Genomic DNA, 123,483 nt, shown 5'->3' on the forward strand with positions numbered 1-123,483 from the left:
TTTAATGGACAGGTAGGACTACTTCCTCTTACATCAAAGTAAAATTCCTTCGGAGCAAGGCTATTTCTTTTTAAGCTGTTGTGCTGAGGGTTTTGAGTTATAAGTGTGGGACAATGCTGCGAATACAACCAATGAACGTCAGCATGGGATTGATTACCTGTGCAAAATGCCTTCTCAGCGCCCAGCATGAGAAAGGCCCTTCTGAAATCCTGCGCAGTATCTAACCTGGACTCGGTACTATACCTTCTCCCACAAGCATTTTGACCTCTGAGCTCTTACTAAGTATTGCTACAAACTCTGGTAATGTGTAGGAGCCTTAGCTGTGCTAAGTGTGATATGCTAAGCAGTGAACAAACACGCCAGCCTGAGACAAATGATCATCTGTGTTACTGAGTTCCTCACACACCTGCTATAGCTGATAGAAAAGTTGGGACATCTCTGACTAAGAGCAGAAGGAATCCAACATTTATCTATTGCTATTTCTTTTTTATCTCCATCACAGTAGTAATAAAACAATCAAGAGTAAAGAAACTTAGAAGACAAATACTCAGTTGCCAGCGCTGTGGCAGATTTCCTGTGCAATTGGGAAAGCCATGCAATTTTTCTGGTGTGACCCACTCCTCAGCGAAGTCACCTGCAGACTTCTTGCAGCAGATGTGTCACAGTTACTGTTCCTGCTTCTCCATCTTTAGACTGCAAATCCCAGTACTTTGCTGCTTCACATAGAATAAATATGATACTGTTACACTGTGTGAGTTAGTGAAAATATTTTGTGATGGAGCCCTCTATGTAGCTGGAAACATGCACTCTCTTAAAGTACAGCGACCTCCAGACTTCAGAAAAAGAAAAAAAAAGAAAGACAGTATAGAATACAGTGTAATCTTTGAAGGAAAGCATGTGTCTTATTACACAAACAAATTCTTTTCCATAGCAGTAATAAGAGTATGCTGTGGCATATCAGTATTTTTAGACTAAAATTTGGTTTGGAGCCAGTTTTAATATCCATAGTAAACTGTTCTTGCTTGAAGCATAAAAACAGCCCAGCTGCAGCGACAGAACATTATGAAAGGTGAGATTATGTAAAGAAAAATTATACCAGTTACGGAAATAATTGTGAAAACAATTGTCGCAACAGAAATGGAGTGTTACAGGGTTTTTTTGTTTGACAAAGCTACAAAGCAGTTTCCTTGGTGTGTTTTACAAACGATATATATTAATATTTCATGTGAAAAAGTCTGCATGACCTCTGTATACTCCACAGAATTTTCACCATCAACAATTACCAGTATTGTTAAAATGGAAGTGACTTCTCTATGCTGTCCACAGTGCTTTGCTTTGGTCCTTAGATAGAAATCTCAACTCTACTTCTGAATAAGACTTGTACTTCTAAAATAACCTAAAATAATTCTTCACATAACCTGACCCCCACCTTGTGTGTATCTTTCATATTTCGCTCTCTTCTATTAATTTATACTGCAAGTTCATTAGATCAGAGACTACCTTTTTGGTTTTATACAGTACCTGGAACAAGTTAATTCCATTACCTTAATGCCAGTAATAATGAGGATTAGAAATGGAATGGTAAATTGAAGGAGATATTATTAATCCCCCACAGAACGTGCTGTTAATTTTGTTAAGGTTGCCTGTGTCATATAATTTTCAGTCCTTTGTGGTCTTCACTGTGTGGCGTAGGAATTTGAAAAATCAGAGTCAAACAGCATGCTGTTCAATTGTATACAACTTTAGAACCAGAATTGTCTCAGGATAGATGTTACCTTAATGTATTTTCATTTTTTTGTTTGTTTGTTTCTATCCCAATAAATGTACTCAATTAAGACAGTGTGGCATGTGGAAATGCACTAAGAGAAGCTTGAGGTTTTTCCCTACCTACATCTTGAAACACTTGCTTTTCCTAACATTTCTTCATTTTGAAGAAATTCTGCACATCCTGGTACCCAAAACTTGTAGTTTAGCATTGTAGTCAAGCTGAATTAAGGCTAGAAGCAAGTTAAGGTTTGTAAGGAGAGGTAATGTCTTCTGTTAAACTATCTGGAGTTGGGAACAGCAGACTAGATGTTTACGTGAGTTTGAGAATTGGAGAGAAAGTGTTGCTGGAACCTGTGGAACTGTGTGATTGTTATCAAGGAGAAAGGTGATACAGGGAGAAAAAATCTGCCATGGGATGGGGAGGTGTTCAGTGGAATTGGCTTGTGAGGTAGATTCTAGTGGGCCATAAAATTACTCCAACTATTGAATTCCCAATTTTAGTACTCTATGTATTTTAATTCCCAGGTCCATACTTTGAAGGTAGCTTGTATGTTTATATTAAATGTGAAGCAAGAGTGAATCTCTCTGCTTAACACCTCATTTAAAAGTTCTATTCCCTTGTCCTGACAGAGGAATACCAATCTGGTTTTTATCTGTTAAGATCCTCTTCCCTGTATGACTCCGAAGGAAATGTTAAGTGGCTTGAAATCTTTCTGAGACTGGTTGTCTGCTGATCCAGACTTTTCAAGCTGGAATCTGGCTGCAAGCAACTGGAAGAATTCTGGCCCATTTGGCAGAACTCCCAGGTGGTCCAAAAAGTCCCTGGGACAGATATTCTTGTCATAGGTCATATCTCTGGAGAGAAAGGGATGCTGCAGAAAGTGGCTGCGCATTTTCAGCTGCAATAGGAACCAAGGTGTAAAAAAACAGGAACGAGGGTATAGAGTAAGACAACAAGTCCTTTGCAGTGCTGTGATGCTTTTTCTTTCTTTTAAAACACTTGCTACAACTCCCCCAGACATCTCTTTATTTCCTCAGGTGTGTCTCGCTGGTGACTGCATTGGAGGAATTTGAAGCTTTGATGCCATCTGCTATAATTCTAATGCAGCTGACGAGAGTCGGAACAACAGCAGGAGAGGAAGCACCAGCAGCATCCGGGCGAAGAGAAAAAAATCCACACAGCTGGGGGAGAGCAGCTCCATGTAAACCGGAGAAAATTTAAGGGTTTAGTGTAGTGCCAGGATGGCCCGAGACTTTGCTCATATATCCAAAAACTGCTGTTTGAAAATTAAGTCTGCAGCTTTCAGCGTTATGACATACAGAAATCGCTAGTGAGGCTTCGAGCTGTAAATCCTGCGGTTAAACGTGTGACTGTGGGGCCGGGACCTGCGGGCCTACGAGTGGCTGCCCCACGGCGCCCCCTACAGGTAGCGAGGGCTGATCTGCGCCACACGCTGCCAATCAGAGCCGGCGCCGAGCTGTCAACGTTGCCTCTCAGCCAATCGAAAGCAGGGAAGGGCGGGACCGGAGAGAGCCAGCCCCTCACCGGAAGTTATTCCGGGCACAACTGCCTCTCCTCTTCCGTCCTTGGTCCCGCCTCTTTCCCCGCCTCCGCATTCTGATGGGCTGCGCCTGCTGTCTCCGAGACTGCCCGAAAGCTGATTGGTCAGCCCTCCCGGCTGCGCGTCCTGCCCACATCCGGGTCTCCGAGGCGCGGTGGCGACGGCGCTGGGCCGCCATTGTGGTGGGGCAGCGCGGGGCGTCGCGGCAGCCGGTGAGGGCGGGCGGGGGGCGATGGGGGCCCGGGGGCGGGCGGGGGGCGCTGGCAGGAACAGCGGGGGAGAGGCCGGGGGTGGCCCCGTCCCCGCCCTGAGTCCCTCTCGACCCCCGCAGGTGCGTCGCCATGGCCGCCGTCTTCCCGTACCGCGGCGGCTGCGCCCCGGTGCCCAGTCCGCTGGCGCCGCTGCCCGACTACATGTCTGAGGAGAAGCTGCAGGAGAAAGGTGGGTAGGACCGGCCCCTGCACCCCCCTCCTCCCAGGCGGGACCGGGCCTGATCCCGCCGGTCTCTCCCTCCCTCCACGCAGCCCGCAAGTGGCAGCAGCTGCAGGCCAAGCGCTATGCCGAGAAGCGGAAATTCGGCTTTGTGGACGCGCAGAAGGAGGACATGCCCCCCGAGCACGTTCGGAAGATCATCCGCGACCACGGTGACATGACCAACAGGAAGTTCCGTCACGACAAGCGCGTCTACCTGGGGTAAGGGAGCCCCCTGCTATGTGACACGCAGGGAGCCGAGCTGAGGCCTCGGCTGCTGCCGTGTCACATCTCCTCGTCGATCGTTAAAGGGGGAGCTCCTTCTCCAGAGGGCTTCCTGCATCAGTTGTTAATAGAAGGCGGCATAGTAGCTCAAGGAGGATGGGATAATCAGTTGCACGAAGGCAGTAGTGCAGAAGAGATAAGTGAAGGAAGTTGTTGCTTTGAATTTATGAGAAAAACATCACCCTGGATAACACATTGCTTAGAAGAAGTTGGGGGAGAGTATGAAGTAGCCAGTGTATGTTTTTTGCAAGCTTAAAAAGCATTGTGAGCGCTTCTCTAACGTTCGGGTTCAGAGAGGCTTCTCATGCACATCATCATCATCCCTTGCACAAACTTACCATTACCCATAAAAACTGCAGAAACTCATTTGAAATTTTCACCTGTAACATTCTTAACGTGTAACAATCTCTTGGAGGTCAAACCAGTGGAATACAATTTGGTAGCACAAGGATAGAACAGGAAGTTTGTGGGTTTATCACTGGAGGCCTTTATAAACTGGTTAGCTGAGCAGTTTTCAGGAGTAAAAGGTGTAGAAGGAATTGGGCTGTGTCTTTTGAGATCCCTTCCCGCTCTGATTTTCCTTGAATTCTGGCTGTAGCGCTCTGAAGTACATGCCTCATGCTGTTCTGAAGCTCTTGGAGAACATGCCGATGCCCTGGGAGCAAATCAGAGATGTTCCGGTCTTGTACCATATCACAGGCGCCATCTCTTTTGTGAATGAGATTCCCTGGGTCATAGAGCCGGTGTACATTGCTCAGTGGGGGTAAGTGCCTTCTTCCCTCACCCAGGTGGGAACTTGTGAGCAAACACTCGTGCGTCCACAATAAAACCAATATTTAATGGTCTCTGGGTTTCTGCCAGGTCGATGTGGATTATGATGAGGCGAGAGAAGAGGGACAGACGTCACTTCAAGAGGATGAGATTCCCCCCATTTGATGATGAAGAACCCCCTCTGGATTATGCTGATAACATCCTGGATGTGGAGCCCCTGGAAGCGATTCAGCTGGAGCTGGATCCAGAGGAGGATGCCCCTGTGCTGGACTGGTTCTATGACCACCAGCCGCTGAAAGACAACAGGAAGTATGTGTCCCTCTGGGAGCACAGTTCACTGGGACTGGGGAGAAATAAATGCACTACCTATAGATAGCAGTATTTAATTTTCAGTTGTGTCATGCTGGGCTACATGTGATGTTGGTGGGGAGAAAAAAGCCTTCCCTCAAGGATGAGCGGGAGAACCTGATTGTTGTAAAGCTACACCTCTTGTCTTCAGCATCCTGAGAGGGCAAACAGGGCTGCTCTGTCCAGGAGGGCTGCTGCCCAGTTAACTGCTAAAATTCTGGTGTTTGTTCCTGTGCCATAAAGGTGACAGCCTAGATTGTCTGTTTGGAATTTGATATTTACTAAGAGTGTACAGACGTGGTGTATCAGTTTGGATACAGAGGAGGAGAGGAACTGGAGCAGTCAATATTTTCTAGGCAGATGTAGTTCCTAGTGGTCTTCCAGCAGTCCTGCAGCCTTTCTTTCCATCTGGAGGGGCCCATGTGTTGGCTGTCCTTGATATTCTCTGCAGATGATGGGCGGTGATGGGTGTTTAATTATTTCTGGTCCTTTGGTAAAGGTCCAGTTGTCTTCTGGCTGTGTACTGAGTGTCTGTGCGTTGTTCTTCTGCAGGTACGTAAACGGTTCAACGTACCAGCGTTGGCAGTTCACTCTCCCGATGATGTCCACGCTGTACCGCCTGGCCAACCAGCTGCTCACCGACCTTGTGGATGACAACTACTTTTATTTGTTCGACCTGAAAGCATTCTTTACCTCCAAGGCACTGAACATGGCTATTCCTGGAGGTCCCAAGTTCGAGCCTCTTGTTAGAGACATCAATCTTCAGTAAGTGTTGGGTTTAGGAGGAGGGATAAGTGGTTATTTGGGAAAAGGGCTGGGACTATTAACGTGTTGTTGGGTGTCTTGCTTTGGGTGAGCTATTGCTGGGTGTTTGCTCCCTGTACCATTAAGTCTGTGATGTGCTTGTTGCTTTGGACACTGGGTGGTTGTTAGTAGAAGTCTAAAGGAGAAGAGCTGATACCATATCTTCAGTCAAAAATGTTTGCCTTTTTGTCCCCCTGAATGCTCGTATAACAAATTTTTTTTTTGTCTCGTTTGAGGGATGAAGACTGGAATGAATTTAATGACATCAATAAAATTATCATCAGGCAGCCAATCAGGACAGAGTACAAAATTGCTTTTCCGTACCTCTACAATAACTTGCCACACCACGTCCACCTGACCTGGTAAGTACGGCAGCCTCAGGAGCAGAGAGAGGAGGAGAAAGCTGTCAGGGTGCTCTAATGCGTGTTGTCTTTTGCAGGTATCATACTCCAAACGTTGTTTTCATTAAAACAGAAGATCCTGATCTCCCAGCTTTTTACTTCGATCCACTGATCAACCCCATTTCACACAGACATTCTGTCAAGGTGAGTCACTGTCTGAGAGAGCTTGTGATAAACCCTGCGTGTGGAGGTGGGGGGGCTTTAGCATCTTGCTTGTAACCTTGCTTCTGATGCACACATAGATATTTCAGGAGAAAGCAATAGCCTTTTCACAAAAAAAAAAAAAAACACAACCAGTTTTCATTTGTAGTCTTTTTCTGCTTCTGGAGTTGCACAAAGCTGTCTCCTTTGGTCTCTGTAGGGTAAAGCTCGATGTGTAATTAACAGTGATATTTTAGAGTCTTCTGGTAGGTTACTATCTTTTTGGCTGCCCTTGGTGTGTTCACAAAGCTGACATCTCCCTTGAGTTACCACCATAACACCTATGTCGGGGTCTAGTAGCTAACATTAGTTCTCAGGCCCGCTGGGGCATTGTAGAGTGCTTTTTGCTTCTTCAATCCTCAGCACTGTTACACCTCTACCATGAGAGCAAAGAAATGGTTTTTACTTGGTTAACTCCAAAAACTGAGCTAAAGCAACCAGGAGACAGACGTTGTGTGGTGTTTCTGCATTTCAGAGTCAGGAACCATTGCCTGATGATGATGAAGAGTTTGAGTTGCCAGAGTTTGTGGAACCTTTCCTGAAGGATACCCCACTCTACACGGATAACACAGCCAACGGCATTGCCCTGCTTTGGGCCCCACGACCCTTCAACTTGAGGTCTGGGAGGACTCGGAGAGCTCTTGATATCCCACTGGTCAAGAACTGGTGAGTTCTTTCCTCGGGGAAGGGGTGTTCTAGTGATGGCGATGTTATTATCTTGTTACAACAAAAATAAAGACATCCTGTGGTGATTGGTTTCTGGAGATTTTAGGAGAGTTTCTGGAGACTTGTTGTCTAATGGAATGTGAGTTACCTGAAAGTTTGAAATATGGTTTATCTGTAGGTACCGTGAGCACTGCCCAGCAGGCCAGCCAGTGAAAGTGCGAGTCTCCTATCAGAAGCTACTGAAATACTATGTTCTGAATGCACTCAAGCACAGACCTCCCAAGGCCCAGAAGAAGAGGTAAGTGGGGGTCTTTTCAGTGGGGACCTGCTGATCTCTGATGAGGATTCAGCTGATTACAGTCTTTGCTCTCTCCAGGTACCTGTTCCGCTCCTTCAAGGCTACAAAGTTTTTCCAGTCGACAAAGCTGGACTGGGTGGAAGTAGGCCTGCAGGTGTGTCGCCAGGGCTACAATATGCTGAACTTGCTGATCCACAGAAAGAACCTGAACTACCTTCACTTGGATTACAACTTCAACCTGAAGCCTGTGAAGACCCTCACCACTAAGGTAACAGTCCATGTGCTATTTTACGCGAGTAAAGTTCACCTGAAGATTGTTAAGTAGCTAGTGCACTAAGACAGGCCACAGTGCCTCAGCTGTTCAGTTGTTGTACAGACTGACCACATCCGAGCTGTTTCACTCTTACATAACATTGTTACATAAATCTTGGATTTTTGTCTCTTCCAGGAAAGGAAAAAATCTCGTTTTGGTAATGCTTTCCATCTGTGTCGAGAGGTTCTACGGCTGACTAAGCTGGTGGTGGACAGCCACGTCCAATACAGACTTGGAAATGTGGATGCGTTTCAGGTAGGCTCATTTTTTAACTTTTTTTTTTTTTTTAAAGGTTAGGAGGAGAAGTGAGAGGAGAAGCAGAATATCTGGACAGGCTTATATAGTATGCACCAAATGGATGTTGCCCTGTTGTTGGAGAAGAGGAGGAACAATGAAAGCATGCAACATTGCATGAAATTCTGCTTTTACCCTAGTTTATAAGAATTAATCGTTGCATGAGTCAGTGTTAGGAGCTTTATATGCCCTAATACTCTGCTCCTGGCAGTAAAATAAACCTGGCTTCTTGAGGCTGTGTGTGTGGTGTTTATTGTTGTCTCTACACCCTGTGTTTCAGCTGGCAGACGGCTTGCAGTACATTTTTGCCCACGTGGGTCAGCTGACAGGAATGTACCGGTACAAATACAAACTGATGAGGCAGATTCGTATGTGCAAGGACCTGAAACATCTCATCTACTACCGGTTTAACACAGTGAGTTCCAACTTCCCACGTGATGGTGACCCCACGTAAACTGAGCAGGGAGGGAGGGATATGGGAGTGTCAGTAAGTGACCTGCTGTTACCATGTCTCTGTTCTTCCAGGGGCCTGTGGGCAAAGGTCCTGGCTGTGGTTTCTGGGCCCCAGGCTGGAGAGTATGGCTGTTCTTCATGAGGGGCATCACGCCGCTGCTGGAACGCTGGCTGGGGAATCTGCTGGCCAGGCAGTTTGAAGGTCAGCGCACTACAGATCTTTGATGGGGGAGGAGTGTGTGGTAAAGATTAATGCTATTTACTTGCCAGCTGGAACTGCAGTTTTCTGTCCCATGTGGTGGTCTGTATCCATGCTCTGTGTCAATCCCAAGAGCTAGAGTTTAGAGCTCTTAGGAAACCAGTGCCCCCAGCACAGATCCCACATGGAAGCGGCATTCCCTGCTCCATAGCACTGTGGGGTCCACAGCCTCCTTTCTAATCACCTACTCCAAACTCATCAGTGATGTTGTGGCAGTGTAATTTCTTCAGACATCTGTACCTTTGTGCATTTCCATGTTAGGAGGAAGAGAAGCACTACCCAGTAATGTCAGAGCTGCTGAAGTACTTTGCTTTTTCCAGGCCGTCACTCCAAGGGTGTAGCAAAGACCGTCACGAAGCAGCGTGTGGAGTCTCACTTTGACCTGGAGCTGAGGGCGGCTGTTATGCATGACATTCTGGACATGATGCCAGAGGGAATCAAACAAAACAAAGCCAGAACCATCCTGCAGCATCTGAGTGAGGCTTGGCGGTGCTGGAAGGCCAATATTCCCTGGAAGGTAAGTCTCTCGCTTGGCCTTTTGGTTCAATTTTAGCATCTCCCAGGCGGAACTGCTCTAGTGAAGGTTCCCACTCCTGCTTCCCTCAAGTTTCTGTCCCTCCCCAGGTGCCAGGGCTGCCAACTCCTATTGAGAACATGATCCTGAGGTATGTGAAGGCAAAAGCTGACTGGTGGACAAACACAGCTCACTACAACAGGGAGCGGATCCGTCGGGGCGCCACCGTAGACAAAACTGTCTGTAAGAAGAATCTGGGCCGCCTGACCAGACTCTACTTAAAAGCTGAACAGGAACGACAGCATAATTACTTGAAGGTATTTCTGTCCTGCCTGAGGTTGCCCAAATTGGTGCTATTTTCATGGGGAAGCTTTCACTGACTAATTCTGGCGGTGTGGTTCTGCAGGATGGGCCGTACATCACTGCCGAAGAGGCTGTTGCTGTGTACACAACCACAGTGCACTGGCTGGAAAGCAGAAGGTTCTCACCCATTCCTTTCCCCCCGCTGTCCTACAAGCATGACACTAAGTTGCTGATATTAGCCCTGGAGAGGCTAAAGGAAGCTTACAGGTAAGCAGTGGGAAGTGATAGTGTTCTGCAGGCCCAGACATCTGCACTGGGAGAGGCGCCTGAAGCTATTTTGTTACCTGTTATTCCTGGAATTGAGTATGTTGTAGAATTCACTCTGGTGGACGGGTAAAGGCTGTATGTTGTGGTACTGCCAGGGGTGACAGTGGGTTCTTCATGGACTCTGCTGCTTGGGGCAAAAACAATGCCGTGCTTCTCAGCTTGGGGATGTGGATTGTGAAGGGTTATAGGTCTTGTCCTGATCTGCTTGGCTGAAGGGTATTTCATGAGTTTAATGTGGTGGACATTAGTTTGTTTATGCTTAGGTGCGTGAGCTGTTCTTTCTCACTTTCAGTGTGAAATCTCGCCTGAATCAGTCACAGAGAGAGGAGTTGGGTTTGATCGAACAGGCTTATGATAATCCCCATGAAGCTCTGTCCAGAATCAAACGACACCTGTTAACTCAGAGAGCCTTCAAGGAGGTAAGTATCCTGGTGAAGGCCAGACCGTACTAAAAATTAAGCTGCATTCCAGACCTAAATGATGCTAAGACTTAATGTTCTCTATAACTAAACTCTAAGGCTCAGTTTTGCCTCTTCTTTTTTAGGTGGGTATTGAGTTCATGGATCTCTACAGCCACCTTGTTCCCGTTTATGATGTTGAACCCTTGGAGAAAATCACAGATGCGTATCTGGATCAGTACTTGTGGTATGAGGCCGATAAGCGAAGACTCTTCCCTCCATGGATCAAACCTGCTGACACTGAACCTCCTCCACTGTTGGTGTACAAGTGGTGCCAAGGTTAGTGGGGTCTTGTATTCCATACAAATACGAGTTTTCTTACCGGGAGTTTGCTTCCTACAAGTCCCCTTGGGAGCTGAGTTTTCATATTTGCAGCTTGCAGTCAATAGTCATTACAATCAGAGACTGTAGTTTATAGGTTCTTCTGAAGGAGGAGAACTTCCATAGCATTTGTGGTTGATTACAAATTTCTGTTCCCATTTCTGGATAGATTGGAAGGGCCAGAGGCTGAAAAATCACACATTACAGGAAGCAGATTGACTTCCTGTGCCCAGAAGCATGCAGTGCTGTGTTGTGTTAGATAACACGACGAGCTTGTTTGTCTCCTCAGGCATTAATAACCTGCAAGATGTTTGGGAAACAAGTGAAGGTGAATGCAACGTGATGCTGGAATCTCGATTTGAAAAGATGTATGAGAAGATTGACCTGACGTTGCTCAACAGGCTGTTGCGTCTTATTGTTGATCACAACATTGCTGACTACATGACAGCCAAGAACAACGTGGTGATCAACTACAAGGTGATGATTGCTATCAGGAAGGGGAGTGTGTGGACTGGAAAATGGAGAGGTTTTGGACCCATGGGGGAGGAGGGGACACAAGACTTGCCAGAGAAAGAAGTGATGAGGAGTAAGAAAACCCTTCTGGGTCCTGCTAAAGAGAACTGCTCGGGTAAAGGTCTGTGAGGTATTGTGACAGGTTCTCACAATTCCCCTTCGTTTCCTCAGGACATGAATCACACAAACTCCTATGGGATTATTCGTGGGCTGCAGTTTGCTTCCTTCATTGTCCAGTATTATGGGCTTGTGATGGACCTGCTGGTGCTGGGTCTGCACCGTGCCAGTGAAATGGCTGGGCCTCCCCAGATGCCAAATGACTTCCTCAGCTTCCAGGACATCGCCACGGAGGTGGCCCATCCCATTCGCCTCTTCTGCAGATACATTGACCGTATTCACATCTTCTTCAGGTGAGAGCTCTGGGGCCCTGCTTTCCTCAGGTGAACTTTTGTTCTGGCGTCTTGCAGCAGATGCTGTGGAAGTGGGAATTAATACGCTCCTGCTCCAGGGTTTTCCCTTTGCTAAGAAAGGTCAGGAATATTTGAATTGACAGACTTCCCAGAAAAACTGTCCACATGCCTCCTCTTGCTTTCTCAGTTTACTTTTCTGTGGCTTCACTGGATCTCTTTCCACTGGTAAAAGAAGCCTTTTCTGGCTTCCCGGCAAGTGGACATAAAATTTGATGTCTGTTCATGGAAAGATAACCCAAGCAGTCATGGGTTGCTCTGTGCTAATGAAACAAGCCCCCTTCTTCAGTGGGGGGATACAGAAATTGGATTGTTACCTTCAGACATGCTATGGGAAATAGCTGTCCATAAGCAAGCCCTCCTCTGTCAGGGCAGACTGGTGTTCTGAGAAGCTGGTCATCTAACTCCAGACCTTATTCTGTGTGTTTCCAGGTTTACAGCAGATGAGGCAAGAGACTTGATTCAGCGGTACCTGACAGAGCATCCAGACCCCAACAACGAGAACATTGTAGGCTACAACAACAAGAAGTGCTGGCCCCGGGATGCTCGGATGCGCCTCATGAAACATGATGTGAACCTGTAAGGGCTGCAACCTGGAAAAAAGGGAGAGTGGGCAAATTAATTGTAATAAATAGCTGTTGGAGACTGATAGGCAGGTGCTCAGGAAGAAAAGTAAGAAGAGGTGAGGGGTGTGTGCTGCGATTCTGGCAGTGAGTGAGGGGTGTGAGAAACAGTGCTAGGAAAGCATTGAAAACTTGCCCAGTTTCTATTTTACTTCAGGAACAGTCTGTCACTGTGCACATCTTGTTTTTCAGTGGCCGTGCTGTATTCTGGGATATCAAGAACCGTTTGCCTCGGTCAGTCACCACAGTGCAGTGGGAGAACAGCTTCGTCTCCGTATACAGCAAGGATAACCCCAATTTGCTGTTTAACATGTGTGGGTTCGAGTGCCGCATCTTGCCCAAGTGCCGCACCAGCTATGAGGAGTTCACCCACAAGGACGGTGTCTGGAACCTGCAGAACGAGGTAGGGGGAGGCTCTGACGGTGGGGAGAGCAGGCCCTGCTTGGCCTCTACCTAGCACCAGAGCAGGGTTTGTACCTGCTGGGAGGACGTGCCCCACAGTGTCAGTTTGCCAGCTCTGTAACTGGGACCACTAGCAAGTAGATTTACAGTGAACTGGGTATGAACTTTCCTTCCTGGGAGGGATGAGTGGGGCTCTGAAGCTGTAGAGCTACTGTTCAGCCTCTTCCCTCCCCATTTTGCACAGATGTCTTATGGCAAGAGCTCACCTTATGGTCTGCACTGGCAAAAGGGGGCTCCTGGGAGGGAACTGATGTCCCTGTGCTCTTATAGGTCACCAAGGAGCGCACGGCTCAGTGCTTCCTGCGTGTGGATGATGAGTCTATGCAGAGGTTTCACAACAGAGTGAGGCAGATCCTCATGGCATCTGGCTCCACAACCTTCACTAAGGTGAGGTGGGGGGAAGATGTGGGACAGAGCTTTCTGCGGGTGCTTGGGGAGCGAGCTGAGAACTGATCCTTGCTTTCCTTTCTAGATTGTCAATAAATGGAATACAGCTCTGATTGGCTTGATGACATATTTCCGGGAAGCTGTTGTAAATACTCAGGAGTTGCTTGATTTGCTGGTGAAGTGTGAGAATAAAATCCAGACTCGAATCAAAATTGGTCTGAATTCCAAAATGCCCAGCCGTTTTCCACCGGTGGTGTTCTACACCCCTAAAGAGCTGGGGGGGCTGGGCATGCTCTCCATGGGCCACGTCCTCATCCCGCAGTCTGACCTGAGGTGAGTTGTGCTGCTGTAATGCTTGCATGGCTGGAGTGTTCTGTTAGATGCTCTTTCCTATAAAAATATCTGAGAATGCCAAACTGCTGTGTTACAGAGATACGTTGCCTTTACAGTAGGTCGTGGCAGTGTGACCTGTGAAGTCCTGTCACTCTGACCTCACTCTTGTGCCTCTCTGCTCCAGGTGGTCCAAGCAGACAGATGTTGGCATCACTCACTTCCGCTCAGGCATGAGTCACGAGGAGGACCAGCTCATCCCAAACTTGTATCGTTACATCCAGCCATGGGAAAGTGAATTCATTGACTCCCAGAGGGTATGGGCAGAGTACGCCCTTAAGCGACAAGAGGCTATAGCCCAGAACAGGTGCGTTTCCCTGTCTGTGTGAGGACGGGCAGCGTGTGAAGTCTTGAGCTGTCTCGGGGTTCTGGAGACGTTGCTGGCCCCATGGTACATGCTGCAGGCTGCTGCAGCGCTGCTGCCTCACTTCTGGTGGAGGTGTGGACTCTGCAAACAGAAAGTGGGCCCTTGGCACAGGTTAAGGGAAATGGTATGTCAAGTAAAAGCTGACATCAGACCCGTTTATGCACTTAAAAGGGCAGGCGTTTTCTTTTGGCTGTTTGACATGAGTGTGTTCGTGATGGTTATAGACACTTTGAGCCTCGAAGTGCTTGGCATTTTAGAATGTCTCCTGCCAGAGCCCCAGGGTCTGTATTACTTCTGTGATTTCCTCACTTGAAATATTCATTAATGCTTTGCTGTAAAATTGAGACATAACAAAGTGTGGGCATTTTTTCTTCAGGCGTCTGACACTAGAGGATCTGGAGGACTCATGGGACAGGGGAATTCCTCGTATTAACACCCTTTTCCAGAAGGACCGGCATACCCTCGCTTATGATAAAGGATGGAGAGTCAGGACTGACTTCAAACAGTATCAGGTATTGACTGGGAATTTCTCTAGCTGGGTGTGAGGTTCAGATACCTGTTCCAGACAATGTCCTTTCACCTCGCGTTATCGCAGGTGCACTTCCTTGCCACATGTTGGGACTGATAGAAGCTGTTGAGAATCAAACTCTCCAAAACATGTAGCTAGCCACTTCTGAAGCATTTGGATAGATTGCAGTGTCTTGGGGAACACCACACTTAGCACAATTGTGTATTAAGAAATCAGTTCTGGGTAGGGGGGGGAAAAAGGTCTCAAAACAAACATTCCAAAACTATAAGTTTTAATAACAGTGGAAAAATGTATTATTTAAAGCCTCTGATGATAGCTCCGTAGAAGGTCAGTCCCTGAGAGATAAAAACACCGTCTTAAATTCTACCCAGCCTGAGTTGCATAGTGACACTGACTGAACTCATGTTGTAGATGAGCTGTGTCCTCCAGAACTGAGGGCATGAGACTTTTTACTTGTTTGCTGATGTCATCATCTTGGTTTCTACAGTTGGTGCAGCCAGGTTCAATGATGTGAATTCAGAGCTGCTCACTAGTGCATTTCTGTTTCCAGGTCCTGAAACAGAACCCGTTCTGGTGGACACATCAGCGCCACGATGGCAAACTCTGGAACCTGAACAACTACCGCACAGATATGATCCAGGCGCTTGGTGGAGTGGAGGGAATCCTGGAGCACACTCTTTTCAAGGGCACTTACTTCCCAACATGGGAGGGTCTCTTCTGGTAAGAGAAACCTTAATGAAGCCTCGTCTTGCAAACTGAGCTTAGTGGTGCACCAGGAGGAGTCCTCAGCTCGAGCCGTACTGATTCTGCTGAGCCTTTTCTGGTTTTCAGTCATCGCTTCAGCACAGCTGTAGTTCAGTTGTGAGGGCCCCTGGGATTGGGCTATAGCCAAGCTTCGTGCAAATCCATAGAAATTTCTTTGCATGAAACAATCTTTCCCCACTCCCAGCGTTTGTTCCCTGCCTCTGTTACATGTGGCACGTGGCAGCCAGCAGAGCTGAGAGACATCTTGCGCAATTGTCTGCCCTTTCTAGGGAGAAGGCCAGTGGCTTTGAGGAGTCCATGAAGTGGAAGAAGCTGACAAATGCCCAGAGATCAGGTTTGAACCAAATTCCAAACAGAAGGTTCACCCTGTGGTGGTCTCCTACCATTAACAGAGCCAATGTAAGTACCTGGAGTTTGTACCTGTAGAAACTTCCACTGAAATGAGCAGCTAATCCATTTAATTCTTCAGAACATCTCTTACAGATTAACTAAACCTCCTTATTAGTAGCTGTTCTGTTTTTAAGCTCCATCAGTTGTGCTGTTGCACGTTCTCACAGCTGCTCTTTCTCTGCAGGTATATGTCGGGTTTCAGGTGCAGCTGGATTTGACAGGTATCTTTATGCATGGCAAGATCCCCACGCTGAAGATTTCTCTCATTCAGATTTTCCGAGCTCACTTGTGGCAAAAGATCCATGAGAGCATTGTAATGGATTTGTGTCAGGTGAGCGGTATGTTAAATTGATTTGTTTCTGTGCAGTGCACGCTCTTTGTGTACCAGTGGCCTCCTGCCAGCGACAGAGATTGTCCCGGGGATTGTAGCAGGGCTAGCCTGCCCTTCTTCAGCCAATTGACAGAGAAAGGGAGGAAATGGGATTTTCTTGGGTGCCTTTTTTAGCTCTGTGTGGAGGATAGATTCTTTAACTAGATTGCCTGAACACAACTCATCCTTTACTGCCTTTTCCCCAAGGTGTTTGATCAAGAGCTGGATGCTCTGGAGATTGAGACAGTGCAGAAAGAGACAATCCATCCCAGGAAGTCATACAAGATGAATTCCTCGTGTGCAGATATCCTTCTCTTTGCTTCCTATAAGTGGAATGTGTCACGTCCATCATTGCTTGCAGATTCCAAGTGAGTGTTTTCCTATTTCCTCTCCTTGATCCTGCTGCAGAGCAGAGCTGCTGATCCTGGTGTCCAGAGCTAAAGCCTGTATCTCTTGGGCATTTAGGATTGGCTTGCTTTGGGGACCCAGGAGGACACAGTCATGCCAGGCAAAGCACAGAACTAGTTTGGGTAGTTGCTTGCTGCATCTCCTAGCAGTGCCTTCTGCAAAAGAAGTTCCTTTTCAGGGTGGTATGCAGACAGTAGCTGCCTTTGGTGATTGTGTTTGGTGGCAGTTACTCTCTGTCGAAGATGGGCAGCAACTGCAGGAGAGTTTTGTGCAAGATTAAATTGTTCTGGCCTGCTTTCTCCTCAGAGATGTGATGGACAGCACCACCACTCAGAAGTACTGGATAGATATCCAGCTGCGCTGGGGAGATTACGATTCCCATGATATCGAGCGCTATGCAAGAGCCAAGTTCCTGGACTACACCACAGACAACATGAGTATCTATCCCTCTCCCACTGGTGTGCTCATCGCCATTGATCTGGCCTATAACTTGCACAGGTGAGATCTGCCCCTTCTGTATTTGAACTGTAATTGGTAGTTCCTGGCTGTGTCCTAGTGCCTCTCCAAACTGGGTTGTGTTCTGGGCAGGGGGATGAGGGGCGAAGGCGGAAGCTGGGGTGTGCAGTCAGTGGCATAAAGCATCCGGGCATTTCTTCCGAGTTGCCTGATTTGCACTTATTCAATGATTCAGTTCTCCCAGATCACTAATAATTTGTTTTCTTAGAGGATTTCTGTCAGACTCTTCTAAAGGAACAGGCTTTGTTTAAAGCCTCCCTACAAGTGGGGCCAACTGTTCCTCACTGGAGAACTAGGGAGGAGATCCCAGTAAGCAGCTCTCTGCTCCAGTGTGGTTGTTAGAGAAGACACAGCTTTTCTGGGAGTGCAGCATGTGTGTGCTGTGGCTTCCCACTGAGAGGAGGTGTAGGGAAGAGCTGAAGGTGAACAGCTCCCCAGAACATCGTGAGAGAAATCGTGCAGTGGTGTTCAGCAGGCAGAAAGGTGCCCGACTGCTGCATGGAGAGGCTTGTGCCTAGCTGTTGTCCCTTTGTCTTGGAGCTGATGGCAACAAATCGCTCTTCTCCTGTTTTTCTTCATCAGTGCTTATGGGAACTGGTTCCCTGGGAGCAAACCTCTGATCCAGCAAGCTATGGCCAAAATCATGAAAGCGAATCCTGCGCTGTATGTGTTGAGAGAACGAATCCGCAAGGGGTTGCAGCTGTACTCCTCGGAGCCCACGGAGCCGTACCTTTCCTCCCAGAACTACGGGGAGCTCTTCTCCAACCAGATCATCTGGTTTGTGGATGACACCAATGTGTACAGAGTGACCATTCACAAGGTGAGGCCAGAGGCGTATCTCGGGGGAAGGGACAGGGACTGCGAGTACCCTGTACTCAGCGTGGTGTGGAGGCACACATGATGGAGAACGAGGAATCAGCATGGTCCCAAGTTTTGGCAGGTGTGCACAGAGCAGCTCTTGCATTTCCCCTGCAGTTCCTGCTCACAGCACACAGCGAGTCGGCTGTTCTGTAAAGGTGTGGACAGGCTGCATTTATCTCTCTTTGCACTTTCGCTTGTTTTCTCAGACTTTTGAAGGGAATTTGACCACAAAACCCATCAATGGAGCCATTTTCATCTTCAATCCCAGAACTGGACAGCTCTTCCTGAAGATCATCCATACGTCTGTGTGGGCAGGACAGAAGCGTTTAGGACAGGTAGGGCCTGGCTGCCTGTCGTGCCTCGGGCTGCGAGCTGGGGGTGGGCTCTGCTTGGGGCACTTGCTTGAGCAGAAAACATCATGAGGGTCTTCATCTTCCTGCCTCTCAACAAGTCTGGAGCTCTAATTTCCAGCGCGTAACCTATGCTGAGGCAAGCGTCAGCATGGGATGGAAAAGTGAAAGAATGCAGGTGTTGATGTTGCAGGGTTTTTGTGGCTCTGCCGTGTGAAGAGCTGACATCTTCAAGTAGGGCTTGAGAAACAGCACAGTGCTTATGGCTACAGCAGATCACGTGTGCTTGGCCGTACATCCAGTGAGGTGAGAAGCCTCTCAGGTGGCAAAGCCAACGAGCTGGTTTTTCTGAGCCAGTCAGGAGTAACTGAACTCCAGGAACGGGAACTGCTGTCTGTGATCAGTAAGAAGGAAATGCTGGGCCTTGTCACTGATCTGGAACAAGCCATAAATTCCAGTTGTATTTTTAGAATTTTGTTTTGAGTCTCTCTAATTTCCAGAGACTGGAGACGTTGCTGTTGGCAGAGGGAGATTTTTCTAACCCTGCTGTCTTTCTGTAGCTGGCCAAGTGGAAGACTGCTGAAGAAGTGGCTGCCTTGATTCGGTCACTTCCTGTGGAGGAGCAGCCTAAGCAGATCATCGTGACTCGGAAGGGCATGTTGGATCCACTTGAGGTAACAATGCAGATACTGCTCTCTGAGGACATACAGAATCTTTGGGAGATTGCAGAACAGTCCTGCATTCCTGTGAAGGACTTGATCTGAACCCATGTTCTGCAGTAGTTGTGAGCTAATTCCTCTTCTCAATTAAACTCCAGGTGCACTTGCTGGATTTCCCCAATATTGTGATCAAAGGCTCAGAGTTGCAGCTGCCCTTCCAGGCCTGTCTGAAAGTGGAAAAGTTTGGTGATCTCATCCTGAAGGCTACTGAACCCCAGATGGTTCTCTTCAATCTCTATGATGACTGGCTGAAAACCATCTCTTCCTACACGGTAAGCACAGTGTGCCTAGTCTGCATTTTGCTTTGCCATCGGTAAATGAAGCGGGAGCCAAGAATGGCTCAGAAATCCATCCCAGTTTGTTGGTTGGGAGCACATGGCTCTGGGTCTGCCTCAATTTTCCTTCAGACTGATTTCACTGGCACTCCCGTGGAATATCGGTGTGCCCAGAGGAGTGCTGTACTAGGGCCTTATCTATTTGGTTTCCTTTTTCTGACTAGCTGTGTCTTTTTTTTTTTTTTTTCTTCTCCAAGGCATTCTCTCGTCTGATCCTGATTCTCCGGGCGCTACATGTGAATAATGATCGAGCCAAAGTTATCCTGAAACCAGACAAGACAACCATAACAGAGCCTCACCACATCTGGCCAACCCTGACAGATGAGGAGTGGATCAAGGTGGAGGTGCAGCTGAAAGATCTCATCCTTGCTGACTATGGCAAGAAGAACAAGTAAGCCACTGTCCAGCTGCAGTCACCCTTCCTGCTCTGGCAGTATGGCCAGAGTGCTCTTTGTGGAGAGTAGATTTTTAAGGGCCTTTGGCAATGAACTGTCAGTTTTGTAGGGAACTGGTTATTATTATTAATTGGTTTTTAGTAAGGCAGATAAAAATGTCTGCACATGATGTGATTTGGTCCCTCCTCTTGTCTAAAAAGTTGTTTCATTTTTCCAGAGCACCCCAAGTGGATGTTATGAGCTTGTGCCTTGGGGAGAAGAGTCCAGAATGTATTTTGAAATGTCTCACTTGGGTGGATTTTCTTTTTTCAGTGTGAACGTTGCGTCCCTCACGCAGTCAGAGATCCGAGACATTATCCTGGGCATGGAGATCTCTGCCCCATCTCAGCAGAGACAGCAGATTGCAGAAATTGAGAAGCAAACCAAGGAGCAGTCCCAGCTGACAGCCACGCAGACCCGCACTGTTAACAAACACGGGGATGAAATCATCACCTCCACAACCAGCAACTACGAAACCCAGACTTTCTCCTCCAAGACCGAGTGGCGAGTCAGGTAGGGGCGCCAGCAGGGCTGTGGCACAGTGGGAAAGGTCAGAGTGCTCGGGAAGGGATCTGTGCACCCTCTCATAATCGTCTCCTCTTCACAGAGCAATTTCTGCTGCCAACCTCCACCTGAGAACAAACCACATTTACGTTTCATCAGACGATATAAAGGAAACGGGCTACACCTATATTCTGCCCAAGAACGTGTTGAAGAAATTCATCTGCATTTCGGATCTGCGGGCCCAGGTGAGTGTGTGGTGAGCCTGTGGCAGTTGTAGCCTGCTGCTGGGGCACGTGCCATGTGTCCAGTTTGGGGCACCTCAATATGAGAGAGATCTCGAGGGGCTGGAGCGAGGGCAGAGGAGGGCAACGAGGCTGGGGAAGGGCTGGAGAATCAATCCTGTGAGGAGCCAGGGAAGGAGCTGGGAGTGTTCAGTGTGAGGAGGAGGAGGCTGAGGGGAGCCCTCATCCCTCTGCAGCTCCTGACAGGACATTGCAGAGAGGCTGGGGCTGGGCTCTGCTCCCAGGGGATCGGGGACAGAACAAGAGGGAACGGCTTTAAACTGCAACAGGGAAGGTTTAGGCTGGACATTAGGAAAAAAAATTTCACAGCAAGAGTGGTACGAGAGTGGAATAAGCTGCCCAGGGGTGTGTTTACACCATCCCTGGGTGTGTTTAAGGGTCGTTTGGATGAGCTTCTGGGGTTTGTGGTGTAGGGGAGAACTTTGTAGAGTCGGGCTGATGGTTGGACTCTCTGATCCCGAGGGTCTTTTCCAACCTGAATGATTCTGTGATTCTCTGACCTTGTGGTGGAGGGCTGGGAGCTCGGCGCTGTCCCTGTGAAGCCCTTTGTGCTCCGGACAGACACTACAGCTGAGCACACAAGTTCTAGCCAAGTCCTGATGGCTTCTTGTCGCCCAGACCTGGCAGAGGGAAACTCAGTGCTGAACAAAACTACTCTGTTCTCCTCTAGTGAGAACCTGTTGGCTGAGAGAAACTCTCCTTACGCACCCAGGGCAGGGCCCACCCACCCTCCCACTGTTACAGGGAGGTTTCTTTGAGGGTTCTGAGCAGGTGTTTGTGTTCCTAGATTGCAGGTTACCTGTATGGTGTGAGTCCTCCCGATAACCCCCAAGTGAAGGAGATCCGGTGCATTGTGATGGTGCCCCAGTGGGGAACACACCAGACTGTGCATCTCCCGGGGCAGCTGCCCCAGCACGAATATCTCAAGGTGAGTTGTGTGTCTGCCCCTGCTGTGGGTGCAAGATCACTGCCTCCCGTAACGGGGACCTGAGGCGGTGGGGTGGCTTCTGTGGCCTGATGTGGGGCTTGTGAAGGGCTCAGCCTGGTCTGGGATCAGGTGAAGGGGAAGATTTTGGTCCCTGTGTGCTTTTTGCGAAACAGTTGGGTTTTAAACGCCTTTTGTTTCTCTCTGAAACTTTTTGTCAGGAAATGGAACCTCTGGGGTGGATTCACACCCAACCAAATGAGTCCCCTCAGCTCTCACCGCAGGATGTCACCACCCATGCCAAGGTCATGGCTGACAACCCCTCCTGGGATGGCGAGAAGACCATCATCATCACCTGCAGGTGCGAGGCAGGGAGGCTTCTGCCCCAGGGGGGCCTGGGGTTGCCATGCTTGGGAACACATTGAGGTCTCAAAACTAAAAATCTGGCAGAAAGGGAACACTTGCTCATTTCTGGTTTCCCTCCTTCACTCCAGACGATTATTATTTGCCCCTCTCTCTGCTCTCCTTTCCCTCAGTTTTACACCGGGCTCCTGCACACTGACTGCCTACAAGCTGACCCCGAGCGGCTACGAGTGGGGCAGGCAGAACACGGACAAAGGGAACAACCCCAAGGGCTACCTGCCCTCCCACTACGAGCGGGTGCAGATGCTGCTCTCGGATCGTTTCCTCGGCTTCTTCATGGTCCCGGCACAAGGGTCCTGGAACTACAACTTCATGGGTGAGCTGCCCTGGGCAGGGGCCAGGAGGGGAGGCAGTGTGAGTAGGGTGGGGAGGAGAAGGAAACAGCTCCTCGGGGACGTGTTCCTTACCTGTTTGGCAGTGGCTGGCGGGGCTACCAGCATTATGGTCTCCCCTTTCCGTGGTACCAGCACTAGGATGTCAGTTCTCAATGATTTTTCAGTGCAAACTCTGATAGAGGGGAGAAATAGTCGTCTTTGTGGGTTGTAGTGTCTGGTCTGTTGCTGCTGAATAATTAATCCCTGTCAGGCAGCAGAGGTGATGATGGAAAATGCAAGAGAAAAGCTGTGCTGGTACGATGAACCACAGACAGCAGCAGAAGGGATCAGGAATGGAGGAGAGGGGCAGACAGAACCCTTGGCTGGCTGAGCAAGACTCTGGGGATGTTGCTCTGTAAATCTCTAGGGGCAGGAACCCAAAGGGTGATGAATTTATGCCTTTAGAATTCTCTTGTTCTTGCTCAAAAATTACCTTGTGAGGGTAGAGGGTTCCTGAGGAGGGCTGGAGGCAGGGGGTGTGCGGGGGGTGATGGCCTCTCTCTTCCAGGTGTTCGCCACGACCCCAACATGAAGTACGAGCTGCAGCTCGCCAACCCCAAGGAGTTCTACCACGAGGTCCATCGCCCTTCTCACTTCCTCAACTTCGCCCTGCTGCAGGAGGGGGAGGTTTACTCCGCCGACCGGGAGGATCTCTACGCTTAGTCCTCGCCCACACGCCCCCCCCCTTAGTGTTGTTGATATTCAACAGCGTCTGTGCGCCCCCCCGCTGCCCCTCGCCCCCTTCCCCCCTCCGCACCGTGTCCTTGTACCGTATCCGAGTGGCTCAATAAATTTTTTACGACCGGGAGCGCTGCTGCTGAGGTCCCGCCTCGGAGGGGGGGCGGCCCCGGACGGGGCGGGCGGAGCCTGAGCGGGGCCGCGGCGGCGGATGGCGGGGCCGGGGCGGGGAGCGGAGCCGCCGTGGCGGGGAGCGGAGCCGCTGTGGCGGACCCCCCCGGCCCGCCTGGCCCCGCCGCACGTTTACCGCATGGCGGGGGCGCTGGGGGCCGAGCTGCGCCGCCTCTCCGGCCGCTTCGGGCCCGAGGCCGTGGCCGGGCTGGTGCCGCCCGTCGTGCGGCTGCTGGAGCTGCTGGAGGCGCTGGTGGCCCCGGCGGGCGCCGAGGGGGAGGCGCCGGCACCGGCGGCCGGGCGGCAGGACACGGAGGTGAGCGGGCGGGGCGGGGGGGCTCCTCCGACCCTTCTCCCTTTGGGGGTCCCCTCCGGCTGTCCCTGTCCCCTGCGATGGCTCCGACCCGGCTGTCCCCGTCGCCCTGGGGGGGCTCAAGCCCAGCTCCTCGTCGCCCCTGCTGTGGCCCTGACCCGGCTGGCCCTGTTGCCCCGGGGGTGGCCCTGACCCGGCTGTGCCCACCCCGCAGGACCCGGAGCAGAGGCTGTGGGAGGCCGAGCGCCGGGAGCGAGCCCTGCATGGCCGCCTGGCCCGCCTGGAGGAGCAGAACCGGCAGCTCCTGGGGCAGCTTGTGGAGAGCCAGTCCCAGGAAGGTGGGTGTCCCGGTGGGTTCGGGGTCCCCTGCCCCCCCCGGGGTGTTCCCGTGAGGCTGGGTGCAGGTCTGAACCTGCTCTCTCTGCTGCCCAGCCCTGGAGTCTTACTGGGGAGCATAAACACTGTTATTCTGTAAGCCACAGGAACCCCAAACCCCCAGAACACCCCGCCAGCCCCCAGGACCGTGGCGGGGGCACAAGGATGCGTCGGGCACAGCCTAAAGCTCTCAGCTTCCCTCTTTCCACTGTTCCTCCTCTGCCATCTGCCAGGAGCGATGGTAGAACGATGCTTTGCAGAAGCATCAAGAAACCATGTAGTGTTGGGGGGTGGGGGGTGTCCTGGGGGCCGCTCACACTTGTGTCCCCCCCCCCGGTGTCTGGGCTCAGATAGCACAGCGCGGAAGGAGCGGGAGGTGATGCTGCGGCTGAAGGAGGTGGTGGACAAGCAGAGGGATGAGCTCCGTGCCCAGGCCCACGAGATCGTCTGCAAGAGCCGAGACACGGAGGCGGTGAGGGTGTGGGAGCTGCTGGGTGCGGTGTGTGAAGGGCCTGGGGACCTGCTTTCATGTCGCTTCCCCCTGGGGCTGTCGTCGGGGCTGGTGAGCCTGCTGGGGCATGTGCCTTTCCCCCGGGGGCTCTCTACGTGCCCGGGTCTGGGGAGCAGGCGCTGTGCCTCACTCTCCTGCCCCCGGCCCTCCAGCTGCAGGAGCAACTGCATCGCTTCATGGCCATGAACGAGGACCTGCGTCACAAGGTGGCCGTGGTGCAGGCGCAGCTCAAGAGCGCGCTGGAGAAGAAGTCGGACCTGGAGGCCTCGATGCTGCAAACCCAGAGGGAAACAAGCAGGAGGAGCAGGACTGCCTCTGAGATCCAGCGGCCAAAGCCCAGCCTGGTGAGTCTGAGTCCATGGTCCTGCTGCTGCAGGGCATCGCTGACACCCGCCCGGCCTTCCCGGCCCTGCACAGGGCTTCTGCAGGATACGGCCGCTCGAGTGAGCCCACTGCTGAATTTTTGAACGATTTGAAGAATTTTGAACAATTTGAACAGTGTGGCATCTGCGACGCTGGTAACGCCTTGTCTGTAAAAATTGGTAGAGGTGGAGACAGGACTGAGTGAGGCGAGGTGATGGGAGGAAAAGCCAGGCGGGGCTCGGAGGCTGAGGAGGGTTTGTCACGCGTAGCAATGGATGGGAGGTGCTGGCTGAGCTGGGAAACCACCATGGTCTGTGGTCTGCAGCGACTCTAGACAAGCAAACTCATTCCTGAGACTTTTCCATCTCTGCTTGCGTGTGGCACCCAGCCTTTGGGTGGGGGCTCCGGGGGCTCCGCTTGCCTGCTGACTGTCCTTCCATCCCCCCAGGAAGGAGCATCATCACCCACGGAGGAGCCGCAGCATCAGGATGTGGGCAGGAGCCCGGCTCACTGCTGCTTCTCCAAGGAAGAGCTGCAGCAGATCCTGCAAGAGCGGAACGAGCTCAAGACCAACCTGTTCCTGGTGCAGGAGGAACTGGCCTATTACCAGCGGTGAGTCCTGCGGTGGCGGCGTGGGGCAGCCGGCCGGGTCCCTCCTGTCCCTGCAGCCACCCATCAGAGGCTGCTGCTGGTGCATTCGGGGCAGATTTCTTTGCCAGGCTCTCGGTTAACCCGTTGGCTGCTCTTTGCCAGGGAGCTGCTGAATGAAGAGAGAGTTCCCAGCTTCTTCTTGGATGCGATGAAGTCGACTATCAAAAGACAGAGAAAAAAAATCAGAGCCAAAATGCTGGGAACGCTGGAGGAATCAGCGAGCAGGTGAGTCCTCCTCGCCGGGAGGAAGGACTGGGAGCCTCCCGTGCAGGGTGGATGCCGGCCGGCGGGCTCTGGTGTTTCCGTGTGACACTTTGGAGGGATTTGCCCCAGGCCAAGAGCTGCCTCCTCCCTGCCTCCCTCCAGAGATCCAAGGTTTAATGTCTGCAGTTGATGTCTTGCTCTGGCTTAGCCCTGGGAGTGCCGCAGGGGCTGGGCTCTTTGCTGCAACTCGTATGTCCCTGTCACCAGTCACACGTGGCCTGGCCAGATGCCACTCGTCCCTGCGTGGATGTGGGAAGGGGAGGCGAGGTGGTGGCCCTGGGACCACTGGACACAGCAGGCTGGTCCCGGTGCTGTACAGTTGGAGGCTGTCCAGCAGAGAGCCTTTGAAGGTGACAGTAGAGATGGTCCCTGGAGGCTCTGCGAGATGTTGATGGGCAGCGCTAGCTCCAAGAGACGTCTCACGATGGGGAGGGGAGGGCACTGCCAGGCACCAGCCCCGGCTCTGTCTGTCTGCTGGTGGCGGGAGGGGAAGCCTTTGCTAAAGCTGCTGTATGGTATGAGGGGAGCTGGATCTCACTGGTTTTTAGGGGCTTTAATAAAGGTCTGAAGGGGGCTTGAGCTCTTGTGCTACTGAGACCTGCTGCTTGCTTGTGTTGGGGGCTCTGCTGGCAGCAGGGGGGTCTGGGGGAGTTGACTCCTGCCTGCTCGCCTGCCTGCCTGGCAAGGAGACCCACTGCCACATGAATGCTGCCCTGCAGTCACCTCTCATGCTCCCTGCTTCCCTGCGAGCCCTGGCTGTCACTCGCCTTGGTGCCAGGATGTCACCCACCTTGGCCCTGAGCCGTGGTCGGTGGTGCCGAACAGCCGTGGTCGGGCTGTTCCCCCACTGTAGTGTGCGTTTGACGCGTGGGGTGAGATGCCTAAAGACTTTACAGCAGGTTGCGGCTTCTGCTGTTGTGGCAAGTGGGGACACACCATCCGCTGGCCAAGTGCTGGGGGTTTGAAGCTGATGTCTGGAGAGTCTTGTGGCTCAAGATAACCGAGCCGGGGCTGGGCTTGCCATGAAACACGGCTGTATCTGGGACGCCAGTATTGCTGTGGCCTCGTGACACGTCACAGCCTGCCGGTGCATCGGGGGACAGTGGCTCCAGTCCCCATGTCCCTGGCTCTGCAGCCACCTCTGCACATGTGGCTCTGTGGGGGACACTGCTCATCTCAGGACGGAGCCCCAGGGTGGCTCTGACACGCTGCCGCAGTGAGCCTGTGACTCAGCGCAGGTTTTTCCCCCACTTCTTTGTGCTGCAGCGATGAAGATGAGGGCTCCTGGCTCCCAGCTCACGGCACAGACTCTGTGGATGCTCAACCTTCCGAATCCAAAATTAGGAGCTTGTAAGTTTGCTCCTGTGCTCGGGTGTTGGTGGGGACGGGCAGCTCTGCCAGCAGAGAGGAGGTTTGGGGCTTTGCTGTGGACCCAGCACCTGCTGAGCTTGGTGCCTGCCCTGCAGGGTGTGACGGGGACAGAGGTGGACTGCCCAGCGCGGGGCTGGCAGGGATGCTGCCAAAGGGGGGGCCACTTGGTTCAGGGGAGGATCTGCCTCACCCGGGGCAGGGGCAGGTAGAGGGCAAGCCTTGGAGTGCCACACGCTCCCAGGGGATCGCAGCCAGGCTGCGGCCCACTGCCACCTCCAAACACGGAGGGAGGTCGGGATCCGGCTGCTTCCCTGGGAAAGCTCTCCTCCCCCACGGCCGTTATCTGCTCTCTCTGCAGTTTTGGGCTGTGGTATCAAGGCAGCAGCAAAGACCCCCCCCACATCCAGCTGCTCCGGAGCCTGGGAAATCATCGACTCGCTGGACACGCAGCTGGAGCCGAAGGGAGAGAGTGAGCGGGCAGGCAGCTCCCCCGACAGAGCCACGCCAGCCCTCTGACCCCACCGGAACGGAGTCAGATCGGGCCTCGCAGCAGCACCTCTCAGCTCCTCTTCTTCCAGACGGCAGCTCTGGCCCCTTCCCCGTCCAGTGGTGATGGCGAAGCTGCAGCGTGGGCAGCCTCTTCCTCCACACCCCCCCGGGATGCTCGGCCGCAGGGTGCTGGCCCGGCACAGGCTGGCTCAGCACCTCTGGGCATCTCTGCCTGTTGGCCACCCTTTTGTTGTGCCCATGGGCTTAACTACAGGGGTCCTGCACAGCCCTGCTCCCCACCTCTCTGTGCTGCTCAGCGTGGTGGGGGTCTGCACCACCTTCACGCTGCTGCACCCCAAAGGGCTTTTCCCATCTGCTGGTGGCTCTTTCTGCCAAGCACCTCTGCTCACAGCCCAGGATCCCATCGCCCGATTCTGCCCCTTGGGGGTATTTTGCTTCACCTCTTTCTGTTCATACCTCCCCCCATCCCTGCAATGTGAAGGTCAAGTTGGGATGCCCGGGCCGGGCGGCTGGGTGCTGTCCCGGGGTCACCGCGTGGCTGGGAGGGGCTGAGCACGCTGCACCGGGTGTCCGGGCGCTCCCGTCTCTGGGAGCAGTCGGGATCAGCACCACAAGTGCCACTCCTGCACTCTTCAGGCATGGGGTGAATCGGTTTGGTACTGGAACCTCTTCCTTCTAATACTGGGAACTGGAAGACTGGAATAATCCTCATGTTCACGGGGGCAAGTTGGGCCCCTTGGTCAGGTACTTTCTAGCTCTAGAAGTGGAGTTGGAAATAAATCAGTCTCTCGTTTCTTCTCCAAGGTATCTGCTAGAGCCTCCGCTTTCTCCTTGCTTGGGAAGGGCTGGGCGATGCTGCCAGGCTTCGGTCACACTTCTCCAGCGTAGCCGTTGCTTTCGGTGTGCCGATGTGATGGGCTCTGGCCGGCTGCGCTGTGTGACAGACCCCGCAGCCCCTTTCAGGGCTCAGCTACAACGGGGAGTGGGGCTGTAGGGGCTGCAGCGCTGGGCGCGATGGAGTTAAGTCCTGCATGGTCGGGGGAGCAGCGGGCTTCCAGCCCGAGCCCCCCCCAGCTGAGCCAGCCTTGGGTAGGAAAAAGGTGTTTCCTGTGCATCTGCTGACACAAAGCTCCTGGGGAGACTGCGAGGTGGGACGGCAGCCAGCAGCGCTTCAAAGGCCGGCCTGGGGCAGGCCCTGTCCCCGGGGGGGTGTGGGGACCCCATCTCTCAGCCCCTGCCAGGGGTTGGCAGTGCTGTGGGGTGGCTCACAGGGTTTGGGGCAGTGGGACGGCAGCAGATGCTTCATGTGGGTTGGGGGGACATTGGCTAAAACAGTTTTGGGTGCTGGAGGATGGCACAGGGGGAGCGGGATGGCCGCGGGTGAGATATTCAGGCAGCACCAGCCCCTGTGTGGCTGTGCCCAGCCCCTGGATGCCCGTTTCTGCTGCTAAGGAGGCAGCAAGGGCCAAAACCAGCCTGTGTGGTGGCATTCCCTGCCTTCCCCTCCCCACCGCACCCCTGACGTCTGAATCGGGGCGCCTCCTCCCGGCGTTTCCTCAGGAAGAAACCCAAGGCTGGTGGGAGGAAGAGGCTGCACTGCGGGAGGGACGGGGACAGACGGGAGACGCCAGCGCGGGGCTGGGGAGCTGCTGGGACTTGGACCCTTGTGCCCCGCCGGGATGGGCAGCGCCTGGCCCATCCTCTGCCTCCAGCTGTGGCTGTGGGTGCAGAGCTCTGCCCAGGAGCTCGACTCCAATGGCAGGAACGTCTGCAGGTAGGTGCCATGGGGGTCCCCACTCGTGCCCCGCCATCTCCTGAGGCCTCTCAGCAGCCCCAGGGGGTCATCGCCCATTTGTCCTTCCACGGACAGAGCTCTGCAGCCTGGCGTTGTGGGGGTGCAGAGGCTGGGGGGATGCTGGGGACCGTGGCTGGGGCACGTATGGGCATGTCGGGCACCCAGACCCTTTCTCCGGGAGTTATTTCTGACGCACTCCCAACGCACAGGGCAATGGGGGAATGTGGGAGCGTTGGCAAAACTTTCATCGTGCACCAGGTGGGAAAGGCAGGCGTCGCAAAACCCAAAGGGCTGTTGGAGCTGACGTCCCCTCCACTTCGCTGCTACGTTGCCCCTTCTGTTGGTCTCGCCATCAGTGGCGACGCCTGTTGTTGTCTTCACTTTGATGCCTTTGTGCTGGGTCACTGGCAAAACTTTTGAGCCCCTCCTGGAGCATCAGGGACCCGGTTTGGGCTCTGTAGTGGCCGAGCAGAGCAGGCCTGCCCCACCGCCCACCCCACTGCCCGCTCGGGCTGCAGCCTCTTAAATTTCCTTCTATTTTGCTGGTTTCCTTCCGGAGCGATGCCTCTGGGGCCTCCCCGCCACCCCACCCGCTGGGCCCAGTCAGGCCAAGTGTTTGCTTCGCCTTAGCTGAAGCTGTGAAGCCACATGTGAACCCACACTGGTCCCAGCACCCCCACCCCGGCTGACGGCCCCCGGGTCTCTCCCGCAGGTTCCCCACCGGCCCCGAGTGCTGCCCCGGCTGGAAGCAGGAAGGGCGGGAGTGCACAGCCGGTGAGTGAGGGACGGTGACAAAGCCCAAAGCTCGGTCCCCACGCTCGGCCGGGTGGCTCCTCCGTGGCGCTGAGTGTTGGGGGGAAGCCCTACGGCTCTCCTCGAGCGGTGGTGTTGGGGTGCTACATCGTGGGGACTCCCAAACACCCACTGAGCGAGGTGCTAACAGTGCTGCAGCCCAGCCAGAGGGACGGAGCGGGAGGTGGGTTGGCAGTTTCCCTGGGAATTCTGCCTCGGCGGGAGGTGGTACGGCAGAGGGATGTGAGCCTGGGGAGTGCCATCGTGTGCTGACGTCCCTGCCCTGCTGCCGACAGCTCTGTGCGAGAAGGAAGATGCCTGCGGGGTGGACGAGGTGTGCGTGAAACCTGGGGTTTGCCTCTGCAAACCCGGCTTCTTCGGAGCAGACTGCAGTTCCCGTGAGTGCTTCCCCAGGGCTCGGCCCTCGCCATCCCTTTTGCCAGCCTGGATGTTCAGGGGGGCAGTCAGGTGGCCCCGTCACCCCCCATCCTCGCTATCTCCTTCCCTCCGCAGGCTGCCCCGAGCAGTACTGGGGCCCCGACTGCAAGCGGAGCTGCCCGTGCCACCCCAACGGGCGCTGCGACCCGGCGAGCGGGCACTGCACCTGCGACCAAAACCACTGGGGAGATCATTGCCAGTTCCCCTGCCCGTGCGGCCCCCACGGCCACTGCGACCCCCTCACCGGCACCTGCCACTGCGAGCCGGGCTGGTGGGCGCCCACCTGCAAGAAGCAGTGTCAGTGCAACCCCGCCAGCTCCCGCTGCGACCCCCTGACCGGGCACTGCCGCTGCCTGCCGGGCTGGTGGGGCAGGAGGTGCAGCTTCAAGTGCTCCTGCAACCTCTCGCCCTGCGCCCAGGAGACGGGCAAGTGCGAATGCAAAGCTGGGTTCTGGGGGCCGGCGTGCCAGTGGCGCTGCGACTGCTTGCACGGCTCCTGCAGCCCCCTCAGTGGCCACTGCAGCTGCAGCCCCGGCTACCAGGGCAGGAGCTGCCGGGACCCCTGTCCGGCAGGGAAATACGGGTCTCAGTGTGTGCACAGGTGAGCTGGGGGTAGCGGGGGGGGGATCCAGCAGGTACCCAGAGGCCTCAGTCAGTCATCACGGTTGTATCTGCCCTTTGGCTGGGCAGGGAGATCCATCCTGGGGGGTTTGAGCATCTCTGGTTGGATGCAGCATCAGTGTTGCTCCAAAAATATTGTTCCAGCGTTTAAAGGGTGACTGCAAAGAAGTTGGAGACTCCCTTTTTAAAAGGAGTCACATGGAAAAGACGAGGGGTAGTGGGTACAAGTTGCTCCTGGGGAGATTCCGATTGGACACAAGAGGAAAATTTTTCATAGTGAGAACAACTAGAATAATCTCCCCAGGAAAGTGGTGGATTCCCCAGCATTGGACAGATTTAAATTTCAGCTGGACAGGGGGCTGGGCTATGTTGTCTAGATTGTGCTTTTGTGAAGAAAGGATGGACCAGATGATCCTTGAGGTCCCTTCCCACCCGGTATTCTGTGATTCTCTGAAAAGAAACATCTCACACCAGCAGAAAGCACCGGAGTAATCTAAAATCTGGTCGCCCTTGGTCCTGCTCCCCAAGGGTGATAAAGCAGCATCTCTCCCTGCTGGCCTCCTGCCCCCTTGCTACTACAGACCTTTAGGCACTACAGGGTATTTCCCCGTGGTCCAAACCAATGCCCAGTGCTGGTGTGGGATGAAAACTGTGTTTCACGGGGGACGGGGGTGGGCGTTGAGGCCTCATTGCCCCTTTGCCCACGCAGCTGTGGGAGCTGCAAGCGCAGCCAGCCCTGCTCGCCCGTGGACGGCTTCTGCCTGGCGTGCCAGCCCGGCTGGAACGGGACCCTCTGCAAGGAACCCTGCGCACCCGGCTTCCACGGCGAGGGCTGCCTCCACCCGTGTCCCCGCTGCCGGCATGGGGAGGCCTGTGACCCAGAGACCGGGTCCTGCCTGCGCTGTGATCCCGGCTGGATGGGACCCAGGTACGCCCAGGATCAGGCCACTGGTCCTCCTAGTGGGGGTCCCTGCTCCGGGGCACCACGGGCTGATGTTTCGCTCTGTCTGGGCAGCTGCAACAGCTCCTGCCCTGCGGGCACCTTCGGAGATGGATGCCAGCTCCTCTGCCCAGAGTGCGTTGCGGGGAGCTGCGACCCTGTGTCGGGAGCTTGCATCTGCCAGGCGGGCTACTGGGGAGCCAGGTAACGCCGGGAGCGGGGCAGGGCCGGGGCCTCGCTCTCCCCGGGGGCATTTCCCTCCTTTTTACTCTCTTTCAGCTGCAACAATACCTGTCTGGAGGGGTATTTTGGAGTGAACTGTTCCTCGCCCTGCCAGTGCTCCCGGGGGACCTGCCACCCCGTGCGGGGTGACTGTGTGTTGAGTAAGAGCAACCTCAAATTTACTCCTCGGCACTGGGCAAGGGATGGAACATCCTTGCTGGGGAAGGTGCCGGGAGGCTGCATTGCAGCCCGGTGCCTCCTGGCCCCACCACCAGTTGCCAGCTCCTGCGCTCTCCTTGTGGGGCAGCTCTGTGGGCTGGGCAGCCACAAGACATGCCAGATTCAACCCATCCTCTCCACACAGGTTTTAAGGACCACGGGACCCTTGCAGCTGCCATCCTTGTCCCTCTCCTGCTGCTGCTGCTCTGTATTGCCTGCTGTTGCTGCGGAGCTGGTCCTGCAGATGCTAGAGACAGGTATTTTTTTATATTTTGCAAACTTCAACGCAAAACCCCCTCTTCCATGCCCCTTGACGTTCATCTCCCCTGTGCAGGGCGGCCGTGCCAGACGACGATGTGGTGGCCAGGATGAAGCACCATGTGCAGGGGGTGCTGGCGAACCTCAGTGCTATGATGCCTTGTTTTTCCCTTGGTGGCTACAAACTTCCCAAAGTCACAGGTAAAAAAAGCAGAGCTCCCAACAGTCCTTCCAGGGTGTCACTCCCATGCTCTCTGCATCGACACCCTTTGGGGGGGGAGCCTGCAGCCCCCCTCACACCACCGCATAGCTCAGGGCAGGTGTTGGATCTCATCTCAGCCCAGAGCACCCCAGGGTGCCCTGACTCAGTTGGGTGTCTTCTCCTCCCCAGTTTCCCACCACGACACGGAAATCCCCTTCAACCCCAGCTTCATCGAGCCGCCGTCGGCTGCGTGGGTTTCAGACAGCTCCTTCTCCTCCTCCTTTGAGACTGACAACGAGGGACCCGAGTACTCTGTCCCTCCCAAAGAAGGTGAGGTCCATGACTGCTCCTCCACTCCCTGGCCACCCACAGCCTTTCTGGGCTGCCCAGGGTCAACCCTGCCCTGTGACCAACCTTGGGTGTCTCAGGGATGGGTGCTGGGCACAGGCAGCGTTTATTTTTATACTGTCATTTTCCTGCCTGCAAGGACACACAGGGGCCGTGCTTGGCCTTGTGTGATGGGACATGCCCGGTGTGGGCAGCCCCATTTCACAACCTCCTCCTGAGGAAACACTCCCAGGGACAATCCTATTGCATCAGCCCCTGTCCCGATGTCCCTGAGTGTGTCCCTGGGCAGGGGGGTAGCTCTGGCAGCCCTCACTCTCTTCCTCTTTTCCCACAGGCATTCCACTGCTGGGGGGGGCCGAGCTACAGGATGGGGCATCCCCCCCTGGAGAGACACTCCTGGACCCATCTGCCTTCGACTCCGAGGATGTCTCGCAGCCCTTCGCCATCCCTCGCACCTCCAGCATCGCCAAAGCCAAGCGGCCCTCTGTATCCTTTGCTGAGGGAACGAAATTCGGGGCGGCAGAGACCCCCAGCCCTGGCCGAAAGCCCAAGACCCCGTGGATCCCATCCAAGATGTCCGCAGCACCGGGGGACACAGCAGCCGAGCCCCCCACTGAACGACCAGCCAGTGATTGCTATGAGAGCCCCGAGCCCCTCAGCAAGGGGGAGGAAAGCCACCGGCCATCACCCTGGGCCACCCCGGGGGGACGCCGGCGGGTGGTCTCCAGCACCAGGCACGTGGCCCAGAGAGTGGAGGCGCTTGAAGCGGCTGCAAAATCTGGCAGCTGGGAGGCGAAGGGGAAGGAGCCCAACGTCACCACCATCTACATGATGGTGGGAACGGCCGGGCAGGACCCCAAGGCGGAGGGTGGTGGCGAGGGACCAGTCCAGGCCATGCTCAAGCGGCTGGGCAGCTTGCAGAAGGGCAAGTGGGCTGCAAAGGAGGAGCCCAAGGTGAGGAGGAGTGTCGAGGCCATCCAGAAACCACCACGCCGGGCCCTGGCGCAGTGCAGAGACTCGCTGAATAGTTGCAAGCAGAGGGAGAGTGTCCCAGGAGCTCCTGCTGAGCCATCCCCTGGCAAACATCTCCCTGGGAAGAGACAGTCCTTCCTTCTTGCATCTCCCTCGCCAAAAAGCACCGAGGCCCAGGATGGAGCCAGCGATGTTGCAGGTGCCACGGAGAGGGGCAAAAGCCCGGAGTTAGTCCTCAGCCTTGAAATGAAGGGACAGGCTACCCCGGAGGAAGAGCCACAATATGAAAACGTGATCAGCAGCAGTGCTGATTCGCCCCCCAGCCCCGCCAAGGAGCTGCCGGCCGCCCCTGCGGCCACCTGAGCCACTACCACCTGGCCTGGGGCAGCGGGAGCTCAGGAGACCCCCCCTTGACACCAGCATGGGGGGAACTGAGGTCCCCCGCTGAGCTGTGAACTTGTGAACTGGGGAAGCATCGAGCCTTCCCATTGACCCCTGTTCCTCCGTGCCACGTTGCCATCACGGACCCTCGCTGGCCGGCACAGACGGGTGATGCCGAGAGCCGCCGCGGTGGCAGCCCTATGGGGGTGTGATGCACCAGGGCTGTTTTCTGCTCCCCCCTGCACTCTGTGCCCCATCTTGTGTCTGCCACAACTTGGAGGGACAGCAACACTCTGGATGCAGCGGTGGCACCTTTTGGTCCCTTTCAGCACCAGGTTTGGGGACACGAGTCCTCCTTGTAAAAGGGACTGGAGCTGCTGCGGGCTCTGCTGGGAAATGCATGGGGAAAAAAACAGTTTCATCCCATCGGCTTTCACCTTTCCCTGCTCCAACTCTGGTAATGCTGCACTGAGCCTGTTGCTGTAAAGGTGCTTCTCTCTGTAGGGGATTATTTTGTGGAGCTGGGCTGGGGAGAGATGATGGGCTGTCACAAGCAGCTTCAGCAAAAATTAATTTTAGCTGCTTAACTCGCAGGGTATCTGGGTCTGCAGGGGTTTATATGTGTGGCTCTGGCTTTCATGGCAGGCCCTGGCTGCCTTCATTTCTGTGTACACATGTAGCACATGAAAAGGCTCATGGCACAGCAGGGCGTTTATCGACGGCCTTTTAAAGTCCACATAATACCAAGCTGCAATTTTGCAAGAGCAAACGTGGCAGCGGGGCCGTGACCATCAACCTGTGTACCTGGCACCGTGCTGGCCCTGATAAGGATGGAAGGTGTGTGGAAAATGGCATTTCCATGGGTATCCTAAGCTCCTGCCATGTCCCACACCTCATTCCTACTGCAGCAACATGTCACTATGGGTGGCTGAGATGTGATGAAGGCGCTGGAGGACCTCGGGCAGCCCGGGTGAGATGGGCGCGAGGGCTCTGCCGCTCGTGCAAGGCGGTCGAGACGCCAAAGAGGATTTGCAGCGTGAACGGGTTTTAGATGTATCGAAGTGGTAGAAGTTTCTTGTATACTTTTCTGTTATTTTGCGTGGCATGAAAGCCTCTGAATGAAAATTAAATGTTACCAAAGCCCTTTGGGTGCTGGGTTTTCCAGCCACCCTCCGAATCAAAGACACAGCCAGAAATACTCTCTGAAGTATGGAAATAGTCAGCAGCCTTGGGCTTTCAGGTTTTCTTTTTATCATTTTCTGGTTCTGTAAAATTCTGAACTCTCACTTACGGAGCTGAGCCCAGAGCAGTGCTAGAGACCAGAGGGCAGAAGGAACGCGAGTGGGCCGTGAGCGTCCAGAGCACCTACACTGCGGGTTGCGTCTCACGCGTTGTGTGCGGAGCTCTGTGTGAATCCTCCTTCTGCTCTGGCGCTGCTGAGTTGGGGTTTAGGGTTTGGGGTGTTTTGGAAAACAGAGTGGGTTTTGCTTTTTTCGCTTTGCTTTTCACGGGTGCTTTTCTGCAGTGCAAAGCACTGAATCTCCACGGTCCTGGGTGGGTGAGGCTGCCAGTTTTGCAGACAGCATGCAGCACCCTTTCCTGCAGTGGTATCACCCACTGCCGTGATTATAACACCAAATATTCTGGTATACAAATAAAAAAGCTCATCCTGGCAAGACTTGAGCAGCAGCCTGGCCAGACCTCTGTTCTGCACAGGCTTGTTTTTGTTTTGACACTATTTTATTACAGTGACAGGAACAGTCCCACATTTTATTTATAAGCAGCCATTTTTTCCTAATCAGTTGGATATTTTCAGCCTGTGAGCTGAGCAGTGTTGTGCCAGAAGTGAACGTCATGTGAGCCGGTTCGCCCTGGGTACAGCATGTAAATAGCTGACAACAACCTGACAGCCCTTCCCGACGTTGAAACATGCATCCAGCTTTGAGAAAATGCTGCTGCTGCTGTGAGAACCTTTCATGTTCATGGGCTGAATGCGAGGCAGGATGTTTCCTCTGCTTGAAGATGAAGGATCTTCACCCTGTCTGGGCGGTGCAAGGAAAACAAGTGGTGGATTTTCAGTGCCTGCAGTGTTGTCACGCTGGTGTCTTCTTGCTAGAGATGCTTCAGTCCGGCTTTGCCACGGTTTTAATTCTGGATGCGGGAGGTCTGCAGAGCTGTCGGGTGAGGGAGGGGTTAGTGTCTTCCCGTGCTGGATCTCTGACTTTCCAAAGCCCGCTGCAGTGGTTTGAAGCCAGCCTGTGGGAAGCCGTTCCAGCATGCTGGTCCTGTCTGTAAGCAAAGAGGTATCTGTGCTCTCCTGGGGCAGCTCTTGGCCTCACAGAGGCAGAAACAGCAGCTTGAACCATCCCCCATGGCCACAGGGGTCTGTCCCCTGTCACTTCAGCTTTATCATCTCCTTTCCCAAACTGCCGGAGCTTTGAGGAGGACCACGTCGTTTACCCAGTGGCTCTGTCCAAGCCTGCTGAGGACCTCCCTGCATGGCCAGGCAGGAGCTGTCACCTCCCTTCCAGCCTAAACTCATGTCTGGCCAGTTCTATAAATGTGTCTTTGTGCCAGTGCTGTTCTTCAGCTTCACTTTATTTTTTTTCTCCCCATGATGTTTACTCAGTCCCTGGGGTGTATTTATAGATGACAGCGGATCACCTGATGGCTTCTTTTCTCCCTCTAGGATAGGAAAACCGAGCCCCTGCCATGCTCTCGCTGTAGCAAAGGGTTCCTGTGTCCCCAGACAGCCTCCGAGCCCTCCTTGTGCTCCTTCTCGTCACAGTTCATGTTTCTTGGACACGGTGATCAGGTCTGGGTGCTGAGGTCTCCCGGGGCCTCGTGCTGTCTCAGCCTTCCTCTGCCTCTGCTAAAAACACAGCACAGATCCAGGCTGCCTTATTTTCTTCGGGCTTTTGGGTTTGTTTGCTTTGGCTTAAATCCACTTTCCAGCTGTTGCAATGTTTGACCCTTATCCCGCAGCCAAGGCTGGAGTTTCCTCTCCCCCCCCGCCGCAGGCTGCCCCTTTCTCAGGGATGCAGCGGAGGGTGCGTGTCCGTCTGTCCAGGCCTGCGGCTTCCGCCGAGCGAATCGGAGATGTTTACCTGGCCGCAAGCACTGTTTCCATCTACTTCAGCCAAGAATAAAACCCCTATTGTGATTTCCAGGGGCACAGACACCTTCTCTGGCCCAGGACCTTGCTGATGAGTGATGGCTTTATGGCAGGACTAGCAATGCCGCAGAGGAATGGTCTGAAAAATAATTTAATATAAAAAGAGGGCAGAGCTCTGGCGAGCTCGGATGCAAGCAGCTCTCGTGGTTTGCAACGATTTTATTTCATGGAACAGCTGACCGTGCTCGTGGGCCGGGGGGGCTCTGGGGCTCGTTACCCCCAACCAGTCGTGCCGTGAGGGTGCTCGGCTCAACCCCAGACCGGCCTTTAAACGGGGAGCGGGGGGGGCAGGCTCTCCGCTCCCTCCTCGGGCGGGGCGGGTGGGTTTCTCAGGACTGATCCGGTGCCCGTGACGGCGGCGGGATAACGCGGGTGCTGTTACCGAAACGATGCGGTTTCCGCGGCTGCCGCCCGGGGCCGGCGCAGACCGGCAGCAGCCGGTACCAAACCCCGCAGAGAATTTCCCGCTGTCCCTGCGGGGCCGCCCCGTACCGGGGGGTGGAGCGGGCGGGTGCCTCATCCCGCTCCGCCGCCGTCCCGTTTTCCTCCCTTTTCCCTATATTTTTTTTTGTTTTTAAATTATTGTTTTTTCCCCCCTGGAAGACGGCGACCCCCCATCACCGGGGGGGGGGGGACGGACGGACGGGAGGGGCGGGGGGGGGGGCGCGCGGCCCGGCACGTGCCCCGGCGGCGGCGGCGGCGCGCGCGGTCATTGGCTGAGGCGGCGGCCAGTCAGCGGCGGCGGCTGTTTGCTCCGGAGGACGGATAAAAACCCCGGGTGGGCGCGCGGCGGCGGGTGAGCCCTGGGGGGGCGGAATTGTGTGGGGAGGGGGGGGGGCTTTTGTGAGGGGGAAGAGCGGGGTGAGGCTCGCGTGGGGTGTAAGAGCGGCGTGGGGCTGGCACCGGGGAAGGGTGGCGGGGTGCGTGATGGGGCTTGTGGGGAGGGTGCGCGGGGGGAAGGGGGGTGTATTGGGGGGGGGGGGGGGGGCGCGGGGAGGGGTTGGCGCGTTTGGAGGAAGACGAGGGGTTGGTGGGGAAGAGCTGGGGGTGTGTGTGGGGGGGTGTGGGAAGGGAGTGGGGTGCGCGGGGGGGTGGTGGGGATGCGGCAGGGCGGTCCGGGGGGAGCTGGGTGCGCGGGGGGGTGGTGGGGGGAGCGCAGCACGCGTGGGGGGGGGATGTGGGTAGGGAGCGGGGTGTGCTGGGTTAGAATGGGGCGGCGGGGAGGGGACGGAGCTGCCTGCACCGCTTGCCACAGGGAGGATCTCTGTGCTGGGGAAGGGCGTGTGGGACTGGGGAGGGGGTGTGGGTGCAGGGCTGAGGAAGAGGAGGCGGTGGAGGGGATGGGGGAGTGTGGTGGGTGGGTGGGTGTGCGTGGAGGGGCACGGCTGCGGGCTGGCTTCCCGGGACAGGGGTCTCTGCACCAGCTTCTGTGGCTGGAGGGTGGCCCTGTCCTCCTGGCAGCCTTGCAGGGAGCTGGGCCAGACCTCCACTCCCCCTCCCAAGCAGCCCAGGGCTGATGCTTCTGCCCTCTAGAAAACCCCGAGAAACTGTCTTGGGCTGTGGTGTGTAGCCAGCTGATTTCCCCAGAGTGCCTGGGCGTGCTCTGGCCTGGGAAAAGGCTCAGCTTGTCTAAAATGGCCACCTGCCTTATGACCCACCTCTGGGCTGCTCAGAGCAGCCCCTTGGCCAGCCAGGTCCGCTCCCGAATGCACCGCTCGCTCTTGTGAGCCCCAGGGACTGGGACAGTGGAACTAGAGGCAGTGAATGTGGGCGCAGCATCTGTGGGGCAGCTCGGGGATGTCGGTGTGCTGAGGTGGAGCAGTGTGGGCCAGGCTGTCTGCACAGCTAGGACGGGGCAGGGTGTAGCCCACCTTGTCTCCCAGCTGAGTGGTCTGGCAGTTAGCAAAAAGTGCTCCTCGATGAGTCATCTGTGGAATAAACTACTTATATAGGACCTATGCTCACCTTCCAGAGCGGATCTGTGCTCCTGCGTGGGGCAGAGCAGAGCTGGTGGGTCACTAAAGCCAAGATTAGGGTTGTAGGGCTGCCTTCCCCTGTCCCAGCCTCTGCCTGTAAATAGCCAGGAGATTGGGGTGCTGGCTGAAGCCCCCTGCTCTGGTACACGTTTCCTCGCTGCCTTACAAAGGGGCTGCCTGCCCCATACAGGTGATGGGGGAGTGGGCTCTGGGCACTTGATATTTGCTGCATTTTCATACCTGTTGCTCGGGAAGTGGAACGGAGTCCTTGAACGCTTGCTCCTCTGTCGCATGGTGTGTGCACTGGAGGGGCTGCTCCAAGGGCACCTGTGCTCCCCCATCCCTCCAGGTAACTTGGCAAGCTGGTACCTGCAAAAACGAGTTTTCCACCTGGGTGCCTTACATTCAGCAGGCAGGTTTGCTTGCGTTCCAATAGACAGATCTCTTAAACGATGCTTTTTTGCACTCTTTGAGCAGCGTATGCTGTGTTTGTGGATTCACTGGAGGTTGTTCTGGTCCCTGCAGGTTGAGACTCTGAACGAGGCCACCTTCCAACGCAGCAATGGCACCCACACTTGCTACTGCCCATCGCCGGCGCTGGTGGATGGCATTCACAGCCATCATTGAGAACCTGCTCTTCTCTGCTGTCCTGCTGGGCTGGGGGTCCCTCCTCATCATGCTGAAAGCAGAAGGGTTTTATTCCTACCTGTGCCACGAGACAGGTAAGGATTCTCTGGAGACTTGCATAAATAAGTTGGTGGTGTGGTTCCCTGTTGTAGGGTGGTGTGGAACTGGCTAGAGTAGGACTGAGCTCCAGGTCAGTCCTGGGATAGAAGGAAGGGGTATGTGCTCTGTTCCAAAGCTGATGGCATCCTTCTGATGGTCTAATGTGTCTAGTTGCTGTTGCTTTGCAGAGTGATTGGAAAAGAAGCCTTAAAGATTATATAAAGCTTTGCTGGACAGCCTTTTCCACTTGGCCGTGAGTGGAAACCTTTTACATAGTGTCCCGGCTGATACCTGCAAGGGAAGGCCTGATGGGTTCCAGAAGGTGATGATTTGTGGGGATGGTGTCCTGAGTTTGTAGGAGGAAACTATAGGCACTCCTTCCTTAGTGGTAGGAAAGAAAAGAGCATGGGTGACAACAGGATTAGGGGAGTCCAGTGCTGCTGTTGAAGAGAAGTTGCCAAAGTAAATGCTCCTGATGTTTTGCTCCTCTGACACGCAGAATGTGCTCAAACCAGGCTGTGTTCTATGGGGGCTTGAGATCCACCTTCTGGCCCAGCCAGAGGAGGCGGTTGTCCGTGTTGCAGACACAGCCTTGCAGGGAAGGAGGCAATTTTGTGGTGTGGGAAGAATAACCTTGGGACAAACAACATGTAGGTGGATGTTTAACCCCACTTGGGCACGAAGAGAATTGTGGTCTGGGGAGTCCCACAGTGTGGTAGGGTGGACAGCGGGGTTAGAAGGCACCTGAGGGTAAAGGTGTGGTATGAATTTGGAAAGCTGCTTTAGTGACAAGATTTGCATGTGCTTAGAGAAGGGAATAGCAGAGTGAGGAGAGGCAGGAGCTAGGTGTTTGGGCTCTGTGATGGTGGATGAGATGAGAAGGTGGATCAGCCCATTCAGGGCTGGTGGGTATCAGGATGGAGGAGGAAGCATCAGACAAAGAAAAGGAGTTGGAAACAAGTGCGCAGACCCTCAGTGGGTAATGGTGGGGAATAGTGGGGGAAATCTGAAACGTGGGGAGACAAAGTCCAAGAAAAAAGTGATTGTGAATAGTTGTGATGATACTTTGGTTTTTTTCCTCATCCATCGACTGCTTGTTACAGTCTTCTCTTACATGTGCCTGTGGACAGCTGCCTCAGCCTTGTAGAGCCTGGGTTGGAGCACCTGGCAAACGTGCACGTGTTTGAGTCTTCTACCTAGTTTAGTTGCTTAATCTCCATCCTATGCTCTGCTCGTAGTGTGATGCTTCCAAGTGTGTTCATGTCACCTGAGTCTCCAGTAGTGCTCCAGATGGCGTGAGGGAGAGTCCTTAGTGGCTGGAGGCAATTTAGGATTTCTGTTCAAGGCTGCTCTGTTCTCACCGAGCCGAGCCGTGGTGACTTTGTCACAGCCCTGTGTAAGAGATCTCGTTAAACCTCTCAGGTGGGGCTTTCTGCCACTGAGATAAAACTCATGAGAGTTGATAGGCAAATGCTGACTGTCTCTGAAAGCAGCCCTTTTCCTATCTGCTTCCTGAGATGTGCCCTGCTGACAAGAGCCCTGCTTCACTTGGGGCCCACCTCCTACTCTTTGCTTTGATTGCTTTCAATTCATCTGCCTTTGCCCCAAATCAGTGAGATTCTCCTTGGCTTCCCACCCATGTTTGCCAATCTGTGGTTTGTCTGGCTCTCTCCATGGGAGTGCCCATGCCACAGACCTCTGGGAAGATGCAAATGTTTGGACAGTGGTGAAATTGCTGTCCTGGGGGCAAATTCTTCCTCCCAGTGACCTGTGCCCTGAGGCAGAGAACTTAATCCCTGAAAATAAATTTATGTAGCCAAATCGTCTCATTGTCCTCAAATATCTGGCCATCGCTGCTGAACTCAGTGATTGCTTGTGATGAGCATCAAGGACCAGTTACTCCGGTTTCCTTCTTCATCCATGCTTACTCATTTTCCTTTTTTCTGTTTTTTGTCCTCGCTGTAATAATCTCAGCCATTTGGTGGGGAAGAGTCCTAGCTCCAAGTGTGGGGAGAGCAGACTCCCTCGCAGCTGCCCTGCAGCGGTCACTGAATGACTGGTACTGAGCTGAGTTTGACCTCTGGCCCAGTGGTTGCCTTTCTCAGCATAACCTATTGAATCTTACAGCCTGAGTGGGTACTTGGCTGGAAGGTTGGTGCAAACAAATTGTAACTAATAGCCTTGGGGCACTTGTTGTTCCTAATGCTGCTGTGTGCGTGTAAGTATTGCGAAAAAAAAAAAAAGACTTTTCCTAATGAGCCAAAGGTTCTTTGCAGGGCTTTGCATTTGTCAGCAAAAGCTCTTGCACTTTGTGATGCCTTCCAACAAAAGAGAAAACCAGACCTTGTCCTTTCTGCAGGCTCTTCTCTGAAGGTAGCAGCAACTGCCCAGAAAATGACTGCAATTCATTAAGTGCTCCTTGTCTTCCTGCAGAATCCCCCCTCTTTCCCTGCCTGCCCTTGGCTTCTGGTATTGGATTTTACTATTCCACCATGCAAACATGTGGAGTCTGCCAGCCTCAACTCAGTTGTGTGACAGTGGATGGACACCTAGGAAAAAAAATCCACTTCAAAATAACAAATACTTTTAAAGCAGTTGTGCAACAGGGTTTGAGTGGGGGGTTGTACCCATTCTGGGCAGCAGGTTTGGCCACATCCTGAGAGGTATGTTTGAAATGTGCTGACAAGGAGCCTGGTAGTGGCACTTTGTTCCCATTTTAATTTTACTACACTACTACTTGGCCTTTAACCAACTGAAGCAGCATCTTTTATTTGGCGTAAATGCTGATTTTGCAGTTTTTATCAGGATTTGGGCCGTATCAGCTGTTGGGGAACTTGATCTGTTCAGGGTCTTGTGTTGCTGCAATATTACTGGGATTGTGAAGCTCAAGACTTGGGTCTGAGATGTTTAAAAAAAAAAATATCTTGAATTTGGTAATCTGTTCACAAAGAGCAGAGTTAAGGAGCCAGTTGGACAGAGGGCCTTCCTCTAAAACAGGGCTGCAGAAAAACAAACGGACAATAAGCTAATTCACTTAGGACAGGTTAATGTGCCTTAACACGGGCATAGGAGGAAGGTGCTGCCTTACAGCTCTCTGCTCCAATTTATTTGGGGTCTGTGGTGAGAAACTTGCAGTCTGAAGGTCCCTTCTAAAGCTGGTAAGATGTGATGATGGCTTGTGGAAAGGCTGCACACGTGACCCTGTAAACAGGAAAAGAGTAAATGTGGTAAATGTTCATTTTCTACAGGAAGCACACTGTGTTGATTAGCAGCTGTCGGTGGTATCAGAGAGCTGCTTTGGGAAGGTGCTGGCCCTGGCTAAGAACTGCTGCAAAATGAAACTTCAGCTGGGAGGAGAATGGAAGTTTAACTGGAGTCTGTGCCTCAGATGAGGCTTTCAGCTGGGTGCCTAGAGGGGAGGTCCTGAAGTGCAAGTGGATGGACAGGCAGGGAGGGAAACCCGAATAAACTGCATTTGCAGTGGTATAAAGCAAGAACATCTCCTCCCAGTTCCCAGAAGTATGACACCATCCTGAAAGGAGAAAACATGTTCTTATGTGGGCAGACTGCAGAGATCAGTTGTTTGCACATGTCTTTCACTGTGATTTTTTTTTTTTTTTCACAATGCTTGCAGACTCTTTGGCCCTGATTTCTCTGTCTTTCTTTTTTCTGCCCCCTCTCTTTTTCTTCTTTTTTTTTCTTTTTTTTTTTTTTTTCAAAAAAAAAGGTGAGGCTGTGCAGTTGGTGTCCCACAGAGCTATCACCAGGGTGGCTGGGGGTGTCTTGCCTGCTTGGCTCAGTCTGATCCATGAAACAAGATGAAAGGAAACCTCTTCTCTGCTGTCTGAGATGGCAGCCACTCTTGAAAAAGCCAGACTCATTCCTCTGGTAACGTGGTGTGTGCCTGGGATTTGAAGAGGTCAGCAAAGAGTAGTTAATGATTGACCCTCTCATGAAACCTACAGCACTTAATTTGGGAGAAAGGATGACTTTAAATGTTCCAGTAACAGTCTGAACAAATCCCAGCGATGAGCTTGATATAAATGATTACCAAGGCAGCCTTCCTCTCACCTAAGCTGTCATGCTTTAAATAGTAACTTGAACTACTAATTGGGCAGTAGAAATCCTGCTGCTTGTAGGGGAAGTGCTGTAAAAATAGGCAGTATGTTCTTGTAATTGCTGATAAAGACTTGCAGCTTCTAGCTTGACAGCGAGGCAGCGGTGAGCGTGCATGGGCTGAGCCTGTGCTCCTGGCTTATGTGGGTGGCACTCCTGCGTGTCAGACCTGGCATGCTTGCATGCAGGTGGACTTGGCAGGAGAATTTGGGGAGGGCACCACTGTCGGCACAGAGACAGCCCTTCCCCAAAGCACGGTTGTAGATGGAGCCAGGCACGTAGGAGACTTTCCCCAGCAGCGTGGTGTGTACTGATCTGGAACAGGATCTGAGCTGGGAAACTGGTGTTTGCTGTAACCAGGTGCATTAGGTAGGTGAGTCGTTCGGCAGGTTCTCTGCCCATTAATCTCCTCCTAGCCACATGTCATATGCTGCCACTCGCTCTCCCATGCTGGTGACCTGCTGGCATGTTAATCTGTGCTCCCCAGTGAGATGGCTCTTGGCTGGACCTTGTGCATGCTGCATGCACCTGCAGCCCCTCCAAAATGTTCTATTTATGGAGGTGACTCAAAGGATCAGAGGATGTCAGGGTGCCAGGGGGTGCTTGAATCATTTCCATTATGCCTCAGTGGATCTTCTCTTGTTGCTCAGAGGCTGATTCTATTTTCACAAACAATTTGTATTTCCACATAGCGCTGTTGCCTGGCCCCTCCTTGGAGCTGGTGATAGAGCAGCTGTAAACAAGGTGACTGGTACAAGCAGGGAGTGAAGTTTGGTGCCCTGTTCCCAGACTTCCTTCAGAGAGGGACAAGTTTCCTTGATGTTTGAGCTGTGTCCTTATCACCTCCTGGTGGTGTTGCTCATCGTGCGTGCCATCGGAGGGTCTGCTAGCAGGCCTGTGCAGTGGGAGCTCCTTGGGGTCATGCTGCAAATGTACATGTCTATATTAACAGTAATTTGTCTACTCTGGCTTTAAATGGTGAATGTATCTGTTTTGAGATCTCTTTGTGGGGAAGGTTGACAGGCTCTTCACCACGTGCAGCCAGAAGTTACAAGGTCACCGCACTGTGCACGTCCCTCCACCCTTCCACTCCCCAGCTGAGCTATCTCTGTAGAGTGCTGACACAGCGAAACTGCTACTACTTTGTCACTTTTTTTTTTCACACCCCCATTCCGCCCCCCCCCCCCCCTTTGTTTTCCCAAGTTTAACCTCTCACCCACATCTGTTTCCTATGAATTTATCTTTGTGGAGAGCCCAAAAAGCCTTGATGCTGCGGATGAAGCTGTGTGCCTGTGCCTGCCTCATGGAGATGCTGTCAGTGTTTTAAAATTCTGGGCTACACTGGGAGGAGATTATGTGGGAAAGATGGATGAAAGAGATTGAGATGTAGTGTGAAAACTGCAGAGAGCCTCCCAAGTTTGTCCAGGACTGATTTCTAAGAATGTGACTTGGGAGCCTCAGGCTGGAGTGCTGCCCTCCCTGCAAAAGGCATGCTGATGGGACGTGTGGTCTTTTGGGGATATTTCTTGTTGCTTACCCTGGCTACCCATGACTAGCAGGGCAAGAGAAGGGACAGATTAAGTTGTCAATCAGGAGCACATGTCAAAGGGAAGGAAGAAATAGTCATCACTGTCCACAGACAGTTTGAGACCATATTAAAGGTGTTGGTGAGAGCAATGTAAATGGAGAGAAATACTGTGGGCCTTCCCTGGGTGCTGAGTGGGGACAGAAGAGAGTTTGTGGGCAGCTCATAAACCTCAGCTATCAGCACCTGAATTCCTGCTAATCCCCAATGTCTGGAAGGTGGAGCATGATTTGTTTGCAATGGACACAAAGCTGGAAGGGTTGTTTTGGCCAGTTAGGAGAACCAGGGCGAAACCAGTAACTGTAATGGTGCTGAGGCCTGGGTAGAAGGGAAAGGAGTTGCAAGATGGGGCAGCGTGATCTCTGGTGACACAGGGAGGGTGAGATCAGCCAAGGGGATCTCCTCCATGAGTCGCACCAAGCAGTGAACGTGAAGTCACTTGTACGTGAGGGATTCCTGCTAATTAACTAACTAACCAGGGCTTGCTGAGAATCTCTAGTCTTGCTTCACATGGATGGTTATGTAGGTGACTTCTCTCTATTCCTCCTTTAATACTGAACTCTGTTAGATCAATTATTAAATATGGAGGAGAGGGTTTTATGTCACTGGCTTGCAGCAGCAGTTAGAAAGCAAGTGCTTTGTCATACCAGCAAAGGTTACTTATAAGTCAGATAAGCATTGGGAGGAGAGGTGGAGTGCACTAGAGCTCTGGGTTAATGAAAGTCTAAAGGCACACATGCTTGCTTGAGGAGCTGTAAGCCACCTTGGGATGGGCTTGTCACAGGAGCAGAGTTGACATGAGACAGTAAAACTGCTGCTGCAAAGAAAAGGGAACTTTACTTTTTTTTTTTTTCCCCAAACTGTCCTGTTTCTGTCTCTTATACAACGTGGGTTCTGTTCAGCATGGGAGTTCTCATGCAGAGTTCCTCATGTAAGGGCAAGAACTGAAAGCTGGAGATAGAATTGATCTGTATGGCCTAAGCCCAGTTGGAAAGAATAGAAAATGCTAATTATGGGGCAGAAGTTAAAGATGCATCAATTCTTCAACAAATGGAGAAATCAGATGAGCTGCCAGCCCTCCTAGGAACAAGGGAGTTAAATCCAGGATGGATTTTTCAGAGCCAGGGCAGTCAGGAAGCAGGGTGGCTACTGCAAAGCCATTCCTCATCCCGATGCTCACAGTGAGGGTAGGAAGCTTTTTGTTTAAGCAGGCTGTTGCTCTGTGCCAGGTTTTGTCAGCCCAGTGTCTGAACCCAAAATAACTGATTTGGCTGTAGTTATTGCTTCCAGTTTAGGGAAGAGATCTGTGAGAAACTGCCAGTTGTTGTTTAGGAAGATCTTATTTTTGTATTAGTCCCTTCAGGTTCTGCTGAGTTTAGTCCCCTGTAGTTGCCAGGGCCTTGCTGTATAGTTGTTTTCATAAATTAATGAATCTCTGTCCTTAGGTTGTTACCATGCTGCTGCTTGGGATGCTTGCCCCCTGGGTGCTTGCGCATCCTCTTTCTGCTCCCAGCTGAGCTCATCAGGTTTCCCTTCTGCTGCTCTTCTTTCCTTTCTCCATTCCTCATGGATTATAATAAAAAATCGAGTGTGGAGGGCGTGGGCCCAGTGCATGGTGGCACCCTGCGTGCAGGGCTTTTCTCTTCCCTCCTTCCTGCAACGCTGCAAGCCTCATCCTAACAGACTGCAATGATGATCCTCTATCATCCTGTGTAGGAAACACCACCAGCAGCCCTGAACACGAGAACAGCACGGCTTCAGAGGACAAATGGCCCTCCTGCAATGCCCAGGATGAAATGCTGAACTTGGCCTTCACCATTGGGTCCTTCTTGCTCAGTGCGATCACCCTCCCCCTGGGAATTGTCATGGACAAGTACGGTCCCCGCAAGCTGCGACTGCTTGGCAGGTTGGTGTCCTGGGCTGAGGGGTGCATTCATGCCTTGTCTGGGGCAGATGGGTGCTGGGCCTGTTGTGGGGTCCCTGCAGCCTTGAGAACTGTCTGAGGGATGGGGCTGGGAGCTGCTGGCCATGCACAGGCCTCACTGGAGCAGCTCTGGGATGATTTTGTCCAGCACAATGAATTGTTCCATAAGTGAAGGGCCTGGGACTCCATGTCCACACACTGCAGTTCTCCAGTGTTGCTCTGTTCCCTGGCCAGATGGAGCCTGGAGGAAGAGCGGAGTCATTTGTGAGTCACGGAGGGTAGCTTTTTCCTTGAGCTGGGAGCTATGTCCTGAGAGGCACAAACCCAAAATGTTACATCATCGTTTGCAAGCTGGAGAGTTAACTTGGGGATAAACACATCCTGCCTGCCTTTTCTAGGGCCCTTCTCTGCCATGTGGTGTATGTTGCTTTCTGCCTCAGACAGCAAGGTCGTTAATTGCTTCCATCATGGCATGTAGGGATTAGTGACTTGTTGGGCACAGTGGACCCCAGCACTGCCGAATTTTAATGCACTGAATAATACCAGAAACCAAACTGACCTGTAGGCAGAGTGGGAAAAACAGGGCAAGTCTCTGACTCAGACCCTGCCAGAGAGGAGCAGGTAAAGACTGTGAGCGATGTGACCACAGCTGGGTCTCGGGACGAAGGCTGCTGCTGTCTTTGGTCACCTCGAGGTGAGGGTTGGCAAAGCTCTGTGCTGGAAAACCAGCAGGGAATTTGGATCCAGCAAGAGCTGCATCAGTACTGGGAGGAAAGGTTGCTGCCTCAGGCCTTGTGCAAGTCTTGTCTGTAATATTTGGGTATTTCCCAGGATTAATTTTTTTTCCAAATCACCAGTTTCCCTCCCTCTTACAAAAATTATACTGTGCTTGCTTAACGAAGTGCTGAGGAGGTAGAAACATCTGTAATTTACTGTGTGTAAGTGCGTCTGTAAGGAACTCGTGGTTTTGGTTCCCTTTCAGCGCCTGCTTTGCTGTGTCCTGTGTGCTGATCGCGTATGGTGCCAGCAACCCAGACTGTAAGTATGCATTTCACTGCTGAGCTGGGAGGGCTTTGGGGCTGTGGCTTGCGTTTTTTTTGGGGAAACAGGCAAGTGTGCATGGCACTGTGTGCTTTGTCTGTCACACCTCCAGACTGTTGCACGTCCAGCGCTGTGCTGGGGACTTGCTGAGGACACAAGCCAGGCGTCTACTGGCCCGTGGGAGCAAAGTGGCTCTGGGGAGAGCTGGTGTTTCACAACCCTAAGTGGAGAGAGTTGCAAGGGCCAAACATCTGAGATAGTCAGGTCTTTCAGCTTTGCATTTGGGCAGGGCCAGGTCCTGTAAAGGAGCAGTTCCAAACAAGTTCATGTCTTTTTCAGGGTTGGGAAAGAGGTAATAGCACACAAGGTGTAATCAGTTTTCTCACCAGGGGTAGAGGGAGCGTGGTCCTCAAGACCAGATAGTGAGATGACACTTTGAATCCAGTTCTTTCAAGTAAATCTTTCTTTTAAGGCTTATTCAGACAAGCTGCATCAGCAAGTCAGTTCATTAGAGAAAAGAAATGCTTCCATCCTGAATTCTGACTTGGAGGAGACCCTGTCCCTCCTCCTCTGTGGCTGGGGGGAGATGGGTGGTAGGCCAGGAACAGCATGTCATGTCCTGAGGGTGTTGATTCACTGAGGTTTTTAGTGTCAGGACCAAAGCCCTCAGGACTTGGGTCTCCTTTCCTTCTCCACTCCAGTAAAAGCTGAGTGTTTTTTTATTGCAGCTTTGTCTGTGCTGATATTCATTGCACTGGCTCTAAATGGCTTTGGTGGGATGTGCATGACCTTCACATCGCTTACGGTAAGTGAAGAGTTATTACCCAACTCTATTTTATTCCTTACTGTGACCATGAGCTGGGCTAGCAGGCAAGAACAAAGTGGATCTTTTGTGGCTTGAATAGCACCTGGTTTTCTTTTGGTACAAAGGGTCACTCACTTTTGCCTGAAAGGCTGAATACTAGGTGGTTATTCTAAGGCTTTTGTTTTTTTTTTTCCCCTGCCCCTTGTACCACAAGTGAAGGTGGGGGAAAAAAAGGAAGTGTGTTTGTCTAGAACTCAAACTGTCTGTATATGCAGTGCTCAGCTACCTGGCACAGGCTGGACATGTACTTGCACTGGATTTAGCACTGACGTACTGCGGGAAGAATCAGCAGGGTGCAAACCCTTGCAGCTGCATATGACCAGCTTTCTGCAAGGGTGGTTTTCATCTTGCCCCAAGAAAACAGCTGTTGTTGAGCACAAAACCTTTTGTGCTCAGAAGGGTGAGAGTCCCTTCCAGACTCCCTTAGAAATGCTGTGATGTTGAACGTACCCAGCTCCATCTGCGCAGCCCACTTCGATCTGTTTAGTCTGTGGATTGTATTGCAAGCATTTGTCAACAACTGTCAGCTGGTTCTCTACATTTTGGGGTTCTTTTTGCCTGGAGACAGAAGCAGTATCGTCCTCCAAGTAGTTGCTTTAATTTTCTACCTCATTACCCTGATCCTTGTCAGTGTGGCTGAAACAGGGCTGGGAGGAAAGTCTCCCAGAAAACAGTCTGGGAAGCACGGATGTTTCTTGAGCTGTGGTTGAAAACTGCAGATTTGGACTGCGTTAACTTACTGTTGAAGTAAAACTTTCTGTTAAGGTTACCTCTGATTTAACAAGGCTTAGATGCTGGCTGAAGAAGGCTCAGGCACTGGCTGAACTCCTTGAGACCTAAATTTGGCAGAGGCTGGGTTTACAGATCACTGTGTACTGTGATTTTGCTGCTGCTGTTGCTTTCATACATTTAAAGCTTTTAGAAGTCTGTGCAGATGTCGGTCTCTCTTTTGTATGTAGTGTTCTTCACTGGAAGCCTTGGCCATGGTCCCAAAGAACTATGGGGCAAATGTCATCTTGCCACGCTTCAAATAAAAGCAAGGAAGAAGAGAGGAGCACGTCAGTGCTGCTGTGGGAGAGGATTCCCATCCTGCTGCTGCCAGCATTGGTTATTGTCTCTCTGGGTGGTTATTAAGGGGTCACAGATTGTTTTAGAGCCACTGGTGATGACAGAAGTGAGGGCAAGGATAGGGCAGAAATATATCAGATGTGCTGTACTGTGACTTTTAGCACCAGCAGTAGTAAGCAAAGCCACTTATTACGCCCTCATTAGTGAGCCAGTTCCTCAGCACTAAGGAAGTACAGTAGCAGAAAAAGGTCAAGTCTTCCAAGAAGAGATCCAAGCCTTGAGGAGGTCTGAAGCAAGTAGTGATGCTGTGAGTTCACACAGGGAGACCTCAGGTGGAGCTTATCCCCTCCTGACAGCAGCATGTTTTGTAAAGAGCTGAGGTGGCTCCAGGCCTACCTTCTCAAATCCAGATTCAGATGTAGCTGCTCATGCCTCCCTGCAGAGCTGCACAGAGGCATTTTGGTACCTGAGGCATGTGAATGTGATTAAAAATAATCTGTAGCAGAAGGGAAGCTCTTCTTCACGTGCATCGCAGCGTTGCTGTGGTGGTGACTGTTAAAAGCAGGTGTATTTTGCTCATTAGTGGCTTACTGTTTTGTCCCTGCGTGGTTCTGCCTGCGAGCTAGGGTGCTCGCAGCTGTGTCAGGAGCCATCTTCTGTGGTGACATGGTGATCTCTTGTGGGTCCCTTCCACCTGTGGCCCATGGAGACAGGATGACAGGTCCATGGCTTGCGGGCTCTGCGCAATGTGGCTTGCACGTGCTGTGCTCTGTGTTGTGCCTGGGAGAGGCTGAAGTAAGTGCTGAAAGGGGAGACTGGAAGACCTTTTTAAAGACTTTCATTACACAGAGGCAGCGAACACTAATCAACTTGTGGTGCCAAGTAAGCTTGTTCTGGCTGACACAGGCACTGGCTGCCGAGCACACACGTGCACGCACAAGTCAAAGCAAGGTGACTTCCTTCTGCTGCCAGCTGCAAGTGACCTGAAGCGCTCCAGGAAATGGGTCGAACCCGCTGGTGCATGAGCTGCTCCTCTGCCACCCCGGGCGGGTTACAGTTGCTGCTTCGTAGCAGGGTGGCCGTGAAGGGAGGCCCAGAGGTGTGTGGGGTTGTGATGCTGCAGCTTGTGGGGCTTCCTCAGGTGTTGGGACACCTGCGTGCGTGGGCACAGTATGATCTGATGGCAGGGCAGGAGATGGGATCCTCGGTGCTTGTGCAAGGGGTGAACTGGATCTCTGAGGATTACAGCCTGGGACAGTATTCCACGCAGCTTTGCCTCTTGGGTTTAAAGCCTTTTTCAGTAACAAGTCCCCAGGGTATCATGAAAGCACATGGCAAGCTGCAGAGCCAAAGCAAGCTGCCGTTGCTGGGTGCCTTGCGTTGTGGCTTGGGGAGGAGGGGGAGTGAGCGAGCGGGGCTGTTCCCAGTTCTGGGAACAAGGTCAGACTGTGCCTGTTGTTAAAATGCAGAGGGGAGATTTCTGCCTCGTGACTCGGTCTTGGCCAATATAAGTGAAGATTGGAAATGGAAACAGATCTGTGTTGGTGGCTCTGACAGCAACACAGGAATCTGGCACTGGTTCTGCTCTGAAGCTATTTCATGCAAAGAAATAAACATGTGTGATAAATTACCACAAAGAGCCTTTTATAGATTGTTTTCTGTCCTGTTTTCCTTTCAAAGAATTACAGCTGTTTTGCTCTTATTTTCTGCTACAAAGTGTCCTTTAATTGGGGGAGAGGGAGGGCATCTCTGTGTAGGGGATCTTCTCTGCTCGGAAATATTAGTAAAACTTGGGGTTCTGTGTTCTTTTGTTTGCTGGAGAATGGGAACAGGAGTTTCCATATGCTTTGGACAAAGTGGGCAGTTTGAGGCTTTCTTGGAGAACGTATTTTTAGTGTCTGTATAACTTCCAAATATACTCCTGATAGGGAAAACAGTTTTGCTTGAACAAAAACACCATTCTCCAGTAGCCTAGTTCTCAATCCCTTGACTTTTTGCACTGTTCTTTCAAATGGAGGTTGCAAATTTCTTTCAAATTTCTTGCAAGTGGAGGGAAGCTGGGTTTGGTAATACTGCTGTGGTACTTTTTGTATATGGATTGCCTCCAGGAAAAAGATGAAAAAAAAAAATAGAAAATGATCGAAGGTCATAAACTTACTATAGGGCAGATGAGAAAGTAATCTGCAAGAGGAAATTTTATCAGTTTAGGATTGTATGCCTGTAATAAAGGACTCCAGGAAAAAGTTATAGTACAGCAAAATTAAGTTGGTATCTTTCAGATGGAGCATAAAATTAATAATATATTGAGTATTACTGACCTTTAAACAGAAAGCGTAAGAGTTTCTGCCATTATGTCTTGCGTGATTGGGGCTGTCATACCAGAATGGGCAGAAGTTAGTGGAGGAGTCCCCTCTGGCCTGCAGGGATAAGATCAGAATGAGGAGCAGAGCTTTTTGATGGCAGGAAAACAAAGAGCCCACTTGCTCTGTGGCTGGTTTTTTTTTTTCTCTCTATGGTTCATTTTTTCCAATGCTTGCTGCTATAAAGACAGCATGAAAAATGGCTTAATAACTATTGTGTGTTATTTTAGTAGCTGGTCTTTAGATGAGACCTGCACAGGCATTGCCAGTGCTGGCACTTGCAGTCTCAGAAGTTTTCTGTCTGGGTTATGAATTACTTTTTCCCTGCCTTCCCTCTGCCTCTCCAGGTAGTCTCAGATTTATTTTCCTCCCAGGTGCTCAGTGTTAGCAGTTTTTGCTTTGACTGGGTTGGATAAAACCTTAAATCTCCTATGTCCAATTTTTTTTTAATCTGGCTGGTGCCAAATAGGATTTTAGGAAATCTGTAGCCTTTCTAGGACGTCTGTCCCTATTGCAGTAGAAGCAAACTCGGGTTTTCCTGGACACGACTGCTTGCTTTCAGGCCTGCTCTGTGTCTCCAGTAGCCCTCAAGAGCAGGAGGATCCACCTGGGAGTTGCTTGTCTGCTGTATGAAAAAGGCTTTTTGTCATCTCTGGGGCTCTGGGGAAAACCGGCCTGAGCCGAGAAGCAGCTGTGTTTGTGGAGCTCTTGCCCTGCTCTGAGCTCCCCAGCAGGAGCAGCTGTTTGCTGTAATTTCTGAAGATTATTTTAGATTTGGGGTATTTGAGATTAAATCAGTGCCCTGCCTGGTGACTGTGACTAGCCTTTTTGCACCCTGCAGACACTGTATTCTGCAGATGCTGTTTTCTGGGGTGTGTATTTAGGCCACTGCTTCCAAGAAGAGATTTTTTTGCGCCTGGTAACAGACCTTTGGATCCTTTGCCGTTTCCTGTCTGCAGCTCCTGAAAGCAGCCTGCTGGCAGCTCTCCCGCATGCAGGGATCTGGGGATGGGTGTGGGGATCCTCGCCGCAGAGGAGCGCAGCATTTTCTGCCTCTGCCGTGCATGTCTGCTCGGGGTTCACCAGCAGCATCAGGCTGGGCACATCATCGCTGCAGTTCCTGGGCTGGGGTTATCTGAGGACCTGGAGACCGCACTGCCTAGGAAGCTCTGCAGTGAGACAGAGGATGATAAACAGCCAGATGGATCCTAGAGTGTTCCTGCACAGGAATACTTGTGTTGTAAACACGCTGGTCCTGCTGTGACACAAGCCAGGTTTGCTTGCCTTATATGCTACTCCTGGGAAAGATGGATTTGTTTTTCAGCAGTGGAAGGGGAATGTGGTGACAGCATTTGCTTGCTCAGGCTCGGTCTAATATTTTCTGAATCGTGTTGTTCAGCAGCATCTTTAAGTAGGTAAAATGCTGGTTATGCTTTCAGTCCTAGAAGGCACCTGCAGTGTCCTGCTTTGAGGCCCTCTGAGGCTGACGTGGTAGTGATGCCCAAGTGAATCTGGGGAGTAAGTGACCCAAACAAGGAGGTGAGAGGGAAATCTGTCTGCCTGCAGCACAATCTCTGCCTGTTGACCAGCTTCAGGAGATACTGTCTGACCTCTCTGTAGCCTACAACTTCAAAGGTTCTCCATGTAATTTCCAGTTTGCAGGCCAACATTAGTTAGTGATGGAAACTTCCTTATTTTGGCTGTTTAGAAGAATGGAGTTCCTCTTTTCCCAGGAGAGTGGGAAGGTCTCACAGCTCTTTCTGCCTGCACCACTCTGCTTTTGGGTCCTGAGCATAAGCAGGGGCTGGAGAGCCAGCCTGGGAGTGCTTCTGCTGTTGAGGTGGCAGATGAGGCTGCTGTGAGCTGCTTCTTGCTGTCCCTGCTGAGAGCTTTGCTTTCCCAACAGATCCTTGCAGAACCAGCCTGGTCTGCTCTCAGCAATGCCATCACACCCGATAGGAGCCCAAGCACCAAAGTGGGGTGGGTGGCAGGAATAGCAACGTGAGGTGCTGTTGGCCACTTCTTGCTGCGGAGTTCAGCAGCTTTATAGCTGCACCAGACAGTAAAGCCGTGGATATCTAGTGTTTGCAATTGCCTTCCTGCTCTGGGCTCCAAGCTAGTGTGCTTGGGCATCTGAACCATCCATCCAGCTGATGGAAACATGACCAGCTTTAGCCCCCCTTGTAGAGAGAGTCTGCTTTCACAGAAGGAGCCACGGACTGAGCTAGAAGTGGAAATGCAAACAGCAACAGGGTCTCTGTTCTTCTTGTTATAACACAAACTTTTTGCTCTGCTGCACAGGTTTGTTTATGCACCTTGGGTCTGCACCCAAACCTGGCAGTTCAAGGTGTTGCAGGGTGTTAAAGATGGTGCAGCTGTCACAGCCTGTGTCTAACAACTCTTGACTGAAAAGAGGGCAATATGCGGAGAATGTGGGCACATATTTTTTTTGGAGAGGAAAGGAGGTGGTGGCTACAGACTTGGTGTAAAGAATTCTTGAGGAAATCACAAGGGCTGGAGCAAGCACTCCCATGCTAAAGGTAACCGATGCAAAGTATGCTGTCAGTCTGGAAAGAAGCAGTGTAACTAAGCATATAAATCTTGAACTGTAGATAATCCCTGACACTGGAAACATCAATGCAACCTGCAGAGCAATATCCTAAAGAGCTAAGTCATTCTTGAGTAAAACTGGCTGCTTCAGATTCTGCTATCCAGGAGTCTTAATCCTAAATGCCAATATCTTCAGAAGAAAGCCTTCTTCCCTTTTCTTCCTTTCCCTTGGCAGCAGCCTTTTTCAGCCAATTTTTCTTTCCCCAGCTGCCCAACATGTTTGGTGACCTTCGTTCCACGTTCATTGCTCTGATGATTGGCTCCTATGCTTCCTCTGCTGTGACTTTTCCAGGAATCAAGGTGAGGTTGTGGGATCATGACTCATGACTGGTGGTGGTGTGCTGGAGTCTTGCACCATTTAGCAATAATGTGGAAAGAAAGAGGGATTATTTGTTAAATCACTCTTCTAAGGATGTGCCTTTGCAAGACTCAAGTTCCTGTCAAAGGCTTTCCAAGTGACTGCCTCAAGAACTCAACAAATATTACAAAGCAAACAGACTGCTCTAATAGACAGTAAAATTTTAAAGGTGTTAAGTAAAAGTTAAGAAGGGGAGATTTTTTTAAATGAAAGGTTGCTTTTTTAAACTCTAAAGAGTATATATATGTATTTTAATGCATATTAAACACATTACGTATTTAACAAAATAGGTAAAATTGCATATTAAAAAATTAGATGTTTAACACATGTTTAATGTGTGCAATTGTCATGGGTAGCTGGCTTTGAACACAGTTCAGAGCTACCAAATGGCACTGAAGGGACACGGTCGCTGGGGCTGCCTTGGTAGATCACTTAGTGACTCAGAACCAGAGATGTTTTGTTGCAGAGTTAGCATAAGGGGGATATAATAAAAATAAGCCAGTCTCAAGTGTGCAGGGAAGTTCCTACTGGCTTTCCAAGGAGAAGGTCCTAGATGAAAAGCTTTGGCAGTTATCTGCAATACAGCTGCATGCTCTTCCAGCTGCAGGTCCTGTTGTTGTTGCTGTAGCTGCTGTTAAAGATGTATACATCTCTTTCTAAGCATGCATGACATAAAACTGCTTTTTGTTACCACTTGAGTTAAACCCATTTTAAATGTAGCATGTTGTTCTTTCTCACAGCTTCCTCTCAGACCTCATTCAAAGGGTATTGAAGTATCTTGCTGCTCTGATAGCGAAAAATATATTCCCTTGTGATTTCCAGGTTATATATGACTTTGGGGTCTCCTTCATCCTTATTCTGCTTGTCTGGGCAAGCTGTGCAGGACTAGTTTTCCTCAACTGTTTCTTCAACTGGCCACTGGAGCCCTTCCCAGGACCAGAAGACATGGACTATTCGTAAGTGTCCTCTAGTCTGGCCTTGAGGGCTAATCCCATTCTTAATCCTCTAAAGTGCTGGCACAACTAGTTTAGAGGAGTGGACAGGGAACTCCCTTGCATGTTGTTTATTGCTGCCACTTCTTAAGTTGAGGATTTATGCCTGCCATTAGTGTTATGTCTTGACTGGTGTATATCTGTGGAAAGTGGAACTTTCCAAAGCATAGGAATTATGAAGGAAAAATGATCTGTCAGTAGTCATAAGTATTTCTGTATTGACCTAGATACTAGGTTGGCCTGGAGGAAGTATCTCTCTGCGCTCTGGATGCAGACTGTTTGTGGCTTTGTAGATGGGAACTAGTGCCCTAAATCCACACATAGCCTTTCTGACTCCTGCAACTTTGCTGCCTCTGATTCCTCACCCTGTGTTGCAGCTCTCTTGCTCTTTACTGCCCAACAGGGTGAAAATAAAGTTCAGCTGGCTGGGATTTGACCACAAAATCACTGGGAAACAGTTTTACAAGCAAGTAACGACTGTGGGGCGCCGTCTCAGTGTGGGGAGCTCCATGAAGGGCCCCAAGGAGCCAGCAGCCTTGCAAGAGAACAACAAGCTCTGTCTGTCTACGGTGGACTTAGAAGTGAAGTGCCAGCCTGACAATGCAGGTGTGGTTCCATGAGTGCCCCAGGGGTGCTTGTGCCAGCACAAGGCTGTTGGCCTCTCTGCTCCACTCCAGATCTGTTATAAAACAGGTGGTACACGATCCATATTTTGCCAGGGCCATGTGTCAGCCACCATTATTTAAATACAAGTTCAGTTATATAAGGAATCCTGTCCTTGTATACTTGCCTAAAGACACCATATGGTGTTCCCAGTTGTGGGGACAACATGGGTGAGTGGTGGGGCTGCAGAAGGACAGTGCAGTTGGTCACTGCTGTCTCTTAAGCAGACTGTTGCCGTCATGACCAAGCCTTCCTTACTCAGTGGTATGGCAAAAGCAAGCAGTTTGAAGCTTTGCTTTGCTCTAATCCATAGAATTAGGTGAGTCTTCCTTCCTCCTTCCTTGCCCCAGTTACTGGGAGCCAAACTCCAAGCATCTATAGCTGTTGATTATGGAAGTCTGTAAGGCACCAGGTAGTTGTGAAATGTGAACTCCTTGGAGCTGCTGCTGGCACACACTGTTGGAATCACTAGCTAGGAGAAGATGTGTTAACCCGGAGGCAAAAGCCTCATCTGAAATTTTACATGTTTATGAAGGTATGTTGCCTTCTTCAGAGACTCTGTTATTCCTTCTGCAGCTTCTCCCTCCTTTATGAAGAGTGTCTTCAGTCCTATCTTGTTGCTCAGCCTTATCACCATGTGCGTCACTCAGCTGCGGCTCATCTTCTACATGGGAGCCATGAATACCATCCTTGAGTTTCTGTCTGGAGATGAAGATCAAGGTAGGGTAACCTGAAGACATTTATCGGCTTCCTTGGAACTGGGACCTGACCCAGACCTGGTCCTTGCATCCTGATTACTCAGCAGATACACCGTGTATGGCAATTAGTGGTGTCAGAGTGCGGCTGACAGCTGCTGGTAGGGTCTGGCAGAGGGCTGGAACTAGCCCAGGACAAAGGGGCAGTGAGGTAGACACTTGAATGTCAAGCTAATTTTAGCCCAGTGTCTAGAAAATACTATTCCATGTTATTTCCCCAAATGGGTTGCTGAAAGTAGCTTCTCAGGATGGACTGTGATTTTTTTTTTTTTTTTTTAAATTGGAAAACCTATTTCATCAGGTATTTTCTTTGCTTATCCTAAGCAAGCACAAAGTACAGAGCAGCTGACTCATGACTGGTGGTTGGACTAGGTGTCTCAGCCCAGCAACCGGGGGTGGGAGAAGTGAAGTCATAGCTGTTTCGTGCAGCTTGGTGTGTGCCGGGGAGGCTCAGGGGCGCTCGCTGCGCTGGACTCGTATTTATAGCTCTGATTCAGTACATGGAGCAAACAGGAAAGCGTACATTAGTTTACTGTTGTTGAAAATACCCAGGATTGCAAAACAAGACTTGGCTTTTTTTTTTTTTGTCCTTTGTAGTAAGATCCAGTTTGAACTTGTTAAATCTGGATTGCATGAAGCTGATAAATCAAGAGGCACTCCTCTGAAAACAGGAGTGAGCTCTGGGGGAGGGAAGGAAACTCGGGAAACTCCAAGTGCCCTGGCATTCCTTGAATTGCTTTGTTTCTTGAGCCTTTGACAGCCCGCAGCATTCAGCTCTTTATCTCCTGGCTCAAGACCCAATTCAGACGTTAAACAGTAAACAGGACAAACTTCACACTGCCTACCTTTCCCAGCACAGCTTAGTTTTCTGCTTACCTTGTAACTCTTTCACATTGTTTTTTTTTCTTTCTTTCTTTTTACCCTGGCTTGCTCTAGTTATCTTTCACTCTTTCCTCTCCTCCCCTCCTTGGTATTTTAGAATTAATATTAACTATAATATGCTGCCACTTCTGTTTAGATCCATGTTAAATAAAGGATTGTGCCTGTTGGGTGCATTGCATTTTTTTCTGTGCCACCTTTAAAATTCCTTCCCATTTTCCCCCTCCTCCCCCTGAATGTAGCCTGGGCTCTCAGTGCAGTCACTGTCTTGGTGTTTCCATGGCATCAGCAAAACAGTGGTATTGTCTAGTTGCAGCAGTGTCAGGCTGCAAGAGTCGTTCCAAGAAGTGTGTGGCTCTCTAGAAATGTAATCTGTGCAGATCACGAGAGGATGGGACTCTGCTCCCTTGGACTCCTCATTCTTCTTGCAGTTATTTACTTGAAAGTAGTTTGTTTTAGAGAGCTCCTGAGAGCAGTTGCAGGTGAAGGGAGCATTCAGCAAGGGAAGAAGAGAGTTGAGTCAATTCTGCAAGTGTTATGGTCAAAGAAAATTTAAATATTCCCGGGACTAGAACAGGAGAGAAGGATGTAGGGAAAATTGTTCAAATAGGTAGTGAAGGCTTTAAGTTGCAGTGAGGCAATGTGTCCTTTAAAGTCCTGTTTCCTGTGTGGATTACAGTGACTTAGACCTGTCATGAAATCTGGAGGTGGAAAAAGCAGTCAGCCTGTGGCTACTTATCTTCTGCAAACCCCAAAAGATGGGGGAGAAGTTAGGGAGTGCAGTAGCTCTGTAAATGGCTGTATCATTGTGTTGTAGGAAGTCAGGAGAGAGTAGGCCTGTTGTGTCTGGAACTTGAAATTTGGCTGTATCTTTCATAAATTATCACCTTGTTTTCAAATCTGGTAATACTTGGAGACCTTGGGTAGAATCTGGGTGGGCTGGAAGACTCAGCTGTATGAGGGGTTTGCTCAGGATAGCTTTGAGGGAAGACGTGTAGAACCGTGGATTTAAAGGGTTGTGCCCATGTATGTACCCTCTGTTTGCTCTATCCAGGCTTCTACTTCTGCCATATCTACTTCTGCTGGTACTTTCTAGGTACTGTTCTCTTCTTTTTTCTTTTCTTTTTCCCTCCTCAGGAAAGAATGTTTTTTAAGATGATAGATAAATTGACGAGGCCCTGTTTTGTAGCAGCTACTGTCTGTCCTTCTTTTGCTGACCCCATAAATTTCATTCCCTGCTTCAAGTTGGCTTCTGCTCTTGGTGTTTAGAGCCCAAGATTAAGTGTTCAGAATAGCATGAAGAGGCAAAACATGACAGCGTGGCTTGCTTCTTACCCTCTATTAAAAAATAACCAGACAACAGCAAATCAGCTCCAGGAGTGTTTGTAGAGGGTGATGCCACCTGTCTCTCTTGGCTACAGCAGTTGCTATAATGAGATGGGATGTGGGGCCACTTCGGGGCTTGCCTTTGCAGAGGTAATGGGGGCGTGAATGTGAGGTTGGAGTTGGAAGTTCCTCTTGGTTCCCCTGCCAGCGACTGGAGCCAGGAAAGTATCATCAGGTGTCATGCTGGGCATAGCAAGGCAGTCCTGCTGGGGTTTGCTACAACTGTATGGGAGAGAAAGGCTTATTGGAAACTTCTCTCCATTACCAAGTTGATTTTGGTGTAAATCCTGGCTGTACTGCTTTGGCTAGATCTCTAGAAATGTGTTGTGAGGGATGAACTAAAATTCTCTTTGGTTGTTTTGCTTACAGTGCTGTAACTTGTAAGCACTCTGCTGAAACGGGCAGTTTCAGAATTACATCCTTCTTTCAGGGCTGTGCTACACCATGACTTGCCCTTGTGTGTGATGCCTTCAAATCCATCACATGGGCTGCAGAGAGGAAGTGGAAAAAGTATTGCAGGGTGGAGGAACCGTTCAGTAGAGGGAGGGGACAGGTTTTTTTCTAGCATCAGCTTTCCTTTAGCAAGCCACGTAGACACTTCTCCCATCTTTAACACATGGGGAGTTTTCATCAGTTTGAGTTTTTAATAATTGCCCTCAAGTGCTGTGCTTTTTGCTGTTCATCTTCACTCCCCCTGCCTCCCACACCTGTCCATTCAGCACAAAGTATGTTAGTCCTCACCTTCTCAGCCTGGCTTGTCCTTGCTGGAGCTTCCCAGCTGGAGAAGATGTAGCTGCAGCTCCCAACGAGGCAGGAAAAGAGATGACTAAGGCAGGGCTGTCTGTGCAGGACATATTACTTGTAAGAACTTTCCCTGTTGGTGGTAGCCAGAATAAACCTCACTGACGCTAAGCAGTTGCTAGGTCCCATTTCTGGCACCTTACCTGCAGTTGGGCTGATGCTGCTTGGAGAATACTAGTGCAGGATCAGAATGGTTGAAGCAAGTGCACCCAGTATGTCCCCTCTGATGTCATCTCTGGGAGGCTAAATTGATGAAGCAGGGCTTTGGTGTCCCTGTTAGCTTGTCATACCTAGACTCTGGGCTCTTGGTGGGGAGGAACAGCTTCTTTTCTCTCATCTTCTTTTCTGTCGCTGCTACAGTATCACTCGGACTTAAAACTCTTCAATTTTTAAATTTTTTTTTTCATTTTCTTCCCCTGCAGTGGCTCTCTACACTTCCATTTTTGGGGTATTGCAACTGCTGTGCTTGCTGACAGCACCTGTGATCGGGTACATCATGGACTGGCGGCTGAAAGAATGCGATGATGGCTCAGAAGAGAATGAGGAGAGCAACGCTGAGCAGTGCGTAGTGTGCGCCACACGGGACATGCAGCCACGTAGCAGGCCTCCTCTGCTCTGCATAATGTGTTTTGTGATGAAAGACTGAAAAGAATATTGGTTCGTCAGTATAGAAAAGAAAGCCTGAAGGAAGACCTTGATAATTGCAGAGGAAAGGACCAAACTATCTTCCATGTCCGCTAAGATCAGCCAAGAAGAGAGAATTTAAGTTGTAGTAGGGGAGGCTCAGACTGCCCTTCTAGCCTAACAGTAAGAGTAACAGCGCTGAAATAATTGCCCAGATGTTCCTCAGATTTCACTCATTAGGCAGACCTCTAGCCAAACTGGTTTAGACAGAGTTGATGTGATATGTGGAGAATCTTGCTGTGAGTTCCAGTAGCTGCTGAAAGTGCTTTTTGTAACATAGGTTTTGCTATCCTTCCAGAAGTGACAAGAAAAAGAAAAAGCGTGATCGTCAGATCCAGAAAATCACCAATGCCACCAATGCCTTTGCATTCACCAATGTCCTGCTGGTCGGATTTGGAATCACCTGTCTTATTCCTAATCTACCGTTGCAGGTGAATATGTGAAATGGGTGGGGGTGCTGGAGGGGCTGGCAGTGTGGGTCCTAGCAAAATGGCAGGCGGGACGGTGCCAGGAGGCCCTGCAGGCCAGCAGAACCAGCTCGTGGCAGGGGGGATTTCTGGCATTGCTGGGAGACTCCTGTACTGCTTTGGGAAGCCCAGTCTTAGATATGAAACAATACCAGGCAGCTTACATCTCTTGAACCTAAAGAAACAGCTACAGTTAAAATATCAGAGTTGATCTACAATTTATTCACACTTAGAAGTTTCTGCAGCTGAGCTCTGTAACAACAAATGCTTTCTACCGAGATCCTCTCAGCAGTGCCTGTGCATTTAACCTGGGCTCTTTAAACTGCTGAGGTTCAGAAAATTTGCTGTAAGAAGCATGACACTGATATATACAGGAGGTTATTTCTGCATCAGATGCTATGCCCAGTGGTACCTGTGGGACTGTAAACCTGTTAAAATATTTATTTTGTGGCACCACCTGTTTTTGGCAGAGGAGTTTAGTGATTTTATGCTATACTTAAACATGCCTTGATGACATAAGCAAACAGATAGAGTTTGCTCGTGCTTGCGTATTGTCTGCAATAACTTGTGGAAAATTAACTAAATTGGCCTCAAGTGCAGTAAAAAAAGCATTGTGACCCTGGCCACAGGTTTCTGGGGACATGTCCTTGCAGCAGTTCCATCTGCAGATGAGATGGGTCTTGCATGTGGTTAACCTCAGGCGTCACTACGTGTTAGCCGTTGCAGAGTAAGGGAAAGCAGTGCTTTTAGAGACGAGTACAAATTTCTTCCCTTGTGCTGATCTGTCAGGTTTTGGTTCTGGGTTCCTCAAGCCTAGCTGTGTACTGGAAAGGAAAACAGCTTTAGGAATGGTTGTATGTTGGGGTCTGGAATACCTAGGTGGTAACTAGGATGTGACCGTTTTCTGCTTCTCTTTCCAGATTCTTTCCTTCATTTTGCACACAATTGTGAGAGGATTCATCCACTCAGCTGTGGGAGGCCTCTATGCAGCTGTGTAAGTCTCTGCTTACCTATAATACATGGCTGGACAAATAAACTGGCTTGGGATGATAAGCTGTCCCGGTGAGAGGGAGATCAGGAAGTGAAGCCTTCATGATCAGAAGGGAAAAATGATGCAACTTGTTTCCGTGGTCACCACTGGATACAACAGGAGCTGGACTGAAGTCCTAGCTGATACTTCCCTTGTTTAGAAGCAGCTCACCCATTTGGCGTAGCTGCTGCAGTGAGAGGCACAGCTATGAATGGGCCTCAGCTGAGACTAAGCTATTGACACTAAGGTTATATAGTAAGAACTCAAGGCTTTTTTTTGTCTTGTAATGAGTAGCTATGTGTATGTGTCCAGGTAAAACATTAACATAATTGAATACATTGCTACTGGTCTGTTCTGAAATTACATTGCTAAAGCGTTGCTCAAGATACCATTCATGATGCCTACTCCCTTTCCCAGGACAGATCATCCATCCTGTTTCCTACTTAGCAAAATTATCAATAGCTGAATCTGAATGCTCTTCCTTATTAAGCAACGCTTTTGGTTTTGAAAACAGATCTGCCCCTCTATCCTGAGCCTGTTGGGCAGAGGAAAAGAAGGAAGCTGTTATCTTTCAGAGAATCACACAATCAGTGAGGTGGGAAGGGACCTCTTGAGACCATCTAGTCCAACCCTCATGCTCAAGCAGGGTCAGCTAGAGCAGGGTGCCTGGGACTCCATCCAGCTGGGTTTTGAGTATCTCCACGGATGGAGACTCCACAACTCTACAGACTCCTGTCAGAGGTTTTGATCCCAGTGTCTGGGGAATCCAGACTAGAAAATCCATCTAAGACTCTGCTTCAAAAATGTATAAACTTTTGGTTCCCTGGCAGCTCAAAGCAAAAGATTTTTGTCTTAGGCAAGGGAAATGCCTGTTGCTGTAGCTATCAGCTTGCTTGTGAACTAATGCTGTTTGACCATTGCAACTCTTGGAACTTCCTGGAGTTGAGGTATTTTTGCTTTGAATGTTGACTTCTTTGAATATTTGAAAGTTTTGATCTCCTGTCTTCTTTCCAAGCTTAGCTTAACCTGACCCCTTTTAAACACAGCTCAGTGAGGGTAAGAGAGATGTTAGACTGTTCCTGAAATGTATTTTTTCCATTAGTAGTATCTGATATTCAGCACTTTCCAATCAACAGTATTGTTTAGTTTGACATAGGATCAGACTTGTCCTCTAAAAAGGAAAACACATACTAACCTGTTGTGCAGGTTTCACTCACTTCTAAAGGGAGCAAATTGTTATGACCAGATGAAAATGATTGCTCAGCCGCAAATGCTGTCATCTGGATAAAGAGGCCCTGCTTTTAACTTGTAAATACCAACACTTCTCCCTTTGCAGTAGGGACAGTAGTTGTATAAGCACTTCCATCTGCCTATGGTACAGCTGCAAAACAAGACCTGGATCTGATACTTCTTCAGTTTGAGAGCTCAGGATGAGGATAGTCTGGAGAGGAAGACTCCAGCCTTGTCACCAGCTGCATTCTGCTCTAGAGAGCACTGCACACACTGTCGGGTACAACTAAATACTCTATAAAAGGAGGTAGTTATATATATATAAGTCCAGGAGAGAGAAGTTCTTCATAGTGTGCCTGTCTTGGGACTGTGCTCTGTTGTTAGTCGACTGGGAATGTAATCTGATCTGGGTGACGTGAACAGTCAAGGTGACACATAATAATGCTGTTGCTTTCTCTGTTGACAGATACCCCTCTACTCAGTTTGGCAGCTTGACAGGGTTGCAGTCATTGATCAGTGCCCTTTTCGCCCTTCTGCAGCAGCCTCTTTTTATGGCATTGACGGGACCTTTGGAAGGAGACCCTCTCTGGGCAAGTTCTCAAACTTAACGTGAAAGCTTGGTGGATAAGATGATTTTAGCTCATTTTGACTCCTGTGCATGGACCAAGGTTAAAAACCGCTGGAGTTTTACATGCCCCTTAGTCTGCTGTTACCTTGGTGCTGTCCAGGAGACCCTTTCCCGTTCTCTGGGAAGGAAAACCATTAGCCCTTGTGCTGGTGTATGGAAAAGGAGGTAGGGAGATGGCTGCAGGAGTGCTTTCTGCTAAGTTTCTGTGGCGAAGTCAAAATCTGTCAGGTGAAAGTGAGTCAATCTATGTGGACCTCAAAATGCAGTAGAAATACTGCTTCCTCGAGAGCTATTGGCTCCAATTACCTGTAAATTTTGGGTTGTTGATGCTAGTGTCCAGAAAGCCAAGTGGCTATCGAGGGTTGGCCTAATGTGGTGTCTTAGTGAGAGTCTGTCTGGGCAGCTCAATAAAATCATGGCATGGGTGGTCTTGGGGAGAGTCCTGGTCTCTGGGCTACGTGTGCCCACCCCAGCAGCCTGTTGCTTTACAGTCAGCAAACTTGGTGTAAAAGAATTGTAACTTAGAACAGCCCTGCCTGTTCTGTGGAACAAGACTCCCGCAGCCATGATCCAGAGTGACAACCTTGCAGCATTCAGCTTATACATGTGGTGCTCTGGGCACAGGAGGGTAAATATAAATACAGTGGAGGTTGTTGCCAATACACTGAGCAGGGCGTCTCCTGGTTTGCCCACAGCTGAGTGACGTGGGCTGGGTTCTGACGCTTCAGCATGCGTGACTGGGTTGTTATCTTCCTGGCCTGCCTGATTTTTGTTTTGTCTTTCTTCCTCCAGGTGAATGTTGGCTTGCTTGGTGTGAGCTTACTGGGTTTCTGCCTTCCAATCTACCTGGTCTGCTACAGACGCAGGCTAGAGAGAGAAAAGAAACAGAAGATGGATGATGCCAAACTTTTCTTCAAAATCAATGGCACTCCCAATGAGGAAGCCTTTGTTTAAACTGGTGCTTCTCAAGTACAGCCTCCCCTGTACAGGTTCCTACCACATCCGTGGGTTCTACCTGTGGTGTAAAGCCAGGCTTTTTCTCTCCTGGCTCTGCCAGTCTTTGCTCATCATTGGAGTGAGGGCCGGACATCATGACTGAGCTTTCCTCAGATATGTGGCAGGAGGAGACTTCCCACTCCTTACTCCAGAACACAGGACAGTTTTCCTTTTTACAAAAGCCACACAGATACTGTGTCTTAAATTATCCCCTGATCACACTCTCCAGTGGCAGCCTCTGTATAGGAAATTGGGGAGAGAAGGAATAAAGGGATGGGGGAAGAGGGAAGAAAGACCATAATTTGAGTTTGCAAATGTAGCACACCGAAGTCTGCTTTCTCCCCCTCTTCCCCTGACCTTGGCTGACATTGTCTCAGATGTGAGCTGCACTCTCCTCCCTCCCTCCCTGAGGCTTCATAATGGTCTTTTTGCTTGATATGTAGCTGGACCCAGTGGTTTTAATGTCTATCCAGACATACCCCAGACTCTTTCTGCGGCAGGGAAGGGGATTTTACTCCTATGTGTATGAGCACAGCTTCAGTGTATTGCTAAATGTTGGCTGCTAGCACTGACAGCTCCCAAACCTTTTATTAATGCAAACAACACAGACAGCAATGGATCTGCCTTCCACACCGAAATGAAGAGTCTAACGGACTGCTTGGTCCTAGACCAAGCCTTCAAAGGCCTGGAATTCCTCCTCTTCCCGGCCTGCAAACCACCTGTACGTGTTTTTAAACTGCCTGCAGTCCTGGAACCTTTGAGATAGGAATTGGATCTTGTTTACCGATGAAGTGCTTTGAGACTTGTTGCCTTTTGCTGCCTCTTCCCTCCAACATGACTCCGGGAAGGGAGCAGCAGCGTGTAAAGTGGAGAACCTTCTTAAAGCTGAGTTCTGTGGCTCCAAATACCTTGGTGTTCACGTGTCGTGAACTGACTTTCTGTTGAAAAGAATTGTGCAGAACACTCCTTTGTGTCTGGTAACTGGATCCTGTGGACATATGGCAGGGTGATGTGGTGATGTAATTCTTCCTCTAGCCATAGCTTATTTACATTGTCCTGATAATAGCCCCCAAGCTGCTGAACACCAGGTTACTGTGACTGACCAAAAAGCTGCCGGTTTGGCTGTACTAAGAACCTTCTGCAACATCGATGCTCTGTCTGGACAGAGTATGTGGTGATTGTATGGTGACACTGACTTACAGAGCAATAGATGTGTATAAAGGTGCCCCAGGCCTGTTCACCATGGAGGGAATACAAAGGGAATTCTTAACCTGCTTATTTTTATAGAGGTTTTCCTAAGTCTTGTTTAAAGTTGACTTTTCAGCCCTTAACCTTGTTGAGGTCAGTAGCTCAGCCTCTGTAGCCTTGTGACTAAATCACTGCACTGCGTGGACCTGCTGGGAGCAGGAACTGTGCAGCGTTGAGGATGAACGTACGCACTGGGCTGGGCTGAGCTAGTGGCTGCAGGAAGGTTGGGGGCAGAAATAAAACAGTTATGAAGATGGTAGTGGTGGTGCTTTCTGAACTGCTAGCTCCTGCATTACTGCGAAGCTTGACAGGGGCTGAGTCATTCAACTTCTTTATGTCTGGTCGGAAAAGTGCAAGAGTCAATCGCTGCCCTGTTAGCTCTAAGCTGGGGATTAGAAACAACAGTGCACACAGACCTTCATTTGAGAAATTACCTGGAAACTGGGCGTCGGTTCCTTTGCTGATGGTTTGAAGCGTGCAGACGCCCAGCCCTGCCAGGTCTTCGCCTTCCCAGAAGAGCCAGCTCGGTGACCTGTTTCGCGGAGCCGGGGCAGGAGGAGCCCAGGCAGGAGCAGCCCGGGCAGGAGGGGCTGGCAACCGGCGGGTCCCTGGCTGGTGGCCGCCAGCCCCGGGCAGCTCTGCGGGACAGCAGCGCCATCTCGAGTCGCCGCCTCCGGCGGGCAGTTCGGGTGCCACTCCGCTCCACGGTACCTTCTAGTCTTCAGACACTCGTTTGGAAATTACTTACCACTTGAGTATTTTACACATTGTGGATTTTTTTTTAATGTGTTGCCTTTATTAAATGTGTTTGTCCCAAGACAGCTTTATCGCCTGCTGTCAACACTTTATTCTTCTAGAAGTTTTTCTCTTTTGTTGGCCTCTAGCTTTGGTGATGATTTTGTGACCTTCCCAGCTTTTCTTTCTTTTGTGTCAAGCAATAATTAAGGAGGCAGTTTTGATTAATTTTTGTGTTCACCTGGCATTTTCTCAAGTACATGTTCAGAGACCCACCAGCAGTAGTACAGCTTGCCTAGATTTCCAGAGGGCTTTCTGCAGGTTTCTGCATTTCGTATTACTATACTTACTCCTAAATATTTTAAGAAGATTCCTACTCTTGCTCTGAGATATTTGTGACATGACAATGACAGATTAAGTATCTTTTTTTAGTAAGAGCTCAGACAGGTGAGTGTCTGAGCCACAGTCCTCAGGCTCAGTGTCTTAAAATAGAGACAGCTGTTGGAAGGTGTCACTGTGCTAACTCAGCATTGCTTCCACCTCAGTTTCAGAATACTGCATGTGATAGCTTCCACTCTTGTGTCATTCAAATTCCTGATATAAATGGCTTTGCAAAGTGGTGGAATACAGAGTGGCAGATTTTCATGAAGTCACAGTGGAGGTGATGCTGCCTTTGCAGTACATGCAGCTAAATTAAAGAACGCCCTTTCATTCCTGCCATCTGCCTTCCTACTGCAGTTCCCTGTTCCTGCCCTTTATTAGGAATATCCTCTAACCCAGTTTCATCTGATAAAATGGTGAATATATGTGGTCGGTGTCTCTGCTGATGTGCCATGGTGTTTAGAAGCTGCTGGTCAGCTGTGGGGAATAGAGCTCATGCCTTCGATTCACAGTTTAAAGCTCTGCAGACTGAGAATAAAGCGTGCCTTTGGGTTGCAGGCACCAGGACTAAGGGGGGGTGCACAAGGGAGTTATAGTTGTTTGGAGTTGAACAGACAAACGGGAGTGCTTTCTCGTGCAGTGCAAAGTCAAACTAGAATTCACTGCTGCAGAACCTAGTGGGGAACAGAAGTATAACTTTTCAAAAAGGGGCTGGTTAAACAATGGTCTGATGCATCCACTAACTCAGGGAGATTTTAAGTTGCTGTAAATAAGAAGGTTATGCCAAGGAAAGATTACTGTTCTACATGCTCTGTCTCTTAAAAATTGGTCAAAGATGGGAGAAAATACATGCTGGACTAGGTGAAACGCTGCTCTGATGTGGGGTTTAATTTACTCCGACAGTTGTAAACCAAATTAATTTCAAAAGGAGTCTCAAATTTATCTAGCAAAAAAACCCTCTTATCTGTGTGCAAGATGTGCAAATACTCTATTGATTGTGGCATAACTGCTTAAATACCACACCTCCTGCAGGGGTGAGCCCCTGGGAGGACAGGGTGTTCAGGCTTCAGCCTCTTCTAAATGTTGTCTTGCACTGTGCAAAAACAAACACTTGGGATGGTCCTGTTAGGCGTGATTGTTCATGGGCTGTTTGCCTCGTTCTTTGATGCTTTGGAGATGTAAGTGTGGATTACTTATGTTTGGAGTGGGAAAACAGCATTGCTGCTTTCTAGCCAAAGGATGCAGGACCAAGAAGATTCCTCATGTGCTCTTCTGTGTGCATGAGCCACCTTGTGGAAAAAATCAACGGGCTACCAAAGACCAAAGAGAGTCACATCGATTTAAATCAATAATGCATTTACCTGTATAGCTCAAATATAGGTCAGTGTGTTTAACTTACTTTTGTAATTCTTAATGCTAGAATTTGTAGGGGTGTCTTTTATGCCTGTTGTACCCCCTTACCCTCATCCATATGAGAAGTACAAGGAGGCTGGTCATGAGAGAGACCTCATCGCCTCCACAGAAGCATCCCCAGCTGAATGTCGTGAAGCAGAAACATGATCTGTGAGTACTTGCTGTTTGTAGGAGCCCTCAGTCAAGGATGTTGCTGTGTGGAGGTGCTTGCACCTTCTGGAAACACTGCTCCTGGCCTCTACTGACTTGCATGCATTTAATATGCATCCATATTTTTTTAAAAAAATTATTAAAAAATTAGAAGAGTGGGCAAGGGAAGGATGACAGCTTCTTTCTTTTTACTGATCTGTCAGTCCCTAAGCCTCATCAATACAATCTTTATAGCTCCAGTGCAATGATGCTATCAAGTAGCAGAGAAAATCTGTGCTGTTTTGCTTAATAGGACACTTACAACTTTATTCAGTTACTGTCACAGAGTATCTGGATCCTTGAGATGAAACTGGACACGGATGCCTGCAAAAAAAAAAAAAAAAATCTTGCTGAGACTCCAACTTAACTGCAATGCTGCTACAGTGATCAAAATGTTCAACTCCCACAACAAAGCCTGGCCTCTTCATGCTATGCCTACAATGGAAAATTGTAGGAGAATGAGATTTTAACTAAGTCAGTAAATCACTGAAATGTTTTAAAGTAGGAGATTTCTTTCTTGACAGGCTGATGAACTTGGAAAATATGCCACAAAATATAAACCAAATACTGCAGGGTAAAAAGGATGAAATCATAATGGAAACTAGTATTACAGTAGGATTCCTGATGAGAAGGGACTGTGTGTTGGGTTTTTTGTTTTTGGTTTTGTTTTTGTTTTTTTTTTTTAAATTAAAGCTATGTCTGATTTGTATTTCACATTGTTATCTTTGGAATAGCTCTGAAACAATGATGTGTTTATGTAGATGCATTCTTACATGTTAATTATAAACCCTCCAAGTCCTTGTTTCTCTCCCAGTGCTGCCCAGCCTGTCTCTGCGCAGTGTTTTTATCAAGTGTCCTATGCTCCACGTTGTCATCGTTCCTGCTGCTGCTTGTCACTTCCTTGTGCCTGACCCTGTCACTTGCTTTTTACTCTGGGGACAATCCCCTTTTTCAGAAAGCCCCCACTTAATCTGACAGCTTTAGGGGGTCCTGTTCACAACATTTTTTTTTGTAGTGTTTGTCAAAGTAGAATTGTAAGCCCCTTGCGCCAGGCCTGTGTCATCTTTTCTGTGTTTGTAAGGTGATGTGTGTTCTTGCAGTACTATCTAAAAATAAATGTGGTATTAAGTTAATCATTAGTTTTCCTTTTGAGGCTGAACATAATAAAGGTATTGCTTGGTTCCTAATGAGACTATGTAAGCGTGAATGCTATACATGGTGTCATCTGCCAAATTGCTTGGCTGCACGTCGTTTCCTTGACTCTTTCATCTCTAGGCTGGGAGCTAACAGCCAGATTTTAATGGATCTCTCGCTGAGAAAATTTTGATCTCTTTGTTGTTTTTTTAAATATAGACAGCGGGTTAAGAGATCAAGGTGAGTTATAGAGAGTGAACGGGTATCAAATAATGGAAGATGAACAACTCTAGCCTTACCTGGGAATGCTACAGAAGGATTGCAGGGTGGCAAGAGGCAAGCTGCACATTTTGGTTATCCATGCTTGAGCTTGGTGATGGTAAATGTATGGCGTTCCATTTTGCCCATCTAATAAAGACAACCCTTGATCTGCGATTCCCGTGACCAAGTAGTAAAACTAGTGCTTTCAGCTGTTTTTTTTTATTGAGTACAGGTCCCAAAAAAGGGCTTTTTTTGCAACTGTCTTCTGATAAATAGCTGAGGTTACCGTCAGTTCGGGGGGGCTGCTGCTCGGCAGTACTGAAAAAGAAAACGCCGTAAATCCCGACCCGCTGAGGGAGCCGGTGGAGCTGAGGAGGGTCAGGGTGAGGTTAACGGTTCGACGGGAGGATCTTCAAGGGCTTTTCCAGCCGCGAGGTGTTGGTGGAGCCCCACCCCGAGCCCCCCTCACCCTGACAGCCCCCTCCTTTGCCAGCCCTCCTCCTCCCCAAGCGTGTCCCAAGCCCCGCGGAGCTGGGGTGGGGTAGGTGTCCCTCAGGCCGGGATGGCGGGCGGGGGGGGGGGGGATGGCGCTGACGGCAACGCTCGTTCCCGCCGCCGCGGAGGGCGGGAAGGTCTCGCGCTCGCTCGCGCGCGCGGCGCTGGGGGCAGGACGCCTGCGTGGCGCCGTGACGCAGCCGTTGCCGCAGAAACGCCCCGCCCCTGTTCCCGCCGCCTCGGCCCCCCCTCCCCTCCTCTTCCCCCGCCCGCCCCGTCCCGGTGCGGCGCGGTCCAGCGGAGCGGCCGGGAGGCGCCTGTCACCTTCAGCGGGGCCGGCCCGGGCGGGAGGCGCCGCCATGGTGCTCATCAAGGAATAGTGAGTGCGGGGAGCTTCCTCCCCACCCCTCGGTCCCCTTCACCTCTCTGGCTGTGCCCCGGTCACCCCCGGTGGCGCTCGCCTGGGCCTGGTGCCGTAACCGGCCGTGGAGGGGGGGGGGGCGGCCCGGGCCGGCCTTGCCCTGCACTGCGGCCGGCGTCGGGCTGCGGTGAGGGAGCGGGAGGAAAGGGAGGGGGGAAGCGCTCTGTGAGGGCCGCGGCGCCGGTGGGGGCGGGAGTGAAGGTCACGGCGTTGGCGGCGGGGTGGGGGCGCCCCGGGAGCCGGTGGCTGCCAGCGGCACCCTCCGCTTGGGCCACCGGCCGGCACCGGCCTCCCGCTGCCCCCCTCCGCGCACCGCCGCTGCGGCTCTCCGCCGCCTGGCCGGGCGGCTTGGGGAGCCCTACGGCGGTGCTCCCCCCCCCTCCCGGCCTCCGCGGCCACTTGTCCTCGCCGCCGGCTCCGCACTGGTGGGGGGGCGGGGAGGGACGTTCCCGGTGGCCCGGGGAGGGACTGATGGCGCCAAGGGCCCCGCCGGAGCGGGGAGCCGGCCTCGCACCGGGTCAAGGTACAGGGGTTTCGGCGGGGGGCAGCGGCTCCTCGGCTCCTTCTCGTTGTACCAGGGCTAATGGCGAGCCTGGTTTTGATTCCCCCCCCTCTCCTTCAGCTCGGTCATTGCTAACTAGAGACTCCCAACAAGAGTGAACGTGCCGGAAATAAGCTCCAAAATATTTTTTTTGATGTGGAAACCTCACCTCGGAGTTCCTCGGCATCCCTGAGGCAGCTGCGGTGGTTGTGCCCCGTGATGGGGAAGAAGGGGTGGAAAACGGGCTGGGCGATCTGTCGCGAGTGTGTGGAACTATTAGTCACATCGCTTTTCGTAGTCTTGCGTTCAGCTGCTTTGTGCTTGCTACCGTGGTCGGCTCGGTTGCACTTTGGCTAGGTGTCTGCGAGCTCTTCATACTGCTGCACGTATTTCTTTGCTGAATTCTTAAGGTAAACTTAAGTGCATTCTATTCTTTTAAACTTCATTTGACTGATGGAAAAGAACTTCATTTGACTGACGGAAAAGGCTTTCCCCCCCTTATAGAAGATTGTTGTGATCCCAATGATAAAGTGGGTTTTCAGGTCTTCTATTAGACACGTTTACCTGCATGATGCTGTCCTCTTCATAGCAATTACTTTGCCAAATCCTGGACTATGGTGTGGATTGAAAGATTCAAACTGTGTTGAGGGTTGTACTGATCCTTGTAGTTGTCTTTAAACTTGATTAACTTTTTTTTTTTTTTTTCACCAATCCTTAAACCCCTACTATTTTTATCCAACAGTAGGGGTGCAGAGCTGGTCTTTGTCACATAGAGACACCGTTACCTTCTGTAGTGTTAAACTGGGTAGCAGACAGAAACCTGGACTAAGTGCTTAGTTTCAGGTGCATGAAAAGATAATTAACTGCTTCTTCTATAACATCTGTTTTGTTGGTATTTTCCTATGAATTTAGGTGGCTAATGTACTTTTCCTCTTATAGCACCAGCCTGGTTTATTTTTATTGGCATTTATATATCTTTTTCATGCTTCTGCTTACAATCTCATCCCCTGTACTGCAGTAAATCTCACTTGCCAGTGAGCTATGCTACCCACTGGGCATCTCGTAAAGGTAGGAACATATGTACTTTGAATTTTCAGATTTCTGAGAGTATGAAAAGTTCATTTTGATGAGCGTTGCTTCCAAAAGTCATTTCACTTGATATTGTCATTTACCTCACCAACATATCTACGAGTCTTTCACACAGCCTGTTTCAGAAACAAAATGTGAAGTGTAGATGTTAAGACTAAAGGTTAAAAGACCAGAATTATGAAATTTGTTTCTTTTTAGAGGCTTCAATTTCTATTTTCAGAAGGGTCACTAAGCTTTTTAAGTCTTGTCATTAGCTATATTGTCCTGTTTATTTTCTTCCCTTCTTTGTGTCTTTGTTAAGACATATGTGGCTCTAAGGACAGTCAAGGTTGCTACTGTACTTTAGAAATGAACATTTTCTTTTGACTTCTTGGGATTCCCAACTAGCTCTGACAGTTGCACACCCTTGAGTTGTGTCACTCTACTAGTTCTGATCTAACTGTTCCTTGATGTTGTATATGAAAGTTGCCCGTTTTACATGCTGTTTGAGATGGTTTTTGACTAAATCTCATGTTCCAGGAAGCAGTTGTTTAAGGCATAGAGAAACTACTTGTTTTGGTGTGACCTGGATATTTGAAATACTTTGCTGTTATTGTTTGATTAATTCTGATTGCCCCAACAATGCATACAGATACCTTACTGCCTACCTAGTGTAGGTGGTAAAATATAAGTGAGCTGTAACTGCATGTCATCTGAGCAGATTATTCTTTCATCTCTGTGACCTCATGTCACATCATCCCTACTAAATCAAATGGGTATTACTATATGCTCCATAGGTATTTTAGGAGATGTTATAGAAGTAGGACAATATAACAACAACCTGATGTCACATCTTTTATTGTCAGACAGTCAATCTTTTCCGTACAGCTGCTTGTACTGATGGTTATGCAGCGGTAGTTTTAATGTTTTCATGTGATATCCTATCAGTCTTTCAGACTTAGCTTTCATTTCTACCTATCCATCCTACAGATAAGCTGCATGGGTTTTGTTCATTTGTTTGATTGGGTTTTTTTTGGTTTCAGGGTTTGTAAATGCTGGTTCAGGTCTTGCTTGCTCTCCTTGTTTTGATTTAAAGTGCATCGGAAGACCTTGAGGAGAATCAGAGTGTAGAGACTTACTTCCCTTTCCTGTGAAGTGACGATAATGACACTGAACTTCTCTGCGGCTGTACTTCCCTTTGCTGTCATTTGAGTCAAATTTTAATCTAGGGGGGATCTTGAATGTTCTTCATCATTTCAGGCCTTTGATATGGCAGGCAACAGCATCGTATAACTTCTCATAAGTTGATCAAGTTCTGTCCCAAAGTTAGGAGTCTTTGTTTCCGTTGCTGCTCCTGTGAAACTTTTCCTCTGGATCCTCCTGAGTAGTCTTCCCTCTTCCTTTACCACTTGACTACCTATAAGTCTTAGTCATCCCCCTCATTCTTGGTTTGCTAGGCTAAATGAATTGTAAACTATTTAACTTTGTGTTTCTGTTTCTCCATTCATGAACAGTGAACTCTTAAGATAATATTCAGATCTAGTGTCCTCCAGTTTTCTAAATGGAATTTCATTAGCTTACATCAACCTTTTTACACCAGGTTTTTTAAAGAAAAATATTTAAACTCTACTCCAAAGCCATTGTTTCTTCCCTGTTTCTTGGTCTTTTGCCTTTACTTATCATCCTAACCCTCTTTTCATTCTTACTGAGTTTTATCCAGTTAATTAACCTAATGTCATGCTTGATGGTTTGGTCTACCTGTGGAAATCCTTTTTTTTTTTTTTTTTTTTCTCCCTTATGTAAGAAATACCATATTCAGCTGGACTAAAGGTCCTCTTCCATCTTGCCTTCTAGCAGATATTTTTAGGAAGCAATACATAGTGAGCAGAATGACTGTTGTTCAATATATCCTACCAGTAAGTGGCATATGGACTTCCATGAATTGATCAAATTCCATTTTAAAATTGCTTATAACTCTTGAGTTTGGCAAGGAATCCCATAATTTAAGTATGCATGATGTAAAGAAGTACACTCAATTGGTCTTAAATTTGTTGCCTAGTGATTTTTATTATTTCCTGAGTTGTTCTATTCTAAGACATATAGTCTTTGTTCCTTCTCCATTCACTCTTTCTCACCATTCATGTCTCTAATGCTCTACCATATCTTAACCCTTTAGGTGTTCTTTCTTCCAAGCTGAAAAGCCTAGTCTAACTACTTTCTTCACCCACAGAAGCTTTTTCCTATCTCCAATCATCTTTTTTGCCTTCCTTCACTTGTTCTGTATCCTCTTTGAGATGAGGCAACCAGAATTATATGCATTATATTCAAGATGTTGAAGCATGAGAGATTATAGACGTAACTGTCTTTGCTTGGGTGTATGTATTATGTTCCAGTTTCTGATGTTCTGTTTACTTTTGAACTGCCACTGAGCTGTTTCCAGATGCTTTGCCATAAGGACACCAAGATATTTGTTGGCGATAGCTGATGTGGGGCTCATTAACATCATGTGTTTAGGGCAAACAAGTGCCTATAGCACATTATTCTTCTTATTGACAGTGAATTTCATCTTGCAGTTCTCTTTCTGCAGTACTTTGCAGCCAGCATAAAGCATTTCTGTCTTAAGTAATCTTGCATAATCTCTAAACTTTTGCCCCTCTTACTACTTGTGGTATTTTGCTGGTAACGTTCCTCCAGTGTAGAAAAAAAATTTGATTTTCATCGGTATTGCTTTTTAAAAATCAGTTTATGAATATACATTACTTTTTCCTGATCCCGTTATATCCTCATTTCTTTGACACTAATTCCCGAAGAACTGGGAATTCTTCCACCGTAGCTGCATCCATTTCATATCTGTATCTTACTTTGGTTCCTTGTTTCAACATCATGCTTACTGAAAGCAGAGGTCAAATACAAATCTAGCTTTGGAGATAGATACAATATTTTTAAAGGCCCTAACATGCGCGCCTTTTTATCAGCTTAAAATTTAGCTCTATTCTTGTCTTTTTCAAAAAAATCTCAGTGTGACTTCTGGCAGTTTTTGCTTCGTAGTCCAGTCAGTTGATTCTAAGAGGCATTCAGGAAACCGCAATGGGGAAAAAAAAAAGTGACTCATGAATAGAAACGGCAACACCTTGCTTTGCAGTCAGCTCTGAGGCAGCCTTCCATATAGTTCTCTATTTAGTGTTCTTTCCTGCTGGATAGAACATATAAGCAACTCGTGTAAGGGCTTGTGACTATTGCAGATCTCTGCAAAATTGTTGAAGCACATAGCAACGCTCTACAACAACTTGATGAGAAGTAAGATGTGACTATTGAAAGGCTGTAGTGAGAAGGAACATGCAACTGTTCTGATGCTGTGTACGTGTGTAGGCTGGTAAGGCGTTACCAGTAAGGGTCTGTGAGAATTATATGGTTTTAATATAGGACTGCAATTATGCTCTATCATGTATTGATTCTCTTTGAGGCTATTATATAAATAGTCCTGGGACTAAAGATAAGCGCTCAGGATGTTCACACTAGGTGGATGCTGGAATACTGGGGGGAGAGGAGAGCTGTGTAGCCGTTGTTGTGAGGAATGTGTCACGTAAGTTTTGCAGCTGCAGGGATGTTTGTTAACTTTCTGTTTCTGTATTCCCTTTCAGCCGTGTTATCCTGCCTGTGTCTGTGGAGGAGGTAAGTCTTTTTCTTCTTGCTTCTTTTCTTTAGGACTGTAAATAAACTTGATCAAAGAAGTTTGTATGAACAAAAACTGGAAAATGCAAGAGGATGAAGCTGTCTTCAGGACCTCTGTGAGCTGTTACTCATTCGCCATCATTCTGACCGATTAATTGAGTTTCTTTAAGCCTGAGGGTACTGATTATCTCTGCTATAAAGTACTTTCAGATGTGTTGATTACAAATCTTAACTTGTCAGGCTGTTATAAAGTGCAGTTTCCTTTTGATTAATGCTATTGTTCTTTTTTCTATTTTTTTTAACGTGAAGAGGAAGCTTTAGTACAAATTTAAATTACCCTTTAAACTGTGTTTTGCTGGAACTCTTGTTTTAAGCTCTTAGACAAACTATTTCTTCTGATTTGTGAGGCTGATATGGCAAAATAAAAGATTGTGTGCATCTTTCCAAGAACTCTTTAAGACCTGTCTTCTCTAGCTCTTACAGAAAGAAAGCTTTATTTTTAGTTTAGGTAAAGCTCTAATTGAGAGAAGAAATGTAGTTTATAATGGACATGGTGATTTTGATCACCAAACTGACTGTGGAATAGCTGTGCAGAGTCTGTGGCTGATTCCCTGCTGTTTTCTCTGAGAGTTGCAGCTTGCCTTTCCTTCCTCCCTTCTGCTTTGAACACCACTCTTGCAGAGAATCTGAACATATAAATGTTTTCAATTTTTTAACGTTCATACTAGCAAGGTAGGTGAGAAATTGAAATGACTGAGTCACTGAGTCTATAGCACTTCTGCAGTCGATTCCTTCTTCCGGATGTATTTTTTTTTCTTGTGATCCTTGGCTGTAAGCCTTAAGTTTGTGAGTTCTGATCGAGAGCTTGTTCTGACTCTTAGGGAGAGCTGTGATAACATCACTCTTGTTCATTTTTCTTTCCCCTGAATATAGCAGCTACTGTGACAGAGACAGTGGCGAGCTGGATCGTGGTGGCACTGTTCTAAGCATATCCCTTTTATAAGTCTTTACTCTTCTGATAAAACACAGTTTAGAACTTGATGTAGTGTATTCCTGCAGCCAGGAGGCTGGCTAGTACAAGGAACTCAGCTTAGACATTGCTTTCCTTTTTCCTGTGGATCGGTCTGCTGTGACAGGCATCATATGCTGATGGAAAGCCCAGACCTCTGATCAGAGTGGTTTTAGGTCTGTGTTGTAAGTTGGTACAAGAATGAGGCTGTTAATGCCAGAAGTCCATCTGTTGCTTACTCCTTATCTGTAGCTTCTGTGCTTTCTGCATGAATCTATTTCAAGCAGTTTCAGCAGAAGTCCAACTGAAGTATTAGAGTAGCTATGTCCGGATCTTTTACTGTGCCTGAGTGCTACTTGTGTGGAGAACTCCTTGACAAAGAAAGGACTAACATGATAAGCTTTATCAAGTAAGCAAAAGATGCAAACTCTCAAGTTAGAGAGGTATGGGTAGATGGTAAGGTACTCCAGAGCTCAATAAACAGAAGACTTTAGCCTGAATAACAGGAGCCCTGCCTCATAATGGCATGCCTGGTAGGTATCAAGCTGTGTGAAGAGAAAGTCAAAGCATCGATATACAGATTGTTTCTTTGAGGGGGTTAGACTGGATGGAACTCAGCACAGAGTTTTTCTGAGTTCTCTGATACTAGGATTAACCTTCATCCAATTAAAACGATTCCCTTGCTATGCTCTTTTTCCTCCCTGGCTGGCTGTTCAGTGCCAGGCATGTTTAAGCCTTGTGTGTAGGCTGCCTGTGTGGAAAATTGAGGTTTCAGGCACTACGTAAATCTGTCAGTCTCTAGCAACCTGCTTGTCTGAGGATGCCTTGGGGTCATCTGTTCCAGAAGATGTATTCCTCTCCTGAATCAGAGGACTTCCAGAGAGCTGAGTAACCTCCTGAAAAGTCTATAAAGTGAAGAACAAAGAAACATCATTGGAAGAGAAGGAATAAAAATACTAGAGAGAATACCTTAATGTGTTTGGATTGTGGCTAGACTGCCAACTCAACCAAACTTAAATTTCTTCCCAAACTTGCATATTGCCACCATGCCCCCTGAGTGATGCCCCTTTTCAAGGTCTGGTGGTTCTCATGTGATAGGCCAGATTTCAGGAACCAGTTCCCTAAGCAGAAAGAATTCTGAAGTTTTCTTAGCTTTGCATATCTACTTAAGTGATATGGTAGTTTTAAAGGTATGCTTAAGAAGAAAGGTCATTTCCCATATTGACTCAAAGGATGGCTTTGGGTTTGTGTATTGCTTCATCCCCCTTCCTGTGTGGAAAGATGCTGACACATCTGTGCATCACTTGGTGACTACACTGCTGTCTGTATTGCAAAGCAGCTGTTAAAACTTCATTGCTTTCAAGGATTTCCTTGTGCACAAAACTCTGAAATAGGGCTCTGGAGACATGTTGTGGCTCTTGACTGTGTAGCTGCTCATTAAGCATCTCTGGCTAGCAGGAGAATTTCTGATTTTACTTTAATGTGGGCTATTTCTGCTCAAAAGATTTAAGAGTTCATACCTTTTGCGTGCAAATTGTTGCCAGAAGTCTGATGCCAATGTGTAAGATAGGGAATGAAATTAATTATGACTCTGAGGCATTGTAATAGGGCTGAGGGAGTCTTCTGTGTCGTTCTGTGATATGCCAAGGATTCTGTGTTCAGTCCCCTCACCCCTAGCAAATGGAGTTTAACCAATGGTAAAGAACTCAAGAGAAAACTAGTTCTTGGGGAGGCATTGGGAAGATGTGGCTTAATGAATAAAGGGATCAATGCTGAATAATTAGCCAAGTGACTGCTAAGGTGGGAACAAAACGGTGGAAGAGAAGCCCTGCTGATGACTAAAACTTGAAGGCTGGGATGTAGGAGTTAGACTGTAGCAGACCATCTTCTACTAGGAAACTCTGCCAAGATGTGGTCCTGCTTAAGCGCAGGCTGCAAGCTGCACTGCTGTGTTGTTTTATACTGTCACGCTGCAGGGAGCAAAAAGAAAAAAACCTTGTTATATCTTAGGTGCTAACCTTTACGCTTGTACTGTGACCAACATCACATTGCATGGTGCCAGCTTTGAGAGCGTGGACTTGAGCGGCTGTGTGGGTGTCTTGCCAGCTGCCACTTTGAAATGCTGGTATGGATTAGAGCTGTGTGTACACATTCTGTGCTGCCTCTTTGTTCCTCTCACATGGGAAGGAGCTTGCCAAACACAAAGGACTCATTAATTGTGTTCAAAGCTGCTTTCAGGAAAATAACTGTTCTTGAAGATGGCTACACTGAGATGAGGCCTTCTGAAAGAAATTTGGTGTAATGAAGATCTGTTGTCAGCTGCATAAGAGGTGTTGTGACACAGATCAAGAGGGATGACTTCTTGCAGAAGAGAGGGAGGGTTTTTTTTGAGCTCTCAGGTCTGCCAGGATAGGTCTGTCTGACACTTTGGGCTTTGAGGATCCAGAATCTGTTGTTCTGTTAACTTTTGCAGGCAGATGCTGTGGGATTTGTTCATTGGGACAGTTTTATTTGGGCCTTTTCCTCTTTTATCAATGCGATTAAAGGATCAGAAATAACAGGGAAGATTAAATGGTGAAGATGGCAAACCAAAGGGCTTATCCTCTTAGTGTCTGAACTTTGACCTGTGTGTTTAAAACGGAGAAGAAATGAATGAGAGACTGTTAGTAAGAGGAATTAGTTTGTGGAGACATGTCCTGAGACTTGCTGCAAAGTGGTCAAAGCTATTCAGTCCTCCCCTCTAATGCTTTAGTTGCCAAACTCATGATAAGTTCTCTTCTCTATGATTGTACCTGTGCCTCTTTACTAAATCAGCTTGTTCCTGAGATTTCACAACTCTCATGTTTTGCTCTTCTGGAGGGAGGTGAGTATTCTGTTTTGCATGGGTCATCTGCGGGGAGTCATGAGGAAAGCAGTATAGTGTATGAAATGTCAGAAGCCAGAGAGTTGTATTGCAGCCCAAAATCCAGACTGAAACCCAATCTGTTGGTGATGGTGCAGGAACTGTCCAGCCAAGTGAGGGCTGTTTGTGTAACCTGGGCCAGCACCTTCTGAAGAGATCCAGCAGAGCTCTTGCTCTTTGCTCAAAAGCAGTCTGTAGATTTGCTTTTCTTATAGATTACTTTTACTGGATGGCTGTTTGTTTTGTTATATTTTCAGGGATAGTCTAACAGGTACTCAGACTTACTTTATATGCTGATATGTTGTATTTGAGACTGTTTAGAACACCTGTTTAAATCCTTTGCTATGCTTTTTGCCCTGCCCCAGGTTAACTGATACCAGGACATCTATCCTTACTGCTTTGGTTTACCATCTACTACTCTTCCAGTAGGAACAAATGTTTTCTTGGTCTTTGTTAGCACGAGATGGTACAAAACACCATAGAGCTTGAGTACTGGGAACTGAAATTTAACCACTGTAGAAATCTTCCTTCATTGGTGAGGATGTACTAGCCCAGCAAAGTATTTCTGGGTTGTCAGCTCAGAGCAGTATTCCACTTCTCCAGCCTGGGCTTCAGTGTAGGGAGTGGTAAGTGCTATTCCTGATTCTGATGCACAGCCCTGTGCTGGGGAAAAGGAAGAAGACCTAATCAGTGTTCCATTGCTTTGTAGTTACATTTTGGAGTGGTTTTTGTTTTTTTTTGTTTTTTTTTTTTTGTTGTGTGTTTGCTTTGTTTGTTTGTTTAATCATTGCACTTCTGATGCCTAAGACTCTGTGTATTACCCTTTCAGACTGCCTCTCTCTACTGCTTTTGGCAACAGTTGCTGTTTGGCTCACTTGCAGTTCTGAAAATTAAACTCGGTTAAATTTGAATGCTTCCTTTTGAACTTGGTGCCTTAGCTTCTTCATCCTCAAACCTTACTGCTCATCTAACTTCACCTCAAAGAGACCTGCCTGAATTTTCTTCATTTGATCATGTTTCTTTTGAGCTCTGCATCCCCTTTTTTAGCTACCAGAGGAAAGAGTGTATTAGTCTTTACATCTTCTGCAGACAAGAATGTTCTCTTTTGCTCATATCCTTGATTTTTTTCCTTTGCTCTTCCCTGTGAAACACTTGGCCGTGCTTCTTATCAAAGAGATTGTATAGTATCAAGTAGTTTGAGGGATTCCTGGGAAATAACGCTGCCAAGTGAGTGTCTGTAAGAGACTAAAAAACTGATCCTAAGAATCTTACTGTGTGTTGAAATTCTGTGCTCTCCCCGTTAATGGTTTAATGCTCGTGGCTAAGAGGAAGTGTGATACAGAAAAAACCCAACCCAAACCAAAGATAGGAAAAATAGTAGGGGGAGCAGTGACAGCATGGATCAACCAGTCATCCTGCATGTTAGTGGGTTCAGTTATTTCATTAGATAAAGTTTTCAGAAGGAAGGAAAAGGATTGGTTGTGGAGAGCCTGACAGAACAGAATTTGAAGTAGGTTCAGAAGGGAAATGGGTGTTCACTGAAGAGAATGACCTGATCTGATCATAGCGTCAGTTTTGGCAAGAGAGATTTAAACATGTTAGTATGTTAGTAGGCCTTGTTGTAAAGGCCCAGAATGGTAGTTTCAGTATATTCAGCCTTAAGAGGTAGCAGCATTTCACTGGAAAGCCCACTGGTGCAAATACCCTCTTTACTTCAAGCTGCTTATTTGGTTGTTTTGAACTGACTTGGGGGATGCTCACCTTTGGCTCTAATGGGCTCCTAAGCTGTGTGCATCTAACAAGTGTGTTTCTCAGAGCACTTAAAGGGTACTTGCACCACCTAATTTATCTTCTCTCTCCCTTCTGCAGTTCTTCCCTCCCTTCCCTCCTACCCCCCATTTTGTCAAATAACTTCATGTGAAGTTCTTTGTGACTCTTCTGGATAAAGTACTGTATGCCTATTAATTTAGGACTGTCAGCGTGTTGTTATCCATTTGACCTGAACAACTGCAACACCCATGTGCCAAACCTGAAAACCAGTGGATTTTGCTACAGTATGCCTGAGGTCATCTGCAGATTTTTTTTTAAATGTTGCCCTGATGCTCCTTTAATCTGTTTTGCTTTCTCCTGAATTTGTGTTGGTTTGGACCTTGAGATCTAAGGGTTAAAGGTAACCATCCTATTGGCAGCAATTTCCTCCTAACTACCACTCAAACTTTATATCAAAATGAAATTAAATGAGCTGCTTATCTGGACACACAAGTGGATGTCCTTTTCTCTGCCTTCTCCCCAGATAATACATTTATCCTTGGCTTCTTCTGGTAAAGTTATTACTTCTGCTAAATTATAGCTATCACAATAATGTGTCTTTAACTTCTTCAGTATCAAGTGGGACAGCTGTATTCTGTGGCAGAAGCCAGTAAAAATGAAACTGGTGGAGGTGAAGGAGTGGAGGTCCTGGTGAACGAACCCTACGAGAGAGATGGAGAGCGTGGGCAGTACACACACAAGATCTACCATTTACAGAGGTATGTGAAACATTTTATTTCTGGAGTTGGGCAAGGTTCTTCGGGCAAGAGCAACTGGTGGAAGATGCAGTAGGGTTGTAGGAACTGTGTAAATCAGATTATGTAAAGGCAGTGAGGGAAGACAGGAGCGTAATGGCAGCTGGGACGTGGTACTGCTGGAAGCGAGCATCACTGGTACACCTATCCACCCCCAAGAAAATCTGGGTCTCAGCTTCTCAAAGAAAATATGATCCTGTTACCCAGCATTTTCATGCTTGAGTTTGGCTAAAGAGCAAAATGCCTCCTGGATTTCAACCTATTTTCAGCCTACCCTCCCCATCTTTTTTTTCTTTCCTTTCATTATGTAAAGAAGGTTTAGATTAACCTGTCCAATTCAGCAGTCTCTGGAAATCATTGTACTGAGGGTGGGGACAACCCCACCGATTCCACCGCTGCACGCATGTGTGAGTCTCTAGCGTCTGCGTTTCAGGTGATGTTCTGCCCGTCTCAGAGTCTGGGCCATAGCTCTCGTTACCCGCAGTTCTGATCAGTGCCTTTCTTCCTATTTCCAAATTCTGCAGCAAAGTGCCAACATTTGTGAGAATGCTGGCCCCTGAAGGAGCTCTCAATATACATGAAAAAGCATGGAATGCCTATCCCTACTGCAGAACTGGTGAGTGCGTGGGGAAGGACTGTGGATTGCTGGCTTTTTGGTTTCCTGGGGAGGGGTTAGGAGGGGATAAGGAAGGAGACAACCAGTAAGGAAGCTGTTTCAGCTCTTTTAAATCTTAAATTTCTAAGCCCTTTCTGTGGTCAGGAGAAGCAAAATATAGTGCTGTGGAGTTACAAGAAATGCCCTTGTTTGAAATGCCCTTGTTTGATATGCTGCTCGTGAATGACAGTGGGGAAAAAAGACCAAGAAATGGACATTAGTCCTATAAAGGAACAGTTGTGCAACACCAGTGAAATGAACGTATGAGGGATGATTTTATGTACTCAAGTGCAGCAGAGTGTGGTGGGAAAAGCAGTGGAAGATGCAGGAAGGGAACAGGGAAGATTTTGGTTGGGGTGAGCTCTGGAAGCTGTGCGAAGTGGTGGAATAAGGTCAAACTAATTTTCTACAGGAGTGTATAGTATTTTATTTACTCACTGAAGTTATCAGCCACAGTATTTAACCACTACTGGTTTTGTGGTCTTTGTTGCTGTAGGAGCTGTAAATTTGGCTTTGCCTCCAAACTTAGGTAATATTTTTGGCTGTGTTTTATGCTGTTTGTATCCCTGAAGGATCTATTTCCTGATATTTGGTAGTGGTACAGTTGCTATGGGAACTGTAAACTTAAAAATTCCAGCTGTTCTTAAAACTCAATATAGAAAAATTTATTCTTCAACTATTTCCTTAAGAGAATTTAAAATTACATGTTTTAAAAGAAGGAAAAAGCTTTGCAGTGGGAGAGGATAATGTTAAGTCAGTATGTGAAATTGCATGCAGTGGTCTAGTGGAATGGATAGTTCAAATACAAAATTCAGATAGCGTCATAATCATGCAGAATAAGTTTCTAAGTCACATAATACGAGATGCTGAAACAGTTATTTACAACCTATGTTTCTCATTTTTATGCAGTTTTCTTGCTGTATATTATTTAAATTAGCAAATAAACGTCTAGTTTATTTCCATGTTAAGTACACTGTACTGGTTTAAACACAAAAAGTCCTTTCATTAATTCTTTAAATTGTGGAAACAGATCTGACTAAGTTGACTCCAGTAGACTTTGTCAGACATAATGCCTAGCTATATCCTCCTCCTCCTCTTTTTCTTCTCCACCAGTTTCTGAGACAAAGGTATGGAGTTAGCTTGTTTTGTTGCTCTTATCCTTCAATTACACACTGCTAGAACTCTACTTAAGTGGCAAAAATGTGATACTAAAATCAAGTACAAGACTCTCCAACACAGTTGAAGAAATTTCAGATTTTGGTATGCTAGAAATGATAACATAACAGGAAAAAAAATCCTCAACTGTAATAAACATCAGTATAATATGAGATAGAAAGTGCTTTGTTGTGGGGGTTGGAGCAGAAGGCAGTTTTTATGCGGAGGCTGACAAATCTGTTTAGAGAATCTGCCAGCCTGACGTGAATCAAGAAAAGCTCAGAAAAGTTGCTGAAACCTTCACTTGCTAGTATTGGGCAGGAGGCAAGAACCCGTATATGTGGTGTAAGCTGCCTCGTGCATTATCATTTTACTTTGGGACGCAGTCAGGTATTTTGGTCGTGCGTGAGAAGACTTGGATGGCCTCATGTGAATCTTTGCGTAACACAGAATGCCATGCTGGCTTACAGCTTTCAGCCCTCTCACCAGAGTTTGAAATTCAAGAGCCGGGGACAGCGTAAGAACTAAACCTGGTTTGACTGTGTAGGAGTTAGTGGTACTTCTGCCTGTGCCCTCCTGTACCAAGGTGATACTAGCGTGCTGCTCCAGAGCAGTGCTTACTTGCACAGCAGGTATTACACAGAGCCTTTTAAATTTGAATAAAGCTGTACTTTTAGTTAATTGTACCTCCTGGTATTTTCTTTAATTAGACGAGATCATCCTTCTTACACTTCCCTGTATCTCCTCTGAAAAGCTCAATTATTACTTTAATATGCATATTATATACCGTTATCAAAGTAGTACTCCAGACTGAGGGAATTTAAATGCCTAGCTTATAACTTCCTGAGATTCTGCACATTTGTTTGTGCTGTAATATGTTGGGTTTATGTACTTCAAATGGAAGCCTTACTTTGCGCCTTTGAGAGTATGAACTGTAAATGAGATTGTCGTTGCATGTATTTACCACTTCTACAGTAAAAATGAAGTGAGGATTGCTTAATAGTTTTAACTGTGGGCTGGTGCCAAGGAGAACAGTGTTCTTGGTTCTTTTCTGCGGTCTGACTTCAATACGAATGTTGCTTAAATGTTTTTAGAACAGCAGTTTGATGTGTGTTCCACCCCTCTGAGTGTCAGCATGGCCTGTGGCCAAATGTCAAGAAATTGAGAAGTTATAACTGCAGCTGAAATGTGTAGGAGTTGCTGCTGTAACACCTCAAGTGCAGGCCCTAATTTGTAGCAAGCTGAGCATCTAAGTTTTAATGGACATTTCTGAAGAGATTAATTTGTTTACAAATGAGGAATCTTCCCCACAGAGAAGAAATTAGGGAGGTGAAGAAACCTGTTTTAAGGCAGCTGCATAGTCATGGTGCATAGTCATGGGGAGGTGGGAAGACTCTGGTTTATAATTACTGCTGGTTTATTCAGTATTTTGTTTGGACTAGCAGGAAAAAAAAAAAAACAACTTGCAGAAATAATGAAATGTTCTTTGAGATGAAGTTCACCCTTTTAAAAATTAGCCTCAGCTCTGCTTGCTTGTTCTCTCCCTCCACCCCAACATGTTGGTCTGAATAATTAGCCTTCTGTAAATTGCTGTTTTTCAGATTGTTAGGGGTTTAGCACAGTCCCAAGGCCCAGCAGTAGGCAATTAAGGTAGCTGGATGTGCCTGATAGGTGATACGGGACAGTACTGTCTATAGAATGTTGGGAAACTCGCAAATTGTAATAGTACCTCTAAAATAAAATTGCTTCTTAGGGAAGCCCTCATGTTAAACTTCAGAACAAACCAACAAAGTTCAACTCTAGCTTCAGACATCCTTATTCTTGAGTAGAATTGCTAACGTACTCTGGCTCAGGTGGAGCAGATGCTGACTGTTACAGGATCTTTAATCGCTTTTCTGTGTTGAATAATTGAGCCTTACTATCCAGGGAGTTTAGTTACCATGAGCAGTGGAGATGCAGAGGGTCTGGTTACTGCGTGCAGGAGTGATGAGGTCTGCACTGGCCTGAAATCCAGCATGTGTTTGCTTCAGAACTATGGAGAGGTTTCTTATCTGCAAGCTGAGAAAGGATTAGTAAAATGCCGTCAGCTGAACATACTTATTCCATCTTCTCATCCAGCTGGCTGGAGTCCAGAGAGCAGAAGTGACAGTACATAATTAATTGCTGCTCCTCTGGGTTTCTCCAAGTCTGAGAATTTCCAGAGGAGAAGGGGGTGAAGTTAGCTTTTATTGACTTCTAGGGTGTTTTCCTCAGTAGTGTCAACAGCCCCCTGGAAAGCTGAAGCTGTCCCTGTCTTGCTGATAGTGGGAGGGGGGGGCAATGGTACATTCTTTTTTCACTAAAGTACTGTATCTCTTTCTTTTCATGCATTGATTTCTTGGACCAGTTATTACAGTAAGTATTGCTTTTACTCATGATCTATGGAAGCATGTGTAATGTCTGAAATGAAGTGTTCTGGGTAGAAGAAGCTCTTTAGCTTGAACTAAAGGCACTTCAGCTTTTGTCATTTTAAGATCATGTAGATTAAACCCCCTTGCCAACTGTGGCATGTCCAAACAGTGTAACTAGGGACACTGCAGCAATGCTCGGTTTTACAAATGGGAATGTACCATTGCTTAGAGAAACTGATTCAAAGAAAGTTAGCTCGTACCATTATGTCTCTTTGAGTCATCTGTCTTCTGAGTTTGATATTTCCTTTTTACATGCTGAGTGTTTCACTGGCTTGTGCTTTTGTTTCTGCTCCCTTGAGGGAGGATAGAGTTACCTTTGGAAGTCCTTTTCTACTCACAGTAATAATGAGAAATGGAAAGTTTTTTTCTTAGTTGGGAGAACTGTGCTTCTCGTCCCTTCCCTTTCCCATGTCAAAAGCTCTCGACTCAATCAGTTTAATATTGTTCATTTGAAGAGTTGCATCCAAATACGGACTCAGTGCTAGATCAATAATCTCTTTGAAAAGACAATTTCTGCCTAGTTAACTTATGTTACCCCTTCTAAACTCTAAATAGAGTCGTAGGTATTGTCCTTTAAAGAAAAAGTTACTTGTAAACTCAAAATGTCTCACTAAAACAATGGAACTTTTGGTTTTTCAGTGGATAACTTATGGTTTATTTGATCTTACATATTTAGTGATCAAACAATTTTGCTAAAAGCAATGATGTATCTATAGATAATTCTGAAGTTCCCTAAGTCAAACCCCAATCAACTTATAACTGAGTTGACTTTCCTAATGCTTATCTAGCTAATAAGAAGACAAGTTATATATCCAAAGAATAACAAGAAGCTTTATTTTGATGACAGAATGAGTATATGAAGGATGACTTCCTGATCAAAATTGAAACCTGGCATAAATCAGATCTTGGAACACAAGAGAATGTAAGTACTTGGGTCATATATTTTATTCATCTCTTTAATGTCACAATGCTGCTTTCCATGCTAGATTAGAGAATTGCTGTGTGGAACTGTCTATTTGCCGTGTTCCTGGATTTGAAATGCTTATTGCACTAACAAGGCAGAGACTTCCTCCTGTTGGCCTCTCATATATGCTGAATAAAATTGTCCCCCAAACATTTGTTCTGTGTGAGCATCTTTTCTTCTTTCAAAGATCTCTCATTGTGTGTTTACTGCAGTGTCCTCTCTGTACGTGGAAGGGAAACACTGGGTATCTGTATCTCCAGATGGGTTTTTTTATGATATTAGAATGCGAGTGTTCTGTAGCTGAATCAGTTACATCAGTCTTGTACTTTCACTGCAGGTTCATAAACTGGAGCCAGATGTATGGAAGAATGTAGAAGCTATTTATATAGACATTGCTGATCGGAGTCAAGTACTTCCCAAGGTATGGTAGGTGGGTAAGAGCTCCCTAGTGTGGGAGGCCTTGTGCTAAAAGAGGGATAATGTACAAACTGTGTTACCAGGGATGGCCACAGGTAACAGGACAGTTGAGAGGATGGAAAGAGGAGGAAAAACATTCCTAGAAGCTAAAGGAAGAGTTATTTTAAAAGCTCTGCCAATACTGTCTGTAACATGTGTTCCTTAGCCTTACAGTGCATGTAACAGTGTATATGTGTAGTTCTACAACACCTGCAGCTGATTATAATGGTTGAATAGGAAGAAATGGCACTGCCCTTTCTATACAGGATCTTTTTTTAAACTACCCATGGCTTCACAAGTGTAATTTGAAATCATGTAGCTGATACTTTGTTCTAAGAACCACTACAGTTACTGTAAGGAACTCGGGGATGTTCCTGTACTGTACTGGGAAAACAACTATACAAAAATGTCATGTTTGAGTTTTCCCACCTAGTATTTCTGATACCATTCAAATATGACTAATTTACCTGTTCTCAAACTTGGCTTTGGGGTATTAAACCAGAACTAGTACTTATTTTAGCTTTTCTTTCCGATAAAGATGAATTGGTAGAACATGAGTAGCACCTGATTCCAATAGGTTAGGCAGGTACTAAGCTGTATCTACACATACAAACTGCTCTCTGACAGCACTTAATTCAAGGAGAAGTCACCTGTAGCAAAAGACTCCTGAAGAAGATGCTACCAATTTATCACTCTTGGCACTAAACTGCTGATGATTTGAATTTGTTTTCATTTTAATTGAATTGGGGATAGGAATAGAGTACATTCCCCAGTCTCAAACTGAGATGCACAAGGGGAATGTTGCAAATTATTTCCTATACAATAGGGGGCAAAACTGATGCCTCTTTCTTTTTGGTGGTACTGTGAGTTTGACTGTACTTGTTTTCTAGTGTGTGATGTGCGAGCATCATCCTGATACAGTGCTGTGAAAAATACTCGATACCGCAGCTCCAGAGAACACAGCTATTTTCTGCAGCAGCAGTGTTTAGCTCCCAAACAACGAGTGGTTACAGGAAACCTGTCCTGAGGGTTTGCAGATCTTCATAGTCTTACCCCAAAGGAGTCCTTACAAAGGTCATACAGTTTGTTACCACTTCTTCACATAGGTCTAGAACACAGCACAGGGCGGGGAAATATGTTTTCTTGAAGAGTGACCTAATGTTGGAGTCTGAAAACAGTAGCTCTTGAGAAGGCAGTTAGAGGTTAGTCTTTGCCCACCAGAAAAATAAATCCTTTGTGACAGTGAGCAGCTGGATAACAGTAGGATAATTTGTGTTTAATCTTGTGTGTCTGTCCAATAGGATTACAAGGCAGAAGAAGATCCAGCAAAATTTAAATCTGTCAAGACTGGACGTGGACCTCTGGGTCCCAACTGGAAGGTATGTATTGCATGAGTTCAGGAGCTATATCAGCTTGCATGACTGAAGTATAGATACTGGGACTTGAAGCCAAAGATATATATGTAAAACATTGGATTCATTTTTGTAGAAGGAAATGCAGAACTCAGCTGGGGATCTGGGGATCTGTTCTGAAGAGGAAAGGAAGTAGAAGAGTTTGGTACAAATAGATAGAATGAGTTCTGAGAAATCGCCAGAGCTGTCTGGTTTTTTAGCCCAAAGGTTCACCCGAGAGAATTCAAGGATGAAATAGCTGAGTTTTCAGCAGCAGTGTTTAACCTTTCACTTAAATCCTTGGAATATGAAGACTGTGGAAGTGCAAATATGATACCAGTCTTTAAAAGAGACCCTGAATGGGATCTGGGGAGCTATGGGTGAGCAAATCTGATCTCTAGCTGGCAAACTTAGTAGATGCCGAGGTTGATATGAAAAGTGGCTATGACTCCTGTAAAAGGAAGTAGGAACTTTCACCTTACGAACCTTGTAGAGTTTTCTTTAAGGCTTGATAATTATGTGGATGACTTGGATGATCTATTTCCAAAAGGTATTAGACAGGAACTTTGTCAAAAGACTTTTAAGGAAAGTAAGTAGCCATGTGTCATGTCCCACTCAGATGAGGGAGACAAGGACTTAGATTTGTAAATCCCCAACGGAGTGGACAGCGGTGAGACAAGTCTCAAAGTCCAGACGTGGACATTTATTAACTTCCCACAATGTCCTAACTGGATACACGATAACAGGCTAAGTATGTAACAAGTTATGGTGAGCAAGGTAGTATGCCTCGGTTACCTAAAGTTAATAAGGAAAAAGGGAAAAAAGGGAGAGAGAAAGAGAATAGAGAAACAGAGATCACCAGTCCAGGTTCCTGTGGTGGTCCTGTCCGAGTTCATCAGTGATTCATCCGTCGTCTTCACACCTTTTTTCTTTTTTTTTTTTTAATCCTCCCCCCCTCCCCCCCCCCCTCAATTTATACACACTCTCCTTGGATCCATCCCCTGGGTCAACCCACATACCTACGTATCCCATAGATGGGGAGGGGTAAGGTGCTTCATGGGATGATGTAATTAGCATGGCCTTGTTAATCTTCATTAGCATATGCAGGGTGTCAACTTTAATATGCATTTCACAGATAACAAAGCAAAGGTCATTCACCAGAACAAGCTGCCCCAGAGCAGAACCATCCTGCTCCCCACAGGGCTCCCCCCTGCAGCCCCTCCTGTGCTGTCCAGGCAGCCAAATGCCACATGATCGCCCCATGACCATCGATTTGTTACTCACAAGTCTTGGAGATGTTCCTTGGCTCGCAGAGCCCCCACTCCCCCCATCCCCGATCTCTCGCAGGACCTGTTTCGGGGAGTTACAAGTCATCTCTCACACCATGGCATAACAGTGAAGATACTGAAAAACATAAATTTAATGGAAGAAAAAACGGAGAGCAGAAGAGAGGAAGGAGTGGTTGGTCTACTCTCAAAATGGAGGGAAGGCCAACTGTGGAGGAACCTAGAGTCTGTTTTCATCATGCTCTTAAATACCCTGGGAAAGGGATGAGCAAAGATGTGATAAAACTTGTCAATAGAAGAAAGGCAAGGTGTAAGGATGCAAGGCGATTGTGAGGAATTGTGAAAAGACTTCATAGTTATGATTGAAGGAGCTGCTTGTCTGGAGACATTTGACCTGAATCCTGATGTGAATATCTTTGTGTCTTTGCAGAAGGAGCTGGGGAAGCAGACAGATTGTCCATACATGTGTGCTTACAAACTGGTAACAGTCAAGTTCAAGTGGTGGGGTCTGCAAAATAAAGTTGAGAACTTTATACAGAAGGTAGGTGAGCTCTCTGATGGAGAGAAATGTGGAAATGAGGTTTGTTTCATCTCCCATCTGCTTTAGCACCTTGGCTTCTAATAGTGTATCCTGCCTGGAGATATTAACTTGAAGCCCAGTCATGTCACCTCAGGCAATACAGTCAAGGCCTCTGCCTGATACACTGCAGTTAGTTAAAGTTGAATTTAATTTGCTGCTAATCCAAGATCAGGGCTGGCTGGTTGTTCTGTGAATTGGGTGTTGAACCACTCTTATGTATGAAGGTAAACTGGCTGTTTTGTTGTTTAATAGATCAGCCTGAGGATTGTGGTCATTCGGTAGTTGATTTGTGAATGATGAGATCATGCATGTATACTAGAGTTATTTTGGTCAGGGCCGAGACATATTTTTGTGGGGAGATAGTTACAGCTTTAGTTATCTGATCCTAATCAGCTGAGGATGTTTCTGGCAAGACACAGAGCTCTAGTCATGTTTTCCTCTCCTAGTCTGCTGCTTGAAAAACCCATGTTAAAAAATAAACAGATGGTGGGAAACTTCATTAACTGAGAACGTGAATAATTGCTATCCTGAAAAGAGCTTTTTCTGTGGAAGAGTTCACAACCTGTGAACTGCAGCAGGATGCTAGACCTGGGAATCAGTACGTGCAATTTTCCAAGCAACGTTGTGTTCATAAAATGCCTGTGACTTCATATCATGGAGACTTCTCAGTGGTTAATATTGATAAACTACAGTGCTGCTTCTGCAAAAGCAATTCTCTGGTGATAGAATCTAAAGAGAATTCTAAGGGGGAATGACCATGCTGCTGCAGGATTTCAAATACCTGTAACAAAAGCCCTGAACAAAGCAGTGTCTTGAATCCTTTTCTCTTTATGAGTGTCTCTTTAGCTACATGTTTGCATCAAAGTAGTCGAGCTGCTCTTGATGAGAGCAGGTTATCAGATGTGAAACCATAATTGGTAAAACTGAAGTGTCCTTCCCTAATGAGAACTTTCCAAGAGGCATTGTATACCCCTGTCTAATGATGTTGTCTAGCTTATCTCCTATAAAATAGAAGTAAATTGCCTCTAACTTGACGTAGCTAGTGCATAGTAGTTACCCCCCACTGAAAGCTTTTCAGCTGTGGAAAACAAGTTTAGGCGTTTTTTAGGTCACTGCAAAAGGAAAAAGCAAGATACATGCATGTCAACCCTTTACACTTGCTAACCTCCAGTTTTTAGCAAGTCAAGGATTATCTTAAAAATACTTTTATTGTGTTTTTCCTTTATTCTGCACCTTCAGGCCAACGGTCATGCTCTAAGTAAACCCAACCTGGAGCACTTCAGGCAGAACAATACTGTCAAAGGAAAGGAAATTACTAAAGCATTCGCTAATTCTTTCAATGCAGACTGCTGTCTAGGCTTAGGAAAAAAAAAAAAAGCATTTCTCCAGGGATTCGAGGTTCTAAATATTCTGTTAAAAAGAATAAAAATTAGCTAGCTCCAGTTTCCAATTGTGGTAGCTGTATAGAAAGGTGGGCGAGGGAGCTGGTTGTTCAGTGTACACATCTCTGAAAATTGTTATGATCTGGTTAGATCTGTATTAATTGCCCTATGAGTAAGCTCACTTGTATCTTTTATTCCTCCTCCTTTTGCAGCAAGAAAAGCGTCTCTTCACAAACTTCCATCGGCAGCTCTTTTGCTGGCTTGATAAGTGGGTTGATCTGACTATGGAGGACATTCGTAGGATGGAGGAGGAGACCAAGAGACAGCTGGATGAGGTCAGTGGAAAAGCAGGGCAGGTGTGGGTTGTGTGAAAAACTGTTTCTATCCAGTACCGTAGAGAGAGGAAAGACTGCTGCACTGTCATAACATAATGTGTGTTGTCTTCCTCCTGCTATTTAGGTCATGCTGCTTGTGCTTTGAGTGATTGGCTATGACTGTTGTGCTGGCATCCCCTTCTAATTATTATGGACTTCTCCTTCTGTGTGTTGTTGAGTCAATAAATGTATTGAGCCGCGGGTATTGAGGGTATGAGTGGCAATGATTCATTTACTGCTTTAATATCTGCTATTAGCTTTTACCCAAAGGTCATTTTTGTCTTTGTTGTTTTCAAAAAAACAGTTCAATAGAAATATTTCTAGCTGTAAGTATTATAAGCAGGTAGTGGGGGTATGTAAAAGGGTTCTTACTATGAGAAACACAAATTTGGTAATAATGAGTACATTGTTCCGTGATTTGTGTCCTGCACTGCACTCTTCCTTCATGCCTCAGGATATTTTATTATAGTTTCATGTCCACTCTGCCCTTTGGCTAATGGTTCCAGACCCTTAGCAGACCTGCAGCTTAACCAGAAGTGGTGCCTGCATGTGCATATTCACAAACACTGATTTGGGATGCTCAGATGTAATCAGAGTCTTGCATAGAGCAGGTAGCTTAACGTGTTCCATACCAATAAATTTTGAGATATTGTGTAAGAATCAGTACTTGAATAGTGTTTCCTCTTTCAGATGAGAGAAAAAGATCCAGTGAAAGGAATGACGGCTGCAGATGACTAACATGACTTCTTCCTTGTGCACTGTAGGTATTGAGAGAGTTTGACAAAACTCTGTATTTCTCTATTTAGGAGAAAAAATACATTTGGGTAAGAAATGATCCTGTTCGTAGCTTCTGGCAGGCAAATCTGTGGTATTGTTTTTATAGCGAACCTGTTTCACTGACAGGTTGATGAGCAAGTTTACTGTCTTGTTGCAGAATTATTCGAAAGAAATGTCTGAGTGAAAAATGTGTTGGAACATTTTGTAGACTTTACTGCTGTTCTTCTGTAATGCCTGTGATACTTTCCATGACTTGCAGAGAAGCTTTTGTCAGTTCTGAAAGAGTAAATTTGACCTGCAAATACTCAGAATACATTTGAAATTGAAAATTCCTTGCAAATATGCTTGGGATGTATTTCTCGCATTGTTTGTTAACAGTATTTACTAATAGGCCAAGGCCTGAACAACACTTGCATGTTGCAGAAGAAACAGCAATGACAATTTTAAAGCTTTTGACTTGTTTTTCATCTATTTCACTATGAGTATGCTAACTTGGCAGGGGAGGGACTATCATACTGAAGAGCGTATGTGAATTTGCCTTTGTTGGCCAAATCCCTAGGCTGTATTCTAGACGGCATGTGGATGATAGCTAACGTGTAAACAGCGCTGACAATGTTGAACCTTATTCTGTTAAACTCTGTAATCAGTTTGGAGTTTGGTGGTGGGGAATTTTTCTTAGACATTTACGAAAATGGGGTATTAGGGAAGTAAGAAGGCAAGGAGAAGGAAGACATTATCCATTTATGTAGAGAAGTCCAAGTTAGTAGCCACGACTTTTCTAGGGTGGTAAAATGCTGTCCTAGTTATCCTTGGCCAGAACGGTGTGGGGCAGAACCACAGCCCTACCAAGGGCTGGCTGTTTACCTCTGCTTGTCCTCTGTTACCTGCTGGTTGTTTGGTGGTAAGTGGGGAACACAAGGTGAAGGAGTGGCAGAAGGGGTGACTTCTGATAGATACAGACTAATTTTTTTAATGTAACTTAAACCTTTTTAGTTTCCTCTTCATTCACGTTTACTCTAGTTTGTAGAAAAGTTGAGTTGGTGGTCTTGTAGCCCCCTGATGTGTTAGATTGTTTAAATTGCAATTTCTGCTTGTCATTTTTAGGCTCTATTGGAAATTCTGCTCTGGATTATTGCAGAAACGTAATGGTGCAGCAGTGTATTGCCACTGGCTGCCCTGGTGACAGTGTGTCTCCCATTTCCTTCCTGAAGGTTCAGTCTGACCCTTCTTTTGGCACACCGCTCTGCCAAAGTGGTTCTAAAATGTCTTCCTGTTGTCTCTTTATTTTAGTTTGCAAGACAGTCGTCAGGAAGGCCCGGGGAATCCACACTCTTGACTGACGGACCATCTCTGGATCAAGCCTTTCTATATCCAATCGGCAGGCGATTTTAAATCTCCCATAGCTAATTCTAGATGCCCCTTAATATTGTGAGCAAATAGACCGTCTGGTACTAAGCACTCCAATGTTAGCACGTATACGAAGGAGATAGCTCCTTGGAGACGTGTGACTTAGAGACCGCTGTATTTACGACTCCTCCCTCCTTTTTTTTTTTTTCATTGTGTTCAGACCAATTTCCATGTGGCCCTGTTTGATTTCCAAGTGACATTTTTAGCTAAAATAGTCTTGTGATGTGGTGACTTAGGTTTGGGGTTTTTTTTCTTGTTGTTTTTTTTTTTTTCCAAGTGGGATAAACTGCCACCTTTGTTCCTGCCCAGCCCTTCACCATTCTTTGAAATGAAATGGAGAGGGAAACTGTCAGTATTTTAGAGTGCAAAACTATTCCACAAAATGCTATGTCTGACCTTTGCTCCCAGGGTAAGAATTTAATGGCATGTAATCTGAATATGTAAACTGGAGTAGCCAGATACAGTTCTTGGTCTGTGATGAATCATATACGTGGCTTCTGCACGGCATTACTTTGTTCTGTCTCGGCACACATCAGTTAAAGACTGCACAGAAGCTGCATTCAGCATCCCCATGCTAGGGCCTTCAGCACATAACTGTTGAGTTTCAATTTAGTCATACGTGGTCCCTTTGGCCCATGTAGCTATATTGTCCTTCAGCTGTGTGTGTCAGCCTTAGAAAATCATTATGAAAAGTTGCTTGACATACGTCATAACTTCGTGGTTCTTTATTTACTAAGACTTCCCATAACTTGCAAAGCTAAAATTATTTTGACTATCAATAATGTGATTCTCCCTGGACAAATTGGGATGTAGCAAAAGCTGGTGTACAAGTAAAGTCTTGGTATCTGGTTTCATCCAGGTGCCTGGGTCGGTGGTTCTGCTCAGCAATAATTTCCCATTGCAAGACTGACTAAAATATCTCCTTTCAAGCTATAAGAAAGCAACTTACAAAGACCTGCAGGGTTTTTTTAGGATATCTGTCAGTTTATAAATCACAAAGGATACTGTTAAACAATGTAAAAAACTCGGTTATTTTATGAATTCAAATACTTATGTTGATATCAGCTTTAGACAATCAAATAAGCAGAACAGTATCAAAGAAATGCTGCTTTATTAAATACATATAAAAAAACCCCCAAACAATTTCTTTGCTTATGCCTAAGGCCCAATGTTTGATTTAATTTTTTTTTTTTTCCTAGTAGTAATCACTTTATTTTCCACTTCTGTATTTGGCAGCACTAACATGAAATACTGAATGCCAAACACAGTCGTGGGTGTATCGCCACTTTTGAGGAGTCTTCTTGGCATTCTGTAATACATCCGACTCCTTCAGCCCTTCAGATTCCTGCAAGCAGGAGATCCTGAAATGATCCTGTGCCATGCTGAGCAAGCGTGTGCTGGGATCTGAACTGTTTTCAGTGTGAGGGAAGATGAGGCATGCTCTGGAGGGAGAGGATGGCGCTTGGTTTCTGGAGAGGGGGCAGTTTATCCCTTTATTTTTAGTTTGTTATTTTGCCTTACTCATGTCTAAGTGCAATAAGCTCTGAATTGTACCAGTAACTCTGGCAGGCTCTTCTCAGTGACCTCAGACGGTTTTGCGGGGTGGGGGTGGGGTTTGAGGGATTTTTAGCAATCTCACCAGGCAGAAGTAAAACAAATTTCTTGTAAAATAGGTGAAGAAACTAAATTTTAATCTGTAAGGCTATTTGGGACCAGGATGTTTTGTGGCATCTTCTGTAACTGTTCAAGAAGTATTCTAGGAGTGTAGGCCCCAGTGATAGTTCTTTGAGTTTAAAGTATTTTTAACTGAGAATTTGTGCACTGACTTCTGTTGATGTTTGTCGGTTATGTTTTGAGGGATTCTTACACTTGAGGACAACCTGAGAATACACGTAGCAGACTTGTTCTTTCAATTTGTGTTATCCAAGAGGCTTTCTATCCGATGACACTAATCGCTATGGAAGCAGATTGTAACATTCCACCATGCAATCCTCTTTTGATCCTCTGATTTCAGAGTAAGAGCTTTTACACAAAGCTTTCCTGATTAGTGGAAAAACTTGAGGGGGGGGGTGGTGTTGGTGGTGGGGTGGAAATATGCAGGAACTCCAGCCTGAGTACTTCCCCCCCTCCTGCCCCTTGCTTGCTTTCCTTCCACTTTATAATCCAAAGTCCAAGCATCCCTCAGCCTTGGGATGGACAAATCCTGTGAAGACCTTTCAGTCTCGATGCTTGGTTCCTGCTAGTGAACGTAGCAAAGATCACGCAGCATTACCGTGCTGTTTTCTTTCATCGGCTTTGGCAAGAACCCCTCAACCCGCCAGCTCCCGGAGGGGTTATCGCTGGGCTGTTTGTCTGTGTAGGGCAATGGCCGTACCGTGACCCCCTCTCTGACCCACGCTGTGGGGGTTTGGGGGTGCAGAGGCAGGTACCTCACCGCAGCCTGGGTCAGGCTGGTTTGCTGGCGGTTTGCTGGTGGGGCCGCTTGCCCCCCCCCCCCTCCGTCCCCCCCCCTGCACTGCACCTCTCTGGGTTCATCCCCGCTGGGCCTCCCCGACACGTTCAGATGGGTTCATCGTGCTCTTTCCTTTGGCAACACACACTTTGTAGGATGGGTTAGATTATCTCGTTGTTTCTTTAAATGTGAGTTTGTGCCTTTTTTGTCTCCTAAATCTTCCAATACAGGCATATTGGAAACGAAATCTAATAAAATACCTAGACAGAGTTTCACGCCTCCGCCTGCTTTGTTCTGGGGGCTGCAAAGGGGTGCTGGGGGGCGCTGGGGACGGCGAAGGCGCTGCCCCCGCCCGCTCCGCCGCGGTCCTCCCGCCCGCCTGGGGGCGGCCTCCCGCCCCCCGCACGCGCCGATCGGGGCGGGGCGCTGCCGGCGCGTCGCGGCTGAGGGCAGCGAGGAGGCCGCGGGCCGCGCCGGGCCGGGGCCGGGGCAGGGCGGGCCGGGCCGGGCCGGGGTCTCTGCTGTCCCCTTCGCAGCGCTTCCCGACTTGACCCTGGGCATGGAGCCGGCGGGCCCGGCGCACCGCGGCGCCGTGAGGGAGCTGAGGTGAGCGGCTGGGGGTGGAGGGGCGTGAGGCGCGGGTCTGAGGGCGGCTTTTCTGAGAAGGGGAGAAAAGTGGCTGAGTCGTTACGTAATTAACTCAGAATTAGCAAAACTTGTGTTTCTGCTTAGTAGCGGGGAGTTACACTAATTGGCGATGTTACGTAGTCGTAGGAAATAGAGAAGAAAAGCTGATTTTCTGATTTGAAAGCGTCGCTACTGAAGTCGTTTCAGGGAGGCTTATCGAGTATTGTTCGGGTCCTTAGGACTTTCCCGAGACCTACTTATATGTAACGAGGGCAAGATCTACTGCGCTTGCTATTAATATATCTAGAGTCTCAAATGTGTTGCTTTTTGTGCGGAGGAAGGAACTTGAATGAATCTTTGGTTTCTGCTTTTACGGTGTTTTTACACTGTGTCTTCGCGATGTGTTTTCTGTGGTGATAAGTTGCGGTGTCTTGCGCTGTGGGCTTGGTTCACTGGAGAAATCTACTCAAAGGGTGGTTAAGTAGCTGTCTGAAACAGGAAAATTTAAAAAAAACCAATCCAACGAACGCTAACATTTGCTCAAAGATCTTAAAAGTCATGGCAGTATTATAAATACTATGGCCCTAAAAAATTCTCAGCTATTGAATCATTTCAGGACTTAGTGATGCTAAATAATGTCTCCAGTAGTTTGCTTGTATTTAGGAATGTTTGTAGGACGCATACTTGAGACTGTACTCTAGTGGTACTGAAAGCTTCCAGAATAGTTTGAGCAGTGTCGTGCTCCCTTTGGTAAAGGCTGTCTTTGTGGCATCAGATGAAAATTGGTGTCACTCTAATTTTCCCTGCTTGCTGCGGGCAGTACTTGTACGGCCTTGTGAGGGAGTCGGGAGCATCAGTAGACCTTCGGGACTGCATAGTGCTGTAGGTTATTTGCTTTGCAGATGCACATACCTTCCTCACTTCTAAGTTTTTCCTGCAGACATGGTCATAACCTGCAGTGAAACTGAATTCTTGATGTTCTTGACATTTTTACAAGTGTTTTTTTCCTTTGGTGTAAATTCTAGCACTGCAGTCTTTCCTGTGTTCTTATCAGTAGAGTGAATACTGGGCACTTTGAGGAATTTAATTTCTGTCAGTCATGACTGATGACTTCAATATTATTTCAGTTTTGTTTAGTCAGATAATTGTCTTACAAATTAGTAACTGGAGAGTGTTCCCAAGCGATACATCTCTGATGCCAGAATTAGATCTGCAGCATACATACTCTTTTTTTTTAATTATTTATTTTTAATAGCTTTTGGCTGACTTCAGTGTACTCTTACAAAGAGAAACTATTGGTGAGAGAAATTTTGGATCATTTTAATCTGGTATGCAAGGTCATTTTCCAGCTCTTCCACATACATTGTGTGTCACCTTCAGCAAGCAGTTGATTGGGGATAAAAATATGGCCCTAACAGTGGGTGTGTTGGCAGGATTCACTATTTAACTGTCAGTGTTTGTAAGGTCCTTATAGGACCCTAAAATGAATGGAAAATTAACAGCTTGTTGTATTTTAAGTCTGCCTGACCTGTAACGAGACTGACAGTAAAGTAAATCCCTTTTTAGAAGCTCTGATACTGAAATTACCATCTTACAAAGAAACAATAGGCAAGTCCTATGACATGTAACTGTTTCTGACAGTGCTCGGGAGGAGCACCGGCTTTGCTTAGTTGTGGTCAGAATGGTGTATTTGTGTATTTGGGAGCTGGAGATTATGTTCCTACTAGCCTACAGATAGAGGCACATGATTGATTCAAGTCAACAATAAATTCTTTTAGGTCTTGAGCTTATAGAATTAACCACATTAAATCTATTATGAAGAAACAATTCGCTGTGTGAGGTAGGATGGGATTGCAGCTTTTGTAACAACCCGGTGAATGTGGTGGTAACGCTACAGGTTTTTTCAGCGTTGCTGCATCCACATTTGTCTTTTTGTGTTGCTGAAGCAATGCTGATTTTCCAACGAGTGAAAACTTGATCTGGAAGACCCTTAGCCATCTGTTTCTTTTATACTTAGGATTTTAATGGGCTCGTCCTTCAGAGTGTAGTTATTCTTTTCTTTTGAGCAAATGGCATCCTTCAGTAGTGAAGATGCATTTCAAGATTCAGCAGCCCTCTCCCTAAACGATGTGGAAAGCCTGCAGAGCTTCCGCAGCCGGTCTGCAAGTTTCAGCAGCACGGGGTCCAGTGGCCGCTTGCAGCTCCGTCAGCGAGTATCCCAGCTTATGGCTTGTGTAGAGGACATCAGCTCGGATGATGAAATTCATGAAGAAGTGTCTCGCACTCTAGATGAAGCTTTCCGTATCTGGGGGAAAAAGCTGAAGGATAAGTGGCAAGAATTCAGGTTTTGTTCCCTCTAATGGATTGTTTTTGTGGTGGTGGTGGTGGCGTTTCTTTTTCATGCTAGCTAATAAATAGATTTCTGATTGATGAAAAGTGACAGAAAATCATTGTTTTCTCTAGACAGAGATTCTGTGGGGAAATTAGATGCTCTTAAGGTTGGTTACCTGTTCACGTTTCAATTTTAGCATTGGTTTTGTGTGACTTTTATTTGTTTGTAGACTACACTTAGTTACCTGGAATGTGGGCACAGCTTCTCCACCTCCTGATGTCACTAGTTTACTTCAGCTCAATTCACTGGGCCCAACTGTGGATATGTATGTTATAGGGTACGTATATATTAAAGAACTTGCTTCGTAAGTTTATTGCAAAACTGCAAAGTTTCAACAGCTTACTGTCTGTTTTGGGAGGACTGTGCCATGTGAATCACTGCCTAGGAGAAGGTTTAACATTATTGCTAAAAGACTAGAGTTAGTGACTTAGAACAGAGATGATTTCTAGCAAAAGAATCTTCTCTCCTTTCTGCTGTTGTTTTGTGACAAAATACAGAATATCTTTTTTCTAAACATACAAAAAGTGTTTGGCTGCCGTTTTCTTTGTTGGCACATAGAGGCATATTCATTTTGATATGAAAGTTATCCAAAATTCAGCATGTTTTATAGAAGTTAGTGCGAGCTTATTAGGCACAATCTGACATCATGTTTTCCAAACTTTCTAGAAATTTTAAAGACCTGATAATAGGTTATTTGTCATAACATATCTTGAGTCTAGCATGGTCTTAAGCTCTGTCTTCAGGTGTATATAAGCTCCTTTAACTTTGCTTTTCTCAGTGTTAGATGTGTTAGACCTGTGGATGGATTGAATTGCTTATAAATGGGAAACTGAACAGCAAGAAATTTCTGACTTGCACTGAGAGAGGTCCGTTAGGATGTTGTGGTCTGTGTTCTGCAAAGGTTATATGAATTCTGTCAAAACCAAGTGATACAGTGTGAGTAATCCTGATCTATTCAGCTTACAGGAGGTGAACTCAAGAATCACAAATTTTCTGTCTGACTTGGCATTTGATGATCCATGGAGCATTTTTTTCATGACTGTATTGTCTCCATTGGGATATATCAAGGTAATTGTTTACATCTCTTAAATATCACAGCAGTGGAGGAAAATGTCTTCCCCAGCTCCTTTCAGATTTTTTTTCCCCCCAAACTCTCTGTAAAAGATAAGTTGATACTGTTTTTTGCATGTGTCAGTCACTTCCATAGGTATACATATGTTAGAAGTGATTCTGCATCCCACTTGTGTTTTGCTGGTTTGTTGCTAAAAGCAATTTTATTTTTTCTCTATTAATAATAATGTCCTTAATTTTAGCAGTAAAAATTGGACGTACGGTTTTTCATTTCTCATTTGGAGTAGCTGGGCAGTTTTGTTGCTTTTGCAGCTCAGATGACAAACAGCAAGAAGTTGCTCAGATATACTGGCAGTGGCCCCTGTAAGTGCTGCAGAACCGGGTAATGAATAGAAAAAAACCTCCTGTCATAGTAACAGTTCTCAAGGAACAGAGTAATGAAGACTATTGAAAATTAAATGTAATGTAAACTTATACTCAACAGCATGTTTCTTGTGGCCACAATATCTCTATCTTGTTTCTCGAAAATTTTTTTGCTCTGTGCAATACTGGGGAACTGTATTGTGATGCTTCTAATGTAATCTTACTTAAGTACTTGCTTTCAGTGTGAATATCCCAAGCAATGGCTGTGATTCTGGTTAAGATTGGTAAGGTTTCTTTTTCTTTTTTTTTTTTCCCCAACTTGTTTGCAGGTGAAAATAAATTGTATATATGTAAACCAGTATTTTAGCAGGTATATATCTTTTTCTGAGGACATTATTTTTGTTTGAAGACCTAGAACGTTGTATGGTAGTTTAAGTGACAAGATTTTTTGTATATCTGGGTATCTGGGGCATAACAGCTAAAGTACTAGCTCTTTTAATAATGCAAGCAATAAACTTAGGATGTCCTGAATTTCTCTAATAAAGAGATACTAAAAGCCTTTTGAATGTTGCATTGGTTTTCTAAACCAAGTATTATTTCAGGGTGGTTTTGCTGTGATGATTGTGTTATGTGCATGCTAATCAGACTTAGTAGTTGTGCCATTCTTTTAACCATAGCTAAACGAAACAAAGGACCCATTGGGAATTACAAAAAGGAAGAAAAAACATTGTTCATTCTAGTGTAAGGCATTGCTGATGAACGTTCAGAACCTTGTCTGTGGGCTGACATTCAGGCCCTGTATACAGACAGTTAACAAGAATTCTGAGTGGTATGCATGGTTGCTTTTGAGCTCTAATTTATAAATGTGGCACTTTGGGCACACTAATGAATGGATGCTGCCACCTAATGGTTTTCAGCAGGACTTGATTAGCTCTAATAATAAGATGGGACTGTCAGGCCAGGTCAGAATCAAAACAGGCAGTGAGGAGAGGTTCTGCTGGGAATTTGGCTGAGAAGGGGAGGAACAGTTACCCCTTCTTTGCTGACCTGTGACAAGGTTGGGTGTGGAGGAGTAGTTGTCATCCTTGGGGCATTCTGTCCCTTCCCTAACAGGGTCCATTTTCAGAGTGTTAAGGTGGTTGGGGTCAGTCAATTCTTTCACCATAAACAGAATCACGTCCCCTCTGTGAAGGGTTTTTGCTTGGTTTGGCAGTATGTATTGGTGGGACCAGCACAGGAGGCATCCACTGTGTTTTGGGGTTCCAAGACCTACAGAGAGAAGAGGTTTCATACAGATTTTTGAGAAACGTCCGGGGAATGGTCCACAGCAGCATGAAATGTAGCAAATAATAAAGGGACTGGAAGATCTTGGTATCTCATGACATAATTATGGAAAGGAGAATAGTGGTTATACAAAACGTCTGATCAGATACAAATATTTATGCATCATCTAGATATGTCAGCTTTAAACTGACAGAGGGCAGATTTAGATGAGATCTAAGGAAGAAATTCTTCCCTGTGAGGGGGGTGAGGCCCTGGCACAGGTTGCCCAGAGAAGCTGTGGCTGCCCCCTCCCTGGAAGGGTTCAAGGCCAGGCTGGATGGGGCTTTGGGCAACCTGGGCTGGGGGAAGGTGGCCCTGCCCGTGGTGAGGTAGTTGGGACTAGGTGATCTTTAGGGTCCCTTTCAACCCAAACTAACCTGTGATTCTGTCTGGTAACTGACATCCATCATTTCAGTATACTGCTTAGTATTTTTGGGGGGTTCAAGAACATTAATGTATATTCTGAAATCATTCAATTGTGTAGATGTGGAGGCAAAGGAAGGAGGAATTCTGTTTTAAATTTTCAGCTGGCGTGTACTTCCTCAGCAGCTGTACAGTCAGTGTTATTCTTAGTATCAGGTTTTATTCTAATGTAGTCTTTCTCCAAGTTCATCCAGCATAAAATTGAGCTATAATGAATATATTTCAATGTCTGTATTTTAAATTGAAACATTATCATTAAAACAAACACAAGGAATTTTGTGTCTCATGCCAGGAACACTGTAAAGTTCATAAATTTTTAATGAAGAACATCTTTGTTAGACTCTTTCCACACATACACAAAAAGCAAACCACAAAAAAAAAAATCCAGTGTCTTAAGCTTAAACAGTGTCTTACGTGCTCCCTAAGCATCTTTGGGAGTGTTTGGTAAATCAGCTTTTACAGGCTTGCAGGCAAGAGTTACTGCTGTTGGCAGCTCATTGTTTTTGCAAATGCCTAGGAGTAACTGCTGTGCTTTTTAGGCATTTTAATGGCATCCAGAATGATTAGTTCTCTGCTAAAGGATGTTGCAGTTTGAAAAACTTGCTCCTGTTGGAGGACTTGTAGGTGCGCACTGTTAATATAAGTGAAAAATCAAGGGTTTGGTTCCTCATGAATAAGATGCTTAAAGGTAGAAACAAGAGACTGGTGAGGCAGAAGAAAGGTCTTTAAAGATGTTTGGGCAAATACACAAGTTTTGAGGTCAACTTCAGATTTGTAACGTTACAACTAATCTTAATTAGTTGAGAGATTCATCAGAATTGTTTATAAGCAAGTCTGCCCTAAGAATGCATTCTTTACAGCCCTGAAATGTGTCTGTTTAGTGTGTCACACTATTGAAGCCAGGCCTGGCAAGGGACTTGCATGACTTCAGCTAGTTGTTCTTCACCTAAAAGCTTCTATGAACTAGACCTCAGGAATTGTAGATACACCCCTGGAAATGACCGTGCTGCCTCTCGTATCTCTTCCAGCTCTCCTCCGTTCGCATGCAGGGGTTACTGCTGCTGCTCTTTGTGAAGCACGTCCACCTGCCTTTCATACGGGACATTCATACCCACTACACACGCACGGGCCTGTATGGATACTGGGTAAGGAAGGCCTGGTTGCCTTGGTTACACATGGTGGGGTGTGCCTCTAAATGGTTTCATGGTGGGAAAGAGGATATATGGTTTACTTAAAAATGAATAAACTGACAAGCAGCGAGACTCCCTTGTTTGAACCTTGTATGTACAGGCTGTAATTTTACCAGTTTATTAGCTGATACGCAACAACTTATGTAGGAAGAAATTGTATTAGTTTAAATCTAAATAGCAAGATTTAGGACTGTATAGGTGGTGGTGATAGTTATGTCTGCAGGCGTTGACTGTAGTTTCAGAGAATGTTGTGCGTCTTCCGTACCAGGGGAACAAAGGAGGAGTCACTGTTCGCATGTCCCTCTATGGTCATACAGTTTGTTTCATGAACTGCCACTTGCCTGCTCACATAGAGAATACAGAGCAGCGACTGGATGACTTTGAGAAAATTCTGGAAATGCAGTTTGAAGGAGAGAATATTCCAAGTACCTTGGATCACGAGTGAGTTGGTCAGACCCTATTCTCTCTGTATTCTTTTTATTTGTTACATGGTCAACTCATGCACTGAAGATCAGTTTGGGTTTTGGAGTTTTCATCCATCATTTTTATTTCAAATGTCTTTTCAGCCTTGGCCTTGAATCCTGGGAGGAAAAGCTAACCTGAAAGATGGAGGTCTATTTTGCAAGACTCTTCCAGTCTTGAATTACATTAAATTTGTTAGCGTATGTACTGCACATGTGATGTGCTGGAGAGCTTTAGAAGCTAAAGCCCATTTATACCAAAAATCCTTTAGATTGCTATTAGATGTTTATCTTCCTCCATTTTTTGAGAAGATTTGTGTTATGTTTTGAGCTGGTTTTATTCCTGTTGAAATTTTAGAATCTGGCTGAGGGTGTCTCAGCCTTTAAAACCTTGATAGGTGATTTCTGTAGCTATATGAATTACACTTTCCTCAGGTGTCTTACAAAAAAAAAAACCACCAAAACAAACCTGATTTGGGCCACTAATTGAGCTCTTGTTCTTAATTGTGCAGGAATTATTTGTATGTTCCATTGTTTCCATGTGCTGAAGGTGGTAGTAGAACTGTTTAAAACAGGGTTGAGAAAAACATTTTAGTTTAGGTTTGTTTGTTGGTTTTTTTTTTTAATATACCTTTAAAACTGCCAGGACAGATAAATCTGGAATAGATACGTAATATCACTTTAATTGTTAATGAATTAATTAAAATTAGGTAAAAATGTAGGACACATGAGTTTCAAAATTATTACTTTTCCTACCTTAGTATAAGTGTTTGATATTTCAGTTTTCTGTGTTGCATTTTCTCAATTACGTGCATGGGCATGTACCAAATCACTTGCTGTCATCTTCTAAGAAGAAATTACAAACAGCATTAAAAGAAAAGTTTTGTTTCCCTGAGATCAAGTTTGGAGTATCTGCCCCTGAACAAAACCTTGAAAGTAGGGATTTTCAAAGAGAAGTTATTTACTTAAAAACCAGCTTTCCCGTTGTTTAAAACTTTGCTGATGATGCACTCCAGTGCTTCGTAACAATAAGTTTCTTTGCTAATAATTATAGAACACCCAGTAGGTATCCCTGCTTTCCCAAGGCACTAAACCAGAGCTCTGAGTTATTGTATTAACATAACCAGCTGGTGTATAGGTCATTAATTTTGTGAATTATTTTACCTACTGTTAAAATTTAATTCTAAATCTGTCTCTAATAGAGATATAAGTCATTAGGAGATTCGGCAGAAGGTAATACCCAGGCAATAATGAGCAAGTGACAAGAATGCAACAGACTTCATTTATTATTTCAATTTCTTCACATTTTTTGTTTAGCAGCAGGTTATCCCTGTGTAATCTTACCTGCAACTACTTAATGTCTGTGTTTAAACTGTTCAGATTAAGTAATATAAGTGATTAGAGCCCCTCATTAGTGTAATGCCTTATATTCTATTGAATTCTTCCTTTGTGTTAATGGATTCCTATAAATCTTCCTTGGGTTTTTGCCCCCCCCTTTTTTTTTTAAAAGTGTTCTCTTCTGTTTTGGGGATCTGAACTTCCGGATAGCAGATTATGGCATACATTTTGTCCGAGAATCAATAAATAACAAGCGTTACAATCTGCTGTGGGAAAAGGACCAGGTATGTTGTCTTACTCTGTTTGGAGAGTTTGGTTGGTTGGTTTGGCTTTAATACATACAGACACAACACGGTAGTTAACATTACCTCTTGAGTTTCTAATTTCTGTAAAGAGCACAAATTCAGAGTAGTCATGGGGTGGGACAGATCTAGCTGTTCACTCTCTTAGTTCACAGTCACAAGCCCCAGTGAATTGTGAACTTTTTCTGCTTTTGTTTACTTTCTTACTCATTTACAATGCCCATGTTTGAAGCTTTCTTTGAACTTCATGGCTTGCAAATTGTTCCTCACCTTCATTTCTCTTCCTTTTTTCCCCCCCTATGAAGTATATTTAAGAGAAGCTTATTCTGGAATTTGTTTTGAGTAGAACTGCTACAAAACTTGTAAAGGATTTGTGTCAAGAGTTCTGGCAGTAACCAAGAGGCACTCCTGAATTTACCTTTCCAAATATGTTGTGCCGACTTGAGAAGTTGAATTCTTCTTGGAAGACACTTTCTCATCTCCTTTTCCAGTTGCCCTTTAAACTCTGATTTTTAAACATAATCTTTAAAAGTTACTTTTTAATTCTGCAGTTAAATATGGCAAAAAAGAAGGAAGCATTTCTTCAGGAATTCATAGAGGGTCCTCTGCAGTTTAAACCCACCTACAAGTTTGACCTTTATTCGGATGTATATGATACAAGGTAAAAGCATAATAAGATGAGTTTAGACATGGAATATTAGAGTGAATGTGGTACTTGACTAAATATCACTTTCATAAGCAAACTTGAATTTCCTGAATGTACTGGTTAACTGGGGCTATTGAGCTATTCTGTTAGGCTCATTCAGTGGTCACGTCTGAATAAAGAGTATTTCTGGCTCAAGAAGCCTGAGTCTGGTGATTGCATGAGGGAAGTAGTGAAGCAAGCCAGCTTTCTTTGTGCAAAGACTAGATTAACAGAATAAATTATCGCTTGTTTAAGCCACTCCTTTTTAGTTGTTTAGTAGTAAAAGTGTCCGTTGGTTGTCAGAAATGAGCAAAAGGAAAAGAGTAATTGTCCACAATTTTTGTTTTCCTTCTCTGCTTAAGCATTTAATTAGATATTGCTGGTATTTGAAAATAAATGTAATAAATATGTCTTTATAAAATATTTTAAGTTGAAAATGGAGTAGCTTAAGTTTCCAGCATTTTTCTCTGACACTTTTTTCTCTGTTTGTTGATAAGTATTATCCTTCTGTTGAAACATAAGACTAAGTTCTTGTCCAAACAGGGGGTTTGTACTGATATTTTTCTTTACTTCCAGAGAACAGAAGTCCCTGTTTTGGTTTAAGTAAGAAGAGAACTTTTTGGATTTCACAGATTTGTAAATATTTCAGAATCAAAACAATGCTCCTTCCCGAGCTTTTGATTTGATTTTTGTGAAATATTTGAAAATCAGATGACAGCTGATTTTCTTCAGGGATTTTCTGAACCTGTCTGAAGCTGTAGTGTTATCTACTCTGCTGTGCACTTAATATTGGAAGTTTATTCATTTGGCTCCAAAGACGTTTTGCTCCCTACTTGAGTGTGAAGAAACATAATGGGAAATCCAGTGAACAAAAAATACCTATAATCATCCAAGCCTAGACATTGTAACAATGATTCACAGCTAGTCTGTACTGGCTCACGTAAAGAACAAAAGTATGATTGCTCATACTCTGTGCATTCTGTTAGAGCTAGCAGAGGTATTTTGGTCACATGGAGGGTGACCTCAAGGCAAGCACCCTTGAAAAGTGTGCTTTATGTGAAGTACATAGTATTTTGTTATCTTTAATACTTTTTCAGTGTGGATTTTGCGGGTTTGTTTCCCATCTAATATGCCTTTTTCTGTAAAATAGTGAGTGTATTAACTTAAGCTGTTCTTTCGGTATTTTCTTGCACAGCAGAGCAGACCTATGGCAGCTCATAAAGATTTCTGTCGGTTTATATAATTACTGAAGTAAGTGGGATATGGCCCCTTAGTCATTTAAAATCTTTCCACCTTATTAAAGGTGAGTCAGACTTCTATATGGGAAGGGGTAAAACAAAAGTATGTTGAATGTTGAACTAAATGGCGTTTCCAGTTTCTGATGATTTTTGATATTCAAAGTTATTAAACTGACAGTTTTCCTTGCACATCCTGCTCATTAACTTTTATAATCCAATCCAGTCCATTCTAATTCCCCTTCCATAGGGTATGATCTTTTCTCCAGTTTGAAGTGATACATCCATGCAGAGAGTTACTGTTAAATCTTCCTCCCACTACCCTTCTCCACAGAGAGAACCATGAAAGGCTCATGTCTTCTGTTGTTACTGATATGGTGTAAAAGGAAACTCTGAATTACGATTACAGTTTAATCTATAGCACAGTTGCAGGTTGCAGACACAACTTTCTTGATTATGGAATTTTTAAAGCCTTTTGTTACGAGACAGCAATAGCTTGCAAACTTGGAATGCAGGCTAGTGCAATTTAGAGGAACTTTAAATAAAGCATTGCTGTGTCACCTGTGAGTAGTATAAGCTACCTAAGTTTGTCCATTTTTTGTTGTTAAAAGAAACTTGTTCTTAAATGTTTTGAATAATTTCAAACCTCATTCAGACTCTTCCTCCATCTTCCTTAAGTTTATGCCCCATATCTCAGAATAACTGTACATTTGAAGCTTGGGGAAGTTGCTGTATTATCTCAATGTAATTGCATGTTTTTATGGAGTGTTTTAGGAGAAAGTATCATTTCCTGTATGAAGCCAACTAACCCACTGAAATGCCCTTCTCCCCTTCATTTTACTCCTCTTTCAGAAACCTCTGAAACTTACCTGTGGTAAAGAGCATTGAGTTCAAACGAAGGAAACCTTGCTTGTAAAGCATATTGAACAGAGCTGTAAAATGAAGCTTGTATGTGATTGCCTTCTTTTATTAATATGCGTCTGACAGTCTTTGAACTTTTGAGTAGATTTTGCACGGTATTCTTAGCTTTTGGCAACTGTTTTTCTTCGCATTTCACTTTTATCTTACGCTTTTGCAGTGAGAAGAAAAGAAAGCCGGCGTGGACCGATAGAATTCTTTGGAGAGTGAAAAATCTTTGCCAGCATGCATCAAAAGAAGGCGAATTCACTGAAGAGGAACAGACAATTTCTGTTACTTTGAATAACTATATCAGTCACATGAGCTATGGCATCAGCGATCACAAACCTGTTACAGGAACTTTTGGGCTTGAGGTGCTGTCCCAGTTATGTTGTTAAGAATAACTTTGTTTTACTAAGTGTTGCCTTACAGAAGCTGGTTTTCTAAACTTTAAGTAATAATCTCTGTTTTGTTCTGATTGTAGTGAAGGCAGAAAATTGCTTTCAGGTTATTTCCGTTCAGTTAAGAGTCCCACAGCAGGTGTGACAGAGAATAACTTGAAAAACTGAAAGAATGACAGGCCTGACTGACTTTAAATTCTTTTCTTTTGTCTAGTTGAAGCCTCTTCTATCACATCCTCTGGTCACGCTGAATCCTGAGGGTGAGTGGAGCGCAGAACATGATGTTCTAATCAGCTACTCTGCAGCACCTGAGCTCCCAAGCAGTGCTTGGGACTGGATTGGACTCTTCAAGGTAATGTTAGTGCATCATGGCTCTTTTAATGAAGATGGTGAGTATGACTGGAGGAGGTAGTTGACAGTCTTTTGTGATAGGACACTGTGATTCTTGCTGGTGCAAAACTCTCCGAAATAGTGATGTGTTCTTGATTGCCATCAGTTTCAGTATGCTGACAGTTCAGTTGGATGGCATGTGAGCTCTTTCGCACCCTTTAAATTCTCTGCAAAGATAATCTGGTGATTTATTTAAGTAAAATTGTGCAGAAGCTGTGAAGAGGAATTGTCCTCCCCCAATGCCTGCACTTCAGAAGATTTACACAGCAAAGAGAACAAAAATAAAGTCAGTGGAAGGGTGAGAGAACAGAGCACTTGCACCCTCTCAGAAACAAAAGATTTGTGCAAAATGTTTTGATCCTAAAAGTGAAATGTTTTAATTACTTCAGTAAAGTAGTAAACGTCTCTCTCACAACTTTGAGTTTTCTACATAGTGTGTTTTTTGCTCCCTTCAGAAGGCTGATGGTTTGCATCTTTCTTTGCAGGTGGCTTTCAGGCATGTGAATGACTATGTTACTTACGCTTGGGTAGAAGATGATGAAATTTCTTCTAACAAAGACAGTAAACAAGTAAGCTAGTTGTATTTCTTTCTCATGTAGTTTCCCATGGAGTAGCATTCAAGGTCTACTTGTTCCATATCCCCTTCCTCTTATGGGGGGGTATCCTCTTTCCCAATCCAGGCTAATTGGGAGCCGTATTATTGTTTAAAATCCCTCTTGCTAATTCTTATTAATTTTCAGGAAGTCTAGCATACTGTCCCAGGTGTGATCATATTGCTTAAGGGAATTGATGAAAAAGCAATTTATTCCTGTAGTGACTTTTGATTGTACTAAGAACTACTGTCATTTTATGGTTTTGTCCATTTCTGCCACTGAAATAAGGGGCCATTTTTTAATCTGATTGTCATAAAGTTATTGTGTGATTTTCATTACAGTTGTAAGTACCTAATGTTACTAACAGTTAGTTTCAGGTATCTAACACAGCTACAGATGTGGGTTTCTTAGCCTTTTCTTCATTTTGGCTGTTGTGTATTTTGGTCCCTCTTTAAAAACTGCTGTCTGTTTTCAAACCAACCAACCAACCTTATTTTGAGTACAAATGATCTGTTTCCAGAGGTATTTATCTGAACAAAGAGAAATTGAAATGTAATTTTGGAGACACAGTGAGTGCAAGGATGGATGAGATTTTCCAGACAATAATGGAAAGCAGTTATTTCTTGGTATTTTGTAAGTTAGCATCAAGTTTGCAGCCAGAGCCCAAATCGTATTGTATCAATATTCTGAATATCAAAATTTCTCTGATACCATGGTTTTGTACCACTAAGCTTAGAATCTGAACACTATGAATGTTGTTTTAGCAGGATACTGTGGACTTAGGAACCATCGGGTCTTTAGGCTGGTACAGACCCGAGGTGGTGGGTTTACTCTGCTGTTTTGTGGAACAACTTACTGCAGTTCATCTCCCTCCCTGCTGTTTGTGTGGCCTTGCCCCTTCCCTTACAACTCCAGGTTTCTTCTCATTTCTTGCTGAACCAAGTCAGCTTGCAAACATGGTGAAGGATATTCACTTTTCCTCCCTGAGTTAGTTTCCAGATGGTTTCATGGGTTATTTCTGTCCTGATCCTTTTTAGCTTATGCTTTAAAACTTGTTTATAAATAGTAAATACTGATTTGCTGTCCTGAATGACAGAGATTGCTGTTTTGTAAGCTTCTTTCTCTGTGGAAATTGCCCACTGCCTATTATTATTCTTGTTGACAGGTTTACATGAGTGCTGCAGAAATACCTGATATGGGAGGAGAATTTTTGCTTTGTTATTATAGCAATAATTTGCAGTCAATAGTTGGCATCAGCCAGCCTTTTCAGGTAATATATTCGGAAGCTTTGTTTAATGTTGATGTGATTTTTATTTCTTTTGCTTTCATGTGTCTGAATGTAGGTGTGTGCAGCTGTGTTAATCCTGGGAGAAGTGGCAGCAGAAGTAATTGCAAAAAGGATATGTGCTGGCTAACATCCCATAAAAAAATTTGCTGATATGCTAAAAGACTCTGAGTAGCTATTATGGCAACACATTGTTGTAATGAAATAAGACAGGTTTCTTTCAGCTTTCATTTTTGGAACTCCAGGCTCTGTCAGTTAGGTCTCTAGTTTCTGTAAAGATGAGAACTGAAACTTAAATGCTGCCAAGTTTCTGACAGATTGTAAGTGAACTCTTTGTGTTCCATTCTGTGGTAGATTTGCAGAGAAGTACTTCCTGTATATTTAGTCACTTGAATTTGGGAAAGACAAGGGATCTGGAACTCAAGTAATTTAACAGGCTGCTTTGTTTAATTTCTGAAAGGATGACTTAACCTGCACAGACTAGATGAAGCGACTGAGCGTTGCTGCTTCTACGCAAGCTTTTTTTGCCAAAATCATTTTGTTTGTGCATAATTTTCCATGCTGTCGTGGCTTTTCTGCTGTGTTGTAGAATGGTTAAAATGGAAGTTCTGCCTCGTTGTTGGATGGAGAGGTTTGAGAAGACTGTGAAACTACTGTCTTAGGGGATACACTATTGAAAGTTGCTGGGCTGGCTGGTATATCTCACTGATACTATTCATCGTTTTCTTTCTGTATTGGTGAGAAACATTGCAGAGTCGAGTATTTCACCTGTCTTTGAGCATAAGATCTACCACAGACTCTGCAGGATGATTATCAGTTGTATGTGGATACAACACACCATATGCCTTTCTTTTTGCATGACACTTAATGTTTTGGTATCAGCCTAGTGGGTTTTTAGTAGATTTTTTTTAAAATTCATAATTGCTGCATAGATGCATCACTTTCAGTGTTCTCAGTTTCTATCAAGTATGTAAGACATCTTTTTATAATGGTGTATTGATAGTATAGAGCAACATGGTGTTTCTGAATGTGTTAATAAATTTATTAACTGCTGTCTGTCTTCTAGATTCAGCCTAACAGAACATTAATAGGAAAGGATCTGACACAGGAAGAGAACAGTTGGATGCAGAAACCTGACAATCTGGCATCGCAGGATGAATTCTGAAGGCAGAAAGGGCATTTAGTGGTCCTGGTTCAGGAGTTAGATGATTCTTTATGTCTTAGTGATTATAAGCTTTTACTCTTAGAAGATGGAGTAAGACAGTGCAAGTAAGACAGGTAGGATTGTTCAGAAACTTTGTAAACTCATAGAAGATAATTTATTGTGGAAACGTATTTTTATTGTTACAGGGAGAGTAACTCTCTTGCACTGGATCAGAACTGTAAAAATAGCACCTAATGAATGCTGTATGTTTTAAGGTGATAGACATTTCTAATATAATGATTTAACCTAAGTAAATCTCAATCTATAATAAATTTTTAGGCTTTCTCCTTTTTTGTAGAGGGTATTTTATTTACAATACAATATTTACTATGCTGTAACCACTTAATCATTGATTTTCAGATTTTGAGTTTAAATGGAGTTATTTAAACATTATTTATTAGATTCAGCTAGTTAGCTTGTTTTAAAATTTTATTTGACTTTCAAATGTAAGCTAAATACCTTTTGGGAAAGAGATGTGGCGACAAGTCACATGAAAACAAAATCTTTGGAATGTGTAAATTCTCCTTTGGTAGTAGATCACTTTTTTTCATGCCTTACTGATAACTGTTTGTAGGAGTTTCCATTGTTTTTTCCAGATGGAGATACATTTATCAAAACACACTTTTCCTGATTTTTTTTTTGGTAATGCATCTTTTGTAAAATGATTTATCAATTTGCCTATGCATTTCTCCTTCTGATTTAAAAAAGTAAAATAAAACTGTTTTTATGTTAGTCCCTGGCTGAGGGTTAACCAGGATCCCACAATTTCTGAAAGAAATTGCTTCAGTTGAGAAATGCTTTATCATAGGTGAGCAGACCAATAGCACTTGTTTGCAAAGAGCTAATGGTCATGGTACTAACCCTGATTGTTTTTTGCTGTCATTGAGTTTAGAAAGCTAAATCCATATTTAAGTACTTCCCCGATACCATCTTGCCATGTAGTTGCTACACTTACTACGGAGACGATGGGAATTATAAATGGGGAATTTCAGTGAAATGAGTTTTTTTCTTATGGCATAATCTCTGCTACCAAAATTGGAAATCTCTTCAATTTAAAGCAATTGGTCTGCAAAATTTCTGTTTTCTAGAGGTGCTTAGACCTTAATGTATCCTGTACACTTGAGGATGGAGATGGAATAAGAAAGATCATGTACCTTTAAAAACCTGAAAGGTAGTTAGCTTCAGAAATGGTTTTGTTTCTTGATGAGGAAATGGAGATGTTTGGAAAGGTTTGGAAGAGGCACCAACATTCCACAGCATCTCAGACTGAGGTGCTGGCAAAGAGCACTCGTGAGTCTCCCATGTTCTAGGTACCCAGCTTCGAGCTACCTGCTGTGTACGGTAAGTAAAATTAGTTACTCATCACTGTCATGTTGGCTGTGGATGGAAAAGAGAAAATTTGCTTCAAGTGGAAGAGCAAAGCGAAGGATGTTGGTGTGTTTATGTTGGAATATTGCTTCAGAACAGAGTGGATTCCTTTTTGCTGTTTTTCTCAAAGCTTTAGCTTTCTCAAGATTCTTTTGAGATAAAAGGTTAAGACCTTGATATGACATTTGTTTTGCAATTACTTGCTTTATATCATTCACTGTATAAAGTCTGCAGTCCGGGTGTCTCTGTATAATGTGGAAACTATAACATAGGTTAACTGGTTAGGTAGTTGCAGTGTGGGGTTTAAGAACACAGCTTCTGTAAATTTTAGTTAGTAGTAGCTCAGCTTAATGCTTGGTGTTGGGAACCATTTCCACTTTTAAGTGGTGAGTGAGGGCGGGTTCAGAGGATACTGCGTTCATTGCACGGATTAAAACTGCCTTGAGATTTACAGTTTGTACATTCCTGTTAGACTTTGGACGAATAATAGAAACCATTTTCACATTTGTACCTGTCTTACAAGAATTTGTTTTGCACTAGATCTTTCAGATACGTGACTTTTCATGGCAATTAGGGCATCGGACAAATCTCTACCGAATTGTAAAGAACTTTTGCAGTTCTTGAGTTGTGCTCTGTTTCTGATTTTACTTGTGGAACTGCATTACTGTACTCCATGCAAGGAGATTCTGTGGAGTGCTCAAGGAACAGTGGTCTTTGAATTCCAGACCACAGCTGGCGATTTGTTGTGGACCAAGATCCAGTTTCTTCTGATCAGGGTGCATCTGCTGTTCGTGAGCAGCTCAGAGGGGGAGCTATACAGCCGCTTTACATGGCAAGAAACTCAAGATCCCTAATGTTGTATGAGAGCTGATAACCCTCTCGATCACTGGACACAGAAGCTGCATTTTGTAAACTAATCCTTTGAACCACAGGACTTCACTGAAAATGCCCACAGCAGCTGTGATTGAATCTGCGTGTGTGTTAGTAGGATGCTGCACAGAACTCTATACTTCTTTCTTGAGTATTATGCACACAGTGGCACTTTTGTTTACTACTGTTACCTATGGTAGCTTTTCAAACTATTCCATGACCTGTAATGATGCAATTTCTGATGAAAGTTATCTTTCTTAAAGCACCTTTATTGGATGTTATAATCACTGGAAATGTTTTTATATTCAAGCCTTTTCTTTTCATGTACCACTAAAATAAATCCTGGCAGTGAAGTGTCTACATGGCCTGTATTAATTTGAGAATGAAGACGTTGGTTCAGGTGGGGAGGATTAATTTGTGCACGATAACCTTTCTCCAAGAAACTTTGCTCTTGTTTAATGCACTGAGAGAACTATTTTGGAATGGAAATATGTCAGTAATAACATACGAAGTAGGGCTTTGGACTGCAAAAAACCGGCGAGGACAAATACTGTTTTTTCTTTTGACAAAGCAGATTAATTTTTTTTCTATTTAAATGAATCCAGTATTAAATTGACTTCCGGTTTGGATTCTCTATCTCCCCCCTCCCCCATTGAGGGAGGTTTTGATGATGTCCTTGTAAAAATGCTCAAGCCACTTCACATTGCTTTCTTAATTTTTAAGAACAGGTTCTTCTAATTTCACTTTTTCAATGAATTTTTCAGTGTGATTTGAGATGTCTATTTTGTCTTTGTGAAAAATCTGCTATGTTATACTTAGTATTTTAAATTTTTTATGTTTTAATATAAATTTCCTATCTAGTAATTTCCATCTAAGGGTAATTCCCTGCTGTTAGAGAATTTATTTTAAAATAGGAAATATGTCTTACCAGGGAACGTTGTTCAGTGTAGCCTTATTTAACTTCCATATATTTCTGATTCCTAGCTAACCTCAGGATGTGCAGTGTATCATTGCACACAGATAGTACAGCTCTGTGTAAACAGGAAATATTTCTAAGATGTCTTGCGTGTTTGTTAGACCCTAAAAATACGTTCTGATAAAGACTATTGTTTCTACTACCACTACTTCCTTCTCTGCTCTTGGACACTAACTGACACTCAGATGAACTTGTCTTAATTAATATACTGCTGTGGAAAGGGCAGCTGAACAATGCTTGAATTAGGTTTTCCTTGAGAGAGGAAATGATGCCTTTTTTGAGAAGTCTGCATTACTAGCAGGAGTATTTCCGATGGCCCTATCTGTCCTTGGATATAGGGAGTCACTATTTGAAAGTGATTGAAATGAAGCAGTTTCTTTTGTGATAACAAGATATAGAGATCACAGAAAGTTCCTCATACTCACCACTGCATCAATACCAAAGTTAATTAACTTTGTAACTCATGCGTTAAGGAGATACTATCCTAGTTTCCTTATACGTGGGGTTTTTTTGTTTATACCAACAGTGAAAGAGAACAGAGAAAAGCTTTTTGTGTAAAGATGGAAGTGTTTGAGGCCAGTTGTCTATGTGCACAGCTTGCTTTCTTTTAACTCTCTTTCGTCAGGCGTGCGCCCAAACATCAGAGTGCTGTGTGTACCCAGTTGTGCACAGTGTAAGCTGCTCTTTGTGTGGCTGCTTTGTTCAGCCAAGGCAGTGGCACTCGCCACCCGATGAACCTGTGCAGAACACGGTGAGTTACTCTGGAGCCTGCTCTGCTCAGGAGCTGTGCTGAATGTGTCTGCTCAGTCGCTTCAGTTTAAGAAGAGTCGTGTATCCGTGTGTGTGCATCCCACCTCCCTGTATTACAGTGGAACTGTCATCTTCCCCTTGCAAGGTCTCTGCAATTAAAAGTAAGAGCATCTCATATGTGCAGTCTAGAAGGTAGCAAGAGAACCTGTGTGGGAGCTTTTGAAGCACAGGTTGGAAGAATCATTGGAGGAAAACAGTGAAGTCAGGGCAAGACTGGGAGATCTGGGAATGCAAACTGCCGAGAGGAAGTGCAGAGGTGTGTGAAAAATTCAGAAAATAAGAATTTGCTAGCACCACAAAAAGAAGAATAACATAGTAGCAAACATTTTAACTTGTTAACCGTAGTTTGACAGTTGTCAAATACAGGCATCAGCCCTAGTCAGGAATGTTTCAGCATTGCTTGTCAAGTACAGGCTTTACTGTAACTGTGGTTTTAAAGTGTACTGCTTGGTCTCAGCAGAGACCACACCATGTTCCTCTCATCTCTCGTCTGTTTTGTTCTCTCTTTTATATATGTTTTTTCCCAGCCTCTTTCTACTGTCTTGATCCTTTTCTTCTTTTCCTCTTGTTCACACTTGTAGCCCATTTTCAGAAGGTTTTTTTCACATAATTCTGGTATCTACATCTCAGAAATCATTCCAGTTAAACAGCCCTTGTGTTCTAGACTATTAATCTTTGTAATTTCTCTGTATAGGAAGAGGAGATAAGATAGGCTGGGTATTGCTCTGTATTACTGAGTAGGGTGGTTTTGTTTGGAGAAGTGACAGTGATGTTTGGTTGGTTTTTTTTAAAATGTGATAAAATCTCTTTTTCAGTAGAACCCTATATTGGGAAGTAAGTGGTCAAGGAAACAATTGTTGGACTGGAACAATCTTGTATATAACAGCTAAGGGAAGTATAACAATAATTCCAGGTATGAAACATAGAACAGTGACAGGCCATTTCTTTTCAATTACTGAACGGAATGGTGTTCTCTATTTGCTCTTCAGTGGCCAGGTGCTTGTTAATCTTAACTACTAAGTAATTTTTTTTGACAAGCAGCATCACCTGGAATTGGTTTGTAGTAGAGTTGAAAGTTCAAGTTCGACTATTTCAAGAAGGTTGAAGGAATTGTCCTCTAGCAGCAAGTCTTAAAATACCTGATACTTAGATTGATCTTTTTCTTCCCCAGTCACAGCTGGGTTATTTGCATCTGCTGGGGGTGTATGGGGGGGTCATAGGCCTACTACTGCATTAATGGATGACATGGCTCTGTAGTTTGCCCTTAAACCAGTGTTCACCAAATTATTTTTCTCATATTCATAGTAGGAATTTTTTGTGCACTAATGTGCAAGTTAATTTCCCTTGTCATGATTAGTTAGTTACTCGAAGCTTCAATTAATAATGATTTCATTCTGCAGCAGTTTGAAGAACTTCTGCAGTTACCATGGGAGCAATCAGTATTTTCTATTGCTCTATCTCTAAACCAAGTATCTTGGAGACAAAGATGAAGAATCTTTTCTACATAAAATGCCTCGGTAGATCTGTTAAAGCCTCCTGCAGGATTGTTTCGTGCTAATACCTATGAAACGGCATCCGCAGTGACTTCTCCAAGTCCACTGAGACTAAAATGGAACAGCAACAAAGTTTGTGGCAATAAACACGAACATAAATTTAGGCTTCTTGGAACTGTCTTGACACATTGTAACTAGTGGAAACTAGTCTTGAACTTAATTGTTGTTTCAGCTCACACCTACACTTAGTATAAATACAGAGGTTCATCTCTTCCTCTCGCAACAGGGCTCTGAACCAAAGATTGCAGTTAGTCAAGGTCTTCTCCCAGGCTGCTCGGGGTGTTCTGCTGCTGTGCATTGAAATCAGAACTATCCGTAAAGAATAGAAAGATTAACTGACTGACTTTGGAAAAATGGAACTGCAAATTGAATGTGTTCCTACAGGAGAAATCATCCGCGTGGTTGGCTGCAATGGAGAACGCAAGACTGTAAGCCTGATTTTTATTGTTCTTTTTTCCCTTCTTATGTCTGTTACATGATAACCAGCTTAGTCACCATTGTCCTGAACTGTGAAATGCTAGTGCAAAAATACAAGGCTTCTGCAAGACTGGGTGGTCGTTGGGGTGACTGTAGCTGTGTTGTGAACAGTTTTCTCTCATTAGAATGAAATTAGTAGCAATGGATGTTAATATTAAGTGACTGGGAGTTTAGCAAATTATCAGAGTATATTTTTCTGTAGAAGTACTTCGGTGTACCACAGTTGGTGTGAGTTGCAGTTGGTGTATTGGCCTGGCCGTATTCATTCGATCAGAATTGTGGAAGCACTTTAAAACAACAAAGGGAGGGAAAGAGCTTTGAAGAGAGTATTTTGATCCTCTTCAATATTGATTGTCTGCGTCTCCCCTGGATTTGTGCCCTGAATGTTATGGGAAGGTTCACAGATCAAAAGTTCAGTGGTAGAGGACCATATTAGCGGGCTGTGATTGATGTCTCGAGGAACTGAGTATTCTGCTAACTTGTGACTTTTATTGAGCTGGGTTCAGGGTTTGTATGTAAGCAAATGGAAAATCCATGAGCTAATTATTTCTGGTTTGACATGTTAGATGTAAACAGTTAAAAAGATACAGAACTTTTCTAAGAATAATTTCAATTTTCAGTAGTTGGAATGGATGGCCAATCTGTGTTTTGCTTCAGAATGATTTCTAACTGGATTTGTATACTTGCTAATTAAGAGACTGAAGAGAAGGAACCGTGTAAAAACTGTTTTAATTCTTCCTTATGTTTAAATGTACCTAAATGCAACTGTGAATTTATAGCTCTCTGTCATAGGTAGTTATAAACTGTTGAACAGATCTTCAGCTCTGGTAGCAGATTGCCCTGGGCAGAGCCATCTTGTGCTGAGGTACATCTGTGCATGCTGCTCCAGTTTCCTCACATAGTCTTTCTAGTAAGTAATCTGAAACTCGATCTGAAAATTAGCTAAA

The 123,483-nt window shown here is 46.7% G+C and overlaps 6 protein-coding genes across 10 annotated transcripts; all 6 read left to right on the plus strand.

Annotated features, from left to right (window-relative positions):
* The first annotated feature begins 3,463 nt into the window (after positions 1-3,463).
* PRPF8 (pre-mRNA processing factor 8) lies at positions 3,464-23,038 on the plus strand. Its single transcript, XM_074923267.1, has 43 exons — positions 3,464-3,541; positions 3,661-3,770; positions 3,854-4,022; positions 4,684-4,848; positions 4,947-5,165; positions 5,757-5,969; positions 6,245-6,370; positions 6,448-6,553; positions 7,086-7,276; positions 7,455-7,574; positions 7,653-7,842; positions 8,023-8,142; positions 8,462-8,596; positions 8,707-8,836; positions 9,214-9,410; positions 9,518-9,724; positions 9,814-9,977; positions 10,330-10,456; positions 10,582-10,774; positions 11,106-11,293; positions 11,501-11,739; positions 12,229-12,375; positions 12,612-12,822; positions 13,152-13,268; positions 13,354-13,601; positions 13,786-13,965; positions 14,402-14,537; positions 15,105-15,274; positions 15,589-15,718; positions 15,894-16,040; positions 16,287-16,447; positions 16,794-16,985; positions 17,586-17,823; positions 18,071-18,199; positions 18,775-18,888; positions 19,032-19,205; positions 19,466-19,659; positions 19,976-20,215; positions 20,310-20,451; positions 21,296-21,436; positions 21,655-21,794; positions 21,970-22,172; positions 22,739-23,038. Exons 2-43 carry the CDS (start codon positions 3,671-3,673, stop codon positions 22,891-22,893), a joined length of 7,008 nt encoding a protein of 2,335 aa, XP_074779368.1. The 5' UTR covers positions 3,464-3,541; positions 3,661-3,670; the 3' UTR covers positions 22,894-23,038.
* A 52-nt stretch (positions 23,039-23,090) lies between these two features.
* Positions 23,091-28,244, plus strand: RILP (Rab interacting lysosomal protein). The gene is given in 9 exon segments (XM_074923268.1): positions 23,091-23,395; positions 23,607-23,730; positions 24,118-24,239; positions 24,431-24,622; positions 25,090-25,253; positions 25,395-25,517; positions 26,823-26,906; positions 27,286-27,319; positions 27,321-28,244. Coding segments are annotated over 9 exon segments (1,242 nt in total). The 5' UTR covers positions 23,091-23,119; the 3' UTR covers positions 27,444-28,244.
* Positions 28,245-29,094: 850 nt separating this feature from the next.
* Positions 29,095-37,220, plus strand: SCARF1 (scavenger receptor class F member 1). The gene is made up of 11 exons (XM_074923101.1): positions 29,095-29,211; positions 29,945-30,006; positions 30,321-30,422; positions 30,538-31,063; positions 31,793-32,011; positions 32,099-32,227; positions 32,303-32,406; positions 32,610-32,721; positions 32,799-32,923; positions 33,114-33,254; positions 33,607-37,220. The coding sequence occupies exons 1-11, from the start codon at positions 29,117-29,119 to the stop codon at positions 34,605-34,607; spliced, it is 2,616 nt and encodes an 871-aa protein (XP_074779202.1). The 5' UTR covers positions 29,095-29,116; the 3' UTR covers positions 34,608-37,220.
* Positions 37,221-39,182: 1,962 nt separating this feature from the next.
* SLC43A2 (solute carrier family 43 member 2) lies at positions 39,183-72,096 on the plus strand. Its single transcript, XM_074922503.1, has 14 exons — positions 39,183-40,192; positions 40,302-40,498; positions 47,920-48,109; positions 49,110-49,165; positions 49,897-49,973; positions 56,279-56,371; positions 57,252-57,385; positions 57,825-58,027; positions 58,661-58,804; positions 62,328-62,466; positions 62,888-63,020; positions 63,977-64,050; positions 65,783-65,906; positions 66,737-72,096. Exons 2-14 carry the CDS (start codon positions 40,339-40,341, stop codon positions 66,896-66,898), a joined length of 1,689 nt encoding a protein of 562 aa, XP_074778604.1. The 5' UTR covers positions 39,183-40,192; positions 40,302-40,338; the 3' UTR covers positions 66,899-72,096.
* Positions 72,097-73,035: 939 nt separating this feature from the next.
* Positions 73,036-100,572, plus strand: PITPNA (phosphatidylinositol transfer protein alpha). The gene is made up of 12 exons (XM_074922596.1): positions 73,036-73,175; positions 78,468-78,498; positions 84,792-84,937; positions 85,498-85,589; positions 89,170-89,177; positions 90,081-90,155; positions 90,535-90,618; positions 91,955-92,032; positions 93,761-93,871; positions 95,505-95,627; positions 96,357-96,426; positions 97,734-100,572. Exons 1-11 carry the CDS (start codon positions 73,156-73,158, stop codon positions 96,402-96,404), a joined length of 816 nt encoding a protein of 271 aa, XP_074778697.1. The 5' UTR covers positions 73,036-73,155; the 3' UTR covers positions 96,405-96,426; positions 97,734-100,572.
* A 174-nt stretch (positions 100,573-100,746) lies between these two features.
* INPP5K (inositol polyphosphate-5-phosphatase K) lies at positions 100,747-119,080 on the plus strand. Of its 5 annotated transcripts, none has more exons than XM_074922785.1 (13): positions 100,747-100,908; positions 103,491-103,598; positions 104,281-104,389; positions 107,530-107,646; positions 107,960-108,132; positions 109,663-109,774; positions 110,344-110,453; positions 111,054-111,080; positions 112,791-112,983; positions 113,225-113,362; positions 113,886-113,969; positions 115,159-115,263; positions 116,345-119,080. In XM_074922785.1, the coding sequence occupies exons 1-13, from the start codon at positions 100,862-100,864 to the stop codon at positions 116,441-116,443; spliced, it is 1,422 nt and encodes a 473-aa protein (XP_074778886.1). In that variant the 5' UTR covers positions 100,747-100,861; the 3' UTR covers positions 116,444-119,080. The 5 variants fall into 5 exon arrangements, with proteins under 5 accessions (XP_074778886.1, XP_074778887.1, XP_074778888.1 ...); XM_074922782.1 differs by lacking the exon at positions 100,747-100,908 and adding an exon at positions 102,658-103,273; XM_074922786.1 differs by lacking the exon at positions 111,054-111,080.
* Positions 119,081-123,483: the final 4,403 nt, after the last annotated feature.

Source organism: Athene noctua, chromosome 19 (assembly GCF_965140245.1).
Source record: "Athene noctua chromosome 19, bAthNoc1.hap1.1, whole genome shotgun sequence".
Classification (NCBI taxonomy): domain Eukaryota; kingdom Metazoa; phylum Chordata; class Aves; order Strigiformes; family Strigidae; genus Athene; species Athene noctua.

What these genes read in the sequence shown, in the direction of transcription:
- INPP5K (XM_074922782.1), top strand. Translation starts at nt 102,999, where the DNA reads ATGGCATCCTTCAGTAGTGAAGATGCATTTCAAGATTCAGCAGCCCTC. An exon ending in CTCCATTGGGATATATCAAG is followed by an intron (nt 104,390 to 107,529) that starts GTAATTGTTTAC and finishes TATCTCTTCCAG; the next exon opens with CTCTCCTCCGTTCGCATGCA. An exon ending in CTAACAAAGACAGTAAACAA is followed by an intron (nt 113,970 to 115,158) that starts GTAAGCTAGTTG and finishes TCTTGTTGACAG; the next exon opens with GTTTACATGAGTGCTGCAGA.
- PITPNA (XM_074922596.1), top strand. Translation starts at nt 73,156, where the DNA reads ATGGTGCTCATCAAGGAATA. An exon ending in TGCCTGTGTCTGTGGAGGAG is followed by an intron (nt 78,499 to 84,791) that starts GTAAGTCTTTTT and finishes TAACTTCTTCAG; the next exon opens with TATCAAGTGGGACAGCTGTA. An exon ending in AAGATCTACCATTTACAGAG is followed by an intron (nt 84,938 to 85,497) that starts GTATGTGAAACA and finishes CAAATTCTGCAG; the next exon opens with CAAAGTGCCAACATTTGTGA.
- SCARF1 (XM_074923101.1), top strand. Translation starts at nt 29,117, where the DNA reads ATGGGCAGCGCCTGGCCCATCCTCTGCCTCCAGCTGTGGCTGTGGGTG. An exon ending in AGGGCGGGAGTGCACAGCCG is followed by an intron (nt 30,007 to 30,320) that starts GTGAGTGAGGGA and finishes TGCTGCCGACAG; the next exon opens with CTCTGTGCGAGAAGGAAGAT. An exon ending in CAAACTTCCCAAAGTCACAG is followed by an intron (nt 32,924 to 33,113) that starts GTAAAAAAAGCA and finishes TCTCCTCCCCAG; the next exon opens with TTTCCCACCACGACACGGAA.
- PRPF8 (XM_074923267.1), top strand. Translation starts at nt 3,671, where the DNA reads ATGGCCGCCGTCTTCCCGTACCGCGGCGGCTGCGCCCCGGTGCCCAGT. An exon ending in CACCACGTCCACCTGACCTG is followed by an intron (nt 6,371 to 6,447) that starts GTAAGTACGGCA and finishes TGTCTTTTGCAG; the next exon opens with GTATCATACTCCAAACGTTG. An exon ending in ACGTGGTGATCAACTACAAG is followed by an intron (nt 11,294 to 11,500) that starts GTGATGATTGCT and finishes TCGTTTCCTCAG; the next exon opens with GACATGAATCACACAAACTC.
- SLC43A2 (XM_074922503.1), top strand. Translation starts at nt 40,339, where the DNA reads ATGGCACCCACACTTGCTACTGCCCATCGCCGGCGCTGGTGGATGGCA. An exon ending in TGACCTTCACATCGCTTACG is followed by an intron (nt 49,974 to 56,278) that starts GTAAGTGAAGAG and finishes TTCTTTCCCCAG; the next exon opens with CTGCCCAACATGTTTGGTGA. An exon ending in TGACTTTTCCAGGAATCAAG is followed by an intron (nt 56,372 to 57,251) that starts GTGAGGTTGTGG and finishes TGTGATTTCCAG; the next exon opens with GTTATATATGACTTTGGGGT.